The sequence below is a fragment of the Cydia fagiglandana genome, chromosome Z (genome assembly GCF_963556715.1).
Source record: "Cydia fagiglandana chromosome Z, ilCydFagi1.1, whole genome shotgun sequence".
NCBI classification, from domain to species: domain Eukaryota; kingdom Metazoa; phylum Arthropoda; class Insecta; order Lepidoptera; family Tortricidae; genus Cydia; species Cydia fagiglandana.
In genome coordinates this window covers 13262136-13395188 of record NC_085959.1, presented here as the reverse complement: position 1 = coordinate 13395188, position 133053 = coordinate 13262136, and the positions used below count along the sequence as shown (strand labels likewise).

The 133053-nt window shown below is 38.8% G+C and overlaps 5 protein-coding genes across 5 annotated transcripts; 2 read left to right on the top strand and 3 right to left on the bottom strand.

Moving 5' to 3' along the window:
- Nucleotides 1–4183: 4183 nt before the first annotated feature.
- Nucleotides 4184–11414, top strand: LOC134678208 (insulin-related peptide 2-like). Its single transcript, XM_063536677.1, has 3 exons — nucleotides 4184–4289; nucleotides 10116–10287; nucleotides 11190–11414. Exons 2-3 carry the CDS (start codon nucleotides 10116–10118, stop codon nucleotides 11330–11332), a joined length of 315 nt encoding a protein of 104 aa, XP_063392747.1. The 5' UTR covers nucleotides 4184–4289; the 3' UTR covers nucleotides 11333–11414.
- Nucleotides 11415–12472: 1058 nt separating this feature from the next.
- Nucleotides 12473–18062, bottom strand: LOC134678681 (uncharacterized). The gene is made up of 2 exons (XM_063537332.1): nucleotides 17856–18062; nucleotides 12473–13889 (listed from the first exon to the last, which is right to left on the bottom strand). The coding sequence occupies exons 1-2, from the start codon at nucleotides 17877–17879 to the stop codon at nucleotides 12603–12605; spliced, it is 1311 nt and encodes a 436-aa protein (XP_063393402.1). The 5' UTR covers nucleotides 17880–18062; the 3' UTR covers nucleotides 12473–12602.
- Nucleotides 18063–41012: 22950 nt separating this feature from the next.
- LOC134679403 (acyl-coenzyme A thioesterase 13-like) lies at nucleotides 41013–45722 on the top strand. The gene is made up of 3 exons (XM_063538298.1): nucleotides 41013–41182; nucleotides 41584–41771; nucleotides 45537–45722. Exons 1-3 carry the CDS (start codon nucleotides 41096–41098, stop codon nucleotides 45691–45693), a joined length of 432 nt encoding a protein of 143 aa, XP_063394368.1. The 5' UTR covers nucleotides 41013–41095; the 3' UTR covers nucleotides 45694–45722.
- Nucleotides 45723–46609: 887 nt separating this feature from the next.
- Nucleotides 46610–75778, bottom strand: LOC134678667 (peroxidasin-like). The gene is made up of 7 exons (XM_063537311.1): nucleotides 75471–75778; nucleotides 59322–59537; nucleotides 57896–57967; nucleotides 54461–54693; nucleotides 53916–54215; nucleotides 53244–53516; nucleotides 46610–53163 (listed from the first exon to the last, which is right to left on the bottom strand). Exons 1-7 carry the CDS (start codon nucleotides 75629–75631, stop codon nucleotides 50312–50314), a joined length of 4107 nt encoding a protein of 1368 aa, XP_063393381.1. The 5' UTR covers nucleotides 75632–75778; the 3' UTR covers nucleotides 46610–50311.
- A 5347-nt stretch (nucleotides 75779–81125) lies between these two features.
- LOC134678685 (failed axon connections) lies at nucleotides 81126–120118 on the bottom strand. Its single transcript, XM_063537339.1, has 6 exons — nucleotides 119673–120118; nucleotides 90928–91063; nucleotides 90375–90577; nucleotides 89640–89777; nucleotides 86138–86413; nucleotides 81126–84136 (listed from the first exon to the last, which is right to left on the bottom strand). The coding sequence occupies exons 1-6, from the start codon at nucleotides 119976–119978 to the stop codon at nucleotides 84065–84067; spliced, it is 1131 nt and encodes a 376-aa protein (XP_063393409.1). The 5' UTR covers nucleotides 119979–120118; the 3' UTR covers nucleotides 81126–84064.
- Between the last annotated feature and the right edge of the window lie 12935 nt (nucleotides 120119–133053).

The window sequence follows — 133053 nt, the reverse complement described above, 5'->3', positions numbered from 1 at the left end:
ACAACTGAAGCCACACATCACATAAAGCCAAGGACCCAATAATTCTAATAACCTAAACATAACACCCATATAACATCGGTAAAACCCCTTATTTTGGTCACAGGCACCAACTGAAACGAACCCCAGCCTAAACTCTACTTATCTAGACGATGACGGCCCAATAATACCCCAACATTCACCCCTAAAATAAAACACTTGAAAGTTTCCCTAAATTGAATACTTACCATAATTGAAAATCCTAAATCTAACCTTATCAGGACCAGGGCTCCATGCATGTGTGGCTTATCTTACAAACTAATTTGGCCAGGCTTGTGATCAAGTGGTAGGACTCTACACTGTGAAGAGTAGCAACTCAGGTTCTTTAGAGAGAGAGAGGCATATTATTAAAACAACAGAATAGATTTTAAGGCATTTATTAAATGAAAAATTGATTTTATATTATTTTGATTGAGAGGATTTGTTTTTAGTTTGTTTTGTTTTAGTCCCTAAGAAGCTACCTGCCTAGCCTTAATTCCTAAAGCCTCGACCTTGGGTTCGTAACCTACTTCAGCTGGAAAAGTACCCAAAATAAAAACCAGCGAGCCTATCAACGCGATTTGTTTTAAGACGAAACGAAAATCTAAATCTCATACTAAAAGACTAAAATCTCTGAATAAATTCAAAGCTATTTGTACAAAAATTTGCAAAGCTAGGTGTCCCTACTAAAAATGAATATAAACAGAATCAATTCATTTGAATTTCTTTGACGTGAAGGCTTGCAGAAGCGAAGGCTCCATGACCGCATAGCCCCTGTAAATTATCTAAGCAGTAGTATTCTGACAGACAATGCCTAAGTTTTACATGCTTCCTTTTACAAATTTTACCCGCAAACAAAACCAGATTAAAGCCCATATATAAATACATACAAATAAATTATAAACTGTTCAAGTTTCAATCATTATTTATAAATGGTTATGAACACAGAATGCAGGAGAGGTTCTCTTACCCCCACAGACTTACGGCTTCGTTCAACTATCCGTTGTTCACCATATCATGAAATCTGAACAGGTTTTTTGCATACTTTTTTTACGCCAGGCCTTATTCTTCTTACAAGGCTTCATTCTAATTTTATTCACATTTTATAAATCACTCAATTTTCCTTGAGCAAAAGCACATTATTTTTCATTAATTCAGTATCAAATCTCTTTAGAATCAAAATTTCCATGTTTAATATCAATAGCACATAATTTCATATTGCCATAGTTGAAGCTTTTTTATTTAATATCACTCTATTTTAAAGAAGATCATAGAAAACAATTCATTTGCTCAAAAGTTATTTGGAAGAGATAAGTTCACCTTTATACAAATGATTAATGTTATTTTTCCTGTTTTGTTTTGATTTTTGTACAATAAAGTGTTTTTCTACTACTACTACAATAAAATTCGCATTGCCAAAATATTCTAAAATAAAGACCAGTATTAAGTTTTTCAAATTAAAAGAAAACACAACATTATGAATTTATAAACACTCACCCGGAGAATTGGAGGCTTCTATGAAGTGGGTAGCTCAGGATTCCCTGGACCCCGCTCTGATGCTCGGCTACCTGGCCCTTGTAGCTCTGCAAGCAGCTCCCGTTGCCCGAAGTTGTTCGGAGAATGCCCGCTAGGGCTCAGCTGATGTCCTAGGGCTCCTCTGGACTCCAGAGGCTCCGCCGTAGATCTTCGACGACTCCACTCCGCAAAAGGTCTTCAATGTTCTGTGGCTGGCGTCCCGGGTTGCGCAGGCTCCGCTAGGGCTCCGCTTCGGTCCCTGGGGCTTCTCTGGATCTCTTCCTTCTTCTTGGTTCTTCTCCTGGAGCTCTTCTTGGTTTGGCTGCTGTAGACTGAATGAATCTCCTAGGCTTTTGGCCCGTCTATTTATACCCCTTAAATTATGGTATTATTTTGTTTTGTTCGTAACCTTGGTTACCATCGTCGGCTTCGTCACCATCGTCACCATCGTCGCCTAAAATATCTTTGTACTCTTCTAACAACCACAACATGCATTTTTTTTAGCTAAGGCGTGCAAGCAAATTTGAACTTTATATATATGAAATTAAGGTCCATTTTTCAATGACCCCATATACTGCAAATTTTCCTATGAGAATTGTTTTTCTTACTTTTTACAATAATTGCTAGTTTTTAAGTGATTTTTTAAGCTAAATTGGATGTATTTATTTTTGATCTACGATTTTCAATAAATTTCTTCCATCAAAACTCTATACTTTTGAAGTAATGGACAAAAACAATCTAACATTTTATTTGCATGTTTATGAGGAATTTTGGAGTATTCCCACTCTTATTTATGGCTAAAACTAATTCTTAAGCTTATAATCTAATTTTCTATTGCATCATTTAACAATACAAACACTATTTTCATGATTTTTTTTACAACTGAACTTTCCTTATAAAAATTCCATTAGTACTAGTAAAGACATGATCTTTTATTAATTAAATGTTCTACTTTTATATACAATATACTAAATAAATTGACTAAAATACACTACCCTTAAGCCTCCAAATCCTTCTGATCCCACAATGGCTTACAAAATTAGATTTTTCTTGGTCTACATTCATACATAAATACACTCAAGAATTGTATGCAAATTTTAGCTTATAAGATATTATAAAATTTCAATGCCTTACTTAATTACATTCTACATAAATGAATCATGATATGCTTCTATAGTTTTAATAATTATTAGCAAGGACAGGTTCTCATTTTTCAATTTATTTGCTTATTCCATATATGTATGAAGGAAATATTTATTTTAATGGATTGACTAATTATTAAATTCCTATGTACCATACACATATAATGACTCATTTTACAATGAAATTATGTATATCAGTTCTCTAGTTTTTTAGAAATTAACAAAATTAAGTTTTTTTTATATCAAGCGAACACTAATATTGTCATACTTAGCCATAAGTGATGTCTACAATATCTTATGTAAACCATATATCTTTCTATCAATTTATTTATGTTTACAGTTTATATAAAACATCTTTACATATAATCAAACTTATAATTAATTAGTTTAATGATAACAGAGAACATTTTTATGAATAAATTTATTTTTCCCAATAATTCTTTTCTATGTAAAAACATCTTTATATGTAACTAAATGCCCATAACTTTGATGAATGAGCACAGAGGTCATCTGTCTCGTTTCAACGCTACTTATTTAATTTATTAAAACAAACTTTGTATTTTAAATCCAAGTAAAGGATCAAAATTCGAGTTTATTATGAAATTGTAATATAACAAAATACATATATTTTTAACAGGAACGTAGGTATCGGAGGCACTCAGAGGGTCCTATTCAATTAAGTGTCTTTATCTACGAGTACGCTCTGGATTCAACATATCATGAATCTCTCACTGATTTAAACTTTCACGATTATTTAACATTATCAAACTGCACAACGGGACTTAATCGCGTATTTAAGTTTTAAGATTTACCTACCTCCGACGTTTCCAGGACGGCGTTGTCCCCGTCCACGGTGACCGTCCGTCGGCGGTGTCTTCTCCGAGACCACGGGGACAACGCCGTCCTCGAAACGTCTTCTCCGAGACCACGGGGACAACGCCGTCCTCGAAACGTCGGAGGTAAATCTTAAAACTTAAATACGCGATTAAGTCCCGTTGTGCAGTTTGATAATCTAATCTCTCGATGAAATTTTGGGTTCGTTCCCTACTAGCAATAACGAAATATAATGTAATGAGGTAGGTACTTTTTTCGGTCGTAACTACCTATCCTCATCATCATCATCATCACCATATAGTGGAAATATCAAGTTTGTGATGCCAGGAACTGTCAATAAACAACAATCCCGCCCCGGTAAATATTAGAAAAGTTTGTGGAATTGCAAATTTATTTCAATAGGTCAACTTCAAAACTCGTCAGATGTAAGTATATTCAAGGAATCTGCATCATGTGTAGGTAACGATGGTGTACCTAAGTACGTAAGTAGGTAAGTACTATGACCACTCAAAGTTGCAACTGCAACTAAGTATGTATAAGTATACCGGAGATAGCAAATGCAATTGTTTAATCTGCATTTGTGCAAATTTATGTATGTCCGCGTCTAGACTCCAGGGCTAAAAATAGGTCCACGTGTATGTACTGAGTCTGTCTAAGGGGTCAGTGTGTATTTTAATAGATAAGGTGTCATCAAAATAACTCCCTAGATAAGGGTATATAAAAGGTGGCCCCGCGCAGCGTCTCGATCTGATTGCACACCGCATCGCAGCGGTTTAGGTTGTGGTGAGTGTTATTAATCAATATTTATGATTTATTATTAATACTGATACATATCTAAACATCATCATTTCTAAACATTTGTAATTGTGGATCCTTTATTCAATCAGTGCTAAAGAGTTTAATACATAAGTTAAATAAAAAGTAATAAAGTGTCTACAAAATTTTACGAGATACGGAGATACCTAACACGTTGAGAGAAAATACCTATTTAAATTTTACCATTGACGCGTCTCAGGATGTGCACTAAAAATAGTACTAGTTTAGCGGTGTCACTCACGAATTCGAGCCAATCGGGCAGTCTACCGCAACTAATTACGACCAATCGCGCACGTGATGCGAAGAACTCTTCAACCAATCGGGTTGTAGCGGTGTCATGGCTCCTCTACACGATGGGCCAACGTCGGCCACTCCAAGGGACGCATTTATGCGTTAGAGGGAGCAAGTGATATTGCTATCTCACTCTACCGTATGGCTGTGACCCTTGGAGTGGTCGGCGTTGGCCCATCGTGTAAAGGAACCATCACACCGCTGTGCTGGCCCCATTTATGCCCCATTCTTATTGCCCGTAAGGCCAGTTCTGAGATATCATCAATGTATTTTACTCTTTCATTGCCTTTAGTTAGGTAGCATTTTAAGATGTAATGTGTACCACTTGTACCAGTTATCGGGAAGTAACGTTTTACTCGTAAGTACAATTAAAATTTTCTGGTTACAAACCAATTAAGGTAAACGTCCTAGTCCTCGACATGCCCTGCTGTACGTCACCTCTATTGACTGTGATGACTTACGATGAGGAAGTTCACAGATGACATGTGGAGTAGGTACTCGAATATGTCACCTGTTAATTACTTTTTAACCGACTTCCAAATCCCAAAGGAGGAGGTTATCAATTCGGTTGTATGTTTTTTATTTTTTTTATTTTTTATTTTATTTTTTATGTTTGTTACTCCATATCTCCGTCATTACTGGACCGATTTTGAAAATTATTTTTTTGATTGTATGTATATGCATACAGATTGGTCCCGTTTTTGTCAAAATCCAGTTCTGATGATGGGATCCATGAGGAATCGACGTAACTCCTCAAATCTTAAAGGCATACATATGGTGATTTTTGTGTTTTTATCAACAAATCAAGCATATACATTCAAAAACGTGACATTTGATGAAGTGGAACTGCTGATGATGATCAGAACGGAACTCTTCAACGACGCATAGTTCACCTTTGGCGATTTGTCCTCTTCGTTATGTTTGTTAAGCAAGTTAAGTTTTTAAGCCACAATTTTATCAAGCTTGAGTTCTGATGATGGGATCCATGAGAAATCGAGGGAACTCTTCAAATTTTAAAGGCATGCGTATAGAGATTTTTGTATTTTAATCAGAAAATCAAGCATTTTCATTAAAAACTGTCGCATTTGATGAAGTGGAACTGCTGATGATGATCAGAACGGAACTCTTCAACGACGCATAGTTCACGTTTGGCGATTTGTCCTCTTCGTTATGTTTGTTAAGCAAGTTTAGTTTTTAGGCCACATTTCTGTCAAGCTCGAGTTCTGATGATGGGATCCATAAGGAATCGAGGGAACTCCTCAAATCTTAAAGGCATACGTATAGATTTTTTTGTATTTTCATCATAAAATCAAGCATTTACATTAAAAACTGTCGCATTTGATGAAGTGGAACTGCTGATGATGATCAGAACAGAACTCTTCAACGACGCATAGTACATGTTTGGTGATTTCGAATTTCGATTTTGACTCGGACTTGGACTCGGACTCGGACCCGGACTCGGACCCGGACTCGGACCCGGACTCGGACCCGGACTCGGACCCGGACCCGGACTTGGACCGGGACTCGGACCCGGACTCTGACTCAGAGACCCGGACCTTGACCCGGAAAACCCCTATGATACCTAAACTAAATAAACCGCTATGATTACCTACCATAAAATGTAGGTATAAAGTATGATGATGCCAAACCCCTCCCTCTCAAACCCCCGTACACCGCACCGCATGCGCCGTTAAGTGGGTTAGGTTAGGTTTGAACTGCGATCCTCACAGAACCGAACAAAAGTGGGTTAGGTTTGGTTAGAACTGCGAGCCTTACAGAAACGAAATGCTACTAGAAAAATGGGTTTGATTAGGCTCGAACTGCGATCCTCACAGAACCGAACTGCTATCAGAGAAGTGGGTTAGGTTAGGCTAGAACTACGACCCTTACGGACACGAAATGCTACTAGAAAGTACTGTTTTTACCTCCTTTTCTACATAGTGCACCATCTACCATAATCTTTCACCGGGCCCCATAGAAGTCGGTTTTTTTTTCTTAAAAATTATTGATAATAGGCATCCCTCTACGTCAATGTTCATAGGTACCACGATTTACCATCAGCTAAGGTAGGTACCTATAGAGCGGACTAAAATATGTGTGTAGTGAAAACGTCTTTAAGTTAAGGATGACTCTCGTTAGATTGGGCCGTGTCCGGACCGTAATTTCCAGAGCTTACTTTCCTATGACATGACAGGCGGTCAGGGGATCACGTGATACTTTCCATAGAAAACGATGCGCCAGAAGCTGGGGCCAAATTCGACATGTACAACTGTCAGATTTCGCATCCACGTCAAATCAACAGTTGATTTTATCGCATACTGAGTGTTGATTCCATCAACGGTGGATAATATCATTGGGTACAACCAAAACTCCACTCTAAACTAAGGGTGGTTCGGTTTGGTTTGCTTGTCACCCTAACTGTGGATTGTTAATATCAAATTTTGACATTGTACGTATTCGAGAACTTATGATTTTTCCCACATCAACGAGAGATCAACACGATATGTCAAACGTCGCTTGTCGAATAGGGGTCCTGAGTAACGTGAGTCATCCTTTAATTGATTTTCTGTAACTGGGCTGCATGAAAGGAGTACTGTTGGGTATCTATATACCAACTGAAACCTAAGTTTCTATCGTGTGCGGTCACGTTGCGCGCACGCAAGAGGATTACGTTTGCGGTCATCGGCGGAAGATACACTCGGCTGCAAAATTTGATAGACACTTTACAGTAGGTCAATACAAAATAATCAAAATACTATATAACTATGTAGGTGCTGATTGTCAGGGTCCACTGTACCCACCACTATTTAAAATATGACTACCGTCAGTTGTAATACAAGAACCGTCTACGTTTACTTTTCCGAAGTATTATAGGTGTGTGTAAATATTTACTAGTAGGTTTACTTACTATCTAGACACGCGGCAGCGTGTCAAGCCAAGTTCAAGCAAAGGAACTGGCTAGCCAGCGCCGAGTGTAATATTACACGAACCACTTGGTGCCACTTTTGACCCTTCTATAACTCAAAACATCTTTGACGTAAACACATAAAACTACGTGTGTTTAATTATATCCATAAGGATATCTAGAAGCCCAAATTTCATGAAGCTAGCTCAAACGGTTATAAAGGTATGAAGGTCAAAATGTCGTAAAATTTAAGACTGACTTATGACTTATAGTACCTAAACCTAACCTACTTCCAGATGACCTAGAAGGATGAAATTTGGAATCCAGCTTGGTTATTGTGTGTAACCGTAGGAAAAAATCTAAAAATAAAATAAAGTTAAAAAATAGGGGGGGTCCCCATACAAAAAAAAACACTTTTTATTGGGACTGACATATAAGTACCTAAACCTAACCTACTTCCAGATGACCTAGAAGGATGAAATTTGGAATTCAGCTCGGTTATTGCGTGTAACCGTAGGAAAAAATCTAAAAATAAAATAAAGTTTAAAAATAGGGGGGGTCCCCATACAAAAAAAACATTTTTTATTGGGACTGATATAAGTACCTAAACCTAACCTACTTCCAGATGACCTAGAAGGATGAAATTTGGAATCCAGCTCGGTTATTGTGTGTAAGCGTAGGAAAAAATCTAAAAATAAAAAAAAGTTAAAAAATAGGGGGGGTCCCCATACAAAAAAATATTTTTTTATTGTAGCGTTGGAACCGTTACAAGCAGATATTTGAAACTACCCCAATATATGTATTATTATATTTGCTATATTAAAATAAAGTTTAGTCAAAAAATAAGTGGTGTCCCCATACAAAAAACTTTTAATACGCTCTAAACAACCGGCCAACGGTGTGTCGTCGGCGGCGCGCGGTACCACATAATTATACAAAGAACAGAAGTAAAAACCATACAGCGGAAACACAAGAAAAAACATTAAATCTCAATACCTGCCTAGTTTTCTTTACAAAAAGTATTGATATCCCACCAAAAACATAAATGTAAAAAAGGAGAGCCAAGTTCAATACAAAAATTATGCTTGGCTGTGGGGCTCACCGCAAAAAGAATGGAGATCTAAATGAGTGCCACTGCCAAGTTCTATGCAAAATCCAAATATGTATTTATAGGAACAAAATAACATTATAAACAAGTATTAAACTCTATTTCCTTGCTTTATTGGATACCTATAACAATTGCTGTTATTTAAAAAAATGTGAGATCTTAAAGTAGGTTAGATTTGGCTTGGCCAGGTTTTATCAGAATTACAATATATATAAAATGATTGATATAATGAAAACTGGCCAAGTCAAATCTAACCTACTTTAAGATCTCACATTTTTTAAATAACAGCAATTGTTATAGGTATCCAATAAAGCAAGGAAATAGAGTTTAATACTTGTTTATAATGTTATTTTGTTCCTATAAATACATATTTGGATTTTGCATAGAACTTGGCAGTGGCACTCATTTAGATCTCCATTCTTTTTGCGGTGAGCCCCACAGCCAAGCATAATTTTTGTATTGAACTTGGCTCTCCTTTTTTACATTTATGTTTTTGGTGGGATTTATACTTACCTCAATAAATATTTTACCTACACTTTACTTTAGTGACGTTATTTAAATGAATAATTTTACGGTTTACTCAATTGTGCTTGAGAAGGAGACCTAAGCTCTGCGAAACATGTCGCGCGAGTGACTTATAATAAGTGAGTCTAAACAAAATTATTCAATGTTAGTATGTCTCACAACAGTTTAAATTCGTTATTTAATGTTAATTTCGAATTTAATACAATACTCTCCCTCACCCCTCCTGTGCTTGTGAGAAGACCTATAATTTAATTTGAAACATCAAACTAAACTATATTTCTCTTACATTACAGATATATTCCGTCAATAGGGGGATGCCCCCTTTATGTTGTCGATTGCAATAAGATTATTTTAATGGAAATAGTGGAGTGACGCGGGGAGGGCAGGGCAGACTTAGCCCCGGGCGACAGCCAGATGGGGGGGGGGGGGGGGTTTGGCGGGTGTCGTGGGTCCAGAGAGCGGAGTTTTTGAAATATCATACCGCTTTTTTAGATCACAATACGATTGCCAAGATATAGCGTTCTTAAACACGATACTAATTTTGTATGGAATTCGACAATGACATAGATAGCAATCACATTGGCGTTACATGGAAGTTGCCTTTCCCACTGATTGGCAATTTAGCGAAACGGAAAATATAGCATACGAGTACGTAGAGGTAGACTATATTATGTATAATGAACCATATACAGACATGGTAAACAATATATTACACGCCAACGGATTAATAAACTTTTGTTTATCTCCTAAACAATCGTTGGCATCGATATACTCGTAATCTATTGGCTTTAACATAATTTTGTTTAAAATAACAGAGTAAAATAAACTCCACGCCGACGCCGACCGCCACACATAAAACATTGGTTAAATTTGAACCGTTAAAACAAATGTGTTCTCCGATCCGTGGCCCCAGGAGGGTGAGTGCAATCAGCGAGGTTTAATATTGAAACTTTGCTTTTTCTAGATGTGGGTAGTGGTGTTCCTGCTGCTGGGAGCGGCTGCCTCGCAGGTTTCTGCGGAGCAGACCGTCCTTTGCGGCAGAGAGCTGGCCAAGGCACATTCAATGTACTGTTACGGCATAGACCCCTTCCCTGCCGAAGCCGTTGAGTCCAGCTTTTCATCGTTACCGATAGGAGGTATGACAATTTGGGTACTGAATTTAAAGATGCGTTCAGATCTGTTCTGTGCAAGCCTTGCACGAGTTTCGCTTTCTAAAGGATGACTAACGTTAGACCGGGCGCTTCGTTTTCTATGGAAAGCACGTGATCACCGATCAGTCGTCATAGAAATGATATGTCGTGTCGGAAGCCTCGGTCCAGGCGCGGCCCGGTCTAGCGTGAGTCATCCTTTAAGTGCATTTGCTAGATCTGGACATAGTGTATGAACGTATGTGCCGTACAGCGGGACCAAAATACTAATGAACACAAATAACCTTTTAAAGAAATATCCACACAAAAGTGACCACGTATGAAGATTTCCTTTTCTCATTGCTCGTACTTACCATACAAATTGTACAATGTCACAACTTTTTAAACTGTTTTACTACTATTAGGAATTCATTCTGTATCGTTCCGTTGTTTCAGTTCGTAGTCAATAATGTAAACTATTATTTCAAGCGGTAGGTACCTTGGTCGTAAATTTAGATCTAGATATACTTATATATATATCATGAAAATTTGAGCTGCCTTTCCTTTAGAATACTTCTTTTAATTACCATCCTATTTGACCATGACCTAACCTACCTCTGCATCTGCAAGTCTTTCAACATAATGATGACTCACGTTAGACCGGGCCGTGTCCGACCCGGAGCTTCGGACGCATCGTTTGAGAAATCGAAAAACCGTTTCTGTGGCTTTCCACAGAAACGATTTTCTATTTGCTTGCTCACGTGATCGCCTGTCATGTCATAGTAAGCGCCGGAAGCTGCCCGGTCTAGCGTCACGTTAGTCATCCTTAAGTTCTCTAAGTTGATAATCCACAACAATTTTTTATTTCCACATTTTGTACTGTGCCTTTATATGAAAACCTATATTTGCAGATTCAAAGTGGTTGCCTGAGATACCAGAGCGCTTCGCATTTCGGGCGCGGCGCACCGCCGGGGCGCGGCTCGCGTCGTCGAACCTCGTCGAGGCCTGTTGCCTGAAGCCCTGTCACGTCACCGAACTCCTCAACCATTGCTGAACTTTGCTATTGTACCTCTTTTATAGTTTACAGAAATGTCATTGGATTTTAAGCCATTAAATTTAAATTATTAGTCTGCTTATTGGTTGTTCTATTTTTTTATCAAACGATTATGTATATGTATACGAAATTTTTGATGTAAACCATTGGTCGGCTTAACAAGTGTCATTACGGCTTCCTAAAAAATATTTAATTCATTATCTTTGTACGAATTCTAAAAAAATCTGTCGGTACCGTAAAACGGGGTGAGTAGGTCTCGCGGGGAGAGTTGGGTTATGAATGGGGAGAGAAGGTTTGAGAGTGGGGTGAGAAGGGATTATAAGGCTACTGCTACAAAAATAATGTATTCCAATTTAAAATGGGGCTATAGTAATACGCATAATAAAAAAAAATCGATCTAACAATCTTCCAAAATCACCTTTGTATGAAAAACCCTCTCACCCCAAATACGAGGCACTACGGGGTGAGGTGGCTTTTCCTCTTTATCGTCAAAGTTAAGAAATGGAACTACCCAAAATAAAATACAAACGTCCGAACCACTTATTATAATACACCATTCAGTTACTACATGTAAAAATAAAATTTTATCGTGGTTTGAAAGTCAAATTTCACCCAACTCACCCCATTTTACGGTACCTAGGCATAAATAGCCACGGAAAGCTTTTAAGACAGAAACAATTGTTGTAAATCATTGGTTGCGCTATATTTATAACAAATTAATTACCTATAAAATAAAACTTAACAGTACGAAACAACAAAACACATGCATCAGTGGGCAGGTAAGCCTATCTAGTCCCAGTCATGAACTAGAAAAGCCTAATTACAATTACAGCACCTATGCGCACTACTCAGACTTATTTGTATGGTAACTTACGAGTACCTAAGTATTACTTGTACAATGACTGTTTACTGACGAGTTAAAGCTTGCCTCAGTAACGACCAACATCTTACATAGAGTCAGTCCTCCTGCAAAATACTAACAATCGCATCGCACCATGCACATTTTCGCTTTGCACTTATATGTTAATATCAGAAGATATACATACTATAACAGAGTCAATAAATCAAAATAATTTACCTATAAGTGCAGTGCGGTGCGATTCCCTGTTACTCTGGAGAAGTCTCGCCCCAATATGCAACACAGTCTTGAGTAAGAAAACAAGACACGCCTCCCTGATCACAAGGAGACTGTTTACACGACATTCAGACTCTCACGTTTCTGACCTATATGTACAACAATTAACAAACTCAATGGGTTCTTAGTATTAGATTATTTGGGAAACTGCCACGTGGACTGTTGCGGCGGTTTGGGCGCGGGCTGTTGGGGCGCCGGCTGCACGGCCACCGACTTCTGACTGGCGGCGGTGTTGTTGTCGCTCCTGTCCCACCCGTGGGACTCGTGGTGGTGCTCGTGGTGGTCCGGAGACGGGAACCACTCAGATATCCACACTGGTCTCCAGATCTTCTTCACTCCCGGAACCCATATTTGCTTCCAGTCCGGAATCCAGATCTGTTTCCAAGCTTCCTTCCATTCCAATTTCTTGTCAGGCACCCATATGAGTTTTTTCGATGGCTTCCATATCTGTTGCCAGGCTTCTTTCCAAACTAATTTCTTGTCATCGATCCAGATTTGTTTCTTTTCTGTTTTCCAGATTTGCTTCCACTCGTCTTTCCATACCAATTTCTTGTCCGGTATCCAGATCTGCTTCTTACCCGGCTTCCAGTACTTCTTCCATACTGGTTTCCAAATGAGTTTCTTTTTCCACAAATCATGCGATGTGTACTCCCATCCATCGTGATCCTTGCCTAGGTATTTCTCCCCGGGAACACCAACTTTTACCCATTCCGGTACCCAAATCTTTTTCCATGCAGGTACTTGTATTTCCTTCCACCCAGGCACGACTATGTCTTTATATACAGGAACGGTAATTTTTTTCCAATCCGGTACTTTCACTTCCTTCCATGCGGGCACCTTTATGGGCTTCCATTCAGGTTTGTAGATTTTTTTCCAGTCCGGTACTTTGATTTCCTTCCATACCGGAATTTTGGTCGGTACCCAAATGGGTTTCCAAATCTTTTTCCATGAAGGTTTCCATATTTGTTTCTTTGCCGGTTTCCATATTTTCTTCCATCCTGGCTTCCAGATTAATTTCTTTTTCCAATATCCTGGATCGTGATGGTCATGATGGTCATGATGTTCTTCGTGGTGTTCTTCAACATGGTGCTCTTCGTGGTGCTCATGGATGTCGTGAATGTCATGGTGGTCGTGGTGATCGTGGTGGTCGTGATGGTCGTGGTCGTCGTGGTCGTCGTGGTGATCGTGGTGATCGTGGTGATCGTGGTGATCGTGCTCGATCAAGCCGTGACCTAGATCCCCATGATCCTGGTAAGGATTCACTAGATCGCTCGGAGGCGCGGGATAGTCGTACCCGATGCGTTTCTGTGCTGCCTGTACATTTTGATCTTTCGGCTCCAACTGCTGCTGTGCTTGTTGATTTTGTTGTATTAACGCCTTTCCCGTTACTAGAGCGACTTGCAGAATTACCGCTAAGGTAATCTGAAACAAATTACAACCACATTAGATATGTTTATTTGTTAATAATTAAGACACAAAGACTATAATTATTTCGCAGAGCAGTGATAGAGTTTTATAATGTCGCGTAGCTTTTAACTCAAAGATGTTTAAACAAAAGTTGAATGAATACAACTTATCTCTTTTATCGACCAATATAATAAATAAGTGATATAACGCGGTTAATCTGTAAGCACGGGCATGAATATGATGGATGTCTTTAATCGCTTTCATACGCATACACACGACATGAGTGACTAAATATTTATAAAGTTATGACCAACGACGCCCATGACAAAAAGGGCAACCATCTTCGGCCGACTGCTCCAAACTTAATCGTTGATAGAGCTATTACATAATTTAATGAATTAAATGGTTCTCAGACTTGTCCAAACCACACAACAACAAATAGCTCATATTTTCACTCGTACGTAATAATACGCAGTTTACATCTTAAGATAATTATTATGTAAGCCGTTTGAATCAGATGTAAGAGGAAAGTGCAGAACGTGAGACCCGTTTTATAGTTCAATCGAGTGGTCTGGCAAGCCGGAGCCGGTAATAGGAAGTACTAAATATGTTAGAGAAATAATTTAAACCAGTACTTTCTCGTAAGGTATGCTAGCACGCCTACCTACGCAGTTTACTTAAATGGGCCTGGAAACTACTTACTATCTGACATATTTTTTTACTAACGATATTTTGGGTACAGTCAGCATCAAACAGGTTAGTGACGGTTAAAGTGGCTCAACATATCGGGAAAATATGTTGTAACAAAGATATGTTACTATTTATTTAAGTAGGTAGCCGTTTTTACCGACGCTGGCTGTACCTATGATACCTATGTTATAACATACCTACTAGGATGCCTACGTGCCTATGTTATGAGTTCTTTAAAGCTCTTATTACATTTAAATGCTTTATAAAAGTACTGAAATATCCAAGATGCAAACAAGTAGATACTTATGTAATATTAAAAAAATGACCTTCGCATGACCTAAAAGGTCATAATCAGCTTTTCTAGGTGATTCAGCTAACATCCCAGAGAAAGTCCACCCGTTTCATTAACGCAGTTCGCACTCGGGCTCGGGACTAATAACATGGCTCACGATCGCATTATGCAAGAGTTGCGCAAGAGCGGTGACCGGCGACATCGGTCGCCCGCCGCGCCGCCCGCGTCCTACGCCGACAGCCCACGCACATTTATTGCTTCCTTAATAAGGATCACACGCCCTAAGTAGGAACGACACATTACGAAAACGTAGTTCTTTTGCATGTGCCTTTAGAAAGTTATTATCACCATAACCATAAGTAGCCTGTCCTCTAAAGTCAAATAACAACCGCCACGTTCCGGAATTAACGCGGAGCTTCCAGTTTGTTACGAATTTCAGTGGAAATCGTGGAACATAAAACTACTTAATAAACGCGTGAGAGTGAATTCACTAAATACATGTTTATTATGTTTAATTAAATAGCCAGTGAAACGAGGTCGTGGTTCGTGACCCAACAAGAATCAGCGGAAGAATACGATATCGTTTCTCGTTACGCAATGCACGCAATCGGTATGATTATCGGAACATTATTTGGTAGGTCAGTGGACCACTCTCCAAATACAGTATGTATCACAACGAAAGGCAAAGAAAGAGATCCAATAATGTTTAGGTCATACTGAGCAACTTTTACTATGGGACCAACACCGAAAACGCGGAAAAAAAAATTGACTCTCCCATAGGAAATTTCAACATCAGACAAGCAAAATGTATGAGCATTATTTTTTTTCCGCGTTTTCGGGGTTGGTCCCTTAGTAAAAGTTGCTCAGTATGACCTAAAAATTAATGGATCTCTTTCTTTGCCTTTCGTTCTGATACATCTGTATTATACATAGGATAGGGACAGACTTTCAAGACGCGAGGTGCTTATAGGTATCTTTTAGATCGATTTCCCTAACCGTCATGTAAACAATCGTCGGATGAGACTTCGTATTTATGTGCCGATAAAAAGCAAACTATTGTACGTTTCTTAGACAACTATCGGGATCATTGTCACTAATGCCTTCCATGAGACAATTATATGTACCAACATTGATCACGATATATACCTACACTATAAGGGATAAAAGTCCCGGAGGCGGAAACTTATTCGTAACATGGTGCAGGTATTCGTGAAATCGTAGGTACCGTAAAACGGGGTGAGTAGGTTTCGCGGGGAGAGGTGGGTTATGAATGGGGAGAGAAGGTTTGAGAGGGGGGTGAGAAGGGATTTTAAGGCTACTGCTACAAAAATAATGTATTCCAATTTAAAATGGAGCTATAGTAATACGCATAATAAAAAAAAATCTATCCAACAATCTTCCAAAATCACCTTTGTATGCAAACCCCTCTCACCCCAAATACGAGGCACTACGGGGTGAGGTGAGTTTTCCTCTTTATCGTCAAAGTTATGAAATGGAACTACCCAAAATAAAATAAAAACTAAAATACAAACGCCTGGAACACTTATTATATACACCATTCAGTTTTCATATGTAAAAATAAAATGTTATCGAGGTTTCAATTTCAGTTTTGACCCTACTCACCCCATTTTACGGTAGGTCCTACTCGTATTTAAATTGTGCACTTTATTAACTCTCTACAAATATTTGAACTAAGTGCATTTATTTAGCTGTAGAGTTTAATTAAAGTAGGTACCCACCTACATAATATATTATCAGTAATAAGTAAACATTTAAGCCTAGGCACCGAGGTTGATTAATATACAGGGTGTTTGGTACATCGTTTGCCAAATTATAACGGCAGATAGGTTGAGTCATTCTGCTCATGTGTAGAAAAAATTTGGCCATGTTTTTTTTACTGCTGCTCAAGTAAAAATTTTAAATTTACGAAAAACTGCCATAGAACTGAAAAAAAATATGTGCGCAAAATTAAAAATTTCTATATAAGCCTGGGAAGATAGCAAATAACTCAACCTATTTGCCGTTTTAATTTGGCAAACGATGTACCAAACACCCTGTATAATCATCAGGATTGTAACTCGTAAATGTATTTAGCTTTACATTTGCCGTAAAGTATACATACCTAGGTATATTCAAAGCTTCATGATGATTATTGTGTACTTTGTATGTAGGTACGTCCCGATTTATAGATGGTCAAGCAAATCTTGTCAGTAGAGAAAAAGGCGCGAAATTAAAATTTTCTATGAAAATATTCGCTTCGCGCTTACTTTTTTCCAGTTTGCCGCCTTTTTCTACTGACAAGATCTGCTTGACCAGCTATAGTTATAACCATGTAACAGGAGATTTGGCCTATATTTAATTAAAACCAGGTAATTGAAAGGAAGTAAGTGCCTATTTGTTTGCATTTCCAAGTGAATGAGAAATAATTATGTAAGCAGAGTATTTATACAAAATATAAAGACCTCTGCTATTAAGGTAAATGTTTACAACGGTGTTAAACGTTTATTACTAATTTAAGTGAGGATAAAAGTATTCGGGTTAAAGTAACTAGCACCGTTTTCCAAATATTCGTATACGATAAATCCAAAATTAAAAATCCAATAATTATACATCATCGTTTGTTTAAATACGGGGAAACATGGTTGTTCAGTGTATATTTTAACTCAAATACGTATTTCGATATTAAAACAGCAAAACCGATAAATACTTATTTTATGGACCTACTTAATAGATTTTATTCGAAATTTTCTGTATATTACGCTTTGCTACTCCCATCCCATAAATAGAAATAAAAATATCTTTTAATTCAGAGTTAAGTAGGTACCTAATTAATAAGAATTTTATCACTTCTAAAACTAATCACTGCAATAATTCGGATAAGTACCTAAGTCTTTTGGTAGGCTGTTCACTATTTATTGATATTGTTATCACGATTATGCACCGGAAGACAAACAAATGTGTAAATTATATATCCCGATATAGGTTAAAATATCACTGACCACTTGGCTCCAGATCCCTCGCATGATGGGGCGGGGATGGCCGTTCCTCTAGCTAAGGCGCCGGAACTGTTTTTACTCTATTGGTTTACCTTGAGAATCAGTATATATACGATCGAGCCTACCCCATGAGGCGGCCGGTGGGGCGCGCTTTGGCAATCACTTTCGCCGGCACCCCGCCGGCGGCGCGAGCTACTCGCCCGCAGGAAGCAAAGGAAACGCTCTGGGATAACACTAATATCAAGTACCAACACAATAGGTACTTCTCGGTTCCTAATAGTACAGTCCTTTCAAAAAACTAGACCATGATGACATTGTTGTTAGGCTACAAGTTATACTTATGTGCCATATTCAAGCAAAAGGTAAGTAGATAAGGCATACATGTATACTTACTGTGTGTGGAGTGGATGCCATTATAAATAACTTTTACAGTACATATGGTCTTATTTTTCCGCACTAGTGCGTAAAATAGCACTTTTCGTGCGATGTCAAAAGTTTAAAGGGCCATATGTACTGTAAAACGTTGTACGATACACGTGCGAATAGATAATTCGCAACTCGTGTCGATTTAAAACACTCCCTTCGTTCGTGTTTTAATTTATCGCCACTCGTTTCGAATTTTCTCTTTTACGCACTTGTATCGTAATAGTACATTTCGATGCTAGTGCGGAAGGTATGTCATTACTTCACGAGTACCGAGATATCTTGCCACGAGCCGCAGGCGAGTGGCAAGATTCGGGACGAGTGAAGAATGACATTTTCGCACGTGTATCGAACGACGTTTTTTAATACAGTTGCGAAAAAATAAGAAAAACATTGTTAATCGTACACTAAACAAAAGTGGTAACAGTGACAGCTCGGTTAGACGTCGTCTTTAAGTATATTATATCTATGGGCGTTTGGCAGCTATTCCGTTCCATTCAGTCAACTTATTAAGAACGGAATTTTCAATATTGAATATTAAAAAATAAACGTGTTATAATGATGAAGAGGTAAGTAATTAAATATGAAATATGTAATATTTTTCGTATTCTTACATTAACGGTAGGTTTTTATGCTGATTACAACGTTTAAAGGAAACTAATATTAACACTCATCAATAAGTAGTCGTGAATTGGAACAAGTATAAATTTAAAAAAATTGGAAAAGTAAAAAGCACTAGTTCGAGATAACCAACTTTCCGCACGCTAAACAGCTACGTAAAGTAGCACTTTTTGAGCAACTGTATTAAAAATAACTATTATCGACCACCTACATTTTACACACAATTATTGCGCTGGACTTGTTCAGGATTTTTTTTTTATAAATTAATTTTATTTCATAGGAAAAAGACAGTAGAAAGACAAATAAATAACTTATAAACTAAATACATCTATAAATAATACTAAATTAAAACTAACAACCCTAAATATATCTAAAATAAAACAAAGAATATAAAAGCTACTAAATAACTATTATCGACCACCTACATTTTACACACAATTATTGCGCTGGACTTGTACAGGATTTTTTTTTTAATAAATTAAATTTATTTCATAGGAAAAAGACAGTAGAAAGACAAATAAATAACTTATAAACTAAATACATCTATAAATAATACTAAATTAAAACTAACAACCCTAAATATATCTAAAATAAAACAAAGAATATAAAAGCTACTCAAAGAGACCTCCCCGCGCTACCCCCGGCGCAAAGGTGCCCATCACACTCGCTACGTTACCGCGTTGAATTGCGAATAAACTAAACCTATCTAGAAGAAATAAGTATGCAAACAAAAGAAGTGCGATATGAAAAAAGTATAAGTAGGCAGGTACTTGGGGACATGTAGAGTTTCCCGCATAAACCCTGTAGGTAACCTGTAGGTACAATTTATTTTCAAACAGGACCCAAAAACGTTACCAAGCAGCGTTTTATATCACCCGGTCAACTTGATGTGCGTTATTGAAGGGCTTCACAATTTAAACTAAAATGACGACATAACTTTTAACGTTTCACATTCTTTGATATAGGTATTTATATAACAACTGATATATACACAACTTCCTAAAGAACTTAAACCTTTAGCCTTCTATAATAATGACATCACTGGGATGGAGATTTAATTTTTCCATCCATCCGCCTAAGTTACCAGTAATCATTCAACCTACCATTGCAATATTAGATTAGGTACTAGAGACGAATGCCATTAGTATACTTATTCCAGTTTCCCAGTCGCAATTGGTATTCGTTAAAAGTATATCGGAGCTAGAAAAATCGACAATAGAAACTGAAAACTTTTTGCTCCCGCTGCCAATTTGTTAGAACGCTGGTCAAAGGGAAACAAATAGACACGAAGAGCTTCCCTAACAATGCTGCACATATCTATTGTTATGGTTAACTAATCAGTTTATGAGTGTGGCTTTATTAACATAACAACTATTAACATAACATAACGTCAACTTGCGTAAAAGTCATGTGACGTTCGTGTTCATAAAATCGCACTACGCATTCATGTTGAGTGCTACGCCAAGTATCGAGCTAAAGCAGGCCACTGACGAGCCTCCCAAATGGATGCCGTTACAATGGATTCATCCAAATGGACGGCATCCTAATATTAAACATTGTACGTTTTGGACACTCACGGACCGATTTTGGATTGCAGCCACGCTATCTGGACTGTTGGAAGGCTCGTCAGTGGCCACCTTAATAGGGATATAGTATGAGTAGGTACCTACATATACATTCTTACTGAAAAGCTTACAAACCATGGACATAGATATCTAGGGACCAGCCTCACGGACAACAATAACAGGGGCCAGTACAGCGGTGTGACACCGGTACAAAGCGATTGGTTGATGAGTTCGCATCACGCGCGCGATTGGTTGATGAGTTCGCATTACGCGCGCTATTGGTCGCAACTAGTTGCGTTAGACTGCACGATTGGCTAGAATTCGTGAGTCACACCGTCAAACTAGTACCATTTTTAGTGCCCATAAGGCCAGTCCATAGATATATACGTTAATGTTACAAACACATGACTAGTTTCGTGATGATGCGATAAGGTCAGGTGGGGTAAGAGGAACTGTGGGGGAAGATGAACATTTGTAGGGAAAATAAACAGTTGGAGATACTTAAAGATAAATAAAATTAACTTAAAAATATTTACGTAGAAGGACTCTTCTCATACGGTTTTTCTTAACCCGAGAAAAATAAAGTAGGTATGTTTCCCTCACCCCACCTGACCTTATATGTATTAGAAGATTAGGTAGTTATGCTAGTTCGATCGATAGCACGCATTTATGAAGGTTGACACCGATGCGAGCGGGCCAATTCGAGTTTTAGTTATAATATCTGATTCCGATACGATACTGATCTGTCATTATAAAAAAAGTGACGTTTTTGGTTGAATAAATGTCACGTAAGTCACGTTTAATGGTAACATTCCATTTCTAACCGCAGCTGCACTACCGGTACTGAACGCGTCGCTGTCAATTTCCATAGTAAAATTGACAGTATTGCAGCTGTCGTTGGACATGGAATGTTACCCTTACACTGACAGATTAGTATCCAATTGCAATCAGATCTAATAACTAAAACTCGAATTCAGCTCCCTCTTCGGCCACTCTGGGAAGCTTCTAAAACTAAGTGAATTCCCCGTACATACGAGTGCGGTATTATCAAAAGTCAGAATCACTCGCATTTTAGAAATCGACAAAACAAATTAATGCTAATAGATTGTACCTACACGACAGAGCATACCTACAGATTTATTTTTCGTCAAACTACAGTAAACTTATTAGCTGCTATTATGTTTCCTAATTTAAGTAACATTTTCTTCATAAAAATATTTACGTAATAATACGTAGAGTCCTTCCTCATACGATTTCTCTTACCTAGACAAAAATAAAGTATGTTTCCCTTACCCACCCCGCAATGACGTAATTTCTTCATTTAATAAGTAAACCACCAGTATGCCATTGAAATATATCTTTCAAATGTGTGAAACAGTGTGAACGAACCTAGTTTATTAATTCGTGGTACGAACACATTGCAAGCGTGGCCCGGAGACCGACGCCTCTAGGTCTAGGGTAACTAACACTACATTTATTTTGATTAAGTACCTACATTTACTTTATTTCATTAACTTAAGAAAATAGCCAGTACCTAAAGTGTCATTCTATGGAACTTGCTAACTATGTAAACAAGTCACTAGTAGATTCATCATTTAGAGACAATTTCAATAATTATGGCGGTTTGTTTACATTACTGTCTAGCTGCTAACAGTGATAACATATACCTACCTACTTACAGGTAATGTTAAAAGTGTTACATATTGTTGTGTTACATACCTATACTTACCGTCGTAGTTGTATGTACTACCACTCTTATAACTAACCATTAGTAGACCTTACATCTTTGCAAGAAGATTTATTACAGTTATCAGCTTGGATGATGGTGGCCATAGCTCCAGGCATCAAGATAAGCACCTGTTATAAATACACCAAGTATCGTCATTGTGCAACCGTACCCTAACTAGAGAAAATGACATACGTAATTGCTTACTGGTCGCCTGTGGCATACATACCTAATGCATTACATGTAGGACAGTAGAGTCATGGGTGTCGAATGACAAGAATACATTTTAATATGGCGTCAGTCAAGTGCGTAATTGATTACGTACAACAATTATCTGACGTTTAAAACAAATGATGTTGCATTAATAAAAAAATACGATCCCACGGAAAAAGTCAAGGCCAGGCAGCAAAAAGGTATGAGACAGGCAATTTTTTTTTGCGATTTCTGGGTTGGTTCCTTTACATACTAAAAGTTGCTAATGATATAGTCACCTCGTAAATTATTGCAGGTGACTAACGATGTTTACCGCTGTGTGTTTACACAAATAAATGCTCTAACTAGGATTCGAACCCGGGACATTCTGCTTCCAAGGCAGGGTCACTAACGACTAGGCTAGGAGGTCATTGCTAGTAAATAACCTACTTATCAAACAAGTTAGATTAAATTCCATAGTTCGTAATTTCAATCAAACATTAATTATTTATTTACCTGCATCCCATCAGGGTCCGATTACTATTGTACTGTAGCACTCGCTTTATTCTTGAAATGAATGATATAAATATAAATGGAACCACGCATAAACACAAAAACCTATATTCAGAAAAGTATTAGTAATAAGTTCAGTGCTTGTTTGTGGTACAATTAGGCATTTCAGACACAACATAGTTTGGGCGAAAGGCTGTTTAGTTGACATAACATCGGTTTATCGGCAAAAGCAAGCGCAAGAACATACAAGCAAACACTATACATTACATACAATAAGCTTAGCCATAGAATTTAGACTTATATAGAGTCGTTAGGTACTTACACAAACTGCCTAATACTATATGGTATAGTAAAACTAGTAGTAGGTATACTATACCTACTACTTGTGTGTATAATGTGTGTTTTTTAAATACTTACTACCGTATCATAAAATCGTTACACACAAACTAAAATCTAACACAACATCGTACCCAAATAAAATATACATTATAAACAATCTTAAAAACTAATTAGCTTTACCTAATACAAGTACCTATCTAATATTTTATGTTATTAGGTATACCTATGTATTTATTTTACATAAGTAGGTACTTACATAAGATTATAATATTTATTTAATTCAGCAATATGTCATCAGTCTTTTTCGTATAGTATTTCATCATAGAGAATATTTTAGTAGCCAAGAAAATTTTAATATTCGTATTGTGTCACGTCTATAGTGTGGTCTAATAACAATTCATTAATATTTCGTCGTCACTTTATTGAGATGTTCCTGCTTTGCAAGAGCTTTATCGTTAGTAGCTAAATGTGTGTATAATACGAGTACGTCCCATTTTTCAGGAATGTCTTGCAATTATGTATTTTGCATCTGAATGTTACGCATAAAATAATACTCATCGAGCTAATTCTCTATATTATCTACTATGGCGAGACCATTTTGACACCTTCCTCTACAACTGGCCGATAGAAGGGAAGCACGACATCGGGATGGGGAGGTATGGTATGGAGAAGCCTTTGTCCAGTAGTGGGACACTCGAGTTAGATAAACTAGTAGTTCGCCCCGAACTGTGAACTCGCGGTTCGCCAAAAAGATCAATTGAATGCAGTGCTACTTAGTCAGAGATGGGCATTTCGTAATTAATTCCTGATTCCACGATTACTTGAAATTACTTTGTAATCTGATTATCGATTCCCAGATTACTTTGTAATCTAACAATACCAAATTACTAAGTACCTACCTACAATTCCATTTGAGGAATCAGGAATCAATTTTTCGAATATTACAATTACTAGTAAGTAATTGGAATCAATGTCGATTCCTCATTACAAGAATATATTACTTGATTCCTTTCAGATTACATTTCGTACTACTACTATCAAAAATATAGATGTTGGTGACTTACTAGGACACCTTATTTGTAAGAGGTGTGCAGATTTCGAAAATGATGACCATGACCAATAAAACGACATCCATGACGACTTTTAAGACATACTGCATGGCCGCCATTTTGGAATCCAAAATGGACATCATTTTCGAAATCTGCGCCCCCAAAACCAATAAAACGACATCCATGACGACTTTTATGACACAGTGCATGGCCGCCATTTTGGAATGCAAAATGGTCATCATCTTCGAAATCTGCGCCCCCAAAAACCTATAAAACGACATCCATGACGACTTTTATGACATAGTGCATGGCCGCCATTTTGGAATCCAAAATGGTCATCATTTTCGAAATCTGCGCCCCCTAAAACCTATAAAACGACACCCATGACGACTTTTATGACATAGTGCATGGCCGCCATTTTGGAATTTAAAATGGTCATCATTTTCGAAATCTGCGCCCCTCCAAAACCTATAAAACGACATCCATGACAGCTTTTATGACACAGTGCATGGCCGCCATTTTGGAATCCATAATGGTCATCGTTTTCGAAATTTGCGCCCCCTAAAACCTATAAAACGACAATCATGACGACTTTTATGACATAGTGCATGGCCGCCATTTCGGAATCCAAAATGGTCATCATTTTAGAAATCTGCGCCCCCAAAAACCTATAAAACGACACCCATGACGACTTTTATGACATAGTGAATAGCCGCCATTTTGGAATCCAAAACGGTCATCATTTTAGAAATCTGCGCCCCCTAAAACCTATAAAACGACACCCATGGCGACTTTTATGACATAGTGCATGGCCGCCATTTTGGAATCCAAAATGGTCATCATTTTCGAAATCTGCGCCCCCTAAAACCTATAAAACGACACCCATGACGACTTTTATGACATAGTGCATGGCCGCCATTTTGGAATCCAAAATGGTCATCATTTTCGAAATCTGCGCCCCCAAAAACCTATAAAATGACACCCATGACGACTTTTATGACATAGTGCATGGCCGCCATTTTGGAATCCAAAATGGTCATCATTTTCGAAATTTGCGCCCCCTAAAACCTATAAAACAACATTCATGACGACTTTTATGTCACAGTAGGGGTCCCTTTGTTTCCCATAAAGTTTTAAGTCATAATGTATTGTTTGTCATATTATCGTTAGTCATAAAACTGAAACCGTTAAATTTTCAGGATTTTCCTTAGGTTATTCTATAGATTCGTTAGGTTAGGTTAGGTTTGTTTTATGTCAATCCTGAAAAGTTACGCGTTGCTGAGAAAAACCAATTATGACTAACGAAAATTCGGACAAACAATACATTATGACTTAAAACTATTTGGGAAACAATAGAGACCCGTCACAGTACATGGCCGCCATTTTGGAATCCAAAATGGTCATCATTTTCGAAATTTGCGCCCCCTAAAACCTATAAAACGACAATCATGACGACTTTTATGACATAGTGCATGGCCGCCATTTTGGAATCCAAAATGATCATCATTTTTGAAATCTGCGCCCCCTAAAACCTATAAAACGACACCCATGACGACTTTTATGACAAAGTGCATGGCCGCCATTTTGGAATCCAAAATGGTCATCATTTTTGAAATCTGCGCCCCCTAAAACTTATAAAACGACACCCATGACGACTTTTATGACATAGTGCATGGCCGCCATTTTGGAATCCAAAATGGTCATCATTTTCGAAATCTGCGCCCCCAAAAACCTATAAAACGACACCAATGACGACTTTTATGACATAGTGCATGGCCGCCATTTTGGAATCCAAAATGGCCATCATTTTCGAAATCTGCGCCCCCTAAAACCTATAAAACGACACCCATGACGACTTTTACGACATAGTGCATGGCCGCCATTTTGGAATCCAAAATGGCCATCATTTTCGAAATCTGCGCCCCCTAAAACCTATAAAACGACACCCATGACGACTTTTATGACAAAGTGCATGGCCGCCATTTTGGAATCCAAAATGGCCATCATTTTCGAAATCTGCGCCCCCAAAAACCTATAAAACGAATCCATGACGACTTTTATGACATAGTGCATGGCCGCCATTTTGGAATCCAAAATGGTCATCATTTTAGAAATCTGCGCCCCCTAAAACCTATAAAACGACACCCATGACAACTTTTACGACATAGTGCATGGCCGCCATTTTGGACTCCAAAATGGCCATCATTTTCGAAATCTGCGCCCCCTAAAACCTATAAAACGACACCCATGACGACTTTTATGACAAAGTGCATGGCCGCCATTTTGGAATCCAAAATGGCCATCATTTTCGAAATCTGCGCCCCCAAAAACCTATAAAACGAATCCATGACGACTTTTATGACATAGTGCATGGCCGCCATCTTGGATTCCAAAAGTATCATCATTTTTGAAAAAAATCGTAAATTAAAAAAAAAAACATTATTATTAATGTGTAACAAACCGAGCACTTTCATTTGATACCAAACTCGACCATACTTTCTTGCAATTAAAATGACCAGAATAGCAAGACCCCTCACAAACAGCTCACAAATGGTCTTCTATAGCTCAATAACCTCTTGTTCGAGCCTGCTCAAAAATTAATGACTAAAATATAATGCCCTCAACTACACGTTTACCCAATTTCATTTAAATTAGAACAAATTTACTAAAATTCTTGAGTATCAAACTATCTTCTGACAGTTCAGATTAAAAAACATCGAAATGCCGGGACGTGCCGCTAGCCAGCTGCGTGATCCAAGTCGAATGTAAGAACTTCGCTTCGCTTCGCTCGCTCGTTCAATAACTTAATAAATAAATAGATATCCGGAAACTACCAATTTAAGGATGACTCACCCTAGACCGGGCTGGGCCCGAGCCGAGGCGTCCGACCTGTCGTTTTTTATGACGATTGATCGGCGATCACGTAGTGCTTTCCATATTAGTTTAATTTTAAAAGCATCATTAGGTATCATTACTATAAAAGTGGAACTGGTGATGCTATACTAAGTATAAAAGCGTGGGAAACCGGATTTCGCTTATTTAAAGATTTTTGTGACTTGTATTACATATTTGTAATACATATTTGGCAATATGCAATTCTTGTATAATATAATATTAGTAGATTATATCGCTAGCAAAATGCTATATTGTAAGCACAATGTAAGATAGTAACGAAGATCTGAATTAAGATTTCGATCGTATAGTGACTTGAGGACTAGAGCTATACTACTATTAGGTATCACAGGATCTTTATGATACTTTTCGCTAAACTAAATTCAAATGTTAAGTACATTACGAAAATAGAAGTAGAAAACCACTGACAGTCATTTTCATTTTAAAACTGTATATTTCGTTCTTAAAATCATGTCTGTTAAATAAACTCACCGCGTTTACTGCCCGCCAACTGGGAGAAAGGAGGCAATATGCCCAGAGCAAAACAAATTTGTGACTAAATACTCTCACATCGTACATATGCAGAAAGGAAAATTGTGAAAATAAACCCACATTTTTAATAATACCCCTAAACAAACTGAGGGATATTCAGAAAATAATATGTACAGTCAAGGAATTTAAATTCCGACCCATTTCGTACTTTGTCACAGTGACAACCGTATGAGGTCTCTAGCGGCTTTCATATTGATTGTCACTGTGACAAAGTACGAAATGGGTCGGAATTTAAATTCCTTGACTGTACATTAAAAATCAATGTACCTAGAATCCATTAAGTTCATCTGAAAACTGTATTATTTTTGCTTCAGTCATAAAATAAATACCTACGTACCGACACCGACTACGAATTTCGAGATAATGCACAGGCATTTTTTATATCCCTTATTATGTTTAACGTTTAAATAGATAATACTCGTATGTTGCGCAAAAATACAACTGAGTCCTACTATATAACATAATTTGGAAAATATGGTTATTTCTAAGTTATTTAAAAAGTACTTTACTTAGTCGTTTACAAAGTTAGTTAGTTAATCTGCCTTACGGCATAAATGCATTTCATTCATAATGTGACATACAGTTTTGTAGTTCGATGAACATACTTGAGAAATGTGCCTACTTACTTATTTAATTGGGTAGGTAGTCTAAATTTAGTCATATATGTCGGTAATTTTAGTAACAAAATAATAAAATAAAATGTGGTCAAATTAAAACTACATTACTTTTATATCCAGCTTTGGATACCCGGTAAGATTTGGTTTGGCAGCATAAGTCAAAATTATTCACAAAACCGCCAAGGTAAGCGGTTGGCGGTTTTGTGATCCTATGCTATCCATGCATCAACCGCCATAGTAGCGTAAGCGCAACCTGAGATCATCGGCAAACTGGTTTCAAACTCAAAAAGTCAACGGTGCAACTCGATGTGATTGCAGTGTCTGGGATGATCATCGTGTCTAATGCCTTCCGCCTTGGTGCGCGGCCGCGAAAGCCTGCCCTCTGACCCCGGATGGTTTATTCTATGGGAAGTTGCGCTAACATACCCTTAGCTGTTGTCGAATCTTAGACTTCACTCAATTAACCATTACGTGATCGAATTCCGGTGGCAACATTTAACTTTATATTATAATAGCAACCTTATGTTACTCTTAGGTACCTATTTATTTATTATTTATAAAAACCGGGCACCTATACAGGGTGTAATCGTTAAGTGTAGCCAGGCAATAATTCCGTAAATATAACAGATATCAGAAAACTTCAAATTGATATCGAAAGTGCGTTACCCAATGAGTAAAATTACATTAATGACTTTTTTAATAGAAGCAGAAATATCCCAAACATTAACTTCATACCCTCCCATACATTTAATACGACGACTCACCCCTCAAAGAACGTCGGTGACCGGTGTCGTAAGAGATAAAACTGCTTGAGATTAATTATTTGTGATAATAAACTGTAATAAAATATTAAAACTACCGCTTATGAAATAATACGGAATTATTGCCTGGCTACACTTAACGATTACACCCTGTATACAGAACTCCAAAAAAACTTTTAATTATATCCATACTCTTTTTCACTCTTCCTCCACATAGGTCAAATTATGCCAATTTCTGTAACAAAAAAAAGAATAATATATTTTATAAAAAACAACACTAGGTTGCTTTAATAAGTGCTTACCTAGCCAGGATTTCAAATGAGGACAAAGTCATAAACGTTTACTTAGGAACTCCTGTCGTCGATTTATTTAGGGCCTTCCTTATTCTATGTAAAATGTATTTATGTATCATCATCATATCAGCCTTTTATCGCCCACTGCCTCTCTTCTAGTACGCCACTTGTCCCGGTCCTGAGCTAATCTCATCCAGAAGTGACCCGCAATTTTCCGGATGTCGTCCACCCAACCAGCCAACGGACGCCAGGCGCTTCTTTCATCTGAAAGCGGCCACCATTCTGTTAACATTTTAGTCTACCTGCCATCACCCTGTGTGCTGCGTACTTATAAGTATTTATCCATATGTTTTAATAATAAAGTTTTGTAAACAAACGTGCACACGGCTTGCGTATCTATAATTTTGATAGGTTAACACCTTTATTTATACTAATACATACCTATACTCAAACCAAAACTCCTAAAAACTATATTAACCCTTTAACCGCCAGAGTCTGATATATAAGACATTACATATCCAGATCATTTCGCCACAGTCTGATAAATAAGACAAAGATCTGATTTGGTTTTTACACCACATTTATAACTCCCGTAACTATGCCAACGTTACTCTGCGTGGTACAATGACTGTCGGTGGCGACACGAGGACGCTCGATCAAAAATTACTGGCGGTTAAAAGGTTAAAACTATGTACTACTAACTATAAGTACTACGTTAGTCAAAATCCCGTAACAAGATACCGTAACAAATATTTGTTAAATATGTATGAATGTACTTTATTACGTAGAAGTTAATTATCGACATTGACGTAATTATGGTGTAGAATTCATATAATAATAGTAATCGACCTAGTAAACTTTTAATTTTCCACACGTAACATAGGCGGATTAAATAATTAATGCAATTATTTAAAACATATATGTATATGTATATCTACGGATAGGCTAACCGGCCGTATAGCGCCTCGTTATGTAATTATTTTATATTTTTGCATATATATACCCATGCGGTGTGAGCACAAAATTGTAAGATTATGCAAATAATTACCGGAGGAGGTTTCTCTTCCGAGCTTCGCTAACAATTGTGTGTACTATCACAAACTGTATTTTAGCACCGTGTTATTTTAAGATTTGTCAGTGTGTCGTGCCACTCTATCTATGCGATACTGTGACAAAGTACATACCGGGTGTGGCCTGTAACACGAGCAAATAATAAAAACATAGATTGTACTCCTCAAACGTTGACACTTTTGTTAAACAACTTTTAAAAATTATGAAGATTTATTATGTACACTTCCTATTTTTCATACAAAATAAATATTATCTTCAATGGACGCCATCGCCATGCCATATCATTTGTGATTGACGTTGCTTGTCATGCCTTAAACATAACAAAATTCGCAATACATTGCGTCTTAGAATAAACTTTAAAGTGTATTAAAAATCAAACCACAAGTTATTTTTAAAAGTTGCTGGACAAATGTTAGTCAGTATGAAGAGTACAGCCTACAGTTACATTTTTTGCTCGTATTACAGGCCATACCCGGTATACTTACGGCTATTTAGGGTTCTTTCTAAATTGGAAATTCTATAGCGTAAGTATCGAACCACCAATTTAGCTAGCGCTAATCGCGGAGCGTGTTGGTATATACATTTATCTACTTAGCGGATAATATGATAACAAGTGCAAATGAGTGCACCGGCTATCGTGGGTTGAATTGAAACTATGGAGCAACAGGTTATGCACCATATACGAGGGCTGATTGAAAAGTTCGCGGCCTGACCATTAAAAAAAAACTTTTTGATTTTTTTTTTGCCGCCATTTTGAACTGTCATTATTCAGTTGTCATCCCGCGAAATTTCAATTGTAAGATATTGTAAAAATAAATTATACGTCTGATTTAAAAATAAGAGTCAACAGATTTTTCATAATGGACAATTTGGAGCAACGTGCTGTAATTAAATATCTTCATAAAAAAGGATTGACTCCAAAACAAATTTTTAAAGATATGCAGTGTACATTGGGGCAATCCTGTCCATCATATACGACAGTAAAAAAGTGGGCAGCTGAATTCAAGCGGGGACGAGTCAATATCGCAGATGACCCTCGCCCCGGGAGACCAACCACTGCGACCAATCCACATAATGTGGCAATTATATGCGAGATGATAATGCAAGACCGACGATTAAAAGTAAGGGAAATAGCTGACATAGTAGGCATCTCCTATGAAAGAACCCAAAACATTATAGTGAACGAATTAGGTTTTTCAAAGGTGTCGGCGAGATGGGTTCCGAAGCTCCTTTCAGTGGAACAAAAAATCACTAGTCTAACAATTTCACGCGACTGTCTCGACTTGTTTGAAGCGGACCCTCAAGACTTTTTTGACAGATATGTTACTATGGATGAGACATGGGTCCATCACTACACGCCCGAGACTAAACAGCAATCAAAGCAGTGGGTTCGTGCTGGATCTCCGCCACCCAAAAAGGCAAAGGCCATTTTGTCGGCGAATAAAGTCATGGCATCAGTTTTCTGGGACGCAAAGGGAGTAATAATGGTTGACTATCTCCAGAAAGGTACCACTATAAACTCTGACTACTATTGCGACCTTTTACGCCGATTACGAGAAGATCTGAAAGTAAAAAGACCTGGATTGTTGACAAAAAAAGTTCTCTTTCACCAGGACAATGCACGTGTGCACACGTCAATAAAATCGATAGTAGAAATTCACAACTGTGGGTTTGAATTATTGCCCCACCCGCCCTAATCGCCTGATTTGGCACCATCGGACTTCCATCTATTTCCAAATTTAAAAAAAACACATGGGCAGTAAGAAATTTTTTACCCACGACGAGGTCCAAGCAGAAGTGGACACCTATTTTGAAGGCCTGGAGGAAAGTTTCTTCAAAAGTGGTATAATGGCTTTGGAATCCAGATGCAACAAGTGCAAAGAGCTCGACGGGGACTACGTAGAGAAATAAAAATATTAAATAAAATCTTTGGATTTGATTTCATACTTAGGCCGTGAACTTTCCAATCACCCCTCGTATATATATTAAATTGATATATATTAAATGTATATTCAATAACACATGTCAAAAATTTTAAATAATAAATAGGTAAGTACACAAACACAATAATTAATAAATACCTAATAAAAATTTTAGTTTAGTTGATATTTATTTAGACTTATGTCTGCTAAAGTACCCAAACACAATAATTAATAAATACCTAACACAAAGTTTATATAGTTTAGTTGATATTTATTTAGACTTATGTCTGCTAAACTGTAATTTAATAATACATATTACTATAATATATTATATTATAAACTTGAATCGAAGTACATATTTTTTATCGAATTCGTGAGTAACACCGCTGAACTCTGAACATAGTACCATTTTTAGTGCCCGTAAGGACCGTCCTCAAAACTACACGTCAATTTACGTCAATGGTTTAATCACTTTTTTGAACTGTTGCAATAAAACAAAAACAAAACTACAGCAATTTCAGTGAAATAGGAAATAAATAACGAAAATAAATTGACAGTTCCATCAAGAACTTTTTTGAAAAATAAATGGTTTTGACTCCGTTCGGAACAATCGTAACAGCGGATACCTATTATTTTACCACCGCCCAACAGTAGTTCCCAAATATTGATAAACGATCGAAGGGGGTGTTTTAATCTACACGAGTTGTGAGTTACCTTTTCGCATGTGTTCCTATTGTACTCGTATTAACGTTTTACAGTACATTTGGCCTTTAACATTTTTGACATACGAGTAGGCACGTATTGTCCTTAATCCCGCCCCAGGGCGGTAAAGTAGTACCATTATGTACTGTAGACAATTAAACTTCTACAACCGTTACAATACAACAACCACTGGTAGCGCTCGTGTAGGTGTAGGATTAGGATCGATGGCGGATTGTTTTTTGTCGTAAATGTTAATGTGACGACTTGTCCCCGCGTCAGGAAGTACGGTGCAGGAAGCTTACCGCGAATACTCGCGGCCTGTCGCGGAAGCGATTCCTTCGCGAACGAGTCGGCTCGACTTTCTCAGATCGCCTACACCTATACGCGCTCGGTCTGTAGTTTGTCGAACACACAGACATCTGCGCAGACACATTCCGCACCTACATAGTACATAAGGTATTATAGTAACAGCACCAGTCATGGGACATTTAAGAGGAAATTTGGAGTATTTATGATATTTCCCTTATACATGTAAATGGTCTACCGCTTAGCGTGTTAAAAGATGAAAGTCCTATACGTCTTTCATGTTTTAGGCGTGTTGTATCAAAGATACTGCAATTAGTTTCCACATATTTAACAAATTAAAACTATGCTTTTTTTCTCCACTCATGGACACCAAAGCTCCAGTAATGGGCCCCCGGTAATGGACGTGGATCCAGTAATGGGCCCCCTATAATGGACATTGCTCTATCAGTATAAAATATTGAAATGGGGAATAAATTACGACAAAAAAATGAATTTTTGGTATAAGCTTTTATCGCTGAATGTATTTTTCTTTCCACAGCCAATTATTATTGTATTAGATCCATCGAGACAATTCTAATATACCCAAACACAATTAGTTAGGGTTTATTGCGATAAAGTTCCCATGGCCACCTCCTGTCTCCATCATCAGATCAGGTCCATGTTATCATAATATTGCATTATCATCCTATTTGCATACTTAATTACGTACTTACACAAAATTTCAACTGAATCGGAAATCGAAAAGTGGCTCAAATTCAGCTACCAAGATTGGACCCACACTAACTAACAGGGCAAGTTAAATAAAAGTTTGGAAAAACGATATTAATTTATCCGAAGTCCGAGAATACCTCCTGATTGACATATTTCGTAACTACATTTTACTTCAGTATTGTTTAAACATGAAATGATGGCATGGCAAGCATCATTCTGTCAATTGTCCCATCATAGGAGGTACGCAGTTTTACAGCTCCTATAATGGGATTGGGCCAAATACCACTATTTTATTACATCTGTGGAGTCACAACATAGTGTGTTGTATACCTTATCTCATGGTAAATGCAATTAACAAAACACATTCTAGTTTTCATCAAGTGTTAATTAATTAAAATTTAATAAATTGAGTCACCTCTCTTAGCGAAGCTGTTAAGAATTCGTAGTGGTATTTTTTTTCAGTGACACGACAACTTTTGGGTTGACGCCAATTTCTTAAAAAACAACCAAATTTAATGAAACTTCAAACTGAAACAGCTCTAGGACTCTTATTTATGATAATATACAGCCAGTGTTTATAAACTACTTTTAGATACTTATTTTAGAGGAATTATGTTTTTTTGTCCCATTACTGGTTCCACGTCCATTATAGGGTATACTACTATATAGAAGTACTAGTGCTAGGGCACTTTATTTGAACGTAATATAGGATAAATTTGAACGGCGAAGATTTTTCTGTATTCAAATTTAATCCTTGTCACTTTGACATAAAGTGCCCATGTCGAATACTAGTGCAGCGTCGAGCACTAGAAGTACTTCTACCTTACTGAGGTGCCGACGGAAAGTTTCCTACGAAATTGTTCTGACAATCAAAAGAAAATTGTGGCAAGGTAAAGTGTGATAAGGTAAAAGGTATCTGGGGTAAGACTAACATAGTTTATTTTGCTCGGGAAAAAACAAACAGTATGAGGATTCCATACAAATGATTGTCTTAACCCGGTGATAGTCTTATCCCACCATACCTTAACTGTAGTATGTATGGGATGCAAACAGAGTTCCTGCGTTTTAACTTTAAGAGGCAGTACGAGATACGCGATATACGAGATTTTTTCAAACTAGTGACGATTTTCCAGTACCTAATGAAGGAACTTTTCAGCTTTCTGTATTCGGCCATACAATTTAATAAAATTTCCTAGTAAGGAACTAGAATAACAGTTACACAACTGTTACACAACAAGTTACACAACTGGAGTAGTAGGAGTAGGTAACCTAAATAATAATTTAAGAAACTTATCTTAAATGAAATTATTTTCTCATTCGCTCATTTGACATCTATGATATGATATGGGAATATCTCACATGTTTATCATGGCCGTCGCTTACACTCAGCCACTAAAAGTTTAGTTACAAATCGCGTTATATTCAACGTCTATTCATATATGTCTGTGGTCGGTTATGTAATGCAATGGAAACAAAAGCTCAGTGTTGAGCCCGGTCTCATTGTCTTTTGTTTGATAAACGCTGTAAACAGCGGTCATTTATTTATAGAATGAGATATTTATATGCTGAACTAAAAGCGTGAACGCGTGATTACTGCACGTCATAATGATAGACGGCTAAATAGCTTCGTGTCGCTTTTATTAGAGAGTTTAGAGACCAATTTTACTTCGGGGTTTGTCATCATGTTGGACAGTTTTTCCTCAATATCAAAAAAAAGCGGCCAGGTGCGAGTCGGACTTTTGCACGAAGGCAATAAAGCGGCATAAAATCACGTGTATTGTATGGGAGCCCCAATTAAATATTAGTTTTATTATGTTTTTAGTATTTTTTGTTATGTCGGTAACAGAAATACATTATCTGTGAAAATTTCAACTGCCTAAGCTATCACTGCTCATGAGATACAGCCTGGTGACAGACAGACGGACAGGCAGACAGACAGCGGAGTCTTAGTATTTAATACGGTCCCGATTTTACCCAAAGTCAAAGTCAAATATACTTTATTCCTGTAGGCCTAGTAACGAGCACTTATGAACGTTTTACATAATAATATATTATCTTAAGCTAATTTTCAATAATTATCAGAAGCTAATTATCAGAGCAATTTATTGAAGTTAATATTATTCCATAGTACCCTTTGGGTACGGAACCCTAAAAAGCGACAATGACCAGGACATACAATAATAGCGATTTCTCTGCTATTTAGCTAGTCCAACGGTCGATCGGTTCGGTCAGCACCCCCTTCCCCCATTATCACCACGGTTTATATTAACATAGTATGTACTCGTACAAGTTTTAATTTTATTTTGATGATACTTAAGATAAGAGTAGGTACAGTCAGCATCAAAAGTAGCGGATCAGACTACGCGTCAATAATATCTACCATTCTCTATTAACTTAACAAAGAGAGATGTCTTTATATGAAGAACGACAAATACTATGGAACGCAATAGTACTCGAGGGTAGAGGGTTTTTTTGCTGCTAACAATAGTACAGTAGCGGATTTGCAGTCTTTGCCGTCCTAGGCCCCAGGCCCTGTAGGCGCCTGTTGTTTCTTGTTTTCATCAGCGAATTTTTTGCCGCAATTTGCCGCCCCTAATATCTTGCCGGAGTTGCCGGTCTTGGCCCGGGCCTACTGAGCCTTAGGGCATATCTGCCACTAGGCGCCTCTCTAAGTTTTGTTTATACAAGTTTCTGTAAGTACATAAATCACATAAATCACAATTATTGTGACTTGTCCGTAAGAGTGAATACGTACCCCCGGCCAATGGTTATCAAAGGGCAAATAGTTTTACAATATACATACCTAGCAACAGATTCTAACGACACTTGTTACTAGTGTTCCATGTGTGCGATCAGATCATATGTCACTTTCTTGCCATGTGACAACCTCTGCTATTTATGATTAGGTAGACAACAAGCGCATGGAAAGTTACTGGTTATTAAAATTTTAGATAACGTCAGTATGGGTGATACTTTTAAAGGGCCCACAGATTACCAGTTCGCCGGACGATATCAGCCTGTCAGTTGTTCCGTTTAACTGACAGATATCGTCCGGCGAACTAATAATCAGAGGGCCCCGGCCTTAATGTTTGAAATAATTATTTACTAAGAACTTACGATTCGCCAAAGTCTTTTCACCTCAGGATTCATAGACATCTCGACAAAATTGCATAAAAAAAACGAAATTAAAGATGGTCGTTGTTTTTTATTAGTCTTTATTATTTTGACTAGGAACGCAATTTACGCAATAATTTTAAAGGGCCTTTGGATACTCCATTTTTATGAACGGGACATAAATGAAGAATTTGTAAATGCCGACCGTTTTTTAAATTTCGATTGCGGATTCATATTAAAGGACCTTTCGGGGCATCAGATATCAATTTCCATCATAATCAGTCCAAAAATGAAAATGTTATCCAGAAAACTGATTTTCTATTTATTCTACGGATCCCATCGGACCCATCCCATTAAAAAGCCATTCGAACAACGAAACGTGTAAAAAACCCATTGACATTGACCCATCCCATCCGTTAGAGAGCTACGATGCCACAGACAGACATCATAGGCAGACATTGGCATCAAACATATACCTAACACTCCCCTTTTTGCGTCGATAAATAACAAAATAAATAAATATTATAGGACATTCTTACACAGATTGACCAAGTCCCACAGTACCTAAGTTCAAGAAGGCTTGTGTTGCGGGAGTACCTAGTGTGGGAGTAGACAACGATATATATTATAATACATAAATACTTAAATACATTTAGAAAACAACCATGACTCAGGAACAAATATCTGTGTCATCACACAAATAAATGCCCTTACTGGGATTCGAACCCAGGACCACGGCTTCGCAGGCAGGGTCACTACCCACTAGGCCAGACCGATCGTCAATAAGCAAGTTAATTCATAAATATTCGTTGATAAAATTGAAGCCCCTCGCTATTAAACCGAGTTTTCATATTTGACATTAATATCGCTATAGGAAAAAGAGGCAATAAACTGTTATTCCATATTCATAAATAAAATCATTTAAACAACATACCTACTTACCTACATCAAAAAATGTTTTACCTGCGGCATAACGAGAAATGTTGGATGACAAGGGTTACACCGTGCCGTGCAATGAATTCATCACACATTTAGGCGTCATCACACGGGCCACACGGCGATGGTGTGATAACAGCCTAATTAAATATATAGGTACACTTATGTGGACGAGTCCAAGCCTAAAAAAGGAGATGCATATTACATCAGAGTTTATATTTCCCATCTGTAAAGGTTACCGGCGTTTATCGAGATACATCCTTAAATGATTTACGAAAGGTGGCACCATTGAGAACAAAACTCTATGAAAAGTGTCGTGGATGTTATGGCTGATTAGTACATTCAAATACTCGTCATGTGCGAGTATGCACATACGAGGACAATACAATAATCATAATGTCAAATAGTCGACACACGGACTGGCGCACATTTATTCGGCTGCCTTGCGTAAGTTTGCGTAACAGCTTAGGGAATACCAAATCCGGGCAATAAGTAGCACACCGCCTAACTGGTGTGGCGTGGCACACTTCGCGACCGAAATTATGACATAACTTTCGATGACGCTGACGGCCACCTTAGCCTAGTTCAGAGGACCTGGCGCCAGAATCGAACTCTGGCATATTCAAGCGATACCTAATAAATAAATAATAAATAAATAAATATTATAGGACATTCTTACACAGATTGACTAAGTCCCACAGTAAGCTCAAGAAGGCTTGTGTTGTGGGTACTCAGACAACGATATATATAATATATAAATATGTACTTAAATACATAGAAAACAACCATGACTCAGGAACAAATATCTGTGTCATCACACAAATAAATGCCCTTACTGGGATTCGAACCCAGGACCATCGGCTTCACAGGCAGGGTCACTACCCACTAGGCCAGACCGGTCGTCATTGAACTAGCCGATTGAAATCGTTCTGATGAATGTTGTTGGAATTGAAAGGGCATTACAGTATCGAAATATCGACTTGAATATTTTGATTCTGATTAAGATCTATTATAGGAATTATAGGATACCTACATGGGATGAAAAGGACATTCAGAGGACGTTGTTATTAAATATATTTTAATTGTAAAAAATATGTACTTACGAGTAAGTACCTACTCAAAGTCAGTTCGTAAAAAACTCTAGTCATAATCATAAGCACTCACTCAACCCATCATGCCCACTTCACTGAGGAACTTATTTGCATCACTTCGGCTGCTTATACACGCCCCGATCAGCCAGCAGCCTAGTCCATCAATCACCATTTGAACACCACGTTTCTCTATTATTCTTCCGGTAGATAATTAATTGTCAGTGGGCAAGTATTATGCACTTGTTTTGGACAGGGTGGACGCTTTACAAACATGTTTTCATCTTACGTAAATGTTACTTGATTCGGCACTGGTACGCAATGCACGACTAACCAGATCGAGTGTGCTTTCAGTTCATTGTTCAACTCAATTATTTTAAAAGTAAGAAGTAATATATTATAGTTACGAGTAAGTCAATGGTGTCAATGGTTCACAACAACTCAACTCCATTCGGCGGCGAAAATTATCTTTTATGATCACACTTGATCATAAAGGTTTATAAATCGACACAGATGTTCAATGAGTTGAGTAGGTATTGTAGAGGTGCTTAAGTTATTAAAAAATAATATGGTTGGGCTTTCTAAAATCGGCGCAGTAGTATGATAGAAGATAAGATTTCAGGAGATCCCTCAGTTCATCATGGACCCCTATACATCCTAAAGTTTGACAAACAGATCAATATGTTACTAATAAACTTACAGTCAAAAAAAATCTAATCGTTTGAGAAATGACGGGGTTCGGGGTAACGATCATAAAAAATAGGTGTGTTCCGTGAACTATGTTTTGTACGGGACACAAAAAACATACAACCGAATTTACCTCCTCCTTTTGGAATTTTGAAGTTGTATATATATATATATATAAATGATTTACGTACAAACAAAAGGATTTATCTTCCATTCCAGGTATACTTACCAAAGAGGTTATATTATATATAAGAAGAAAATTGATAAAAAGCTCATCATTCTTTTCGCACAAATAGAGCCTGCCTGAGCCTGGTTACAAAGTTGTTGATGATCTCAAAATAATACTATTGCTAGTTGATACGATGAAGGCGTTTTATTTCTCGTTCTAAACTATATTTTACCCACGAACACGAATGTATTATTTTAGGGTAAGATTTGTGTATGCACATTTGCACATTGCAGTATTGACAACATAACAATTAGTAGAATGAACTTTATTCATCATACTATAGTCAGACCGTAAAAAGTCTGCAGCGATTTTGATAGCCCACGCAGTGCAAGTGTCATTTTAAACGTATACAGAGTGATTTCGGGGTCGTGTGGCAAGAGAACAAGACATCATACAGAATTCAAAGATGACCACAATGATGTTGTTAATTATTGTTTATCACCAATAATGATGATTATTTTTCTAACGACAAGTAGAAGAAAACATTTTTGCATACAATTTGGTCACCCTACTCAATGTGACGTCTTGTCGTTTTCCAAACAGCGTATTTCAAAAGTCATAGGGTGACCATGATTACTTAATATAAGATAAAGTTTACTTGAAAAATAAAACTAGATCTATTTTAATCAAGTACTACCATATGATAATATGGATCACTTACAGAGTCAGAAAAAGTGAATTTGGATCACGACCCAGAAATCACCCTGTATATATTTGATTGGTTGTTACCCTTCTGTATATAAACTCTTGGCACGATTTGGAACAGTATCTTCAAGATTGACATTAGACATGACACTTATCACTTATGACTTTGACGTTTTTGTAGTTCTGTACCTTGATGGGAATGACATACCGTGTATTTATGTTAGATTTAGAAGATATTCTGCACGGTTTTATCAGATGATGTAAGAAAAGTATAGAATAATTAAACACTATGAGTGGTAATAAGGCTGCACAAGTTGCAGAGCTGTTTACGAAAGTAATCGCTTCTACAAAGTGCTTTGATCACAACCTTCGCAAGGTATTTCTACTTTGTTTATGTAATTTTTATTCTAGTTTATTATTATGCATTCAACTTCAATGTAATTCATAATAACAAATAATAGTGCAAACGGACGGCTGGCCCCGTAATGTTGTTACACGGGGCCAAAGACTGCAAAAGTGAAAAAGGGATCGTGAATGTTTCTAGTTATAAGGTGAATGTGGAGAATACCGTATATACTAGAATCTCATTCAATACTTCTAACTCTTACGTTTATAATACTCCACTAAAAAGCCGGTTGGGCAGGAGTGAAGCTCTGCTTTCTGACTGTGTCTGAGCAATGTTCATATACAAATACAAGAGTTCTTGCCATTGTGTCTGCCCTGCAATACATTTTATATGCCCATTTTCCCCACATGACCTACATTGTAACATTGCAGGTTAAAGTGATATCATGTAGCAACGGCAGGCTCCTCACGGGTTTCCAAGTGGGAGCGGAGCACCTCAACCAACGAGGCACTCTGCATGGCGGATTCATCGCCCATCTTGTTGATGCCATATCCACATATGCCCTCACAGCTAATGACAATGTGGAAACCAGGGGAGTGTCCATTGACCTTAGTGTCTCGTGAGTATTTTAATAGCTATGGTACTTAGTATTTTTTAATCTTTCATTGAAACCCAATGGCACCTCTTACTGTTTTCCTGGTTGCAACCCAAAGGAGCTTGGGACCTGCTTTGCAACTTGATCCTTAAACCATTTGACATTCCTCTCTAGTCATTTGATTTCAAGCCATAATTCTTGTTGTAGGGATGCATTTCAAGTATGATGGCAAGTATATTGCTGCTATCCGCTATGGACTTTATCCCTAGAATTGGCTTAGAAGCGAATTTTTCATAAGTGACTGCTATTTTTATCTCCAAAACTACGAGTAAAAGTAAAAGTAAAAAGTAAAAAATATTTTTATTGCACAGAAAGAATACAGTGGTAACATAACAACACGAGTTACTGATAAGAGTTGTGCATAACCAACTTGACATTCAGAGATTCCAGGAGTCCCCGCACTAGGCTAGGCCTGTATCGCGGGAGACCAGATGTACATTGTATGTCATGCAAGTCAACTTAAGATAAGTAAAATAATTTTAATTATAACATTTTTGTAATCTGTTATAACATTACTATTAATTTTTGTTTCTAGGTTCAACTTTAGTATCAGTTAATAATATCTTAGTCTAATCAGTTATTTTTATACCTATTTCTATTAAAGTCTCGAGTTAAACAATTTTTAGAGTTATCAAATTTTAATCTAGTTTAGTTAGTTTTATATTTATTCCAGAATTGTTTTAAACAATTTTTAGAAGTAATGTCTCGGTCTCATTATAATCAAGTGATAATAACCAATTAAAAAGTAACCTTTTAGCTACATGCACAGTGCAATTAATTAATTCGCTCTGGAACTTTACGGCCGTATTATAGATCAAAGAGCTAAGGACGTCGCCAAATCGTCTCCCAAAAGCGGTATTTACCCTCGGGATAGGTAATTTAAATACGCGTTTAGAAAGTAATTCCGCATAATTTTCAGACTTAACAGCGTTTCTATGTATCGAAAGACAGACTTTATGTATGTAGAGCTGGCGGACTGTGAGTACTTTAGCTTCTTGGTAGAGGCTGCTTGTCGAATATCGGAAGGGCTTTTTGAGCATTACCTTTAAGACCGAATGTTGAGCTCTTTCAGCCATTAAGATTGACGTCTTGGCGGCACTGCCCCATACTGAGATGGCGTATGTGATTAGAGACTGACATAGGGATATATATATATTTTTTAAGAGTATCAAGTCTGCGGAGTGTCTAAGTTTCTTAAATATGTATATCGTTTTTCTAATTCTGTTAGAGAGACATTTTATATGGGCTTTGAAATTTAAGTTTTCGTCTATGAGTAAGCCGAGATATTTGATAGACTAGAATCTCATTCAATACTTCTAACTCTTACGTTTATAATACTCCACTAAAAAGCCGGTTGGGCAGGAGTGAAGTGATTGAAATTATTACAGTTATGAATTTTGATTAATTGTTTAGATTTAGAGGGACTGGAAGCGGCAGATTTATGAAAACACAGGAATTTAGTCTTTTTGCTATTTAGGGTTAGAAGGTTATTTCGTAGCCAGCAGGCGACGTTACTCATACCCTTTTCTGCTGCAGCAAAAACACTCTCCCAAGTATCACCTTTAAACAGGATCACTGTGTCATCAGCATAGCAGATTATTTCAGCGTGGGAAAGGGAAATGTTGTGAATGTCATTGATGTAGATTAAGAATAATGTAGGACCAAGCACGCTCCCCTGCGGGACCCCAAATTCCACTTTATCCAGCTCGCTCTTGTGGCAATCCACTCTAACCAGTTGTCTCCTGTTCAATAGATAACTTTCGAACCAGTCCAATGACACGCCCCGTATCCCCAATTTTTCAAGCTTTTTAAGGAGTATTGGTCTAGACACAGTGTCAAAGGCCTTGGCCAGGTCCAAGAAGACGCCGATGCAATTTATGTTATTGTCCAAGTTGGCAGAAATTAGATTGGCCAAGAGCGAGATGGCATCCTCAGTGGACCTATGTGCCCTAAAGCCAAATTGTCTCTCAGACAGTGCTCCACTCCTTTCTAGGAACCTGATGAGTCTGTTATTGACCAGTTTTTCCGGAATCTTCGAGAGTACACTGAGTAGGGATATAGGTCTATAGTTGCCAGGTTCATTCTTAGGTCCGTCCTTATATATGGGGGTGATAGATGCTATTTTCCACTGTTCAGGAAAGTGACCCGTACTTAAACTTAGGTTATAAATATGTACTAATGGTTGCAATAATAAGTGGCCAACAGATTTGATCAGATCGCCGCTGATACCATCCAGGCCCGGCGCACTATTATTTTTAAGCTGCGAGATAATATTCCTGATTTCATTGACATTTGTAGGGTGCATGAAGAAGGATTCGGCGGGACTTTCTGTTATGTTTACCTTGGCGGCCAAAGACTTCTCACAATCCCCAGTTTGAGCAAAAGATGTATCTGCAAGCTTTTTACCCGCCGACGAAAAAAAGTTATTGCACCTATTCAAGGACTGCTTGGGGTCACTAGGATCAATTAAGTCAGCGTGTTGAGTCGGTTTTTTTGGGATGTTGCATATGTTTCTTATCGTGCTCCACAGCTTCTTGGGGTTTTTGTTATGGGTCAAGAGAAGGCTTTGTTCGTATTCGTGCTTTAGCTTCCTTAGAAGGTTGTTAAAGAAATTTTTGTACCGGTTGTAAGTTACTTTTGAAATTTCGTCATCTGGATTTTGCCTTGCCTTTAGGTGTAATCTGTCTCGATGCCGAGCACATCGAAGCAGCCCTGGCGTCATCCATGGTTTTAATGTAAACTTCGTTCTACTTATAGTTACTTCCCGCGTGTTATTTTCAACTGCGGATCCGAAGGTTGACATAAATAAATCAAGAGCGAGGTTCATGTCGTTTGCCTCCAAGACCGGGGCCCAGTTGACCAATGAAAGTTCAGCAGCAACGCCACCAAAGTCGATAAGTGATCGGAGCTTATTCTTAACTACTGGCCTGGATCGGGTTAAGGTGATTCCAACGGCAACCATCTTGTGGTCTGTTACATCTGTTTCGCAAACCATACCTACTACTTTAGATTTCGATCTGACAAAAATGTGGTCTAAGCAAGCACGCTCTCTAGTGGGTTTACTTATGGCTGACGCTAAACCATGTTCGCTCATGAGGCACAAGTATTCAGTAACATTAGCTCTGTGCACATCATCTGAAAGTATATCGATATTAATATCGCCAGCAATAATAAATTGCTTCGTATTATTGGAATTGCTTATCTAGACACGCGGCAGCGTGTCAAGCCAAGTTCAAGCAAAGGAACTGGCTAGCCAGCGCCAAGTGTAATATTACACGAACCACTTGGTGCCACTTTTGACCCTTCTATTAATTCATCCAGAGCGAGCATGAAGTTGGCAGTATTCTTAAAGGAAGGAGACCTATATAAACCCAGAACAGTTAAACAATTAGGTATGTCAATTTGGAGGCAGCAGGCTTCCTTGAATGGAGTTTCCCAGAACTCTCCTGGAATGGAGGAGTGTACTGGTAATTATAATTATATATTGAGAATGTATACTTCCAACTCTGTAGGTTTAAACTTTTTAATGCAAGAGGGAGATGATCATAATTATAAGTATTTAAAAGTTAAAACTAAATTTTAATATGGATTGTCTTTAATCAAATTCTTAATTCAGTTACAATAATGGGATTGCTCCTACATATTTACTGTAAATTGATAACATAATCAATTTAATTTGAATGCGAAATGGTCACAACTGTGTGCAATGTATTTTTTTTTTCTTTTCAGATACTACACAGCAGCCAAAGAAGGAGATGAAATAGAAGTAGAAGCAGTAACAAAGAAGTTGGGTAAGAAGATTGCGTTCTTAGAAGTTGAAGTACGGAACAAAGCCACTAATAAAGTATTAGCTTCAGGTAGACATACCAAATATATAGGTGTATGACTCGTAAATAAAAGTTATGTAGATATTTAGCTGCATAGTTTCATTATAGACCTATAAGTACGGCCATTAACACAGACAGACATGGCTAAAGTATAAGGGATCCTAGTTAACTATGGAACTCTAAAAAGTGAGACATGAATGTATTATATTTTATGTATTTTCATGACAAAAACTAACCCTTAAATTGACACATAACACGAAAGCTCGTGAGTTCAAACCTCCTCAAAAAATAGTAAAATGATTTTAATTAGGATACAATGCAAAAATGTCAGAGGTTAAGTTATCCAATATTTTGGATGTTGTTGAATGGGTTTACTTACCAATTTCTGGATCATTAAGACTATGTTCCAGAGATCCTGGTCAAACACAGAATCTTAAACCAATCATCTAATTTAAGTATTCCTGTGGTGATTAAAATAAAACACAAACATGACATTCATTATATTTATTGAACAGTTAATTTGAACATCAAATACACACATACCTAACACAATAGATGGATCTACACATTAAATAGGTAGTATTTTGGTAAGTTAATATAGAGTAGATAAAATAGTTATGTAAATCTAACCAAATACATATGTAATTTAGACGACGCGCCAACTCGCATGCGATTTTAGTTACATCGAGGACTATTGGTTACATCCAATCCAACTGACCAATCAAATACCGCAATGTAATGAAACTCGCATGCGAGTTCTCGCACCGTCTAAATGAGCCTTTTTACTGCTGCTGGTGAATTATCGTAAGTACAGTCAGTGGCGTAGCTACTTAGCTAGACGTGGGCGAAGTGGGCCGTCACTCATGGCCTCGCGCTCCAAGCGTGCCTCGCGCTCCTAGCGTGCCTCGCGCTCCTAGCGGGCCTCGCGCGAGGCCCCTTCGGTCACCGTACTCACAGTGATAGAAAAGAGCCTCGCAGATGCGACTTCGCCCACGTTTAGATTAGTTCACGTTACGCCACTGAGTAGTCAGCACCAAGTAGATAGTGACGGCCAAGGTGGCCAACAGTATCCTAACACACCATTGTTAATATTGTTATTGTAGAAATAGGATGTGTTAATAGTTACTGACGGTACCACTATTACGACCACCCCGTCCCATACAACACATTTTTACAAAATTTGGTCTTTAGGATAATACCGAAATGTAATGGATTTATTGTCATTCTTACGGTGGATTTTCAAACGTATTAAATACTTATGGTAGGCAATAGGCATAAATGTACTCACATACTTAAAGTCATCTAAAATTTTAATAGTAATTTTTCATAGCATTATTAATTATGTTACATGAAATAGGAGTGTAAAGGGCTTCTTAGTGTAAATCACTAACAAAACATAAATATATTTTTAAGTAGGTAGGACCTAATGCTAGGGTTTCACCCCTTTAAATTTAATCATGATTGATATTTCGTAATTCCTACTCTACGATATTGATCCCTTCAGTTGTTGGTAGTCTCATAACACTGGACAGGCATTGCTCTATACCAATGCATTAAATTATCACCCTCCTCATCGCACTACAATATTTGCGTTATTCCCAGATGAAACCGCCAAGTTGTACCCACTGGCACAGAATAAATAATAGTCCTAGGTACAGAAGACTCACTCTCTAACAAAACGCGCCTGTTACGATCAGCACAGATATGGCCGCTAGGTGGCGACAGCGCCACGCGCGGCTTATGACTTTCCCCAAAATTGGATTGGAACGAATGTACTTTTAGGTACATACATGTAGCAAAGCGACGAAATCGCGGAGTGAGCCACGCCTGCCACTGGCAATAGCCAAGAATGTTATCTCATTAACTTATCATACGAAAAAGATGGGATATTTAATTCCCAGCAACTACCCCCAAAATAAATTGAATGTAGTTCTAATATACATACTTAAATAATAAATTTAATAACCTGTCGACGTATTAAAACAAAAAAACACTCCTTAATAAAGGTGATATTATAAAAATACATAATTACGTGGTAATTACTGAGAATTATATTTCCTTGTACGGGATTATTTTATCTGTCTTACTCCCGGTGGTAGAGAAAAAAAATATGTTACCGGTTTTAAGGAGTAACTTTGATGGTAACGGATGGGAATAACCCTAATATTTCCATCCTAATACAAATTCCAATACATGTTAAGTATTTTATGATATAACATTATTAAATTCTAGAATAGGTTCTAATATAATTCATGAATTTCACCTGAAAAATATAATTCATTAAATGCGCTCACACTTGCCTCCCGAAATGTACCTACAACCTGACATTGTAGGTACCTAACTAATTAAAAAAATCAAGTCATTTAGGTTTCATGCCACATTTTATAAGTATTCAACAATTAATTTATCCAATTTTGAGAACAAATAGACTGTTACGTATATAGTAATAAAGTAGAAAAAGAGTAGGTATTTAGTATGTGTAATATTTTATTGGGTGCTATTTTTCCGCTTTTCAGCCAACATTTTGCCATAGACAAGTAACATGTAATACAATACCTTTCACAACACTTAGATTTATTAAATGTATAATATTTATTACACCTAAGATTGAAGGAAGCACATCAATAACATTTATTAAACACTAATTAAAGTCACTACATTACGAGAAAAATGGATGTGTTGTTATTAGGATTTTACACAACTACAATACAAGATGTACCTCTATCTAAGTTTTTTACTGAGGATTTTTTTTTATCGTGCTACAGACATGAATTTTAGTAAATTACTGTGATATCACTGATACCCACAGCATCCAAACGTAGGCGTATGACGGAACTCATATGTTTTTTATTGACATAACTGCTGCATACTTTGAAAGTTATTAATCTTACTGAATTTTTTAAACATTTTAGTGCCCTATCCTATTATTCATCAAATCATCAGCATTTGTCTAACATAATAAACAGTCAAGTCCGTTATGAGTATCTAAATGAGAACAGATATTTTTCGGGAAATAAAAGGAAAAATATTGTTATATTTTTTTGGCGGGAGCGTATCGTCTGATTTTGACTGTCGGAACTAGAAGCAATGCTACTTATTGATGTATTTAACAATAGTCTACTTGAATGTATCTATTGTTAGAAATAATCTATTACCTACTTCCAGAATTTCCCGTAGACGAATTTGGCCGCATTGGCCTTACCTAATTCTTATTCTAGCTAAATGGTTGTACATGCAATACATATAATGTAATGATACTAATTAATAGTGAATAATAATGATGTAATGACAAATTTATAATTCCTTATTATATAAACTCGTAAGAACAAACAGTCATAAGTAAAGGTAAAATTTATTAATTTTGGACTTAGTCCGGACGTAGGACGGACGTACCTAAGAATATGTATATTATAATCGTGAATGTTAGTAAGGGTATAATTTTAGACCATTTTATGAATAAATACTTAGGTACCCAATGATAAAATCCGACTCATACTTACTCATATATTATCAAGACCACGAAACAAACATTTACAAAGATCTTAGTATAAGTATATTCGATTTATAAAATAACCTGTAAATATTAGCACATACGTAAGTTATTGTAAGGTTAATCTTTAAAACTATTACAGATAAAGACTAGATTACTTACCCGCTAACATGGAAAGCAACTTAAGACACAGCGTACTGCAATTTTAAATACATAAAAATAAAACGAACTCCGTCTAGACTCTGGCCACGCTATCCCGTATCAGAAGCGCCGTATTTGACGTACACTGCAAGCCTATTGAGGATCGCTTTATCCACATTTATCCACGTGATAAAACAACTGTCACCTTTTAACTCTGCGGGATAGAAAGAGACGGACACCGTTTTATCACGCTGTCACGTAGACAAATACGACCATCATATCCGTACAGGGACAATGAAAACATTCTGCAACGAATTAGCAGCGACAAACTGTGTGGCCGCGCTGACCTTAATAAATATGACGTTCGAGGTGGCGCTGCCACACTTAGTCGCTGCCAAATTGCTGCGACTTGACGTAGATGGACTCTAGAATCGTTTCAAACTCTTAATAAAGGGAATTAACAACTGTTACAACATAATGGTAAAATTAGTAGTTACAAAACCGTTAGGTATAATATTACTAGTGACAGATAAATGAAATCTGTAATCTAGATCTATGTGAGTTGTATTAAAAATCAAATTATATGACTGCAAAATAAATCCTATTCAAGTACCTCAGTATCAAAATCCTTGGCAAACGTAAGCCGTAGGATACCATATTACCGCCGTAAAGTTTCAAAGTAATAGGAGTTGGTTTATTTGTTTATTTTAGTAACTTCGAAGGATTTTTTAACGTTAGGTATGAAAAGAACGTGACCGATAAAATTAAACTGGCTAAAAAAGTTTTGTATGTAAGTAAGTAAGTAACTAACTAACTTGATAGCAAAGGTCAAAAAACAGGCAATGTTAAAAGACTGCACTGTGTCAAACCTAGCCTTTGTTTGCTCTTGTGGCTCACCATAAACTTGAGGCGGTAATGACCAAAAATGTGCTTTTGGCGTGTTTAATTTATCGGTCACGTTCGTTAAATTGATTTTTATTTTTTATACGTATAGATCTTAGATACATTTTAATTGTCTATGTTCTTTCGGCGAGCCTTATTAGGCATTAATTGTCACCGATTTTATTATTTTCCTGTACAATTTCCTCGAGCTGTTCAATCCTGTTCAAAAGAGCGGCAACAGTTTCTTTCAAATCTTCATTTGCTTGTTCTAAATCAAATATACGCTCATCGTGGAATGTCTCGTTCACCGTAGCCCTACGCGAGCGCGACAAGGTATTACTTTCTCTATAATCTCCACACGATTCGCAATCTGCCCAAAATCGAATATCTATTGAAGGCAGGTCATCGCAGGATACCATTCCATCTTGTACTTCAGGAATCAAAAATACGTTTTCACCAATCGTATCAATTTTGTCACCATTATCGCACAGCACTCGAGCTAGACTTGTTTTTTTTATCTGATCTAATTGTTCAGGTTTAAATACATTTGGATTCTCATACCATAATCGATCTCCGTCTCGCAAACGCCTAAATTGCTCCAATAGAAGGCAGCTAAATAGTGGGCCAACTTTACCTCCGTCCACCTGATCTTCTAAAATTCCTCCTACCCAGACATCGATGTTGTGAACAGATCCATAAAGCTCCTTAAGTTTGTCTCGTACATTTGGATCAGATATTTCATTGGACAAATCGTCAAAATCTTTTACTTCTGTCATGTTGCAAACTTGTCTCCATTTTGTGTACGGAGGAATTGCGTGATCACGTCCTCTTTGAATATTAATAGCAGCAAGGTCTAGGGCAACTGCGTGGGCGGAATAAAAGAGCTTCTCTGTTAGTTCCGAATTTAGATTTTGAGTAGAAGTTTTCAATTTAGCCGGTGTTGTGAACATACCTCGGAGCAAGGGATCTACTCCGCCTTCGTCGACAAGTCTCCAGGGAGCAAAGAATGCATTTCTCAGCAGCAAATGTCCTTGAGGAATAGGCTCGAAGTCTTCATCGTAACGATGCAATATTGGATTAATCATGGAATGACCAAATCTTAGCGCCGCTGTAGCAAACACATTTGATATTGAAGGGTTCAAGTTGCTATTATACCCTTTATAATCTCCTAACTTTTTGTAACCTTCCTTACCAAGAACTATCGGTAACCAGTGTGTGTAAGTTATCATTTGTATTTCAGATCCGACTATTTTCCTTGCTTCCTGGTACACCTTGTCTCCGTCCCAAAATGAGTTCAAAGATTTCAACTGCAGGGCAAGACGATTGTGTTCCCGCATCCAGATAGTATGCATAGCCGCCAAACCAATTTGTTCATTGGCTCTGATGTCACCCGCAACGAAGCAAGCACGATCGCTTTCTGCAAGGTTTAGCCTGCAATCCATGCCGTTTATGCCTGTGGTAGGCAATAGCGGCTTTCTTCCGGGGAATGTAACACCAACACGCAATAATCCATTCTCATTAGTCAAATCTCGTAGGTCAGTAGCAACAGCACTTTCGAACCCGTATACTTGTGAAGCATCGATAAATGAAGTAAGTTGATTAATTTGTTCTCTCGGCTGCAGGCTCCCAAATAAGACGGACGTCATTCCTGATCCACATACCGAACTAGTTCTAATAAAGTCAATGCACCGGCGATTAGTGATGCGTGGATCATTATTTGGAACATCAATGGGAAAACATGGAGCTGCATAGTCACATGTTTTTTTACAGTCTACACCGTCCCATGTCTGTGAACTTACAGATGGTAGCGCGTGATCCAAGTCATGGTCAAGCCACTGGCCCCATTGCATAGCCATATGCGAAATCTCGACGTCTTGAGATATCTCTGTTGTAGTTATGATAGAGGTAGATACAGACCGAGCACTTGGTAGTTCAAATCCATTATATTTCACCCCTTTGTTCCAGCCCACTGGTTGACTGAAACCATTCTCATATATAGGAAAAAGTATTCGCCGAAAACCTGTCAAAGATGAACCCCACATAGGATGGGCAAAATTATTGCAACTGCCGTCGATACTGCGGTATTTGTTGTGAAAGCACATATCAGAACAATCTTTACTTTCCCGGTGTGCCGTGCAGCCCGATAGCCGTGCAATTAAATCCAAATTTTGCTGACCAAGAACATCATTATAATTAAATGGTTGTACCGAAGTTACATTTAAGCCACCTTGAATAAAATCTCGTACTTTGTCTAAGGTACGTTCATAAATTTCAGCTGCACGAGCTAGTTCTCGTGCGGGTGCGTTTGGGAAGTGAGCTATCCTAAAAAGTTCGTGGACATCTTTTTTCGTTGAGGTGTTTTGAAATATTTCTTTTACTGTTCTAGCGATAGCCTGATCTATGTCTCTTGTCGCTTCAGTCAACGCTATGTTTACATATTGCTCTCCTGGAAGTGTGTGATCTTTCACGGATAGAAACAGAGATGCTATATCCTTACCGTTTTCATTAAATGCCAAGCATTCATACCGGCCGGTGTCGCTTAGGGTTAAATTATTTATAATTAAACTGCCGATCAAAGTTATCAATATTCTATCCTCTAACAATATTGAGGACCCGTCTTTAGTCCATTCCACGGAGGCAGGAGGGTCACTTTCAACTTCGCACGGTAACTGAACTGATGTTCCTTTGTAAGCATCGGTGTCAACCGGTTTAAGAACTATGCGAGGCGGTATTACTTTAAATTCTTCTACATTCAGTACTGCTGAAATTTCTGTAATGCCCTCGGAATTTTCCGCTCTGCAATGATAAATCCCGGCGTCATCCTTTGTCACTTCCAGAATGGTAAACTTTTCATTTTCATTCGTAAAGACATAGTTATCGCTTGTTGGTAGAGACATGGTGTTCATGAACCAGCTTATGACAGGTTTTGGAGATCCTCGAGCCGAACAAGTGAATTCAACTTTATCGCCTTCGGAAGCCGTTATGTCTTTTGGCACATCTCTAAATGAAGGGGGAACTGCAACAAATTTAAATGTTAGTGAAACAGGCGTCAACTACAGATTTATAAGAAGATATCAAAAGCAACAGGGAAGTTACCTAATACTTTAAGTTCAGCTGATGCATTAACTTTGCCAAGTACATTTTCCGCTACACATGTATATTCCCCAGCGTCGACGTACTGCACGTCATCGATGAAAATCGAGCCGTTCAGTTTTAAATCCGTTCGAGGGTCAAGTAGAAGCCTAGTGCCTTTGAAGTACCAGGCGATATGAGGTGGTGGATTTCCTTTAGCTACGCAATCGAACCTAACTCGAACGTTTCTTTTTTTGACCACTTGACTTTTGGGCCTGATCTTGAAAACGGGAACCTCTGAAAAAACATAGACTGTATAGTGACTGTTAGAATGTATAGCTACAAATTGAATCGTTTTAGTTTCTTTTTTTAATATGAATCTCGACATCGAAACTCCGGGACGCTCCGAGAGTCCGCGGTTGGCGTTGACGTCGTGTTAATAATTAAAAGAAATGTACCTACAGGTACAAATGTGCGTTCTCGGAGCGTGCGTTCTGTTGCGCTTCCATAAAAGTGTATATTTAAGGTTTGATTTCAATTGGAAATATTTTAAATGATAAATTCGTTTACGCTGCCTTTCTGCCAGAAACCAAGAATCGCATTAAATCTTTATAAAAAAACAGTGAGCTCAGAGCAGAAAACAACATCGAATATGTAGAATACAATAATCATATAAACGAAATTCTTCTATTTTACCATTTTCTTTAGGCTCGTCGTGTATCATCATCATCATCCGCGCGGGTCTTGAACGCGCTTCTCCAGAGGGGTTTTTAGCCATGCACTCGAAGACTCCGACGTCAGTCTCATCCACGTTGTGTATCATAAGGCTGCCGTTGGACTGTACTTCGTATCGGGTCGCGTCTAGAGGGAGGGCTACGGAGTCGCGAAACCATACTATTTCGGGCCTTGGATCCCCAGCGGCGGTACAACTAAATATAGCATCCTTGCCAAATTCCACTACTACGTCTTCGGGCCCTTCGTGTATTTCGGGTTGCTCTAAAAAAGAAACGGGTGTTCAGTTTAGGTGAACTTTCATGTCACACATGCATTTTGTCTATGTGACATGGATCGGTAGGTAACTCTAAAACATCAGCTCTCTTTTGGATTATATATTGATCTCCTTCTCAAACATATCGGCTGACGTAAATCGAAAAAAAGAAGTCTACATTTTTTACAAAAAAAGGATAGGTACTCGTAAATATGCTAGTTTAAAATCTTGCAAGTTTTCATAAATGACTCACTGCAATGCATGTCATATTCCCTGAGGCTCGCGAGCGAGGTCCCGAGGCGCTGGGGCGGGCCGTAGCAGGTGGCAGCCACGTTCATGCTGGCGTGCGCGCGCATCATGCGCACCAGCCACAGCACGCTGCAGTCGCACACCAGCGCGTTGCTGTCCAGTCGCAGCTTGCGCAGCTTCGGCATGCCGGTGAACGAGCCGAAGGGAACGTGCGCCAGACGGTTGTTGTGCATATATCTAAAAGTAGCCAGGGATTTAGTGACCCACTGCCGTATTCGAACTTCAAGATATTCATAAGAGACGACACGTACTAGATCCATTCTTGATTCGTTATAGTTTAGATATCAACTAGTTCTCTTTTGCAGCGCAATTCGGGCAACCAATGTCACTTTTACGTTAGATAGAGTAAGATATCTATTACTTAGATGTGAATTAGATCTCTAAGTCATATCCTGTGGAAATCGTTCAAGAGTATCTCCAGAATCGCGCAAATGTCAAATTTGACAGGTTAGATCTTAAACATATCGTTATCGTATCTTATTGATGTCTAAAAGATATCTAATAGAAGTCTATTGCAAAATCCGAATCGGGTTGTCCCCCAGGTTGTCGGTTTCTGCTTGTATGTTGTTACATGCCCTGGTAATTAGTCACCAAGGAAGTCGCTTGCAAGCATAGACTTGCATTTTTAATACATGTTTGGCAACCTATAGTATTTTTTACATAGCTTGGGTATGGGGACAGCTGTAAATTAAATACATATTTTGCGTTTAGGTCTTAAATTGTATGGAGATGAAGTTGTTGTTGTTGCAAAGTTGTTGTTTAACCGCTCGTGCTAATATTGTTACCCGAGCAAGCGAAAGATTCCAAAACTGAACCACGAGAGAAGCAAACCAAATCAAATCCAAATGAATTTCATTAAATATGTATCATCCAAAATCATCATTTAAATGTCAATTCTACCAGCTACAGCTATATGAATAGCTACCCTAAATTGAAAACCGTAAAAGGTGCCTACTTTACTTTCTATGTAGTTTGGTTCGAAAATTCGAAACAAATTTGAATTTTAAAATTATTAATATTATTATATTGTGGTAGGTATGTTAATATAGGTATATGCCGATTTAAAGAAGATTATCACTACTATCATGTTGTAATACCGCTTAAGGAGGTTGTGAGATCAGTGTTCTAATATAAAAATTGTTGGAGCACAATTACCCAGTTGTGAGTACAGTAGGCACATTTTATGCTACCTATACCAAAATATATATAAAGATTAGATGCGAATACTTTTTTGTGCCATATACCTAGTTACCGGGAACGATTGAAAAGTTCCTGTTACTTATCAGCCAGCGACTGCATAAGTTTAATAAACACTCGCAAGTTCCTCGAGACGGAACTCTGTCATCGCCCGTTTCTCCACGCGTAAACATAACGACGTCTGGAGCTCAGTTCTTATCAAGTTATCACGTCCCGAGTGCTCGCCTCAAACGAACTATTAGCATGAAAGTGATCTCTATAACGAATTCAAACTTGAATTATCTATTTGTCGGTAAAGAGAAGTCCGAAAGACGAAGCAAAACCCTACTGAGTGATTTTGGGGTCGTGATCCCGAATGTCGACCATGTATTTTGATGGTCGTACTGAACAAGGTTTCTCGTGGGACGTGGGAGAGCATCAAATTATAGTAGGTGGCTGTCGCACGGCGCCCCTAGGCCAGTCTCCCGGGATTCGCCTAATAGAAGATCATTATCACACTCCTTAATAGTTAGTCTGAAGTGATTTCCCTGTAAGCTATATGAATGACAACTGTGCATACGCAAATACACTTAACGCTCACTTATGCAATTGTAATAACTAATAAACTAATCAGTATGAATCGAGTCATGGTTCTTTGTAAATGAACAATCATTTTTATATTAGGAAAAACATGTTAATAAAATAATAGTTATTTACGATACAAGTGCGGAAAAGAGGAAATTCGAAACGAGTGGCGATAAATTAAAACACGACCGAAGGAAGTGTTTTAAATCGACACGAGTTGCGAATTATCTATTCGCACGTGTATCGTACAACGTTTTACAGTACATATATGGCCCTTTAAACTTTTGACATCGCACGAAAAGTGCTATTTTACGCACTAGTGCAGAAAAATAGGACCATATGTACTGTAAAAATATTTTTGATTATGCTGTGCTGTAGGTCTTATTGTTTACCTTTAGTTCCAGAGTCTCTCGTTATACGTTTTAGATAGGATATACCCTTACCTATTTAAGTTCAAAACTTCCATTAAGTCATATCATTACTGTATCAAAAACAATACACTGCTTTTTTGGGCAGGTGTGTAAAAAGACAATAAAAAGGATAATGCCAAAGTGAGGTAGATTTGAATAATACCAAGCATCTACCTATTCTAAATTTGGTTAATAATTTAGTTAAAGAAACCTTGAAAGCCATATGCCACCTACTCGGAGTCATCGGCATCTGCTAATTGCTATTTTACCTACAACATCACGCGTATCTAACTGAATTTTACTAAATCTTGAGCCATAGGTGGGTAGAGTTGCCATACGTCCCGTATATACGGGACTGTCACCGTATTTAAGTTATTACATAAAAAAGTTCAAGTTCAGCCCTCAGGTAAAAAAAGTTGTCCACTGTCCCGTATCAGTTCCGACTATTTATAGACTAGCCTAGGCCATAGGTAATAGAGGACGCGCTAGAGTTAAGCCACGAAAAGTCTGCAGCGATTTTGATAGCCCTCGCAGTGCCAGTGTTATTTATACGTCATAATTTCATAGAAGTTTGACGATTAAAATAATACTTGCACTGCGTGGGCTATCAAATCCGCTGCAGACTTTTCTTAGGCTGACTCTATCAGGATCGTTTTGGTTTCATCGTGGGCTTAGTGTCACGGTTTGGCATGCAAACGACACATGTATAATTTATGTAAAACAAGACACATTTAAAGTTAATATAACCTATTTGAATTGTATAACTAATACAGTTATCTTTATTTAAGCTAACCGTAATTTGCGGTTTTTGAACGCACAATTAGCGGGGCTTGTGCTATCTTAGATAAATAGCAATTTGATACAGATCCAATTAAAGGAACTCACTGATATAGATATTTATTAAGAATTATATAGGTAGAATTATATTATAGCCGAATGCACCCGGAGCACTGGACCAAATTAGCTACAGACAGACTGGGTCCCACAGGACGGATCTCGGGGCAAAGGAAGACCAAAACGGAGATGACGGGACGACCTTGACACATTTTGTAAAGAGTGGCGGGAGTGTGCATAGGATAGGACCAAATGGCGGGAAAGAGGGGAGGCCTTTGCCCAGCAGTGGGACACTTCTACAGGCTAAAAAAAATGTATATGTACCTGAATAGAGCTAATATGTCAATTCAATAGGTGTAGTACGGTGTACTTACAAGCGTTCCAGGCGGGGCATGTTTGAAAACGTATCTGCTTGTATCTCGTGGATTTCATTCACGTGCAAGTAGCTGAAATCACAAACAAGAATAAAAACAAAGTGAAAAAACTAGACACTGAATTATATAAGAACGACAAAATAAAGTTCATCTAACTAAAAACTGAGAAAAAGAAACGTGTAACACACATAAAACCACCCATCATAGGTAAAAATGGAACAGTCACGATGTCACGATATTAATTTCCGGTCTAATATCCATTTAATAGCAAAAGGATTACCTAATAATAAGATAATAACATTAAAAACAGTAACATAAGTACCATAATATGAAACTACAAGCTAATTATATTTGAAATTGACTTGAAACACAATTAGGATGTGCAATGTACTTGTAATCCTCGCCAGTCATTCGTTATAGATTCGTATTCGGATTAGACGTATCTGAGTGCACACGCTTGTGTGATTATCCTTTGAGCTCCAATGACGCGGTTGATTAAACTACGAATCCCTAGGTACTTAATAAAGTGCCTACTTGAAATGATTCGCGGTAGTAACGTGAGCATGACAATGGCATCAGTTTCTGTGTCAGTCTATCGGCGGGGCCATCGACTGGCTCCTTTTACAGAGAAGTTTCTTATCTCATCACGGCGCCTATCGAGGTTACCATGCCGGCTCTGAGGTAATATTTATCATGTTACGAAGCGCATTTTTTGATAAAAACAACATGTAACCTAATACTTTTTTTTTACATTAATATGTACCTGTTAAACATTATAACGATAATTATGTACCTATACCACATCGGTTGGACAACAGCCCGTATGTTGGTAAGCAGTTATGCCTATGGACGCTTGCATTTCCATGCTCATGCCGGATTTCAAATTCTTTAAAAACATGAATGTTATTTGTTTGTTGAACCCCGGTCTGTAGCCCCTCAAAAAACCTAGGATTTTTTTACAGCGGGAGGAAATTCCTCTGAAACCGCTGAGTAGGTACACAGTTTAGATTGCAGGATTTGAAGAAAATCGCGTCGTTACTATTTTGCGCGTAAATTTCGCGTCATTACTATTTTGCTTAAAATTCAGTTTGATAGCGAATTCACGCAATATTGACCATATAAAGTAGTTGATATTAGTCTATGAATTTTATGATATAATAATTACGATTCGCCATTAGCGAACAAGTAAACAAATTGAGACTAACTACAGTTTTAATTAATGTAAACAACCACATTTATTTAGTTATCATTTATCAATTAGAGCACTACATATATCGATCAGAAATAGCAAGCTGTAGCTACCTCTATATTATATGTATGTACTCACTTAGTTCGTAAAGTCAATCTTTTTTACCTAAGTGCCAGAAATAGAAGACATCAGTAATTTCCTCTTCATACCTTTAATTAGAGTTAAGGGTTAACTTACAGTTGTTCCAAATGCGGCAAGCCCTTAAAGACATCAGGGTCGATAGTCTTTATGCGGTTCCTGTAGAGATAGAGGTACTTGAGGCGGCGCAGGCCGTGGAAGGCGCCGGAGCGCAGCGCGCGCAGCTGGTTGTCGTTGAGAAGCAGAGAGCGTAGTTGGTGCATGTGCGTGAACACGCCTCCGCCGACGTCGTAGATCTTGTTGAAACGGAGATCTCTGCAACATTAACATCAACTTAGGGTCGGTTGGACTTGGTGTTTATATCGAGGCACCAGCAAACCAGCACTATGGTTGTTCCTTAAAGCCCCTGGGATATAGCTTGGTAGCGGATTGCACGTATAAATATTTGCCAATAACTCTAAAATCGTGCAACTTTTACTGGGGTCATGTTATGCTGGCTAGGGTGTCCTCCCACTAGTGCAGGGCTGCCAGATCGTATAATAGGCTACGAAATTCGTATAATTAAATTATTTTCGTATACATGTCGTATAGTTGGTCAATCGGTATAATTGGATACAAAAAAAACACCGATGTCAAACTACTGTCAATGCTTCAAAAAACAGTGTGCCAATCAGAGGGCCTACCGCGAACCACGTTCGACGTCTTGCCTCTCTGTCGCACTTGTAAATACGTACGTAAGTGTGACAGGGAGGCAACACGTTGAACGTGGTTCGCAGTAGACTAACGTGGACTATAACCGCGAAAATCCAAGTTCGGAAATTGCGGGCATCTTTCTCTGTCACTCTTATTACGCTGTCATTGGAGTAAAAGAGAAAGATCCCCGCAATTTGGGGGCTTACCGTGAAAACCGAAATTCACCAGTTGTTAAAAAATCGATTTAAAATAATAGTTTTTTTTTTTGTACTCGTATAATGCAATCGAATTTCGTATAATTGCGGGCACAGGATCGTATAATCAAGATTTATGTACTGGCAACCCTGCACTAGTGCCAGTTTGATTTGATATTACAGGGACATTCTGTATACAGTTCGTCTAAGCTAACTCTGCACCGATTTTGACAAAACAAAGTGTGGAAATTTGTAACTTATGTTGACATTCGACACTTTGTCATTGAAAATGCCATGCAGAGTTAGTTTGATTCGATATCCATACACCGTTTTTTAAAGTATAAATAATGAATTGATTCAGGCGTTACTTTGCTGAAATCCATATTAATTAAAACCAAAATATTACGAGTACTTGGCTTTGTGGTCGACTAGCACATCGGGGGGCACGGCAGTGCCCCCGCCAAGTCGAGCGCGAAGCAAACACTGCCGTACCATCCTTTACTGGAACCATTTCGCCGCATTTTCAGGCCCCTATTTGAGAACCTCTGGATAAGACCAGAACGCAGAAATTTTGGTCATCCAGTAAGCTATAATCACATACTTAAAATCCAAAATTTCAAGTCTGTAGGTCATTTAGTTCCGAAGTTAAGCGAAAGCAAAGTTTCGCATTTATGAAACTCACTCATGATCATCAGAATAGAACTAGTACTTCCCATAAACTCAGAGAGCTGAAATTTGGTACAGAGTTAGGGTTTAATGGCCACATAAAGGGAAAACCTAAAAATATTGCAATATCAGTCACGTTTTAAAGATCTAAGAACTGCATAAGTAAGTTTGTAATCCCATATAAATATATGATATTACAAAGTTACTGTTGCAGTTCCTACAAATAGTAGGTAAAGTAAAGGTACACTATGATGTACGATGTGAGTATGAATGAAGATATGTTTAGTTATGATATGTGTATACATAGTATGGGTATGAGTACCCGAAAAGAAGGACTGCCTACACAAAGAGATGAGATCCCATCAAAAACATTGGTGCATTGGTGTCATGGAGCACCTGGTTTTGTACCCTTGTGTACCCTTCAACGGCCAAGTCACACAACATTAACTATAATAATAAAGAAATCGCAGTAAGGAACCTTAGACTTGGCACGACTTTGTCTAGATTTCATTACTTTTTAGAGATAAACAAGCAGCTCCATCGAGACTTGGCTAGTTTTTTACAGAATGTTTTTGGTGGGATTATCTTTTCGCGGATTAGCAAAGTCATATTTTGGTTTTCATTTTTAAAGTTTAGTTTTTTCTTACCTCAAAAGCAGTGGCAATTAACTTTTTCTTCCGAGATGTTAGAGTTCCAATGATATCTACGAGTAATATTGCGCTACAACCATGTGTAAACTATGATATTACGATATTCAATTTTGGAGGAAAAAAGTTACCTACCACTACTTTTGAGGTTATCAAATTTCTAATAAGTAATAAAAAACGGAGTACAATTTTAGTCTTGCAGATAGGTCTTGTAACAGCTCAGCAAGTCATAAATGTTCTCCTATTACTCAATAGCGAATAGCTAACAAAGCCGACTGTCGTCTTGATTTAAAGATATTTATGGTACAATAAGTTTGTATTTGGTACTTAAGTTGGCATGTTTTATTAGTTTTCTCAGAAACAATAAATCGTGGGATACGAATTTCCGGGTTACGGTAACTAGGTACGTAGATGCGTTACGTAATACTTGGATCAGCTTTCTGAATCTTATAGACGTTGGTTTATTTGAGGTTTAATGTAGGCGTACTGTGTACTATAGAAATATAAATGATTTCTATTTTCATAGTAGATATGTAGGCTTAATAAAGCTACACTGCCTACATTTAATGAGTATGTGGGCTTAAAGCTATATTCTATGAGTATGTGGGCTTAAAGTTCCATTCCATAAAATAGTAAATGATTTAGATACTCTTTTACCAAATTAAAAGTTTCGAATTGTGTAACATTTTGAAGTCACATGGTACATACTCGTATTATTCTCTTTGAATTAGCGTATCCGGCTACGAGTACCGTCAAACTAGCCAACTTTTCATCCAGGGGTATCTTTGCCCAAAATCTCATTTTTAGACAAATTAGATCATGTAGAAAAATTTAGAGCCCTTTGATACATATTTCCGGACTTAAAAATAAAAAAATCTTTTTGCTAATATTTATTCAGTAAGGAAGAAAAAAATGTTAAGCTTTCATACTTACTTTTTTTTTGAAAATTATGCTTTTATTTTCAGGAAAAAATCGGGCAGTTGGCTAGTTGTTGACGGTACGCGTCAAAAGCCATTTTGTAACGGCTTAACTATAAAGTCTATAAAGTGATATGTAACTCAATATAAATTACCGCAAATTTAAAGTGCAGTGAGTTTGTGGTTAGCGTGGTGGCTAGCGTTAGATGGGTAATGGGGAAAATAAACCAGAGATCATCGTTTATTATGTTTTCAGGCAGATTACTCCGCTCTGTTTCATTTGAAATTTTTTAAACGAAGGCTATTTTGACGTAGGAAATACTTTAAGGCCCAGTTGCACCAACCACATTTAACAGAGTGATTAACGTCAATCAGCAGTGATGTATGAAACTTCCCATACAATAAAATTTAGCGAACGCTTTAACGGTGACAGACGGTTTGGTGCAACCGACCCTAACTTTCGGCTCGCGGCTTGTTAGGGTTCCGTACCCAAAGGGTAAAAACGGGACCCTATTATTAAGACTCCACTGTTCGTCTGCCTGTCACCAGGCTATCTCATGAAATTTTCACAGATGATTTAGATATTTCTGTTGCCGGTATAACAAAAAGTATGGAACGCTCGATGGGCGAATCCGAGTCGCACTTGGCCGGTATTTTTTATAAATATGGGCACACTGACTAGTAGTGAGCGCGTAATATGTTACCTATAGGCCTTGTGGGGTCTAATCTGTTGATTGATATGACATGGATCGGCGCGCACCACGCCGCCGCCGCGCCTCTGACTGCCGATTCACTGCCATTGTCAACTGTAACATGGCTGAGAGCATACACAACAATGCGTATTTATCGGTAACCTTCGATTCACTGCCAAAGGTCTAATCAAGGTTAATTTCAGCTTACTAGGGGATATATCCCCTAGCTAACGCTAAAAGAAAAAATATGATGAAATATTCGGCTTCAAGAGAAATCTACCGATACGTCATTTAAAAAGATTCCGTCCAGTATCCTAATCTACAGGGTATCAGCCGTATCAGGGTGTACTGAATATCAGTATTTAATTTAAACCCATAACCCAACTTTCTGGATAAGTCACAGTTGAGTAAAATGTTGATTTTGGGGTAGACCATCCACTAATGTATTAGACAAAAGTGGAATTCATATTCCTCCAACTTTCCTATTTAGAGAATGTCCTCTGAAGGGCAAAAGCGCTAAATCAGGATTCAGCAAGTGTTTTCTCTAAGAACATGCACTTTTTCCGCAAAAGTGTCGAAGACATTTTTGTGTAGAATTTTATCCTTGCCTTACATCATATTGTCATAGAGAACTTAGATTCCGAGTAAAATGCAAATTTCTCAAAGCTTGTAGCTTGTACACATTTCCCAAGATGGAGGCGGTTCATCAAATATGGACATGAAAAAGAGACATTTAATTAACATACATAGGTACCAAATTTCAGGACTGTTCTAGAGATTTCGAGGGAAGTCCTAATCCGATTTTGTACTTATACGTATGCAATAGTACATCGTTATCGTTACCTATTCAAACTATGAAAGGCAGCCATTTCAATCGAGGTTCCTACGTCCTAGTTGTAGTTACAGACTGAAATGAACATTTCAATTATATTTAAGCCGAATGTGGACGGCCGCACGAAATCGCCTTTCCATACAAACATAGTCCTCAATTTCCTCTCTGGATATTAACATCGCTTATTGAAAATAGTTTTACACAATTTGATGTATATCGACAACATCTTTGCCCCTTGTCAGATATGCTATCTGTGAGTTTAGTATCTGTGGACTGACAACTCTTTCGCTCTCGCTATGATTTTCCGGCTAATCATGGCTGTGCTAATTGTACTTGATAAATCATTTAATAATGAATACAAATGTCTTTAATATCAGTGATTGTTTTAATTAACAATAATAACATAACACCCCTTCGTTTGATTTTTAACGAATAATGAATTATAAGAGTTTGGAGCATTTAAAAATTTGTATTATAACTAATCATGTGCTAGTTAGCACGTCGGGGCACGAACACAAAGTGTTGGCAATTAAAGCTTTTTACCTTAAGAGGTTGAATCAAAAAATAGCTAGCATAGCTAATATAGTTAATATACTTACGTTAAACTATATAAAATATTTTCCATAATGTCAACATCCAGAGAGGAAAATGGTGACTACGTTTATATGGAGAAGCTATCCCCTTTTCTCTTAAGCGTAAGCATCATTCTAGACCTGTGGTTGCCACATGTAAAACGCCATAGAAACGATATAGACGGTACAGCCGGCCTAGCCAAGGTTACAATCGCTATTGCTTCGACAACGAAAACCATTATGTCTCTCTATCACTCTTCCATATTAGTGCGACAGTGACAGTTGCGTTTCGATCGCTACGGAGCGTAAGCGATCGGCATCTTGGCTACGCGGCCTGAATACTGATGCCTGCATGAGGACATATCGCGAACCACGTTCGACGTGTTGCCTCCCTGTCACACTTACGTACAAATTCACAAGTGCGTCAGACAGGCAATACATCGAACATGGTTCGCGGTAGGCCCTCTGATTACTGGATTTACTGGGGGTGTCAAAGGCAGAATGTGGTTTTGGATGCTTGCTTACGTTCTGCAACGTATGTGCATTGGCCTGCATTGGTTCAGCGGATTTCCATAGTCGTGTACAAGCCGGTGGCCCTATTCAATATTAAAGCTAAGTATGTACTTAAACAAATGGGAAATTCAGTCATTAATACCCACTAGTCCTTAACCAAGTTACTCGTATACTGGAGAACGCTGATGGTGTGGTCTAGCGGTAAGAGCGTGCGTCTTTAACATTCTCGCGTTGAACCCCGGCTTGTACCAAAGACTGTTTCGGAACTTATTGTACGAAATATCATGTCATATTTACTAGCCGCTTTTCGGTAAAGGAAAACATCGTGAGGAAACCGGACTACTTAATCTCAGTAAGGTTTAGTTTACCTTCTGGATTTGAAGGTCAGATGGCAGTCGCTTTCGTAAAAACTATTGCTTACGCCAATTCGGGATTAAATTGCCAGGCGGACCCATTTCATTATTAAAACTGCCACTTTTTATTAGCCCTTTCCACTTTGAACTTAGATTGACTGCAGTGGCAAAATTTTAACAAAAAATATATGCTTAATTTTTGTAAGTAGGCTTATAGATAAACTACAATATTTATAATGTACACTTGTATTAACTAAATCTTTCGGCAGCGATTTCTTACAATTATTTTTAGCCCAATCGACACATAAATTGCCTCGATCTTTTCCTCTGTTGTGTTTTACTTTAAAATATGAACCATGCTATTTAAAGAGTCTATTTGAGTGTAGTTGTTTAAGTCTTATAACTAACTGCTTGTCTAAACAGCATAGTTCCGTCGATAGCCCTGTAACAGGGGTGGATGACTCACGCTACACTATATCAGACATTTGAACAGATTAAGATAACTATAGGTACTTTGGCGAGCGAACTTTGTCAGTAGAAAAAGGCACGTACCTAATTCAGTATGGGACATCCATCCTTTCGCGCATTTTTTAAATTTAATTTTTCCACTAATACAGCTCCCTTGCCAGACTATATGGCTTGCTATTGCTGTTTGTTGCATGGAAATGGAAACCTTGCACTTTGTGACTGCGCTGACACTATTAGGCACAGTTGGTCTGGGTGGTCTGAAGTGGACTAAGAGCGGGAGCTGAGTTAAACGTATAGTTCGTTTTTTTTAGCATTAGAAAGAACTCCGCAGAAGCAAGCGTGCAGTTTTTATCAGGCTCGTTAATTGTTAATAATTATTGAATTATCTAATGTAGCATGGTCAATACATATAATTTACTTCAAATTATTACCGCTAAAAGTGCCATTTAGAACCACAAGCGAACTTCTGCGAAGTTCTTTCTAATGCTAAAAAACGGACTATAAGGGCATACAGCATGAAACTTTCGGATAAATTAAAGATGAGGAATCTATTTCTGGGACATAAAACTGCACTTGAGGACAACAGAAATACACAAACAAGTTTTTTTATTATATGTAAGCACCCACCATATCAGTGAGAAAGGGATAAAACATAAATTAAGTAAATGAGGCTTGTAAAGTTTTATAAATTGCTTTGTACTATTTAAAAGAAAATCTCGTAATGTAATCCTCTCGGGGTCTAGTGGCACGGTTATCCCGCCAAGAAAGGCCAATAAGTATATAAAAAAGCGGCCAATTGCGAGAAGGGTTCCGTAGCAGCAAGTAATAACAATAAAATTGCGGTTTACGATTTATGACGTAAAAAACTACTTACTAGACCTCGTTCGAACCAATTTTCGATGGAAGTTTGCATGGTAATACTTATACTTCATATATTTTTTTTAGGTTTATCATTCTCTTATTTTAGGAGTTACAGGGGGGGGGGGGGACACATTTTACCACTTTGAAAGTGTCTCTCGCGCAAACTATTCAGTTTAGAAAAAAATTATATAAGAAACCTCAATATCATTTTTGAAGACCTATCCATAAATACCCCACACGTACCTATGGGTTTGTGTTCTCGGAGTAAATTTACTCCGAGTATGGGTTTGATGAAAAAAAAAATATTGAGTTTCAGTTCTATGTTTGGGGAACGGACCCCCAAAATAGATTGTTTTTTTTCTAGTTTTGTGTGAAAATCTTAATGCGGTTCACAAAATACATCTATTTACCAAGTTTCAACAGTATAGTTCTTATAGTTTCGGAAATAGTGGCTGTGACATACGGACGGACAGACAGACAGACAGACATGACGAATCCATAAGGGTTCCGTTTTTTTGCCATTTGGCTACGGAACCCTAAAAAGGCATTAAACGGACCCTCTTTTCAGTAAGCCACTCAAGCTAAGCTTGAAGTTTCAGTGAACAAAAGGGTATAATGTTAGAATGTTACTTAAGGACCTATATTTTTAATTACACTTTTTAAACTTGCAGTTTCACAATGATTACAAGGTAATTAACGTTACGTCGCACTACCCGTTCACCGATATTCAGTAATCTTAAGCTAATCACTTCTAATGGATACCTCCAAATTTTAAATAGAACTAGTATTTTAGGATGTTTTTATAACATTCTACATAACATTTATAATCAAAATTCAAGACATTAATAACGTTGTTTTAGTAATATTCTTGAGTTAAGTATGGCTGTAAGTAGGTATTTACCAAACGCACCGTCATTAACATTACAGTATCTAGGTACAGTGTTTCATTCTATTTTAGTCCTGTGGCCTCGTCACGGTTGTTTATAACCGATACGTTCTAATAAGCACGTTTCATTTTCATTTACTTAAACATATGCCTCAAAAACAAATAGGTACCTATATAGGTACTAAATTTAGTTCACGACAATCGGCGTTATCCCTTATACAACTACAACGAATTGACGGTGCTCTGTGCTACATACTCAAATACCTAAATACATACAGTCTGACAAAAACGTGTAGAGATTAAAAAGTGGCAATACTGTAGTGTCGTCCCGTTTTCTTGTATAGATTGATTTGAAAATTGAAAGGGACGACACTACACAGTATTGCCACTTTTTAATTTCTACTCTTTTTTGTCAAGTTATACACCATCATGTCTAGCACATCTTGCTGAAACTCGCGCGATTTGAAATAGTAACGTTTTGTATGTGTGGTGGTCAAAAAACTTGGGTTTAAACCACGGTTGTGCCGTGCCGTATAGAGTAGAAAAAACAGTCTCTATAAATATGCAAATCGGTGCCTAAAAGTTCGCTCAGGGTCCTTATCAGGGCAAAAGGTACACCTATAAAGACGCCCGAATAGCGACAACACATAGGTTACGCTACTGCTAGCTGGCGATATGATATGACATACGAAAAAAAACCAATATTTCCATCAACTATTTACGAGCATTTATAAAATGACCTAATAATCGTCATATTTTCATAGAGACAAAATGCCATGCAGAGTTAGCTTTCCGACTCTATAAAAATGTTATTTAAGCATATTTAACTTACGCTACGTCTTACGTAGGCGAACAACGCGCGAACGCGGCGCGGCGCGGCGCGGCGAAATCAATCCTTTGATGCCCATAGAAGTGTCCTACGTAAGCGATCTCGTTGCGAACGCGGTGCGGCGCGATTTGCACGCGAATGTCAGGCGGCGCGGCGCGGCGCGGCGCGGCGGCGGCCGCTTTTGCCGCGCCGCGCCGCGCCGCGTTCGCGCGTTGTTCGCCTACGTAAGACGTAGCGTTAGCACGATACTGAAACTGGCATATTATTTGCCGGTCTACTTTAAGTATGAATAGCAGGTCGAGTCTAGGCTATAGCTATATCCCGTTGTGCGTGCCTGCCTGAAGCCGAACAGACTTTAGCCACGTAAAGCAAAAATAAATAAACGCAAAATAAACTGGAACGATAGTACACGAAGCAAGCTTCATGGCGCAGCTGCGTTTATCCATCGAAATGAATTTTATTATACGGTATCCATACTAATATTATAAAGGCTAAAGTGTGTCTGTCTGTCTTATATGAAAGGTACCTCTTCACGCTTAAGCCGCTGAACCGATTTAGTTGAAATTTGGTACGAGTATAGAGATAAGTAGTATGAGACTATGAGTCCCGGGAAAGGACATAGGATAGTTTTTATGTCGGAAATCATACCTGAAGAGAGTGCAAACAGGGGTGGAATTGAAAGAGTTAATGAATTGCCTAATAATTGAAGTAAGCAATGCGCGAATTGAATAATTGCTATTAGCATTATCCAGGCGATATTCCTACTCTAGCTGCTGTCACTAATTCCACGCAGACGAAGTCGCGGGCAAAGGCTAGTATTTGATCTCTAAACATAGCGACTCCTAATTGTTGTCACTCATCCGCACATCAGTTCACTTCCTTCCTGATCAGTATAATCTAATCATAGTCATCTCTCACGCAGTTCTTCCATATTTTCCTTGGTTTACTTTGTTTTTATTTTAAAGCCCTCTACATTGGTTACCACAAACGTCTGCATGCAGTTCCGTCACATGATATATGGATCCCCCCGAGTTTATAGTATTTTATGCAACCGTTACATAAGAAAGCCCAAAAAAGGCGGTTGGCGTGCGTTCCCTCCTCTTTTGTGCCTTGTTTATATGTGCAATAAAATAATGTTTAAAATAAATAAATATGTTTGAAATCACATAATACAAACAAAAACGATTGGACTAGTTGATAACGTCCTTCTTTTCTGAAGTCGGTTTAAAATACCTAAGCTTCAATGCTTTTACTGTAGTTTTTAAACAAGAGTAAAATAATTCCACGGAAATAGGTACTTAACTATCCATAATTTCTTGTATATTAACTTAATAAGTTCTTAGTCTTCTTGCAACGTGATTTTACAGGTACTTGAGCTAGAAATTACTAATTAGCTCTCGACGATTGTATCTGGCGCACAGACAATACCAGCAACACAACTCGTTACAAATAAACGCTAAACAACGAGACGCTACAGGACACCGTATGGAGATGGACCTTTTTAACCGATAAAAAAGAAGTAGGTTATTAATTATGTCGTATTTTATGTGTATGGTTTTTTTACCTAATAAAATTTTGTTTTACGTGGGTCGTTCTATCGTTTCGTGCCGATTTGCCACTTTTTTGGAGTTTTTTTTTAATTTGTAGTTACAGTGTAGATTTTGATATTGTGAATGTGTATACGTATTGTGTATATTATTTTAAGAAAGGCACCTATATACTAGTTATACCTTTGGAAAACAAATAAGGAAAGTAATGAAGGCACAGATGGAAATGAAAAACCAAGGGAAGGTAATGAAACACGAATAGAAGGAAATGAAATTAGATTAAATATAAATTAACTTTATTGGTCAAAATCAAAGTGATAATATTTTAAACGACGGAACCATAAATAGCTTGGCTTTTAAAAAGTATATCTACCCTGTTGACCTGTTTAATATAATAACCTACTTATTAACAATACTTTTTACGATGTTTCAGTATTCCTCTTCGGTCTCATTATTTGTCAGAACTAGAAACATATAATAATGAGATTTGTAATGTAAAAAACTGCTTACATAAATGAAATTAAAAAAGCTTAAATTTTCTAGAAATTGTTATAAAAAACAATCGTTAGTTTTGATAAAATATATTATTTGAGAGAGAACTGCGGCATAATTTTAAACTTTTTAGTAGGTAAAGTGACTTGTGACTTTGTAAAGGGCAGATGCTGTTTTTTTAAATAATGAAGTGGGCCAGATATTACATTTCGGACACGACCATGATAAGCCGTTTCAAAGGGAACGGCGGGCCGAAGTAAAGCTGCAGGACAGCAGAGCTTGGAGACGAACAAATAGTTGTGTATTAAAAAGCAAACTAGCGGACCGCAAACACGATGTTGAGCTCTAAAGCCGTTGGAGGTCGAAGAGCGTACTCTACGAAACACCAAAACCCTGTGTAGATAGAGGCCAAGGGCCGAGTACGCCCGAATAATCAAAATACTTATTATAAATAACAAACTCCATAGGGTTGTAGACTCAACAAGTCGCACTTTCGAAGAAAAATGCAACGGTCAAGCCGTAGGAGGGTCAGATCACATTGGTTAAATTTCAAGCTCTCTTAGTTCTCAAGTTAGGTCTTCTATGGAAGCGCAACGTGATCAGACGGACTGGACCTTCAGCGTTTATGCGGACCTCGGCCTTTGGCCTCACTTAGCAAAGTTCTGCACTCTTACAGATTGATATTTGGCCTTGTACGGAAATGTGCCCCTATCTGAAGCTCCCCCGGGCCTCATGCCTTGCTTTTTAATACATTCGGGTATTGGTTCTTGTTTGAGGTCAGCCCCACTGAAGCTCAGTCTTTGACCTCGCACGATTGTGCCCGCTGCCAATAGTTAAAAGAAATTTTGAACACCTTATGCGGAGCTAGGCTTTTGGCTTCGCTTGCATTTCGGCATTGAAACAATTTAAGGCCTACTCTCCTGCGAAAGCTCGGCTTTCAGCCTTGCAGGAAGGCGCGCCACAGTCGGACGCTCCGAGCTGCCTGCTCTTTCTTTGCAGAACTCGCAGAAAGGGGTGGGAATGGGACGCTCCTCTCCAGTTCTAGATGGTGTTGGACCATTGTTTCATGAACTTTCTAGATTTTTCTAAAGGCCTGGCCAAACACACGAGGCGACGCAGCGCCGCATGATGCCTGTTCAAACAGGGCGTGCGCCGATCGCGCCAGCCCCACGCTCTCAACACGCCCTCATCGCGCGCGCGAACGCGGCTCGGCCGCGCGGGAACGCGGCGCACCGCTCGCTGCCTAATGTCCAATCCGACTGATGTGACCCAGCGCGACGCAAGCGGCCACGCGATGCGGGGCGCGACAGAAGCGGGGCGTGATACCGGCGGGACGCAGTCAGCAGTCTGTTTGACGTCGGTAACCTGTTAGCATGTGCTGCGATCGCGCGGCGCGGACGCGGCGCTGCGTCGCGCCGTATGTTTGGCCAGGCCTTAAAGCTTGGACTTTAAACGGTTACAAAGTTACAAGAAATTTCCGTGATACGGCCAACCCGTATTTTTAACCTAGCACAAGAAGAGGCTCCCGGTAGCAGATCTTTGTGAGACCCTCCTCATAAATATCTGCCGTCGGAGGGCTCGCTCTTGAGCTTTATTCAAGGACTATGAAAAGTTTTCACTATTTTAATTAGCAGATAAGTTAGGCGTTAGATAAGTTTCAATAGGGTCACCTGTCCAAATGTTCCGCATTTATAAAATGTTGGAAATATGATGTATCTATCCGATATATTTACAATATTTGTCATGAAAAAAGAGACTACTTACGCTTACGCGCCTATCTGCTTATTTATATGCAATATCCACAACCAACAGGATTCCCATGACATCGGGTATAGGTAAGAATCTATACCCTGAAACTCTGTCAAACGGTCTAACGAAGTCGAAAGAATGGGACATACATACGTTTCAAAACATAAGAGTTATGATTTGAGAGCGTATGTGTGCATATAACTCTTGGGCTGTCGGCTAAAAGCATAAAAAGGTATCACATCTGTCATACAAAATTATTGTTCATTTCCTTCCAAACTGGTTCATTTCCTTCCCCCGAAAATATTGGAAGAAATGGAGAGGAATGAATTGGAGTGGAATGAACTTTCGACGGTTTTTTTAAATTTCTTTATCGCCTTTAAGGCTAGAATGGCATCAAGTAAAAGTAATGAAGATATACCAAAATACTAACAGATTATTAACAAGGTGATTTTTTTTTGCAATAGATAGCACCAAATTACTTAATGGATAGAAATGAGTAGTAACCGTGACAAAGTGCCTTTCCGGTGAGGAGAACCAAAATTACTCGTAAATCAAGAGCGCGAAACCTTCTTCGTTGACGTATTGCGGTAGACTAAGGTAGTAAAAACACGTAGCAATCATAGGTATTCGTGAATAAAGACGCGTTTAGATTTGGCATGAGTGGCAAGTTTTTAGAGTGAAAATGAAGTCTGTCGCGTGACAAAATTAAAAAGTGCGTTCTCTCTATGATAATTTAACTTTAAAAATACGTACCATGTACCATTATAATACTGATTATTTGCTTATTTATAAACAATAATAGAAAGTAGGGTTTATCTGCAAATGATAGTGTTTTTAAATTTTTGAACCCAATGGTACGCCATTTTATGTCGAGGGAAATGAATTTTTCGCATGTTTTTAATTTTTATTTAATTTTCCGTACCATATAAACATACCTTTTAAAAATAACCACATGTAAAAAATTATAATTTTAAGGCTTGATGTGGGCTCGGACACCAAATCGGCACGAAACGGCAGAACGACCCACGTATAGAAAGGAATCAGCTGTTATGAAGCAGAACTTTCAACTCTTTCGTGTCTTTCTTTTCAAAAGTAAATAATCTGTCTATTTTATATTAAGTGGTTAGAGGTACAGTCATAACTCGGTTACAAATGTTACAAACCCCATAAGTACCCCATGTGGATTAAACGACCTGATGCATGTAAAAGTTATTCACAAAATTGTATTCGGAAAATAGGAAATAGTTAAACAATATATTAGTCGAAGAACTAAACACCGGTGTCAAGATTATTGTCAGTGTGATTCCAAATTAATTTTTAGGTGGTGTTATCTTTGCAGTGATAAGAGTGATAAATATCATACCGTAACTGTTCCGTCATATCTCCTGGCCGAGTCCGTCGGTGGGATTTCGTCACCCGTTGTTTATTTTAAGATACCTACCTACTTAGGAAGATTACTACCAAGTCTACCAACACCGGTTTTGGGATCAGCATTTTTGTACATTAAAGGTACACTGCCGTTCATACGTAGGCAGGCAGACATTAGTTATGAAGAGAAACAAATTTCCATTGAGTAAACTTGGTCATTGAGAATATTTTTTCTTAAAAGCGGTGGAAACGTGTACCTACTCTTTGTAAAGAAATTCTTCACGTATTTTCTATATTATGTAGAATCATCAAATACCTACCTATGTAGATTAATTTAAAATGAAATTGAACTCTTATTTAATTCGAGTAAGAATATTTAGTACCTATATACTGGAGTTTTACCGGTCCGTCTGTTTCAAGCTGCGCTACCATAGTTATTATCAGGGTTTAATTAAACAGCTTTTTAACAAAGCTGCAAAAACATGAGGTTTTCACTTCACCTGGATTTTTGATTTGTTTTTATTTAAGTTTCCCTTTTTAACCCTCGACGCAAAAAGAAGGGCATTGTCTGTAATGTCTGTGGCATTGTAGATATTGATTATTGATATAGATTATATTCATTCAGACTAATTCAGAGGATAGATCTATAAATTACAAAATACATGTTTTTCTTCCATCGAAAACTAGCTCATACGTGGATAGAAATTAAGTATTAGGTATTCAAAGCAAGTCTTTCGATATTCGCGGTGTTTTAAGGGGCCCACTGATTATAACAGACCGCCGGACGATATCGGCCTGTCAGTTGTTCGGAACTGTCAAAATTTTGTTCTAACTGACAGACCGATACCGTGCGGCGGACTGTTAATCAGTGGGCCCCTTTATAGTGACCTCGCTACTTTAAATAGTTTGAACTTCAGATAATACCATTAAATTGATAACAAAGTTCTCTAGAGTTAAAATAGTTAAATATGTAATATCCCGACTTACAGCTAAATAAGCAAGTAAATGTTAAGTTGAGCAAGCAGGTAATAACTTAGGCACTTACCTACCTATTTCAAGCAAGATTTATATTCATAGCTACTTACACCTACCACGTTTCGCGGTAGGAGACTCGTTTGTTCTCTGAATAGAAATCTACTCGGATCAGATTAATTTATTCATAAGTTACTTACCTAACCTATAAAACTACAAGATACGCGTAGTAGGTACTTTATCGGTTCAAAATATAAGAAATGCTACAAATAGGTGAAATAGGGTAATTCTACTAGTATTCGCATATTTTAACAACTTAAACTAAGAATAAGTACATGTAAGGTTACTGTGCTAGTTTCCGTCCAGCTCTATTATTCGTTTATTATTAAGGATTAAGTGATATTTACCTTAAAAAGACAATATTAGCATTAAAAAAATACAATACACTTAAGTAAGAATACTTACATTGAAGATGTTTTATTCGCATTTCGATCGAACCTCTACTAGGTATACCTACTAGACACATACTCGTACCGATTTAATTATACATATTTATTTATACCGATATGTTAGCTTATTCAGGTGGTTTGATTACAAAGAGCCCTAGAGAAAACTTCGTACCTACAGCAAGCCCAAGTTTTAAGATTAAATTAATCGTGGATCGCAAATTTTCATAAAGTGTTTTTGTTTTAACATAGACGGATAATATCGCTGCGCCGGGCCATCTTCGCGGCCGCCGGCAACTTGCGAAGCCGGCAAACTTGACTCGCATTAATCAATTAAGTAGGTAAGCATATTCGCAGACGCAAGCTTCTAGGAATTATTTGGTAGCTAAGAAAACATGTTTTCTTAAGATACGTTTCGCAACAAAAACATTGCGACTCGTTCGCGCCGCGCTCCACAGCATAACATCATAAGTAGGTAGGAACACATATAACCAAGCTAACAACAGGTTATAAATAGAAGGGACCAGCGCTGATATAAACACTATACTTACAGAGTGTGTATGTCTGTTGGAACTTTCGGCACGACAGTCAGGCCCTGGCGCAGACACCGCACCGCGTTTCGAGCACACTCGCATTTTGGCGGACAAACTTGGCCCAAAGTTAAACTGAAGTTGAAAAGTAAAAGAAACTTAAAGTAAATTAAAAGTCTCATTTTAATTTTTGGAAACAAAGTTCAGATAAGTTTTTTTCCGTTGCGACACCGTGTATGCAATCGGAGGTGCGGGGGCGGTCTCGGAGGCCGAGGGAAGACGACCGGCCGGCCGGCGGACGCGCCAGGAGTGCAGTGGCAGCGCAGCGGCGAGTGCGGGCCGCGCGCGTGCCGACGCCGCGACCGCCTGTCGCGAGAAATCCCGCCCGGCGCCCACCGCACCGCGCCGCGCACTATACCTCCGACAACACCCCCAAAATGGTGAACCAAAAACTTTAAATCCTACAGTATCTAGGAACAGCCGCAGAACAATATTGATATAGGGCTACATTTCGCTCTTCAAAAATCAAGCTCACACCCATTAACGTATATATCTATGGACTGGCCTTACGGGTACTAAAAATGGTACTAGTTTAGCGGTGTGACTCACGAATTCCAGCCAATCGTGCAGTCTAACGCAACTAGTTGCGACCAATAGCGCGCGTGATGCGAACTCATCAACCAATCGCGCGCGTGATGCGAACTCATTAACCAATCGCTTTGTACCGGTGTCACACCGCTGTACTGGCCCCTGTCATGCCTCATTATTATTGTCCTTAGGGCCAGTCCCTAGATATCTATGTCAATGCTCACACCGGTGTGTGCGCTGGAACCGGTGCGTGTCAGCCTGTCAGCTCGCACCGCACGGCATGAGCCTGTACGAGCTTATTAGCGCGACATCATACACTCGTACGAATGGCACGCGTGGGAAAAGACAAGCAAATGTGCTCCTACGCGCTCTTCTAAAAACGAGCTTATTATACGTTCGTATAAAACGCAGATCTAAACCGCCCACATAATCGGGGTATTTCCAGAAGACCAAACAAACCCCTAGGTACCACTAAAGTGGCTATTAGTTATCACCACGTGACAAATGGATATTTTTTCTCACTTGTTCTAATGGTAATAGATAAGAAAATCCCAGCTATTATCGGGGGCAGCCAGCGGTAAACATATTTTTGGTAACAGCTAGGAATAAGCCGTCTAATTCAGTACCTAGTACCTACACTGCTGAATTGACACGTTCATTATCTATACCGGCCCGGCGGTACGAGCTTACAACATGCGGGTTTATATATTATTTGCCTACATTTGGTTTATACGAGCTTACACGCGCGAATGCGTACGCTCGTATAAAACGCTAGTCTGAAACCGCCATAAGGCCATAAATGAGTGCCAACTTGCCAAGCTTAAAGGCCCCAGTACACAATGGGCCATCGCCGGCCACTCCAAGGGACGCATTTATGTGTCAGAGGGAGCAAGTGATATTGCTATCTCATTCTACCGCATGGCTGCGTCCCTTGGAGTGGCCGGCGATGGCCCATTGTGTACTGGGGCCTTTAGAGATACTTAAGGTCTTCGCACATTACAACAACTCAACGGCGACTCGATTCTATGCCAAATATTGAAATTTAAGCCCTATGTCAGAATTTCTAGGTTTAATTTCAAAAAATATATTAAAGTAGTGTACGACGTGTGGTCTACGCGTCGTACACTAAAGGTCAACTCCGACACGTTTGCCACGCATTGACCACACGTCGTCCCCGCAACGACTATGCGTTTGCGACTGACGCGTGACGGGTAACCATTTGGCGGCCTAATTCGTTGACACCGCGTTGTCCACTCGTTGACAACGCATTGCCCACTAGTGACCATTGGGTGGATCAACTAGTTGACTACTCATCAAGAGTGTGAGTAGAGGTGCTGCCGAAGTGGCGTGGAGTTGATATAGTGTGCGAAGACCTTTATAACTACCTAAAGTACCTAACTGACTATGTAGGTACCTACAGAGTCACCTAAGTAGTGTTAGCCCCCATTCGCACGACAGCTTTTTCAACGCGCGTTAAAAAAGCGTTTGAATGACACAAATGGAAAACCATGTATGTATTCACACGACAGCGGTAGTAGCGCTTTTTATCAAGCGTTGTTGGATTTTCGACTTTAAGTCTTGGTAATTAAGTCGAATTTAGAGTGTGGACAGATTTAAGCGCTTTTTTAACGCGCGTTGAAAAAGCTGTCGTGCGAATGGGGGCTTATTTTGCATTAAACGGCATATGGTGGCCACATTTTCCCTTTTAGTTAGAAGATAAAGGGTTTTAGTTAGGTAAGTAATATTATAAAACCAAAGAAATATGAGAGTTATTCTCATAGTAAAAAGTACACGAGTATAGGCCAAAGGTACAGTTGCCTGTGTTCGCGGTGTTCCACTTTTGAACCTTAACATACCATTCCATGGTCTAAAAGTGGAACACCGGACCGGGTAGGCAGGCTGTACAGTCAGAAGTTGTTAAGAGGGCCCGGTGTTCTAAATGATTTTGACCCGACTTTATTGTTACTATGAATAAGAGGATGTGTGCTATTCCATTATCCAATTTCTTAATATCACCCTTACCAACTTTAGCAACCCTTAGTAATTTCTGCTGTAATAACTTTTTCATGATACTCCGAAAAACGTTTTTTCCTTAGACGTTACTTATCCTATTTGGAGCTATGTTATATGTTTGGCCCGATAAATTAGTGTATGGTGTGCCTATAAATATTTTAAAATTACAGCCGTAGTGACATCTACCACCACTCACTGTAACTAGCTAACGGGGTTATGAAGCAAATCTATCTTTTTGAGAAATGTCATGTCGACAATCTAATTAATTGAACTGACGCCAGATGGCGTACATGCGAAAGTTCAGATAAAACCCATAATATTTTATAAAAAACGTTCGAAGTTTACATAAAACCTTTCATAATGAACAGCGTTCTCTGCGCACGGGTAGTAATTGCTGTCTTTCCTGCGATGCCATTGCCAATATGCACTGACACAAACGCAATGCTCTTTATGGTATTCAACAGATGGCATTACTAGGTACAAAGCTGCCACTGTGTCAGGCGGTTATCACACTCACTGTCGACAGTGTCGACTCATGTCGTTCACGAATAACGAAAAAAAGAATTCGCGAGCGGCAACGTATCTTACACGATCATATTTATATAGAGCGCAAAAATATGTGAGCGTGTCACATATTTTTGCGGCCTTCATTGTTTAATATATTGCAGGCGACTGTACTATGGATGGAGCTCGGGGTGGCCTAGGTACCCTGCGGCGCGCATCGCATACCACATCTTCGTCCAAAAGCACGGATCGTCGTGGAATTCACACGGAGGCGGAGCCAATGTGTTATACCAAGCGGTTTTTGTATACAAATCGAGATCTTGCAGTACCGAGTTAAAAATCGCAGCACCGACATCGCTCAGTGTGATAGGTACTCGTAACGGCCTTATAGCGCGTATCTTGAGGCGATTGGCCGGTCAACGCACTCGCCGCGAGGACGCTGTGGGGTCTTATCTTTTTTTTTATATAGGGTGGTCAAAAAATAAGTGCATTCCCGTTGCCAGGGGGTTTTGGGATTATACTGAGCAAATTTTACTATGGGACCCACCCCGAAATCAAGAATTATATCTGTTGACCCTTTAGTCCGTAGCGGCAACATACTTGCCATCATACTTAAAACAAAAACGCATCTCTACTTTAAGAATTACGGTTCTAAATCGAATGACTAAAAGGAATGTCAAATGGTTAAAAATATTTGCTCGTTATGATATTTCGCTGTTATATCACAAGCTATTTTATACTAAAATTACTACTCTTGTGTCTATGGTATACAGAGTAACGATATACCTACACTTGAAAATAAAGGCAAATTTTATGAAATTCTATGAAGCTCCGTTCCTACATACCAGGGATTTGCTACAGGCTACGACGTAGCGCTATAAACTTAGGTAAGCAGTGCATGAGTTGAGGATTAGAATCCGGTTGCACCAACCACAATCAAAAGACAGATAAAACGTAACTAGTTCGTTTTTTTAGCATTAGAAAGAACTCCACAGAAGCAAGCGTGCAGTTTTTATCAGGGTCCTTAATTGTTAATAATTATTGAATTATCTAATGTAGCATGGTCAATACAAATAAATTACTTCAAATTATTACCGCTAAAAGTGCCTGATTTGGAACCACAAGCTTACTTCTGCGAAGTTCTTTCTAATGCTAAAAAAACAGACTATACCTGTTGATAACTTCCTGTATAAAATAGGGAATATTAGGCAAACCTCTGCGTAGGTGGCACTGGCACCTTTGTGGCACATACAGTAAACAAACCACATTGACATCACACGTCACTCAATCACATGGCCTACCGCGAAACAAGAAAATCGAAATTTCGTTATCTAATCTCTCTATCACTCTTGCAAACTCGAGCGATAAAGAGGCAGATAACTAAATGTCGATTTTCGCTTTTACCGGTGGTCCCTTGTTAATAGACCGCCTTGATATTGATACATCAATGTCATATTTAATTGTCTGTGAAAACTTGTAAAAAAAAAAACAGTTTAAGGCACAGCATGTATAAGTTGACCGTAGTTCTGTAGAAAGCGACCAACTTTTTATTTTTGTCAAAGTGACTTACACCCTAGTAGCTTTGGTCGCTTTCTGCATTGATAAAAAAATTGAGTTGGTCGTTTTCTGCATAGAGTCTGGCTACTGAAATTTTACCCAAATGTTTGGCGGGAAATTCAAAAAATCTTCGGCTGGCCACACTTTGTGTAGTAGGAATTATAGTTTTGATACTAGAAAATATTTTTGATTTTCTGTGCACACGTAAGGTACCTAAGGATATAACTTAAAGTAAGTTAAATATACGTTGACGTGCACACAAAGTCAGCTCACATAATTTCTACCACTATGTAAAGTACAGTCAACGATAAACACATATGTTAACACTTTCTCACCATATACCATTGTAACAAGGCAAAAAATGAAATGTAGTATAAATAAGACCTAGCTCGATAATACCGTAATATTAATCTATTACCAAAAAAAATACATAAGTACTATGCCAAATATGCTAAATGCTAAGTATCAAAATAATTATAGAGCACCAACCTTCTAATTTGTTTACATTTGTATTGGAGTTGTAAACATTGCAGTTTTTCGTTATACAACGCTACACGTCGACATCACACATTGTCGTAATTATTTACGAGCTTAAATAATAGTTTGCGAACCTCACTCAGTATAGACATTATTAATATTATTTAAAATAAACCCCTTATAAACCGCAAACAATTTGAATGGGTGACATAAATTGACAACTGACTTTTAGCTTTTTTTAAAATCATAGACAATTGGTGATACAACAATAAAATATCCGTCAACAATATTTGGCTAGCCAGACTCTAACTACGGTCAGTTAGTCTATGAATTTACTGAGTCGCTAGTGCTGCACTCTGGCGGTAGAACATTGCAGTTATATCCCCTATTATGTAAAGTGTATTCATCCTTACGTGCAAAGAGTAAAGTAAGTATATAGGGGTATGGCAATTAAACAAACCGTTCAGCGCATGTCGCCTAGGCCTAGTATATATATACTTAGTGGTCTAGTCTAGTCGACGCACCTCACAGTAAGGATTTGGTAGATATATACTTTAATGGCGACAGAATATATAACACTGAATCCTAATGAGAACATTGTGTCCACTGAAAGCTCAGTTGTGTATTACTTAGTCGGCACATTTATGGCGAACCATTATAAACTAGCTGAATATGACTTAATATTACAATATTGACACGATAATTGAAAACCACAATTACTAAGTGAATTAAGAATGATTATATGAATTAAAAACAACTATATGAATATTACAACTCATTGTTCAAAATTGTCTGCTACATTCTATAATAATATAAACATACTTGAAAATCTTATCACTATTGTATGGTAATTATAATTACTTTGTAATAATAGTACTAACTTACAACAACACAAATAAATGTCAAAGTATGTCATGTTCATTAAAATTATCATTACATTATTATAGGTACCTACCTCGAAAGCGACCGTAATCTCGCGTTTACAGTTTTCTACTTCATTCATAAAGTTGCTTCCTGGCACCTAAACTAGCGATACAGGTCAATTACTTTCAAAGGTGATGTTGAGTATAATCTCTGGTTATATTTAAAATAGACAGCGCGCACTTAATCTCGCGACGGTCACCCCCACTAAGGGGTTGTGCACAAATCACGCGAGGTGTTTTCAGCTACTTTTTGACCCCCCCCCCTTCCCGCATCCCTTGGTGATATATGGTGAGGTTTTTGGCTACCCCCCTCCCCCCACACAACCTCACGTGTATTTTTTTGAAAGTGATCTATCGTGATTTTTCGTGACCCCCCTTCGCCCCATCGAACCTCGCGTGATGTGCACAAGCCCTAATGACAGCGGCCCAGCTAGACTCGCCCCATATTATACACGCGATGATCTGAGGATGTGCAGTGATGGTGAGCATGGGTTACGGCATCGTGCGTACCTCTTCCCAGTTCTTGTGTCACACTGAAACAGGCTCTACTATCGACTCATTCACACGAGCCTCACTAACTTCTGCATTTTTAATTTAGTAGATTTTATATTATTTTTTGATAATCTATTCGGGATGCGTTTCATCAATAAACCTCTTCAAACGAGTAGGTACATAGCTTATGAATAACAATCGTTTCCTAAACCATTAAACCTTCTTATATTTAACCTTATATTTATTGTGAGACTAATGGCAGTGATGGTCAGCAGTTGTCGGGAGGGACTTAGTCAACCATTCCCCAAAAATTGGTAAATCAAAATATTACGTCAAATAAAATTTTGACCTTATTGTATACAGAGTTAACTATCATCGAATTCACGAGTGATCTAACGAATTATTTTCATCTTTCATCAACTCGCTCTTCCCTCCTAATCTACCGTAAACCGTATTTGGTTATGCTTATTTAATCATTATAATCCTATCTTTATATATAAGTGATATATGAAATATCTTCAGACCTACTACAGACTTACAAGTATCATTTATTACACTAACATGAGTAATGTAGTATCAAGACTACCGAGATAAATGAACAGCATTCAAATAAATCATATGGAAGTTGGTACAAGGTTTCATCCTACTACGACTAAAACCCCACAAGTTCCCCACAATTACTACCAGCCTGGTATTATTTTGCAACCAGATGACACGTATAAAATATGTTAAATATTCAAAAACTTGCAAGGCGATTAATCGTGCTAGAATGTATTCTACAAATGAAGTCATCGTTCAGAGGCGATAAGAAACTTGATCTTAAGCCTGTTTCAGTGGTTACTACAATAACGAAACCTTGGAAATAAGTACCTAAGTAATGTGCGAAAACAAACCGGCCATTTTAGGAGACAGGAGCTGGCGCCGAGTCAGCATCTAGATGTGTCATGCCCGTCGGAACGTATGCGGTGGAATGTGGTGCACGAGCCGGCCTCGCGAGCACCGCACGGCCGACTCGTACGCTTAACAAATTATTCTTATCAAACAAGGGATTCTAATTCGTAAATATTAAAATTTGAGTACACATTCGTTCTTAATCTTAACAATTAATACAATATCAAAAACTTTATGGACTATGAATTACATAATAACATGAAAAACAGTCTTCCAGGCTTTTTCGTTTATCAAAAATTTGTAAATTGTAAATTTTTATTTGTAAAAACTGATAAAGTACAAGAATCTCAAAACAGTCTAATTATTTACCAGCTCGTTTCTAATCGACGAGCCGAACTTTATAATTTGATAATACTACCCAATTAACTACTAAACATCAGCCAATTTTTGGTATCAATATTTCTAGACTAAACATTGTAGCTTATTTTAAATATTTGAAATGCATAATGAGTGAGATGATAACGAAATAGATGTGTCGATGAGTAGGTGGATCGAGTGAGTATTGTTTGTGCTACAGCTAGACGGACACTACGAGACGAGAGCGGAGCCGGAGCGCGCGGCGCCGCGCCGGCAAGGGCGACAGATTTCCTCAATAACCTAGTCTATTACGACTATTACAGATCAATTACTTTACGGTTTCATGGATACTTTATAAAACTTTTCATGGAGTATGAGTATTAATATTATTTACGTACGTATCCCTTATTACATAGATAATTTATCTGAATAAAAAGATTATCTAATCCTGTAAGTACCTAAACAATCATATCAATATTACAATCTTAGAGCTTACTTTAGCCAATTTCCTATTGACATATGAAACTAATAGAAATACAATTTAATAATAATTACAAAAGATGTCAGTCACAATAAAAAGAGAGTTTAAAATCTTAGACAGGACAGATCGTTTATGTTCGAGATTACCTACACGACACGACATCGAGCGAACACATAATGTCAATGAAACATTAAAAGCACACTATATCGATTGGCGCACATGCGTCCTCGTCAACGAAAAAACGGGAAAGACAAATGGATTTACACGCTTACAATATACAGGGTGTATGCCGAGTCTGACTCTAGTGTATATTCAACTGGTGTGGTCGCCATTTATTTATCTTCCGGCTCCTTCTCCTTCTTCTCTTCGGGCTCCTTCTCTACCTCCTTCTCTTTCTCGTCGCCCTACAATAAATAATAACAATGTTGTATATACATCCGTCCTTTATCATATTAACAACCAACCCTTTGACCGCCATATGAGGTGCGCGGCTACAGCCCAATATCAACCTTCGTGCATTCCGACAAGATTCAAGATGGCGCGCCGCGAACAATAGAAGTGGCGTTCAAAGGGTTTAGAATAGCAGTTTTATGCCGGCTGTACACGCTCGGCGAGAGTCTCTCGCCGAGAGTCTCGGGCGAGAAGCTGTCGACGAGAGCACACCATGTACACACTCGTTGAATCATTTCAACCGCGGACGCCCGCCACGATGAACATAGAAGCTGTTGCTGCGATTTGCCTCTGTGCTGCTAGCTACTATGATTATTTAGGCGTATATAACAAAAAAAACTTTATGTTTCACATCTTTTGGGTTCCATAGGACTAATTTAATTTGGTAAAACGATAAAAACTGCAATTCAGTCTCATTGGACCACATTTTAACGGCGGAACACCAAAATACGTCTTTACAGAAACACACCGGGTAATTATTTATAGTTATATTTAACTCACGTGTGGTGGTAATTTGCATTTGTGGTGTGTACCCCCCATTTGTTCAGATTTTTGTCGGGTAATTACACAAATCTCTGTTTTAACAATGAGTGTGTACTAGGGTGTTGCTTATTTCGTCGAAATTGAAATTTTATTTTATAGTGTGTACATGCTCTGCCTCGCTGCCCTCGCGAGAGCAGCGAGGCCCTTTGACTCGGCCGCAAAAAACTGACCGCAATCGGAGAACGGCGAGACGAGACGAGGAAGACCGAGACAAGACGAGAGCAGTCTGTATACACTCGCTCTCGGTCTGTCACGGGGTGTCTCGTGTACAGCCGGCATTACGTTTACGAGTTACTTTGTTTTGAACATAACGGTCGCGTGCGTAACGAAATATCTTAGAATAAAGGTGTGTCAAGTATCCCGCGTCATTTGATACTAATTGTACGGAACCGGTGCGTTCCTAGAATCCAAGACACCTACACTTGTTTAGTAAGGCCGATACACCTACGTTTCAATAACAATGTAAGTAATGAACGAGTCTTTTGTGTTTGTCACCGTAAAATAATAGACGGGTATATTGTAGGGAATGAAAATCGGTTATTTTTTGTATGGAAATAATCGGTTATTAACCGAAACCGCGGTTATTATCATACAAAAAATAACCGATTTGCATTCCCTAGTATATTGTTACTAAGGGAGGCGAATTGTGTTTAGTGTAAGAATAGCAGTTTGAGTGCGTTTTCGAATGTCAAGTACATTACCATGCTTGTATTAAAGATTATTATTTGTTTATTCCAGAGTAAGGACAAATACAGGGTGTCCAGTGGTAAATTTCCGATTTCAAATCCAAATAATTTTCGAACGCGTAGTGCCAGAGGTTTTTTCTAGTTTCGTGAGTGTTGCGGATTAATTAGTGACAATGGATCGCTGGCCAGCAGAGCAGCGTGCACGTGCTATTGAAGAGTATTTAAAAACGGATTTTTATTCAGTATTGCAAGACCCTGACTTTGTATTTTAATTTTTTCTTCTAAAACTGTTACGGATTTAATCTGTCAGCTGACCGTAGTCATTTTTCTGGACCAAAAAATTCAGAACAATAAATTAAAATCAGAATGGGGCGTAAGTTGCCATATTAATTTTAATATACGCCATACTGCGATGCACCGTCAGCTAATCTTATTGAAAGCTCGGTAGAAAATATGAGTTTCAAAAAATTTTATCCGCATTCATCAACTTTTTATATAAGTATAGTTTTGGTTTATATATTTTAGTTTTTTTTTAATCAAATTATGAAATCGGAAATCTGCCACTGGCCACCCTGTACTTGTGCCATTTACTGATTCCTATCACCAGCTTTTCAGAAATTTTAGAGAAGTTTACTCGGGCGAACGGCACCATTTCAGTCTTGGACTGTTTGCGATTGAAATGTGTGCCTTTCATCCCTTGGTTAATAATGTGCTACTGTAACGTACCTTGCCCTTTTCGGGTTCATCAGGGAGCGGCTGTTTCTCGGCGGGCCCGGTGCCCTCCTTGGTCTCCTTGGTGTCCTTGACGGGCTTGGGTAGGTGCGCGTTGAGGTCGAGCGTGGTGCAGATGTCGTCCCAGTCGTGGAACGCGCGCTCCTTGATGCGCGACACGAGCCCCACCAGGTTCGGGAAGCTGTCGTTCATCGCATCGCGCAGCGGGTGGGCGACCTCCTTGTCGATGAAATTCAATTGAGCGAGGTTGGAGAACGCGACGACGTCCAGCTGTGGAGGATAATAATCATAAATCAGTCACATGTGACCAGTGTCAAAGGTATCAGTGCGCACGGGGTGCGCAAGCGTCATGGTAGCAGGGCTCCCAACAATCGGTCACACTCTTGAACGAATTGGCTGACCAATGTCCATCAACCAAAACTTGTAGTCATTTAAGACTCAGCAAACATGTTTAGTGAGCCTATCCTATTACTTTTTAAATGGATGTTCTAATGATAATGTATTACTATAAGTCATAAGCTTATTGGTTCTGTTAACTTATTGTTATTGAATAAATAATCTTATCTAATACTCAGAATCAGTTCCAGAGGTTATTAGTGATCTTAGTAGTAAGCATCCCTAGCCTAACCTAACATACATACAGCCCTAGATTCTACGCTGTAAACCCTACCTACCGAGTCCTAATCTCGAGACACGCCGACTGTCGACCGAATACAAAAAAGCTCCCACGTCATAATGCTCTATTTGGTCGCTATGAATGAGTGTGCTATTCATCCATTTTCTACTTTCACGTGGTCTACTAAAATTAGTAGATCAGAACATTGTGTTCAAGTCGCAGATGAAGTGACTCTGTGGTAATGATCGCGACGCGATATCATTACAGTGATCAAAGGAACGTGATGTAGGCATCAGTTAACTTAGACTGAATTACCCCAATTACGTCGCAGACGCTGAAGGAGGGGGGTCTATAAGTCTCGCAATGAAGAGGCGTTGAGACGAATGATGAATAAAATGTGCCTGATTGCTAATTATTTCTCCCACTTACTCCCATAAATATCTTCGTTTTTGATAGTTAAATATAAACTTGCCGAAAAATAATGTTCTTTTATTTATTGGACATTTAAAAACTAAACCTTTACAACATTTTAACTTTAAAATATGTGTTTCAACGCATCATAAATGACGTAAATCTTATTCTATAGAAACTTATTGCAATGGGTTATAATATTTCAGTCATAATTGTTTAATTAACATCGCGATTGAATAAATAGTTCTCGGAAGTAATGACGGGACGCTCGGCTACGGACGTGTTTATCTTACGAGTACAAGCACCTATTAAGATACTATTCAAAACAAAGACTGACTTGTATCGAGACATTTTTCGGGCAGTCATGGGAGATAAGAGGGTTGTTTAATGAGTTGTCAATTTTAGTAAAGCTACTAAATACTAGGAATGTATCGACTAGTCGCGAAAGCCGACTATCCGGCCTCATTTGTAGTCGGCAATTAGTCGGCAAAAATGGCCGATTAGTCGGCACTTTATAAGTGACAGAAAAACAGGGCACAAAGAACTAAACAGCAAATATCTACCATAGCTTTTCACATATTTTACCCAAATTCCTATTTAGGGTTCGTACGAAAACTTTTTTTCGAATTATTGACCGTGAGATCGCTTTCTTGTCTGGTTGTGGTATAAAATATAGCCTTAGAATTATTTTATTTTTCCCTAATTACCTAATATACTTAATTACGATGAATAGCGCGACGAAAGGTGAAAAACGATTGTTTTTTTTAAGTGCATGATCTGGCCGACTAGCCGACTATTCGGCCGACTAATCGGTCATCCAAGCGCCGATTAGTCGGCTAGTCGGCCAAATCAATAGTCGGTACATCACTACTAAATACAAATATAAATCTTTAAAGCAATAACTGTTAGTAAAACAAAGAATGTTGGGTTATTCCCACTAGTTACCACCAAGTTACCAGTGGTAACAACTGCGATTTTTATCTCACCTGTTTTCAGTGATAACAATTGAGAAAAATATTCCCAGGATTTACCACCAACTCGCTTTTGAGGTAACTAGTGGGATTATTTTTCAGTTGTTAAAAAGAAGTAAGCTTAGAGTGCTCACTTCATACATAGATAAAACCCAAATGTAATAAGCTTTAAGGGAGCTTTGCGGATACTTATTTTTAATAACATTTAAACTCGATAAATATTAACTTTTAAGCGAGTTTTGAACTTATTAATAATACGTTTTAAATACCATACCTCTCCCGTACAAGTTATTATTTAATAGCGACCCGTCGACGTTTTACTAACGGCTTCGCACGGGTTACACAAAACCTTATTAAATTATACACATAAACATCCCTCAAGATTCTAAAGAATCATTCTATTGATGTTGAAAACCGCATGAAAATCCGTTCAGTAGTTTTTGCGTTTATCGCGAACATACAATCAAATAGACAGATGCGGCGGAGGACTTTGTTTTACAAGGTGATGATTAAGTAAGGAAATTGATGTATGTAGTGAGCACTCTTAAGCTTGTTTGTTTCTGTATGCTAGTAGATACCATCAAAATTCTGCCAGTGTTCAACATATTTTACTTCACGAAAGATCGAAATGAAGTAGTGTAAACCTCGTAACTCCTCCGGGGGAGTTACGAGATTTGCGACTATAAGTATTGTCGTCTAAGGTAGCAATTACTAATTTCCTTGAAATGGAGTTACGAGGTTTGCGAGTTAGGCCGACGATATATATATAGTTCTCATCGATTTCGATGACGGCTACCTTAGCAATTACGCCTTTTAAGGGTCCGAATGTGGCTGGCCAGGCCGAACTTGGTCTTGAAGACTCTTCTGCAGGTGCAGGCGTTACAAAAGAGGTGTTGGGGGTGTGAAAGTGTAAATAAATAAATATTATAGGACATTTTTACACAAATTGACTAAGCCCCACGGTAAGCTCAAGAAGGCTTGTGTTGTGGGTACTCAGACAACAATATATATAATATATAAATACTTAAATACATAGAAAAAACCATGACTCAGGAACAAATATCTGTATCATCATACAAATAAATGCTCTAACCAGGATTCCAACCCGGGACCATCGGCTTCATAGGCAGGGTCACTACTCACTAGGCCAGGACCCCTATTCGAGAAGCGACGTTTGACGTATCGTGTTGATCTCCCGTTGATGTGGGAAAAATCATAAGTTCTCGAATACGTATAATGTCAAAATTTGACATTAACAATCCACAGTTAGGGTGACAAGCAAACCAAACCGCACTACCCTTAGTTTAGAGTTGAGTTTTGGTTGTACCAAATGATATTATCCACCGTTGATGGAATCAACACTCAGTATGGAATAAAATCAATTGTTGATTTAACGTGGATGCGAAATCTGACAGTTGTACATGTCGAATTTGGCCCCAGACCGGTCGTCAAGTATGTATAAGCATGCAGTCGTGTATGTATAAAGGTTGTCACGCACCAGGGTGGGTTCGTCGCCAAAGAAGAAGGGCCTGTCAGACAGAAGGTCGGAGAGCACTCGCAGGTCGTTCTTGCCAAACTCGATGATCTCCTCCTGGCTGTGGACGCCGATGCCGTGGGCCTTCGCCTTTTTCATACCCTGGAAATATATATAACAACTGTACAAGTTTATGTACAAACAGCAATACTCCTATCTGTACATCGGTGGACTTTTATTACAAAAGGCATGAGGTTCACCGATGTACAGTGTGAGCCTACATACAGGGTGTTACTGACCATCGGGCTTTATCCAGGGCTCGATTCTACTCGCTAAACTGAGCTACTTTTATTATGGCACCAACTCCGAAATCCCGATTTTTTTTTTTACTTTTTCATACATTATGGCATGGCTGATCAGATGTCGACGTTTTCTATGGATAAGCCAATAATTTTACCCTGATTTTAGGGTTGGTCCCATAGTAAAAGTAGCTCAGTTTAGCGAGTAAAATCAAGCCCTGGAATTAAAGCCCCATGGTCAGTAACACCCTGTATGTACTGTATATGCATTTTAATGCAGACACGATTTGTATTTTTTTATAAAATATTTAACTGAAATACTTGCATAACTTTTCGGACAACAAGTACAAAGGCAGCTTTAATTTAATACACTCGGATAGATTCGAACTGTATAATGACATTATTGAAAATTAGATCAGTATTTCATCTGTAGGTATGCAACTGTAAGAATTAAAGTTACCTTGCGGCCGGACGTGAGCTTGTAGCAGAAGTTAAGGATGGGGTTCGGCAGGCGGGTGTTGAGCGCATTCTGCAGGTTGATCTGGTAGCCCTTGATGACACTGTCGGGGTACTTGGCGCGCCACCACAGCAGCACCCACGACAGGTGGTTCTCGATCATGGAGATCATGGCGTGCGACACCACCCGCTGCTCCGGCGTCAGCGCTGTGTGTAAAGCGAATAGGTCAGGTACTGCGAGTCTCTTGCACCCACGCTGCGCTCCGAAACGCACATGCGCGACGAGCCTGATAAATCTAGAATTCTAGGTCGCCCGGGCTCTCGATCCCGATTTTCATATGACAAAGAACTTTGCACTCGCAAGGTACGATGACCCTAGATAGTATTATAAGCATATTTTCCTAAACGTACCTATTCAAGTATACATTACTGGGCGACTCATGAATGTAAGGGTTATCAAATAACATTGTAACAGGAGCCTTGCAACTCTACTGCGACGGCTCAACATGTCCGATATAAATAAGTAATGAGGTAGGTAATGATAAGGCAGTGCGTACCCGCATCGAGATCCTTGTTGAATTTCTCAGAAAGATCTTTGATGATGAAAGTGCTGTCGGCAATCTCTTCACCATTCAACTCCACGAACGGCAGTTGCCCCTTTTTGGAACGGAATTTCGCCTTGTGATCCACGTTCTGAAACAAACATTCAAAATTTATGGTTAAAGAATAGTGATGATAATTCATATAACACTCCAGTCTCCACTCGTTCGTCGCAACGCTACGTTATTTGTTTATATGTAGAGTGCGAACGGTACGATAAGCTTTGTGTTTACACCACGACATGTTCTAAGAATAGTTAGCTTGATAGGACTCTACCCTTCGCACAAACAACCCACAACAACAGAAGTGTTATATAGTACCTACTCGATTTTATCGACAAAGTTTAATTACATCAGAGGGTAGAAACAAAACATTTAAGTTTGAATGGAAAGTCAAGACTGTAAGATAGCATAGCAGCAGCGCAGAAGTACATAGGTACTTTTTAACAGAAGGCATGCACGTGGAAAATCTCTCCCTGTAAGTAACAGTTTGTCTAAAGGTCCTCAGTTTATGTCAATTATAGTAACTGAATTTAAGTTACAGCTAAACTAAGTCAAAATTGGTTACAAGGGAGGACTGCGATTTTCTTGCTTGTGGTATAATGGAACGATGGTCATGCTTATCGCGCGCGATAACAACAAAATGAGACAATGTTCAGTTTCTGACGAAGCTAATAGTAAGACAACAAACGCTTTGTCAGGTCATTATCGCTTGAAAGATGACCATCACATGACTCATATGGTGATAAACATCCGTTAGTGAAAATAAGTTCTGGGTCTCGTGTTACTTTAAAGCTTTTTTCTTGGCTTTTGGAATGTTTAACTATTGTGAATGCATAGTTGTGACAGTAAGTACTTATTGGTAGAATATGGAAATAATAATTTTAACCTAATTTTATGTCGGTTCATAATTCAGTTTAAAAAAGGGTGAAGTTTCTATGGGTGTCCGGTGTTAAACAAGTCCCTTAGAGCATAATAAATAGGTGTGGAGTTTCAACTTACGCTTCGCCAGCTTTAAACAAAGCGTCCAAATTACACCCCAATAGCCACCCTATCTCAACAACTGCGACATCCACCCACGGCCATGCTCGCTGTCATTTTTGCATGTCCTCTCTTGTTTTCGAGTTGAGCGCCGGCTAGGGCCCGTGAAAACGCAAATTGCGACTGAGAATAGCAACCTATTTTTGTGTGGATTTCCAATTTTACAACGTCACTAGCGGTTTGCTTTTGTTTGTGACGGCTTTAATTGTCTTCGGTTACCGCGATGACAGTTAAGGCCTGTTTATTTACACATTGATTAGTGTTTCCTTAGTGCGAGTTCATACATTTGCTACTAAACGCAAATAGCAAATCTATGAACTCGCACTAAACTCAAATCAATGTGTAAACAGGCCCTTCCTCGTGAAATAAAACTACACAATATGCAAAACTACCCACATGCAAAAATTACACAAATACATAAAAAAGATCTCAGTCTCCCGTTGACCACGAACGCTGAACGACTCGAAACGATGTATCTAAGTACGCGATATAATCCCTTTAAATAGCCGTAAAGATGACTCACTCTAGACTAGACCGGGCCGGGCCCGTGCCGAGGCGTCCGATACGTCATTTTATATAACGGCTGATCGGTGATCACGTGGTACTTTCCATAGCAAACGAACCGCCGGAAGCTCCGGCCCCGCCCGGTTAAGCGTGAATCATCCTTTAGATATGTTCACTTAGTCGTTAACTATCATATTAGTTTTAATTTTTAACAAGCTGAAACGTCTGCGAACGATGCTAATAAGCCTAGAATAAATTTAAAAGTGGAAAAATTACTGTCTTGGGTGAGACTTGAACTCACGGCCTCTGGATCAAATTTATCATATTAGTATTAGTACCTATTTTTTTAAATTTACAATACAATAGCTTAGGAAGGTGAATATTAGAAAAGACATATTGTACCTACATATTTATTTACGTAGCGGTCCTACACAGAGTACTTAGCAGTTAATATACATTTTTTAACATAGCATTTAGTTTTTTTTAATAACTTGAATGCAGGTTTTATTGTAGTTATTCGATGTATAATTCCGTTTTTTTTGGCATTCAAAATTTCTGGTCCAGTCCCCGCGATGTATACGGGCGGCTGAATCCGTAATAGCGGAAGCAGTTATAAAGTTGACCCAAAAATTTTTTATTAAGCTATGAGCTTCATCACATATGTTCCTTGAGTAATTCTAAGCATTTCAAGCCTGGGAGGCAATAAGAAATGTGTGTCTACTCGGATTTGTAATGGATTCAAACTTTCAACCCCTTTTTAACCCTGTTAGGGGATGAATTTTACAAAACGCTGAAATTACTTTTCCTGTCTTTTAATAATATCCCCAAATACAAAGATTCAAGTCCCGCGTTCGAAAAATTTTTTGATATCCATACAAACTTTCAACCCCTTTTTCACCACCTTAGGGGATGAATTTTCAAAAACGCTGAAATTAGTTTTCTTTTATTTTAATAATATATCGTTTTACGAAGTTTCTAATTCCTAGCTTAAAATAAAACTTGAACCCCATACAAACTTTCATCCCCTTTTTAACCCCCTTAGGGGTTGAATTTCTCAAAATCGCTTCTTATCTCTTGTACACTTTATAAATGTAATCTAGTGTGCAAATTTCAACTTTCTATCATTTGTAGTTTCGGCTCCGGGTAGCAAAAATCTCCAACCAAATTTTTCACCTTTTTACGTTTTTCTTGTAAAATTACTATGAAACTGAAAAAAAACAAATATCAGCAATGAATTCTACGTCTTTGGTTTATACGAAAATGATACCAAACTTGCCCTAGTATCCACCAAGATCAGAATAGATTTTTTTTAAAGATGACGGGTGGCGGCCGTCTTTGTACCCCACCCTCCCCCCCACCCTAGGCTAGAAATGCTTAGAATTACTCAAATATCAGATGTGATGAAGCTCATAGCTTAATAAAAAATGTTTGGGTCATGTATGGCAGCGTTACATAACTGACTCCAGTATAAGGTCTGTTAGATTTTCTATAACTGATATAAATTGTGACGATGTTGTGTTATGACGGATAATGATGGTGATGAATGTGAAAATGTAAAGATGTTTTGGAAGATGGGCGATGAGATGGATTTATGTGCTGTTAGGGAGTACTTAATATTATATCTTATAGTTTGTTTTAACAATGTGTTAGAGCAGCGGTCGGCAACCTTTTAGCAGCCAAGGGCCACATAGTAGTTAACGGAGGTGACGCGGGCCGTACTTTATTAATATTTATGACTTTATGAGACATACAAAATATCCAAGGCGGCACTCGGGCCGCAAGTGACAGGTTCATGAGCCGCATGCGGCCCGCGGCCCCGCAGGTTGCCGACCGCTGTGTTAGAGAGTTCAAGACTGTGGGTGCTCCAGATTGCAATCAACACCAATTTCAAAAATCAGCAGTTAAAGTAAGGTTCGTGGTTACATCACATCTACGGATCTTTTTTGATGTCTTAGGCCCACTTGCACTAACCAGGGGTTAAGCGGTTAAATCGTGAACCCACTGTCAAATTGTACTGGTAACCATGGTAAATTCGGGTTTAACCGTTTAACCCCGGGTTAGTGGAATGGTGCAAGTGGCCCTTAGCAACGCCGAATCACTTATAAATTTACTAACGTAACTTTACTGTCGTTTTTGTTTTCAAGTTTTATGGCTATAACAATAACAATGATATCCCCGGGAAGGAATGAGACGATCAGTAGAATGACGTGGCAACAACAGGTTGTCACAATAATCTGGTTTCAACACAGCAGTTAAAGTCTAATAAAGGGCTGTAAGTGTAAGGGAACGGTATTCGAGTTCGGACAAAGCAAGCGCCGCGAGAGGGGGGGCGAGGCGCGTGGCGTGCGCCCGGCGCCGGGGGGGTGCGGCGTTTATCTGCCCGCGTAGCTATGGCAACGGGCTCCAGACGAGCGGGGAGAGCAGCTGTATCGATTTCGACTGGCGAGGTTCAGCGGCCGGCTACCCTCCCGCCCCGCCGAGGCCATCCGCCCCCGCTCGTCCCGCTATACTCAGCCGCACAGACCTAGCCCTAATCTGTCAATTCGAGTGACATCCCTCTTGACTTGTAATATTTATGTATAAGCATAAATTTCGGAATTTCACGGCTAATCGGGTACCTTATTAAATTCAGTTTCAATTTCCATTACTGAAACTACTTTTGTTTCAGTCGTGACAGGTGTAAAAAAATTAAAAGCTTTACTTGTGACTACACAATCTACACATTATAAAACAAAGTCCCCCGCCGCGTCTGTCTGTTTGTGTTTGTTCGCGATAAACTCAAAAACTACTGAACGGATTTTCATGCGGTTTTCACATATCAATAGTGATTGTGGAGGAAGGTTTAGGTGCATAATTTGTTAACCCGTCCGGAGCCGTAGTTAATACCTAAGACCGTTGAAATAGACATGAAACAAGTACCTACGTATAATTAGTTTGACGGTTATGTTATGACTTATGAATTCTAAACGGCATTATTATACTTTATACTAGCTAGACTAATTGTAAGACAGATTAAAGTTTAGACCACAGTACTCACGTATACTCAGTAACTACCGACAACTTACTAGGACTAATGTTCCACTTTTCAAAGTTGCCAAGTTCGTTCCCCTCGCCGTGAATAACTGTGGCTTTAAACTTGTCAATTGTCATGCCTGATTTTAACAAATGTATTCTGCGGTAGCTATTTATAATAATATTATGCTTTATTAAATTGTAATAAAATTACGGAAATAAATGCCTACTTAATAATTTACCACCACTCTTATAAAAGAATTAGACAATATAAGTAAAGTTTGCCTAGAATAAAAGCAAAGATTAATAGGTACAAACTTGTATCATGTATCTCCGTTCACTTTATTGAGTAAGTGGGTAAGTGACCCGCATCTAACTGAATGATTTGTTGTTGCTCGTAGTTGTTCTAAGCTAACAATCAAGCCATTAAGTTGAGGATTGAACAAGCGGGACGAGTATCATTGATAAAAGCCCGACGCCACACCATTCGAACGTAAAGCTATCTATTTACCGGCTTTATTGATAGACAAGACATTGACACGTTATTGGACAAAGCGAAGCCTATCGGGGTAATTTAATTCGTCTTTATAGTTCTATTTTTGAATCTATATGTGTAGTTTTGTACTATTAGGTAATTGATACACTAGCTTTGGGTGACAACGATAAATACATAATGGGACCTTCACATATTCGTTTCTTAAAACCTGTACTTTGTACCTATACCTATATGTGGTTTTTCGAGCTTACGGTGCGGCAGTAATTTTAGTTCCACCCACGCTTGAAACAACCTCAATCGCGCTGTGCGAGTAGCAACAGCTAACGTGACGTCACCCATTGAAATTATGGCGCCAAGGGTGGAAACCGGGGCGGTGGGTGAAACACTTTGTTTCAGTCCAATGCCCAGTAGGCTGTGACAACAGTGATACTGGACCCACAACTAGTGACGGGCAGTTACCTGGAATGTTTCCTTTGGGTGCCTATTATAGATGATTTTAGGAGAACTGGCAAGAATGGTTCATACGTCATGTCACTGTGCAAGTGTCAACCTTATACATGGGCCTATGTAGATACGTTTTTCACGAGAAAGAGAGGAATTACTCTTCTTTATTCAATTAGGGTCTTAGGTTAGGATTTTACAATGTGAGTATAAAAGTAAAATATAAAAACACTTACAAAACATTACAAAAAATATATAAACACATTATAAAAAACCTAAAGAGGAATTACGTATTATTAGAATTTTAAGCAAGTAAAATATATGCCAGCGCATTTCCAATACTTAGATATGGATAAGAAAATTAAATTTGACAGTTTAGTGGAAAGATTTTGCTCTCGTGGAGTTTTCATTTCGTGTATAAACCCAGTTTTCACACTGAAATCGCAATCCAGAAAATTACGTAAAAACGTTACGTAACTAATTTTTCTCAAAAATGGACGGCAAAGTAGACTTTGCCGTTTAAAAGATAGGTCGCGAAGCGCGTAGTTTATGGTCAGTCAAAAATTAAAAAGTTAAAAACATTGCAGTCTCGATTTTGGGACTGCAATGTTGCATACAAATTCCATTATTTGTCGAGTTCCAAACTTTTTAAAAGTTGAAATTGCCATATCAAATGAAGGCACAGGCCCATTAAACAGCCAAACAGATGATTAGTACCGCGACTATTTAGTTGTCTCAAATAGGTTGGCGTATTTTCGGCAGAAAAATACACTTCTATTTTTTTATAAAAAAAATAAAAAGGCGGCAAGGGCTTTTTTCTGTCAAAATATAATCGTAAGAATGTTGCTTTTGTAAAATATTTCTATGATATTTATATTTCTTGCACCATTTTTGAGAAAAGCACTATATATGACTCGGCTGGAAGGCTACTTGCTGGCTTCGGATTCAATTAAACGGACTCCCAAGGTCGTCCGTTTAAAACGAATCCTCAGCCTGCAAGTAGCTACTTCCGAGCCTCGACAATAATGTACTATAGCTGTTTCGCTTAGTATGCCAACGAGGTTATTTTTGTTCTTATAATGCATACTGGCTAATAAAATTCTTACATTGTATAAACCTGCCAACTCAACTCATTTTTATTTGATCCTTGTAAGTCTTCGCGTAACTGTACAAATTGAATTCGAGTTTTGAACTCATATAGAAATAACAAAAAGTTTCAAATTCAAAAGCGCTAAAATAGCCCTGGTTCTTACGAGGTCTTACTGCTTTGTCAACAGTCAAACAACCTTGGGAAAATCTCGAGAAACAATAAGTTTTTCATTGTATTATATAAATTTCGACGACCAAATATTCAGCATAACATGCGAACATTTTGAGTCACGTTGATTATGAAAACTGTTCGCTAACGCAGCACAACGTTTGCTAAGATTTAACTTCTGTTAGTCAGAACTAGTGAATGTAGTTAGAGTTAATCGAATCAGAGCCTCAGATCTTTTTAGGTAGGCACAACAGATATTCGGTATTCGGCCATCTTATTCGGCAATATTCGTGGCATCTCTAGATTTATACTAGACACAAGATCTGTCCACTTCGGGTCGTTGCGCCACAGCAGTACAAGATGTGTATGTCTACAGAAATTGTGTATGTTAAATTAACTGCATTTACATGTACGAGTATAATATAATAAAAAACGTATGTTTATTTAAGGAACAAACAATAATTACACAAAAAATTTGTAGGAGGAGGTACACATCGTTGTATGAGTACCCACAACACAAGCCTTTTTGAGCTTATTGTGGGACTTAGTCAATCTGTGCAAGAATGTCCTATAATATTTATTTATTCATTACATAATTGTGTAATTCATATGCTTATACTATACGTAGTAGTGGGCTATAGCCCAGAATAATAGGGGAGGCATGAGCAGGGACAGTGTGCGTCAAAAGTAGCTCATCACTCTCATCAGACTTAAGCTTCAAAACTATATAGACACGCGGTAGCGTGTCAAGCCAAGTTCAAAAGAAAAAAACTGACGACGCAGCGGCCGTGTTTTATACAGTGAAAACACTGGGACTTCAAGAGTCCTGCTTTGTCTCACTTAAACAGGTACCCCACTTACCCAGAGTATCATATAGCCAGGTATAAATAAATATCTGTCACATTTACAGAGGGTACCTAGAGAGGTGAGAATAAAGTTCAGGATTTGTCTTGGCTAGTTTTTATACCAAAAAACTAAATTTTAGGTAAGTAACATAGGAGAAATAATAATTATAGCGTGTACGTAAAAACTAGACAAATCAAATCCTGAACTTTAATTACACCCCAAACAAACTAGAACATGGCACCCATATAGATCTCAATTCTTTTTCCGGCACAATCAACAACGACGAATATTCTTAATATTGAACTTGGCTCTCATTTCACATTTATGTTTTTGATGGGATCTACTATTCTCTAACAGCTTAATTTTAAAATCTACTCGTGTCTATATTATGTAGAATTAGACTAGCTAATAATTTTGACCAAGAACTGAAGATGTATCTTTATTAGGAAAAATATTAGAGGGTAGCACATACTTTTGGCGCGTTGTTTCATCCGCTACTATTAATGCTGACTGTACCTATACTCCCCACAAAAACTTTCTTTCCTGTCTTTAAGTCAATAATGGATAGAGACGTATTTGTACTTATGTAATTAGAAAGTTGTTATTTGTATAAACTTATGAACCTCTAGGTGAAATCTACAGTTATAATTAAATCTAGGCTATATTTCCGGACAACCTAACCCACATAAAGGCACAGCCAGGAGGGATAAGGATCGTAAAGGGGCAAACAGCAACATGTAATGGCTCCTCTACACGATGGGCCAACGCCGGCCACTCCAAGGGACGCAGCCATGCGGTAGAATGAGATAGCAATATCACTTGCTCCCTCTAACGCATAAATGCGTCCCTTGGAGTGGCCGGCGCTGGGCCATCGTGTAGAGGAGCCATAATGGGCAGGCAACAGGACGTTCGGGCGGTCTTTATCTAGCCTTAACTGGTACACAGTTATTGCTCGAAGCTCCGATAACAGCGGAGATATTTTTATCGCAGTTGGGGACCGTTCTAAAGCTCGTAAACTCGTTATATTTATGCATATCAGAATGACAGTTGTGATAGGTATTTGTGTTTTGACCTGTGGTCTCGTTTGAAGGAATGTTTTCCTGTGATACTGGCAGTGGCAGGTTATATATACATATAATTTACCTAATACCTACCTAAACCAATAATAAACGTGTATTATTGGTTTAGGTAGGTACATACATATTCTGGTATAGTAATACATATCAGTATTTTTTTAGTTACTTTAGTAATTATTACCATTTTGATTGTCTTAGCAAGTACTTTCAGTTAGAAAGAATAATAAGATTTTTATAACCATATATTTTATTATAAACTCGCTTGCCAATAACAATATTAAGACGTATTATGACGTTATAACGGCATCAGACAGTCCGTACAAGCGCGCGACACGAATCGGGACCAAATTGGGAGCTAACACAATTTTAAGCAGCAAAGGGCGCTACTAGGTGCGGGTCGTGCGGGAGATCGCCGGGACCGGGAGCGGCGGAAGCCCGGGCGCGGCGAGGCGCGGGGTTGGTCGATGGCCGGAGCGCCGGGCGCGGCCGCGCAGGCGCTGCCCCGGCGCGGGTCGAAGCCCTCGCGGCCGCCGACCCGCGCGTCTAGGCTCCCACTCATAACATAATACACCACCTCCATATATCGGATCGGCACTCTGCTAAATCCCGACCGATACTTAACTTCAGCCTCTGCTCGATAATGCAATTTATTAATATAATTGTGCCTGTAACTGTACCTATACTCTATATGAGCCTAATAAAATTATTATTGGAAGGGTCCCATCAGTTACCGGTACTCACACACTTTACGAATCAAATATTAATATTTTGAGCACTATAACGTATAATTAATTAAAATATGCTGATCATTTATTGGTAATATGTAATTATACATTTTTCTTTATCATTTCGTGGCTAACATGTCGCTTCCTCCCGAAATTATAAAAATAAAATATTTTTAATTTTGTGATATATAGGTATATATACCAGATGCTCAGCACATACCTATATGTAACATAAGCGCAAACGTCGCGGCGAACGCACCGTAAAATCGGTAATTAATCATTTCCCAAGTATAAGTAATAAATAATACTAATAAAACTAACGATATGTAAATACATATTACGCAATATATTCACGTTCCTGCTACACGTTAACATGCACGTTCTAAGTACGAAAAGGCGCTCCGCTAGGTGGAAGAAACAACAATTATCAAATCGAAGTCAATTTTAACAATGTATGTTACTGTTCAGTAGGGTGTTAATGTACACAATGTCAGAACACAATGTACCGCCATTATTTAAACAGAGGCATTCGTAGAATAGCTTAGCATTGTGTGAATATATTAAGGTTGTAAATTCACATTAGCAAGGCTGCACCGCTGCAGGCGAGATACCTATAAAAGTACCTACACGGAGTACCTATGCCACGTTTTTACGCGACATTTACAGACGGAGCGCCCTTGAACTTGTTGTAATGCTATCCGAAAAATCATTCTTCATATTTGCTCAAGTAAAAACTTAAGGAAGTGTTTTTATTTGATTAGGAATCTTATTGGATATGATGTCTCATAAATATTTATTGTCCACCTGTCGAGCCATCTTAACTCATTCAGACCAAGATATAATCATAATCACAAATGGCGACTCTGAAATTAATATTTCAGACAAAGTTTAGGACGCGGCGAAAAATTTTAAAGCTGCCCTTAAGAATGATAAAAATAATTTTCGTCTAATTATTTATTTCGTCACATGTTTGGCAGACAAGATGGATATGTATTTTATACACAAAGATGCATGAATATTTCTTAATATTTACATTTAATTTAGCCCGTCATTATGTTTTTTTTTTAATGATTAACGGTTTTAATGTAATTTTTCGTATACTAGCGTTTCCAGAGAGAGAATATTCGCCGATATCTTAAGTTAACCGAAATATCGCTAGTAACATGTAACATAATATATTATTTTCAATCGGTTGTAACTTAAAGTTCTTGTTTCGAAAACTGCCACCTGTTCGGATAGAAAGTAAGAGTCATAAAGACACGTTTGCTTAATATTGTGTACAATACAAACAGATATACATACATCGTTTCAATATATCTATGAGCTACTAAACATTAAAGCATAATTTTTGACATACGATCGCCAAGAGAATTAAGTAATAGTTTTCGTACGTTTACGTTCATACGAAGGTAATACACGATGATGGTACCTTAGTGTATAAATTATGGGAACAAAACAACCCACTCAGAACATAATAAGTTACTTTAACTATGCATAATAAGATAGGCAGATTGTGTGAATATAAATTATAAAGATTGACTCACGCATTCCGCAGACAAGATAGTAACAGGTGCTACAGAACCGATTAGGTACGAATACAAAGAATGTCCACGTTGCCATTTTACTTGTTACATAATAATAATAAACTTTAGGCTAGTTGCGTATAATTGATTGTTATTGTAGGCTACATTAGGTGCATCGACGTGGTGCAGTAGGTTGAGAAAGTGCAGTCGGCATACCGTGTCATGATTTCATAGCTCACTGGCTTACTCGCGGCTGCGGTTTCTAGATCTCATTGCAACATGCGCGACTGTTCCGAGGTGTGCGGTTAGTTTTACGGCGACGGCGACGGGGAAACCTTTTATTTACAAACATATCTCCCATTACGTTGATAGGCAGACTAATTATATTCTACCTACGTAATCTACATGAATAAAAAAATATCAAGTCAAGACACGGTTTACGGAACTGTGCCCTAACCTAAGTGACTCTTATTTAGAAATGGAACTTATAAGAACTCCCTATGTCATGTACATTTCATATGAATCACCAAAAGATGGCAGTTGATTCTATACGTATTCAAAAAACATGGGTACATATCCATAATCCAATCATTGGACACAAAAAAGAGGCTCTGCCCTTACAAAAGGTGGAGTGTACCTGTACCTACAAACTTAAGTAGATGGCAATTTCAAAAGCCTTTGAACAAAAAACTGCTTAATTTTTTTGTTAACATAATGTTACGATTAAGTTACGCGATTGCTTTTTTATTCATATGATGTATTAACATAAAGTATATGATTTTTATAGAGCTGGATTTTTATACGTTAAGCCGCAATATATAGGTGTTACGACCCCGAGCAGAAAAAAAACTCTAAGCTTTATATTGCTTTTTATTAACTGATCGTAATTAAAAATCAAATAAGGATACTATGGACACTTCTATAGTATCTTCTACCGTATTAACCTCGTAAAAGACGCTGGATTTACAGTGATACTTTTAAGCTTTATTATTTGACTGATCTTAATGAAATATCAAATAAGTATACCATGGATACTTCTATAGTACAGTCGCCATCAGATATATCGGAGCGGCCAAGGTGCTCACAATATCTGAACACGCACTCTAACGCATTGACAATAGAGGTGTGTTCAGATATTTGTGAGCACCTTGGCAGCTCCGATATATCTGATGGCGACTGTACAGTATTAACCTCGTTAAAGACGCTGGATTTACAAAATGTGTTCAACACTTGCCGTTGTGCCGCCGTCAAAGGACATTAAGATTATAAAAATAGACTCCTGTTAGGCCACTTAGTATCCCTCTGTTGGATGAAATGGAAGACGGTTCGGTTATTTTATTAACACTGATACGATATTATCTGCTATTATGCGCTTTAATATTTGTGAGAAAGGTTTACTTCTTTTAAATACTATACTATGGATGTAAACTGAAACACACCCAACTTGTCAGTATTTAGAAAAAGGCGCAATATTCAAATTTTCTAAGAAGGGTCACCTCTTCGCGCCTACATTCTTATTTAAATATGCCACACTTTTCAACTGTCAAAGACACTTTACCAGAGTATGTTTATTTTACTTTAAATACCATTTTCCATGCAAGCTAAGATAGAAAGCTACTCGCAAGTTAGAGAGGTGTTGACTATCCAAATTAGACTATCAATTCCTTATATTTAGAAGGCATTAACGGTTCATGAGACTATATTATAAGACGGACTGCACTGAATACGAATAAGTGGGTTCGCTACGTGATAGATGCATAATGCAATGGTTACTTACTTCCGGTGTAACATATTAGTAGGTGGCTTACTATTGTTCGTTTTTTTAGCATTAGAAAGAAGGTAAACGATTTTGACATGTCTTTCAATAACTACTTATACGAGCCCCGATGCAAATGATTTCGTCTAGTTCCGCGCAACAATTTTGCCCTATTGCTTTCCCTGGTAATAGCCCTTATCACATATTTTGTAATCCAACCCGTCAAAAAAAAATCATATTTTTTTCTTTCAGTACAAACGGTATTTCTTGTATTTGGATTTAGTTATTGTAGAGTATTACCATATAAAATTAAATTACATTAGTATAAGCATTAAATATTAGTAATTTTTAAACAAAAACATTATTTTTGAACAAACGCGAGAACCTCAAAAAATGGGGTCACCTGACGAAAACATATGCATCGGGGCTCGTAAAAGCAGAAGAATATAAATGATCGTTTTAGATTCATAATTGTTACATATTTACCGTGACTTATTTTTAAAAGTGTTTTTTAATTAAAAGACACGTCAAGATTGTTTACCTTTTTTTTCAATGCTAAAACACGAACTATAGCGTTCAGATATTTTTATATCGTATTCGATCGTAATAAAAGGTTGAGACGATATGATGAATTTAAAAATTAATCGTATTGTATTCTGTTAATTGAATATTGAGATATTAAACACATACATTCGTCTAAAGAAAAGCATGTTACATGAGTAATGAGTATAACCGGCCACGTGACGAGTTTTGAAGTTATTTTAATGTATTTTTATATGTATATATATGTCACCAGACCTCGTCTTACGAGGACAAGCTCTCTTGTCGCATTCCATCACCAAATACGGCGGACAAAACGCAGCGCCCTTATAGAATAATAAGTGCTGCCGATACCCATTCAAGTCAGCGAAATCGATTACATTCTACTCCTACTGATTGCTATTCGAAAATATTATCATACATCATCATTACCATTGTGAAACAAACATCAATTGCTCACGAGTACGTGGATACGTGCAACTAATAAGCTGCACACGATATCCAACATGTATCCAATTCGAGTTTTTTTTAGGAAAATTGATAAAATGTAATGTGCCTATACTTACATGTAGTAAGCTAAAAGTATGTCATATGGGTATAATTTTATATTCAGAGTGGGTCACTTTTATTCCTAAAGTTTGTACTGGTAAGTATGGTATAACTCCTGGTTTACCCGGATAATATCCTTCCTCTATATGGAGCATTCCACGAAATTGTCTACCGTTGTCCCGTACAAACGCGAAGTTGCTGAAGATTTAAAGGTATAAGAGATTCCTTTTCTATGACAAATGGTCAAAAATATGCATAGAAAAATAATCGCTTGATTTAAATGCCGAGAAAAAAGTCGCTACACAGGAAATAAAATGCTCCATATGTAGTTTATTGTAGACGTGCAAACAACTTTGTGGTTTGTGGGCATTAACTACTTCAGCCGGTAAATCTATTGATCACGTAAATTTCTTAATTGCAAAATGGAAATAGACGTTTTCTATTTACCTCTCTCATCGTAAACGCACTTTCTTCGCGTCCAACTCGGGTACGCACACTGTAAGAAAGTATGTCAAAGCTGAAGTAAGTAGGAAGTGCTAAGCGCTTTTACGAGTCTATTTTCAACCCACAAAGTTTCTAAACCTGAGCCCCCATTCGCACGACAGCTTTTTCAACGCGCGTTAATAAAGCGCTTGAATCTGTCCGCACTCTAAATTCGAGTTAATGACCAAGGCTTAAAGTCGAAAATCCAACAACGCTTGATAAAAAGCGCCATCGCTGTCGGGTGAATACATACATGGCTATCCATTTGTCTCATTCAAACGCATTTTTTTAACGCGCTTTGAAAAAGCTGTCGTGCGAATGGGGCCTGAAGGTTAAAGAAGCTAGTTGCTATATATAGTGTTTTTTCAACACCTGGACGTCCTGGACCTTTAAGACTTATGATATTATGATCTTCGAGTTGTGATTTATGTACAAGCCTATACGTATGGATGCCAATCGGTAACAGTTATGTTCCATAACTATACGGTAATTGCCGTAAAATACGGCAATTCACGTGCATTATGTTCAAAAACAGGGCATACAGCAGCTGTTCCATTGCTGTATCTCCCATACTTTTTTCCTGCACTTTTGCGTAGGTTTTTGTGATACGGCAATATTCTTCAGATTTTCTCTTGAAGCACGGAAGTTTAAGATTCCGCACACGGCAAACCTAAAGAGGAACAACACTGATCGGCAAAGAATTGATAAATTTAGTCACCCGTGTCACCTTGATTTGATTTGATGACTTTGATGCAACGATACGGCCATACGGCCTATACGGGTACGCGCACCGCGTACTTGAGCCTTAATTTAAGTAGTAGCCAATATAAGTTACAAGTTCGCTGTTTGACTCTCTCGCTAACAAAAATGGTTGGCAAATAGCCAACAAGTAGTTTTGTAAAATGCAACATAGATTGCCTGTAAAACTAAGTCATATATATATTCCTTGTTCCTTCCTCCTAATCTGTCCGCACTCTAAATTCGAGTTAATGACCAAGGCTTAAAGTCGAAAATCCAACAACGCTTGATAAAAAGCGCCATCGCTGTCGGGTGAATACATACATGGCTATCCATTTGTCTCATTCAAACGCATTTTTTTAACGCGCTTTGAAAAAGCTGTCGTGCGAATGGGGCCTGAAGGTTAAAGAAGCTAGTTGCTATATATAGTGTTTTTTCAACACCTGGACGTCCTGGACCTTTAAGACTTTATGATATTATGATCTTCGAGTTGTGATTTATGTACAAGCCTATACGTATGGATGCCAATCGGTAACAGTTATGTTCCATAACTATACGGTAATTGCCGTAAAATACGGCAATTCACGTGCATTATGTTCAAAAACAGGGCATACAGCAGCTGTTCCATTGCTGTATCTCCCATACTTTTTTCCTGCACTTTTGCGTAGGTTTTTGTGATACGGCAATATTCTTCAGATTTTCTCTTGAAGCACGGAAGTTTAAGATTCCGCACACGGCAAACCTAAAGAGGAACAACACTGATCGGCAAAGAATTGATAAATTTAGTCACCCGTGTCACCTTGATTTGATTTGATGACTTTGATGCAACGATACGGCCATACGGCATATACGGGTACGCGCACCGCGTACTTAAGCCTTAATTTAAGTACTAGCCAATATAAGTTACAAGTTCGCTGTTTGACTCTCTCGCTAACAAAAATGGTTGGCAAATAGCCAACAAGTAGTTTTGTAAAATGCAACATAGATTGCCTGTAAAACTAAGTCATATATATATTCCTTGTTCCTTCCTCCTATTGTCTGTATTACTATGTACATAACATATTTTCCAAAATATGAGTCAGATGTTTGACGCAGATGCTGACCACATGAGAATGTGTTTTATCCCGGCTGCATGTGGTCATCAAGAGGAAATAAATAAGTGCCTACATAGAATCTCAAGTGCGCAGTTAAAAGAAACGGTTCAAATTACATATATGAATCCTCTGAGGCCAGTAAAATTACTGTTTGACTGGTATCTTAGAGATTAATGATTGCGTGCCTCTATTAAGCCGTCGCCCACTGGAATTGGGTCGATGACCGCCGCGCTGGGCCTTAGGCCAGCAAGGGGACATTTTATCTCTCGAACTCTTCACCTATTTGACTTGTTAGTCATTCGAAAATATGGTCATAAATTAACATGAAAGTATAAGTATACTTTGTACATGACAATGTTCCTTTGTAGAATGATAGTTAATTGTATGCAGCCCTATTCCGTAACTTTTAACGACATCAAGATATATGAAAGTAAACATTATGATTAACCTTTGCAGGTTCCATCACACCTACGCAGCTGTTAGAAATAAGGTAAACTAATAGGTATCTCGTTTGCAGTTTTTTTAGGGTTCCGAACCCAAAGGGTAAAAACGGGACCCTATTACTATTAAGACTCCGCTGTCCGTCTGTCTGTCTGTCGCCAAGCTATATCTCCTGGACCGTGATAGCTAAGCAGATGATGTATTACAACAAACGTGATTTTATTTGCCGTTTTTTGCGTAATGGCACGGAACCCTTCGTGCTCGAGTCCGACTCGCACTTGGCCGGTTTTTTTGTCATTTTCTTTCCCATACCGATAACGTGATGTGACTGATGTGAAATGCAAACCATTTATCTTTCTGGTTATTTATTATACGGTTAGGTACACGGGTAGACTAATATTATTCTCTGATTAATTAACGAGAGGAACATTAACATTACACAGGAAATATTAATTAATAATAAGTATTATGTAATATAATGATAATTTGGTAAGAGATATAGTGAAACCTTGATTACACAAATCTCAAGAACCATCAATCGAGCGTTTAAGATGGCGTTGTAATAATTAATAAAAACCGAATGTTCTGTAATAATTAAAAAAAATTAAATAAATAAATATTAGGGGGACATCTTACACAGATCAACATAGCCCCAAACTAAGCAAAGCTTGTACTATGGGTACTAGGCGACGATATACATACTTATAAAAAATCTACATTTATGTAACAAATATAAAAGGTAATATCATTGTGCTATTGGCCATCGTTTACGAATTATTTACGAATTACTAAAAAAGGGGACCTTTGAATTTATTTTCTCCCTTCAATTTTTTTTAAATATTCATCCTAGCGAAAAAAAGTAGCACTTACTTCATAAGAAATCTGAAACAGATTATTTACGTAAAAGATATTTTTTCGCTGTGTGCTACCGTTTACGATTTTTTTATGAAAAACTAAAAAAATAAACAAATTTGTAGAACAAGTTATAAGTAACTTTCCCACCTTAATAATATTTTGTATTTAGATCACTCTGACCCACGCTTAATATTATTTTTTATCTGCCATTTATCAACAGATTTGTATAATAAACTATATATTTTATATATAATAGTGTAGCTTTACGACTATATTTTTAGTTTTCAGATTCCTGCTACACTTTAAAAAAAATAGTAAATATAAAATAATATAAAATACGTTTTTTAATCTTTTCTACTTTATTCTTTTTTTTGTTAGAAAGTGCATTGTTTTTGTTCTAAAAATAGATTCCTCGTCCTTAATTTATCCGAAAATGATATATCACATGCTCTAATAGGTATATTTTTAGAGAAATGTAGCTCCAAGTGAAGCGCGGCAGTGTCGAACTTGCCCCCCTCCTCCCCCACTAATTGAGAGGTGGCTCTCGATGTCTCCCGGTCTGTATCTGCTCATGACCAGCTAAGAATTAACTGTGCCAAGTTACAGCGCAAAGTGCAAGGTCCCCATACAACGGTGTGCACTAACAAACCAGCTATATCACGCTGCTCAGATAAAACCAGTGTACTGTATTAAAAAAATGAGGTTTCAAAAACTAAATACACGGAGTGCGGCACATATTGAGAGCGTCAGTTTGATAGGGGCACCGCATTCGGGTCATTAGTTTTATTGCAGGCATGTAGATGGCGAGCAAGGTTAATGCAAAAGGGCAACGGCCTGAATACCGTTCGTCCTACACCCTCCCCCTGGAGCGAGCTAAATAAACATACTCAAGTACCTACTCATACAGCTATAGGTAAGTAATAAGAGCGATGGGACAGGCGCACTGTCCTCCGATATTGCGGGATTTATGTTCTTGAAAGAAAGGCGTGCTTGTTTCATTTCTTTAACTACGGAATAGCATTAATACATTTTCAAAACATGTTGATATAGGTATATTGTATATTTATAATGTTTTAAAAACTTAATTGTCATGGTTATAACCTAAGAAATGATTGTTAGAAATTATCAAGAACACTTTGTGAAACTTTGAACACTAACCTACTTTGTGTCAGTTTCTTTAACTCAAGATTTTTTACTGGCTTTGTTAATTTAAAGAACATGAATATAAAACAACAAAATGGATTTAATAATCCAAAAGAATTTCACGTCTGTGTGCTACTATCTGCACCGTGCATTAACTAGTGATGTAGGAACTTGCCGAGTAAACCTACCGATGTAAACGTAATTACAATAAAATAACCATGAATGCTATTAAACTGCGTTAAACAGTATGTGCCGCGCAGGTTGGAGCATTATCAATGTACGCACGTATCCATTAGTCCTTCTAGTACCCTTCCAGCCACGACTAACTTGTAAACAAGCATGATAGGAATTCTACAGCCCCGCCGACGTGCGCTGTGCCATGTTCTGGGGGCCTAGCGAGAACTACGTTCGACGTGTTGCCTCTCTGTCGCACTTGTAAATTCGTACTTAAGTGTGACAGGAAGGCAACACGTCGAACGTCGTTCGCGGTAGGCCCTCTGTTCTGACGCATACGAAATTACAAAGGTACATAAAGAATGCACAAGCGTTGATCAATGTTTTGTCACTAGTTTAATATTGATCTTAGTTTTAGATTTTGCAAATATTTGTGTTATTGCCGAATATCAGCGTTTTTACGTATTCGTATATATGTAACTACAAATATTCTGACGATAAAATTAAAGTCTCACACGAAAAATAATAGTGTTGTATGTTTTTATATATCTTAGTTATTTTTAGGGTTCCGTACCCAAAGGGTAAAACGGGACCCTGTTACTAAGACTTCGCTGTCCGTCCGTCCGTCCGTCTGTCTGTCACCAGGCTCTATCTCACGAACCGTGATAGCTAGACAGTTGAAATTTTCACAGATGATGTATTTCTGTTGCCGCTATAACAACAAATACTAAAAACAGAATAAAATAAAGATTTAAGTGGGGCTCTCATACAGCAAACGTGATTTTTGACCAAAGTTAAGCAACGTCGGGCGTGGTCAGTACTTGGATGGGTGACCGTTTTCTTTTTGCATTTTTTTCCGTTTTTTTTTTTTGCTTTATAGTACGGAACCCTTCGTGCGCGAGTCCGACTCGCACTTGCCCGGTTTTTTAAATATAATTATTATTTTTCAAATAAGTAGTAGCACTATCGGTTATGTTACCGGCTTATCCATTAAGAAAGCAGTAGGTATGGTGGCTAATAACTTGCGCCTCGTTATAGGTAAGTTATCATTATTCGTAACGCGCATTCCTATCTAATACACCCACCACCGCCTGCCTAATACGTATACGTGCTCATCCGGGAAATCGCTTGCTCATTACCGTTGTACTTTCACGCAATAATTTCTAAACTTCGGTATAAGATCATGCCCATGCGTCGGTTACGGTGGAAATGTTTGTATAGTTAAATACACATTTTATTTCCTTGGCCCTTTCGGTCTCGCCTTATCAGAAGAGAAAACGGACAGGTATACAAATATTGATTGTTGCTCCATGTCAAACCTATTTGCAGCAGGTATGTAAGACGTGACGTGCATAAAATCGTGAGCTAACCTTTACTGATGCAGTGTATGTCAGCAGAAGCTATGATCAGAATACAATTCATAGTTATTTCATCACCTGTGCAGACCTGCAGACTGTTATCATTATGTGGTAGCCGACAAGAATTACAGAAGCAGAAACTGAGAAACTATAATTTCCTGGTTAATGAAATGACGTCTTTAATTCACCATTATTAATTAAATATTTACTTATTAATAACTTAAACGTATGGAGTACTTAAATGTAACTTCAGCTGGTTTATTGTTCACGAATAAAAGCAACACTGCTAGATTATTTAGGTTTGCGTGACTCTGAAAGTTTGATTGAAAAGAAAGTTTCCTTGGCTTTCGTTTTTCTAACTTTATGGATTATTTATGTTAACTGTTCCCAAATCGTTCGCGAAGTGGGCCCAATGATTGGGATTGGGCTCAATACTAGTTTCCGAAGTAGGCTCAGTGGACATGGATTTTACTACTTATCTGTTGACGACCGGTCTGGCCTAGTAGTAGAAGAGCCGGCCGCAAATTTTCTAACCGACTTGATACCACGATGAAATGCACAATAGTTTCCCATAAAAGTGATGCTAAGTCCGAATTCGATAGTCTGCCACGGCGGAACTTGCCGAAAGTACGAAAAAGAAGGCCACTTCCGGTGCAAAAAAAGGGGGCTGATTTAACCCATCTGATACCGAAATAAAAGTTATGGCAGCAGTTAGAAATTTACATGTAGAAACATAAAAGTGAAGTCTGCCAGTATTTTTTTTGCCGGAAGTGCTTGGCAGACGCTCTCAAAGGTGGCCACCGGGACCCCTAATTTAACCCATCTGATACCACCATGAAACCAATTCCAGTCGGTAGGTATGAACCCTCATGTCAGGAATATATAAGTCTGCCAAGGCTTTTCCTGCCGAAACACCTTGGCAGACGAGATTATGTGAACAAGGTAACCATCGGTTAACCTACACTAACCCATCTGATACCACCATGAAACCAATTCCAGTCGGTAGGTATGAACCCCCATTTTAGGAACATATAAGTCTGCCAAGGTTTTTCCTGCCGAAACACCTTGGCAGACGAGATTATAAGCAAATTGACCATCGGTTACCGTACACTAACCCATCTGATACCACGATGAAACCAATTCCAGTCGGTAGGTATGAACCATCATTTCAGGAATATATAAGTCTGCCAGGGCTTTTCCTGCCGAAACACCTTGGCAGACGAGATTATGTTGGCAAGGTGTACATCAGTTACCCTACATCAACCCATCTGATACCACCATGAAACCAAATCCAGTCGGTAGGTATGAACCCCCATTTCAGGAATATATAAGTCTGCCAAGGCTTTTCCTGCCGAAACACCTTGGCAGACGAGATTATAAGCAAGATGGCCATCGGTTACCGTACACTAACCCATCTGATACCACGATGAAATCAATTCCAATCGGTAGGTATGAACCCTCATTTCAGGAATATATAAGTCTGCCAGGGCTTTTCCTGCCGAAACACCTTGGCAAACGGGATTATAAGCAAGATGACCATCTTGCTTACATAATCTCGTCTGCCAAGGTGTTTCGGCAGGAAAGGTCTTGGCAGACTTATATATTCCTGAAATGAGGGTTTATACCTACCGAGTGGAATTGGTTTCATGGTGGTATCAGATGGGTTAGTGTACGGTAACCGATGGCCATCTTGCTTATAATCTCGTCTGCCAAGGTGTTTCGGCAGAAAAAACCTTGGCAGACTTATATATTCCTCAAATGGGGGTTCATAACTACCGACTGGAATTGGTTTCATGGTGGTATCAGATGGGTTAGTGTATGGTAACCGATGGTCATCTTGCTTATAATCTCGTCTGCCAAGGTGTTTCGGCAAGAAAAGCCTTGGCAGACTTATATATTCCTGAAATGGGGTTTCATACCTACCGACTGGAATTGGTTTCATGGTGGTATCAGATGGGTTGATGTAGGGTAACTGATGTACACCTTGCCAACATAATCTCGTCTGCCCAGGTGTTTCGGCAGGAAAAGCCCTGGCAGACTTATATATTCCTGAAATGAGGGTTCATACCTACCGACTGGAATTGGTTTTATCGTGGTATCAGATGGGTTAGTGTACGGTAACCGATGGTCATCTTGCTTATAATCTCGTCTGCCAAGGTGTTTCGGCAGGAAAAACCTTGGCAGACTTATATTTTCCTAAAATGGGGGTTCATACCTACCGACTGGAATTGGTTTCATGGTGGTATCAGATGGGTTAGTGTACGGTAACCGATGGTTACCTTGCTCACATAATCTCGTCTGCCAAGGTCTTTCGGCAGGAAAAGCCTTGGCAGACTTATATATTCATGACATGAGGGTTCATACCTACCGACTGGAATTGGTTTCATGGTGGTATCAGATGGGTTAAATTAGGGGTCCCGGTGGCCACCTTTGAGAGCGTCTGCCAAGCACTTCCGGCAAAAACAATACTGGCAGACTTCGCTTTTATGTGTCTACATGTAAATTTCTAACTGCTGCCATAACTATTATTTCGGTATCAGATGGGTTAAATCAGCCCCCTTTTTTCGCACCGGAAGTGGCCTTCTTTTTCGTACTTTCGGCAAGTTCCGCCGTGGCAGACTATCGAATTCGGACTTAGCATCACTTTTGTGGGAAACCATTGTGCATTTCATCGTGGTATCAAGTCGGTTAGAAAATTTGCGGCCCGCTCTTCTACTATAGTGGGTAGTGACCCTGCCTGCGAAGCCGATGGTCCTGGGTTCGAATCCCAGTAAGGGCATTTATTTGTATGATGATACAGATATTTGTTCCTGAGTCATGGGTGTTTTCTATGTATTTAAGTATTTGTATATTATATATATCGTTGCCTGAGTACCCACAACACAAGCCTTCTTGAGCTTACTGTGGGACTTAGTCAATCTGTGTAAGAATGTCCTATAATATTTATTTTATTTATTTATCTATATTTTTTTTCGTGTTTTTGTAAAAAATCTGAATCTTTGTGTATAAACTGATGCTTGTTGCTAAAGCATTGCAAATCCGTAGCACGGTTTTGAATTAGGTAAATTAGGCGCGGACAGTTTTTTAGAACCTGGCACCTGGTATTACTTTTACCCAGGAAAATTGTGTTTAAAGGTACGGAAAGGAAACAGAAGAAAGGGGAGGGGATACAGTATTATTGCGGTTTTATGTTTTGTTGTGATCGTTTGTCGTATACGAAACGCGCAAAGGGCATCAGCATTCCAAGGCTGCGCCTGTGTACTAGTAGCTAGGATCCCCTCCTTTGATCCACTACTAGGTGAATAGAATTCAGTTTTACTTTAGTCGTTTCATTAGATCCAATGGGAACTTATGTCTTCTTAAATACTTTATAGGGACGTGCCTGTTGGGAGTTGGGAGCTGATGAGAATGATAAAATAGTCAGGGATATCACTTTATAAAGCCCGTCACAGACGGAGCGATAATTTAAGTATACCAAAAGGATATATCGACTCTTTGCTTACTATTTGACAGAGTCCACAGTTCCACACACACAGCTAGTTATAATATATATTTTGGTATATTACGATATCTTATAGCAAAGCATCTTAAGATACCTTAAGATTTTATAGCTCGGTGTCTTACGGTATATTAATGTGAATATATGTATTATCGCTCCATCTGTGATGGGCTTAAGAATTATATCGTACGGGCACTTGTACGTGTACAGTCGCTATCATACATATCTGAGCGGCCAAGGTGCTCACAAATATCTGAACTCGCCTCTATTGTCAAGGCGCTAGAGCGCGAGTTCAGATATTTTTGAGCACTTAGGCAGCTCTGATAAATCTCACGGCGACTGTACATTCAAATTTCAAATATACTACCCTTCGTCTCTGTCTTGAATCTTGACATACGTGTTCTTATACCTACCAATTTAAACATGGCGCAGGTTTAGCTACTCATTATAAATATGTCTTGGTAAATGGACCAGAATTGGATGTTTGAACTTTGAATCATACAACCCAACTAATTTTAATGCAATTCAAAGCAGTTAGTATTATAGGAGGTATCTTCAATTCAATTTTATCTTCAATTTGACCCACCTATTGGAGTAATTTGGACTTTTCTGGTTGTTTCCATTCTATTCATTAGGTAATGGGTAATTTTATTCATGAAGCTATCTAACAATTGAATACAAAAATAAAACTTTACTTTAATTACCGTTAGGTGCATTAAATGCATCGATGTAATTAATACGACACAGTAATGTCAGGTGTGGTCTTATTTTAGTCATAATTATACAAAAAACTCCATTACGCATATTCTTGGTAGGTACAGTCACCACACGGGATTGTTATGCCATTTAGGGTTCTTGCTAAACTGGAAATTTTATAGCGTAAAAAGTATTGACAACCAATTCAGTTAGGATCCTAAATGGCGTAACAATCGCGAAGCGTGATGGTACAGTCGCCATCAGATATATCGGAGCGGCCAAGGCGCTCACAAATATCTGAGCACGCCTCTATTGTTAGGGCGTTAGAGTGCGTGTTCAGATATTGTGAACACCTTGGCCGGTCGGATATATCTGATGGTGACTGTACAATTGTACATAAGAATCTAGACACGCGGCAGCGTGTCAAGCCAAGTTCAAGCAAAGGAACTGGCTAGCCAGCGCGCGAGTGTAATATTACACGAACCACTTGGTGCCACTTTTGACCCTTCTATAACTCAAAACATCTTTGACGTAAACACATAAAACTACGTGTGTTTAATTATATCCATAAGGATATCTAGAAGCCCAAATTTCATGAAGCTAGCTCAAACGGTTATAAAGATATGAAGGTCAAAAAGTCGTAAATTTTAAGACTGACTTATGACTTATAGTACCTAAACCTAACCTACTTCCAGATGACCTAGAAGGATGAAATTTGGAATCCAGCTTGGTTATTGTGTGTAACCGTAGGAAAAAATCTAAAAATAAAATAAAGTTAAAAAATAGGGGGGGTCCCCATACAAAAAAAACATTTTTTATTGGGACTGACATATAAGTACCTAAACCTAACCTACTTCCAGATGACCTAGAAGGATGAAATTTGGAATCCAGCTCGGTTATTGTGTGTAACCGTAGGAAAAAATCTAAAAATAAAATAAAGTTTAAAAATAGGGGGGGGTCCCCATACAAAAAAACCATTTTTTATTGGGACTGACATATAAGTACCTAAACCTAACCTACTTCCAGATGACCTAGAAGGATAAAATTTGGAATCCAGCTCGGTTATTGTGTGTAAGCGTAGGAAAAAATCTACAAATAAAAAAAAGTTAAAAAATAGGGGGGGTCCCCATACAAAAAAAATATTTTTTTATTGTAGCGTTGGAACCGTTACAAGCAGATATTTGAAACTACCCCAATATATGTATTATTATATTTGCTATATTAAAATAAAGTTTAATCAAAAAATAAGTGGTGTCCCCATACAAAAAACTTGTAATACGCTCTAAACAACCGGCCAACGGTGTGTCGTCGGCGGCGCGCGGCACCACATAATTATACAAAGAACAGAAGTAAAAACCATACAGCGGAAACACAAGAAAAAACATTAAATCTCAATACCTGCCTAGTTTTCTTTACAAAAAGTATTGATATCCCACCAAAAACATAAATGTAAAAAAGGAGAGCCAAGTTCAATACAAAAATTATGCTTGGCTGTGGGGCTCGCCGCAAAAAGAATGGAGATCTAAATGAGTGCCACTGCCAAGTTCTATGCAAAATCCAAATATGTATTTATAGGAACAAAATAACATTATAAACAAGTATTAAACTCTATTTCTTTGCTTTATTGGATACCTATAACAATTGCTGTTATTTAAAAAAATGTGAGATCTTAAAGTAGGTTAGATTTGGCTTGACCAGATTTTATCAGAATTACAATATATATAAAATGATTGATGTAATGAAAACTGGCCAAGTCAAATCTAACCTACTTTAAGATCTCACATTTTTTTAAATAACAGCAATTGTTATAGGTATCCAATAAAGCAAAGAAATAGAGTTTAATACTTGTTTATAATGTTATTTTGTTCCTATAAATACATATTTGGATTTTGCATAGAACTTGGCAGTGGCACTCATTTAGATCTCCATTCTTTTTGCGGCGAGCCCCACAGCCAAGCATAATTTTTGTATTGAACTTGGCTCTCCTTTTTTACATTTATGTTTTTGGTGGGATAATACTTAGTAAAGTTACCTCAGAGTAAACTTGATGTGACATACAGACAAAGCTAAAAACTTGTCTAAAGTTAACCATTGCAGAGATTTTTCATCAATAACTATAAATAATTTAAACATCGTTTTCCTGCCTGGCTCCCATCATCAAATAAGAGTTTTTCAGTGATAATAAATTTGGTTAAAAAGTGTGACACAAAATCTACAGAATCTGACATAGCCCATAGGTACCCTACTACTCCGACCAGGTGGGATGACGATCTGCGAAAGACTGCAGGCAGATGCTGGATGCGGCAACCTGAAGACTGGGCGCTTTGGCGCTCTTTAGGGGAGGGCTATGTCCAGCAGTGGACTAATATAGCCTGATGACCCTACTACTAACTAAACTACTCAACTCAAACCAACTACTAACTAAACTTGCATTATGGCAAACTAAGTGAGATTTGTGCCCAAAGTGTGCTAATAAACTAATTCTATTAAATAAACTTTAAATGCCAGTTTACTATAGCTGATTATGAATATTTTTTAAATATTTGTTGGGAGTTAACAAACTACTTCTTTCAGTAGAGTTTATAATGAAGTATGTATGTATTGTACATTTTTTCAATGGATTGCTGGATGAAGTGAAAAAATGTATACATATTTATAACTCAACTGTACAAAAATACTTTCCATTGCTAATACCTTAGACATATGTAACTTCGTATATGATGAATAAAGTCTAAGGAAAAAACATGCCTCGGAAATCAAGAAAAAGTCATTCTCGGATAGATACCGCACACACCTTTAGCCTATGCTTGGCTAGATGGCGTAACGACATCGTTTCAAATTTAACAATTTTAACACATAAGTAGATATCAGTGAATAAACATGGATCAAAACGATATAAATATAATAAAATCATTTATCCATAAATACATTTTTTTGATAATTTTATACGTTTTCATTTTGAGTTTTAGTCATGTGTCGATAGATGGCAGTAAAATTTACTGTGACTACTAAATTTACTATGACAGGACCCCTCTATTCTTTTTGCTAATACCTAGTAAAAGTTTTGATTTGTTAATAGGTCAGGAAATGAATGCTCAAAAAACGTTGTAGAGGGAAATGCTAGGAACACAATTTTTGACTCCGTAACTTTGTTTGGACTAGTTAGGAGGTGAACATATCAAAAGTCCCCGGCTGTAGCCCCGGTGCTGGGGGGTAGAGGGGGGTAAGAAGGTCAAATTTTTCGGTTTTTCATTGATATCTTGGAAACTTTGCGTCTTAGCGACATGACTACTAAGACAAACCGAAAGCTGATAAAATTAGTTACAAGTTTTATCTAGTCAAGTTTTACCATATCTTGAAGTTTTTGAGATATTGGCTCTTGAAAGTTTATTTAGGGCTTTCAATTTTATCTTGATATCTACATTAGTGAAGCTGTTAAGTCGTGTTTGGTATCATTTTCGTATAAATCGGGGGTGCTAAATTCATTTTTGGTATCACATTGACACCTTTCCTAAGAAAAAACATATAAACTTTAAACAAATACCTTTTTTTTTAAATTCCTCTTCACGCTTAAACCGCTCAACCGATTTAATTGAAATTTGGTATACAGATATTTCGAGTCCCAAGACAGGACATAAGATACTTTTTAGAATTATTATTTTGTTCTATATTATATTTATTTATGAGTACAACTGCTCAACAATAAATATTCAGTGGTGCATCCTTTCCGTTCTGTTCATTTCAACTTATAAATACTAGAGACCCGTCCCAGGCTTCGCACAAGTTACACAAAACCTCAATAAAATTATACACCTAAACCTTCCTCAAGAATCAGTCTATTGATAGGTGAAAACCTCATATAAATCCGTTCAGTAGTTTTCGAGTTTATCGCGAATAGACACACAAACAGACAGTTGTGCTGGAGGCTTTGTTTTATAAGTTGCAGTGATTTAAATATTGAACATTGATAATTGATAATGCATACAAACGCATTTATTAAGCCAATATATATATTTCATGTCATTCTGTGTATCTCAAGTACCTATATTTAAAAGATTTTTTTTTATATTATACAGAAATAACTGGCAATTTTTTATTTAATGAAATTCTAAGTTAATCGAAATACTATAAAAATTGTGACATTCGCAGACATCGCAAAATTCGCAGGTGCTTTATCGTAGTTCAACGTTTTCAACTACTGTAACAAAATGTTGTGAGCTTTGCAATAGTTTCAAAATTCTAAATCAAATACGTAGTTATTTTCACTACAATACTACATAATTTGTCGATACACGAATCAGCAACAGCTCTAAAACCGGTCCTGAAAACCCAAGTACCCAACATATTCGACGTCAGAATTCCGGATTTCTATCACATGCCAGCTAGTTGCCTGTTTTTAAGTTTCTAATAAAAACAAAAGACATAAAATGCCATTAAGTTTCATTCAGCACTTACCTCGTACTTTACGCCAGCCAAACGCAGCCATGTTTCTACCTTCAAGCAGTACGGGGATGTCGACGGCAACACCGGTGTTCGCGAAAACTGATACAAATATACGATATCTTTTTCGAAATTAACTTTATGCACTGTAGGTTTTGGTGGTGCCGGTTCAGGTTTTTTCTCTTCAGCCTTTTCTTCTACTTTCTCTGCCACAGCCGGCGCCTCTTCTTTAGTTTGACCATTATCTACGGCGGCATCTTCTTTCAATTCTTTCTCTTTTTCAGTTATAACCGGTGCATTATTCGTTACCTCTGTTGCCATTTTTACAAATAACTAATAGTCTTTTTCAAAAACTTAATTGTTCACGCACTGAAATCACAAGACAAGCCCGACCCGAGAGACAGCGCCGCCTAAATAAATTTAGTTCACAGCCGCTATGCTAGGGCGCGTTGCAAACGCAGCATTAGACGTGCGCGCCGCGCCGGCGCCGCCGCGCCGCGCCGCCATTCATACGCGCCGCCGCCGCCGGCTGATCCTCTCGGCGCGCCGATATATGAATTTTCTCAAAAATGGACGGCAAAGTCTACTTTGCCGTCTAAAAAATAGGTCGCGAAGCGCGTAGTTTATGGTCAGTCAAAAATTAAAAACTTAAAAACATTGCAGTCTCGATTTTGGTACTGCAATGTTGCATACAAATTCCATTATTTGTCGAGTTCCAAACTTTTTAGGGTTCCGTACCCAAAGGGTAAAACGGGACCCTATTACTAAAACTTTGCTGTCCGTCCGTCCGTCCGTCTGTCTGTCACCAGGCTGTATCTCACGAATCGTGATAGCTAGACAGTTGAAATTTTCACAGATGATGTATTTCTGTTGCCGCTATAATAAAAAATACTAAAAACAGAATAAAATAAAGATTTAAATGGGGCTCCCATACAACAAACATGATTTTTGACCAAAGTTAAGCAACGTCGGGAGTGGTCAGTACTTGGATGGGTGACCGTTTTTTTGTTTGCTTTTTTTATCGTTTTTTTGCATTATGGTACGGAACCCTTCGTGCGCGAGTCCGACTCGCACTTGCCCGGTTTTGAGAAAAGCACTATATATGACTCGGCTGGAAGGCTACTTGCTGGCTTCGGATTCAACTAAACGGACTCCCAAGGTCGTCCGTTTAAAACGAATCCTCAGCCTGCAAGTAGCTTTTATGGCAAATCTAATGAGATCCTAACGATTTTAATGCCTGAACAAACGTAAACTAACGTCGCCCGATGACTTCACATAGTTAATTTGGCTGATTTCGGGGTGGGGTGGTTAGCGTGAAGACAGCCACCCCACTTTGAAAAAAAAATAATTAAGGATTCGGGGCCCTAACGATTCTAATGCCTGAACAATCATGAACTAACGAATATCTTGCTATCTAGACCAAAAAAACTTACAAAAAGTGGTTTGGGGTGGCTAGCGTGAAGACAGCCACCCCCTTTTGTTTAAAATCAATGTATATTAGAATCGGGGATATGTACAAGAACAGCGTTTGCGTAAGTATAATGCTAGTGAAAAACTATACGTAGTAAATTTTTGCAGTTTTAGTAGGTAATACCTACATGAAAAAAATTGCCACACGCCGGCGCCGCCGCGCCGCGCCGACCAAAAAAGCCGGCGCGCCGCCGCCGGCAAATTTTAGCTCGGCGCGCACGTCTACGCAGCATTAAGTTAACAAAGGTATCCTGTCCGCTTGCCGCTGGCGATCTGCCGCATATGATAAATCAAATGAACGACTGGTTGCTATGCAACGCTTAAAATGGCCGTTACGCTCCATCCAATCAGCTTTCGGCAGTAGTCATTATGAATCACTTTTCATGTCTTTTTAAATTAATAAAGATTTAAATATATAATTTTTCATACAGTAGATTGTAGTTAAAACCAGTGAAGTATTATAGAAATATTAATCATTATGATTTATAAAAAAATACCAATAACGAAATAATTGTAAACAACACCGGAAGTTATTGTTTTCGCGCGTAATTTAATTGTAAATTTTATATGTACTTGTGTAATGTAAACGTAAAGTCGTTGACATTAGCGACTTCAGCAAAATTAACTAAAAAGCCCTTATTATTTTCTTATTTTCATAATATTCATAGGTGCCTACCGAAAACACGGATTAATATTTAACTGATGGCTCACATTATAATTATTCAGAAATAAATAGGCAACTACACAATAGGCTCATGTTGTGCAACTCATGTGCTATTTTATTATTAAACATCACATAACAATAATGATTGATTTGTGTTAGTGAGCTGCGTTCTTACAGCTCGACCAATTGCTCGGCATCGCTTTTTAACAAAAATCAACATTGATTTCATAAGCTTGGCCTTTTGCCTCGCATGAAAGCTCATCTCGCTGGTGTCTTCGAGTTTTTCGAGCAATGTGGAGATGACTGAGTTCGACCTACAGCCTCTCTTTTTAACTCAATTTACCATTGGGTTGTGTTCCAAATCTCCTCTACTTCAGTTTAGCCTTTGGCCTCGCTGCGCCAAGCTCGTCCTGCAGTCTCGCTTTTTAATACAATGGACATTGGTTCGCGTCTGTGCTCAGCTACTTATCCTGAAGTACGACTTTGACCTCGCATGAAAGCTCGCCTCACTGAGGCATTTCGGACTTTTAGGGCCAGGTGAAGATTGGTACCCTTTTTAACACGCTTTCAGTCAGAATTTGACAAAAAAATTTGCGCTCGCGAATATTAGCTTCATTGGTGAATGAATAGTATAATTTAAACCCATGGCAAAGCTTTAATATTACGTTAATTTTTTTTTATCATGGAGCTCGGCGCTTGGTCTTGGTCGGACAATCGCTGTTCAGCCTCGCAAAATATTTTACTATTGAGAAATTCAACTTTGCGGCACTCGTTGAGCGTAGCCTTTAGTTTAGCCTTGCAATTGGCTATTAGAGGTATATAAGAAGGTGACGTTCAAGCTTACAGCTTTGGTCTTCCACTACTGGGAATTGGCCTTAAGCCTAACTTAAAGGCTCTCCTCACACTTGACGCAACGCGGAATCGGCAAACTGCTGTACGCAGAATTGACTGTAAGGGGGCCCCGAGCATTGCACTGCCTAGAGGTCCCGACATGCTTAATCCGGCCCTGAGTGCAAGTGTTATTTTAAACGTAAATTTTCTACACGACGACGACACGATGATTTTTTTTGACGTATAAATAACACTTGCACTGCGTAGGCATGCTATCAAAATCGTTGCGGGCTTTTCTTTGTATAACTGTATATTTTAAGGTCTGGTTACGAAACAGGGTAATCAAGTAGGTACTTATTTATAGTGGAACTTGAAACAGTAGAAATTAAATGAAATGGAACTAAACAATTTTGCATACAAAATTGTTGCCATGTTGCATATTACGTCAAAAATATGACAGTTACGAAGAAAGTGGCGCCCTCGTCTATTTTCTACAATTTTATGTCGCACTGTTGGCTCCTCTACACGATGGGCCAACGCCGGCCACTCCAAGGGACGCATTTATGCGTTAGAGGGAGCAAGTGATATTGCTATTTCATTCTACCGCATGGCTGCGTCCCAAGTGCAATGCGACACTATGATTGGTCGAATTTATTTGTTGGCCACCATAACCCACACTAATTTATGGTGGGGAATAAAAAAAATGTGAGACTGTGACTAGGACAAACAATAATAGCGTTTTCGCTGCTACTCCTACTGATAGATAATACATAACATAAGACTATCCCGTTCGCTCAATCCTCCCCCCCCCCCCCCCCATCGCCCCATTATGCCTTATCCAGTTAAAGTACTAGATTCATGCGCACTGTAGATTCGGCTTGTGTTGCAAGCATTTTTGAAAAAGTTGAAACTACCCCATTTACGGAAAAAAAAATCGGATTTAGAAAATATTACACTTTATTAGTTTATCGTCAATAAAAGCATACAAATAATATACTTATTTATCTTCATATTTGCCTACTGTTGTAGTATTTATAAGATAATTAGAAATTATCACACGTTCTAGGTATTAACTGTATTAAAATAGAAACCAGATGGCTGATTGATACAAGCAGTTACAAAAATGATTACATCGTATAATCTGAGCAATTGAACAGATAATATGGAAATCTTGAAAGTACAGTCAGCTTCAGAGATTACAAACCGAAATAAATGTCATATACGAAGGAAGAAATGATCAAAGCCTCCAGTGTCCAAGTCCAAAGCTGGAATCGAACCAGCGTCCTCCGTTTACGCGATAGATGCCTGCACCGCTCGGTCACTCGCTCGAAATTTCCAAGTATATCACAAGGTATATATAGCTAGAAACAAGTAGGGCCCGTTCCTCAAAAGCTTGTAACTTGTAATACAAGTGGAATTCCCTTTCTAACAAGAGCTGCCAAAAAGTGACATCTGCTTGTATTACAAGCATAGACTAGGAATCCTCTAGACCGAGTTTAGAGCAATTATTTCATGCAACCGATGATGCCAAAAATGCGGGGGTGCGCGGGACGAGGTGAGCGAAGTCCCGTGCCGTGATTGGTCCGTTCAAAGACACGGACGTCACACAAAGACACTTTCGACTCGAACATGGAGTAAAATTACCGCATGCGTTAGGGGGAGGGGCGGGGGGTAGCGCGACTATGCTAAGTCTGGAGGATGTTTTGTCTGTGATTCCAAGTTACAAGCTTTTGAGAAAAGGGCCCCTGATCTACAGGATGATACAGCTTCATTCATCTTTCGCTAGTTACATTCTTACATTCATGCAGATAATTAAACATGTAAGTTATTACCATAACCAAGGGCCTGTTATATAACAATTTACAATTTGTATTTTAAGCCAAAGTTTCTTACGAATTTTGATACAGTTTCATTCTGTATATTGTGAGTTTTAAATGAAATGTCACGCAATAGACCACTGACCATGTATAATTAACAAGCACCGTAAAATAAAATTAATAATATTTCATAGATATCAATATAAACATAAATATCTTAATGATAAACCTTGTGATGGGTTGTTGCATTGAATGTTGTAAAAAATAATAGTAAATATGTTACGTACATTGAATTCATACCAATGTACCCGTTTTTATTAAATTGTAAATAGTATTGTGTAGTACATATAGTGTTTTATTAAATTGTAAGTTTGATCATTTTACATTAAAACGTTAATATTATACCTACTTTATATAGGTACAGCAGTTTTATTAAAAAGTACCTAAAACATCTTAAAACTTTTTGTTACAACCAATGCAATGAGTGTAAATATGATTATTTTTGAGGTAATTACAACTGAACAATGTTTCATATAGCTGAAAACCTCATGAGTTTGCATACAAATCTGTTTAATTATTATTTATTTGCCAATATATATATAAAACACATGCGCCATTCTGCCTTCCTAAGAAGGCTCCATTTCCATAAAAATGCTTTCAATTTGCCCTTTGCAAAAATGCTTTCATTTCTATTGCTCTTATGCACACTCTGATTTGGTTGTTACATAACTTCTGTAATATTAACCTATTTACTGTGTTATGTACAATATGTACATATCATATCATATCATATCAGTGAACAAATAAATTATTTTGATACAAGTCACAACACATTGACTTTTGTCAATTACATCGAGCACGCAAAGTGCACTAATATTTTTACAACATTAGGGCGTATACGTATATACATCCAAAAAATAATCATTTTAACAACTTGACAAGAATAATAACAATTTATACGTTTCTGGGTCGTCAATTATCAAAACGCACTGGGCCCAAGACAGAGTGGCTTGGAGAGCGCTGGTGAAAAGTGTCCACATTCGTCACGTCCCTCAGCCATGAGGATACGACAAGGAAGAAGAAGAATTATCAAAAGATGACAAAAGTGTTTTAAAGAGAAAAGTACTATCGTCAATTCGTGTAATTTCCATGTTACAACATTACAGCGATGATTTGGACAAAGGTGCGAACTCCGGGTATCGTCTTGGGTCGTCCCATTCGTTTTTCGTCAAGTTCTTAAATTTAAGAACTTATATATATAAAAATATATAGGTAGTTCTTAAATTTAAGAACTTGACGAAAAACGAATGGGACGACCCAAGACGATACCGAACTCCATGAAGGTTGCGGTGCGAGATGTTATGACTCAAACTCCATGCCTGACATGCCTGTACGCAGCGAACTGATATATAGTAGTGTACCCTATGATGGGCGTGGAACCAGTAATGGGACAAAAAACCACAAATTCTGTAAAATAAGTGTCTAAAAGTAGTTTATAAACACTGCCTGTATATTATCATAAATAAGAGTCCTAGAGCTGTTTCAGTTTGAATTTTTATTAAATTTGGTTGTTTTTTAAGAAATTGGCGTCAACCCAAAAGTTGTCGTGTCACTGAAAAAAAAATACCACTACGAATTCTTAACAACTTCGCTAAGAGAGGTGAGTTAATTTATTAAATTTTAATTAATTAATACTTGATGAAAACTAAAATGTGTTTTGTTAATTGCATTTACCATGAGATAAGGTATACAACATACTATGTTGTGAGTCCACAGATGTAAAAAAATAGTGGTTTTTGGCCCAATCCCATTATAGGAGCTGTAAAACTGCATACCTCCTATAATGGGAAATTTACATAATGATGCTTGCCATGCCATCATTTCATGTTTAAACAATACAGAAGTAAAATGTAGTTACGAAATATGTCAACCAGGAGGTATGCTCGGACTTCGGATAAATTAATATCGTTTTTTAGTGTGGGTCAAATCTTGGTAGCCGAGTTTGAGCCACTTTCCCGTTTTCCGATTGAGTTGAAATTTTGTATTCGTAATTAAATATGCAAATCGGATGATAATGCAATATTATGATAACATGGACCAGATCTGATGACCTATTTCAATATTTTATACTGATAGAGTAGTGTCCATTACTGGGGGGCCCATTACTGGAGCTTTGGTGTCCATGACTGGAGAAAAATAGCATAGTTTTAATTTGTTAAGTATGTGGAAACTCATTGCAGTATCTTTGATACAACACGCCTGAAACATGAAAGACGGGTAGGACTTTCATCTTTCAATACGCTAAGCGGTAGACCATTCACATGTATTAGGGAAATATCACAAATACTCCAAATTCCCTCTTAAATGTCCCATGACTGGTGCTGTTACTATACATGGAAGTATTCTGTCCGCTCAGTTATGACCCAACGTAAACTATTCGATTGTAGGCGGTGCTTACAAACTATTCGATTCGCAACTTCAGTTCGTCCGAGATGACAGTCAGTGACGGATGGCTAAATTGATTTATAAAAACAACGTTTTTTTGTAATTAAAAATGTCTTCATGTGTCGTGAAGTAGTGAAGAAGTTATTTTAGTTTATACCAAGGATAGTGGAATCACTTTTCACTTGTAGTAAACAGATAACTTCAGTAAAATTTGGAATAAACATGACGATTTGTTTTCAATACTACCGTGCTAAGCTAAAACGTAACAACTGCATACGACTTTCATAACAACATACGACTTTTTAAATTGCGAGGATAATAGGGATGGTGTTATGCCAAATGAAGTAGACTATTTTATTAACTTGTGCTTGGTTTAGGTATTTTCTATAAATGTAGTAATGAATTCTTTCTTACAGATTTGTATTATGTGTTCCGTACTCCACATCGGATATCTTCATAGAGAGAGTAACGCGATCGTTGACCAATGATGCCGCTAGCGTCTATGTAGTCGCTCCGCCCCACGCCGTGACGTAGTTCCGCTTCCACTTCCTGCGAACCGTTGCTCGCTTCCCGCTACTCGCCACCGCCATGTCATTGTTTCGTCGACCGTCTTGACCGATGGTCCGCAAATATTTTTTGCGTATATTTTTGCAGCATGGTGCTTTAACATTTCCGATCCAAAGCTCGGTCGATTAAATAGTGAGATATGGCAGAGATCGCCACTATTAGTCTTTTGGCGGTCTCGCGATCGAAGTCATCGAACGGTGCTTTTCGATTCTACCCACTTTTTTCTTGCTAAATTAATTTTCACATTCCATGCTGCTAAAATCGTTACCGTTAACTTGCATTTTCAAGATCGAAGTAGGAAGTGCGTCAGTGGTTTTTGTTAACAAGTGGTAACAAGTCGCTCCGCATCGGAGAGGGAACGCGCGGTCATCGTGCCTGCGGCGGCGGGGGCGGCGCGGCGGCGGACGGCCTGCGCGCGCCGCTGTCGGGTGCCGCGCTTCGCCGATAAGGAGGTTTGGATTGTCTCGAACCATCCGGTGAGCCAGTTTAAGATATTCTAATTTTATTGGCGTTCAGAAGTTACTTCGACACTAAAGGAGGGTTCTCAGGCAGTAGCCTGGGAGTACCTCGTGTTGTTAGTTGCGGCGCGACCGGGGCGCCCCGTCCCCCGGCGCGGGGGCGCGGGCCCGGCGCCCGCCCCCGCCCGCGCGCGCCGCGTCTTTCTTCTGCTGTCGTCCAAGGTGACTCCGAGACACCGCGCCGCTGCGGGCCACGGTGGACGCCTCCAGTCCGCAGGACTCGGAGAGACGTCACACGCCCGCTCCTGTTACTGCAGTCGCGGTGCGGACGCCTCCAGTCCGCGGGACTCCGAGAGACGTCACACGCCCGCTCCTGTTGCTGCAGTCGCGGTGCGGACGCCTCCAGTCCGCGGGAGTCCGAGAGACGTCACACGCCCGCTCCTGTTGCTGCAGTCGCGGTGCGGACGCCTCCAGTCCGCGGGACTCCGAGAGACGTCACACGCCCGCTCCTATTGCTGCAGTTGCGGTGCGGACGCTTCCAGTCCAGCGGGACTCCGAGAGATTCGCGGCGTCACACGCCCGCTCCTGCAGCTGCGGGCGCATCGTGGGTGGATCGCTTCAAGGTGAAGGCGGACCGCTTCTGCGTCCCGACTGCTCGAGCGGAAGGAAGGTAAGTTACGTGTAAGCAGTGGAAATGCTACGAGTACAGCGACGATCGCCGCGTTGGTTGCCGCCCGTCATGACGTCGCTGGTGACCTACGCGCCGGTGGTGGCCACCACGATGGCACCGCCGAGGGCAACAGCGTCGCCGTGATGATGCGTGCAGCTACGAGCGTGGCCATCGGCGCCTCCCGTGCCGGTAACGTCCGTCACGCGCACCGGCGCCTGTCGAGCTGGCCGCCACGACGGCGCCTCCCGCATTACGCATCGACGCGGCGGCGGCGGCTGCCACAATGGCGCTGCCCGCCACGATGATGCCGCCCGCCACGATGGCACCACCACCTGAGCCTGGCGACGGTGGCCGCCATGATGGCGCCGCCCGCTCGATGACGCCGCCTGCCCCCCGAGCTGGCCGCCACGATGGCGCCTCTCGCATTACGCATCGACGCGGCGGCGGCGGCTGCCACAATGGCGCTGCCCGCCACGATGATGCCGCCCGCCACGATGGCACCACCACCTGCGCACTGGCGCCTCTCGAGCTGGCCGCCACGATGGCGCCTCTCGCATTACGCATCGACGCGGCGGCGGCGGCTGCCACAATGGCGCTGCCCGCCACGATGATGCCGCCCGCCACGATGGCACCACCACCTGCGCACTGGCGCCTCTCGAGCTGGCCGCCACGATGGCGCCTCTCGCCTCACACCAGTGCCTCCCGAGCCAGTCGGCGACCGCCTCATGCGCCGGTGCCTCCCGAGCTGGCCGCCACGATGGCGCCTCTCGCCTCACGCACCGGCGCCTCCCGAGCCGGTGGCGGCGGCCGCCACGATGGAGCCGCCCGCCTCACGCGACAGCGCCTCTAGAGCGGGCCGCCACGATGGGTCCTCGCCTCACGCACCAGCGCTTCCCGAACCAGTGGCGGCCGCCATGAGCCGCCCGGCCTCAGGCACCGGTGCGCCCCCCCCCCCCCCGCCCCCGAGCCGGCCGCCACGATGGCGCCCCTAGCTTCACGCACAGGCGCCTCCCGAGCTGCGGCGGTTGCCACAATCACACCGATGCTGTCCACCGATGCTGCAACTACGACGATGTCGTCCCTTGCTCGCTGGGCGCCACAGTATCAGTTTTGTCCTGTCCACATGGTTCCATTGAGGTACGCAGGCGCCTATAGCTATGGTATAGGTATGGTATGGTACAGCACGAACAGACCGCTAAGCTCTTGGTTTCGGTTAAAGAATCCTCCGGCGACGGCAGACAAGGTCGTAAAGAGCCCCGTCCTAGCGCGGCTCGACTGCCCGGAGTTGAAAGCGGTAAGATATGTCGATACTCAGAGGAAAATACGTCGTGTTCCCGGGCTTCATAAAGGTGCTGATCGACTTCGCTGTGTCGCTTCGAAGTTCCTACGACTTCTCGAGGCCATGGAGTGGTCCAACCGGAGAACAGCTAGCGACAAGGCCCTGTGCGACCGCTCGAAACCGAGGTGAAAGGCATCGAAAAGGTCTGCAGACTTCACATAATTATCTCTGCTTGCTCGCGCTCTCCAGCTTAAGTTCCGTCTTACAAAGACGAACTCGTGCGAAAAGCCCATAATAAACAAAATGGGACAAATAAACCCGCTGCGCCTGAACAAGCTTGAGTTTCCGGTGCTAAGAGAAAGGGGCCAGGAGGACTCCAGCAGTTTCCATCTGTCTGTATTCGACTTTATCGAAACAGTTTTGTTACGCTAAGCGCCAAAATCGATTTTAGACTTCATTTTATCAGTTCGATTTCCTTAAAAGCATGCTACTAACTCGATGCCCTATACTAACTCGATATAGGGTGTCTCTTCGGATAAAGCGAATTAGACCATCACGCTCCTAGACATCACGTGGGACACGCGGCACAACACCCCGATTGAAAGTTTTCTTTTTCGCGACATACAGGCCTGCCTTGCTGCAGAGTTTCTCGCAGAAATGAGACTCGATGCCTTCTGTTCAGTCTCAAATTCGCAAACTTTAGTTCATAGAGGAAGGTGAAGCCTTCGCAGTCCCCAGCAACACGGAGCTGCCGAAAGCCTCGCACCACTTTCTTCCTCATCTTATGCAAGCAGTCCGTTACAATCTCCAATATTGGTAGACAATGTACGAGGTAAGGCCCTCTCAGCGAAGAGTAACCGTTAACGGGCCGCATCTGCAGCGCTGACGGCAGAAGTGTAAACATACAACCGCACCGGTACAGTATACATAAAACGACGGCGACACTACATCCCTTCCGTTACTACGGCTGTCGCAAAAACTGCTGATGCCAGCAGATCGTCTACAGGTCGCGCTGGTTGCTTGCTACTTGCCAGGTCGGTACAACCCCCGAGGACGACGGTTTATCAAGAAGTCACTGCGCGCCCGAGTGGCAGCTGCGCCCAGCAGCCGCCGAGACTGTCTTCGCCTGACAGGCGCCTTGTTGGCCGGCCTCTGCTTTCGAGAGCCCTCGCACTGTGCCACGGTATTTCTTAACAGACTCATTGAACTGCTACCACGACGTTTGGCAGCTGCCTGTGATACGACTTGGCATGGATGTCTCCACCTCCCAGCCTAGTCTGTCTACTGTGACGGCGTGATAAGGAGAGTCTTCAAGCAGCTGTGGTAAGCTTGCAATTTACTGGCGGTCCTAGTGAACACAACGCCAGACTGCCCTCCCTTACTAGTCAACGACCTTAAGAATGAGGCGTAGCTCCTGTCAGATAGGACGCTCCAACACCGAGCTGGCGGGATCAGGAGTGACGACCGCTACTGGCGTGACTGGCGCATGCATACAACATGCCAAGGTCTAACGCTACGTAGCGAACGAGACGCAACTGTCACTGTCTCACTAATATGGAAGAACCGGATATTCCCGGTTCCGGTACTGTATTTGTATCGAAAACCAGTAACGGGAGCACCCCCTAGATCGTCCCCTTGTCTAGGCTGCCTGTACGGCCACAATGTAGAAATGGTCTTTATGGTGTATCAAATTTTCTGCCAACAAACTGTTCTGCAGTTTGGCAGATAAGTGCAATAATTACACTGTATTTTTTGTTTGGATTAAATAAATAAAAAAAAAAAAAAAAAAAGATCGACTGCCGGATACATCTAATATCCAGTGAAGTAGCGAGCTATCTCAGACGTCTATTTCTATTGTCCATGTTAGCTTTCAGAAGGATACTCGTTCATAAGCCTCTCACAAGTGCTGTATGTGAACCACTATCGGACACTATGCCTTCTTCCAACGCGATTAATAGCGAGACCAAACTACCAGCTTGGGACGCGAGAAATCTACTTGCCCTAATTTGAATAGCCCTACAACGTTAGGTACGTTAGAAGAAGTACGATAGAAGAGCTGCCGCACTTTTGCTGTTAGCATCAGGCCGCAGGGTCAATGACCTTACTCTACTACACTGTAGCCCGGGCAATTAGATAACTTTAACGCTATTTTTTTTTGTGTCCGAAATTCGGTTCTAAATCAGATAACGTGTCTTACCGACTGGACTCTTAGAAGCTCCGGAATAAAGTATAGACCCAGTATAAGTAGGTAGTCTGGGTACGTCACCTTGCGAGAATTACACAAAATGTTAAGGGACACTTCGCTTATTTCTTTCAGCCACATTCTCATCCAAGCCGGCTTCGCCTCATATTGCTTTCAATCCACGATGTTCTTAGTAACTAAATTGGCTGGAAAGCTATCCACTTAGCGATATTTTGGCTTAAGTACATTAGGAACATGACTCGCCTGGGTTCTGCGGATCGGATGCGATTTCGAATGAGAAATCTCTCAAACCAGTTTAACGTCAGATTCGAACCTGGGATTACAATTTAATTCTCAATTGCCTGTTATGCATCATTATAACGAGTCACTGTGATTTCATGGGTTGCAATATGGCGTATATATATTTATTCTTTCTTTGAGTCATATGACAGTAGGTGTAGCCCTAACGCTTGCGCGCCCGGCGCCCGCTGACTCGCCACCAGGAGATAATAAACAGGTCTCTATGAAGATATCCGATGTGGAGTACGGAACACATAATATAAAAATTTTACCTTCCAATAAAATTATTATTATGTTTCCTATCCACATCGGATATCTGAGTAATGCCTTCCTGGCAGGCTACTAGGCTACTTTAATGCCGACGGTACTTCTCCTCAACAATGACATGGCGGTGGCGAGTAGCGGGAAGCGAGCAACGGTTCGCAGGAAGTGGAAGCGGAACTACGTCACGGCGTGGGGCGGAGCGACTACATAGACGCTAGCGGCATCATTGGTCAACGATCGCGTTACTCTCTCTATGAAGATATCCGATGTGGATAGGAAACATAATAATAATTTTATTGGAAGGTAAAATTTTTATATTTTCCTTTTTTATTTCATGAGATGGAGCTGTAAAAAAACTACCTAATTATTTCAAATTAATAATCAAATTTGATATTATCATTTTACATTACTTTCCATTCAGATTCCCACAAGATGCCATTCGCAGAGAA

Coding starts and splice junctions, on each gene's coding strand:
- LOC134678681 (XM_063537332.1), bottom strand. CDS start 17,879: ATGCGAGGGATCTGGAGCCAAGTG. Junction 13,890..17,855: donor GAGGGATCTGGAGCCAAGTG/GTCAGTGATATT, acceptor AATTTGTTTCAG/ATTACCTTAGCGGTAATTCT.
- LOC134678685 (XM_063537339.1), bottom strand. CDS start 119,978: ATGGCAACAGAGGTAACGAATAATGCACCGGTTATAACTGAAAAAGAG. Junction 89,778..90,374: donor AGCTCACGTCCGGCCGCAAG/GTAACTTTAATT, acceptor ATATATTTCCAG/GGTATGAAAAAGGCGAAGGC. Junction 84,137..86,137: donor ATGAACCCGAAAAGGGCAAG/GTACGTTACAGT, acceptor TATTTATTGTAG/GGCGACGAGAAAGAGAAGGA.
- LOC134679403 (XM_063538298.1), top strand. CDS start 41,096: ATGAGTGGTAATAAGGCTGCACAAGTTGCAGAGCTGTTTACGAAAGTA. Junction 41,183..41,583: donor TTGATCACAACCTTCGCAAG/GTATTTCTACTT, acceptor GTAACATTGCAG/GTTAAAGTGATATCATGTAG. Junction 41,772..45,536: donor TCCATTGACCTTAGTGTCTC/GTGAGTATTTTA, acceptor TTTTCTTTTCAG/ATACTACACAGCAGCCAAAG.
- LOC134678667 (XM_063537311.1), bottom strand. CDS start 75,631: ATGAGACTTTTAATTTACTTTAAGTTTCTTTTACTTTTCAACTTCAGT. Junction 54,216..54,460: donor GGAATATGACATGCATTGCA/GTGAGTCATTTA, acceptor TTTCTTTTTTAG/AGCAACCCGAAATACACGAA. Junction 53,517..53,915: donor CGACGAGCCTAAAGAAAATG/GTAAAATAGAAG, acceptor ATGTTTTTTCAG/AGGTTCCCGTTTTCAAGATC.
- LOC134678208 (XM_063536677.1), top strand. CDS start 10,116: ATGTGGGTAGTGGTGTTCCTGCTGCTGGGAGCGGCTGCCTCGCAGGTT. Junction 10,288..11,189: donor TTCATCGTTACCGATAGGAG/GTATGACAATTT, acceptor CTATATTTGCAG/ATTCAAAGTGGTTGCCTGAG.